Below are 144179 nucleotides of genomic sequence, written 5' to 3'. Positions count from 1 at the left end.
GATGTTGTACACCGTCCTGGCCTTCAAAGCTTCAGAACAGTTATTTAATAATATTTCTGCCTGCTTAATAGTTGATTTGGTGAAAAGACTGGTTCATGTATTTCCATGTTCCTCCATCTTCCCTGGAAGTCCAATACAATATTACTAGTGCTTTAAATTAACTAAACTCTTACCTTTACTGTAGATACTAATATTTCATACTGATTCAATCCACTGACAAGTTTAGATTTTTTTTAATTCTGAAAAATTTCTTAATCTCTTTCATTTTTGAAAGACTGTATGGCCAGATAAAAGATTCTTAGTGGACAATTATTTCCTTTCAGTACTTTAATATTACATTCCACTGCCTTCTTGTTACCAAAGATTCTGTTGGGAAATTTACATTTAATCTATTGTGGCACACTTGTACATAACACCTTTTATTTTTTGTACTATTCAGAGCTCTCTCCCTCTCCTTGGAATTTGACAATTTGACCACAATTTTCTGGGCATGTTCCTCTATGATATCATCCTATGTGGGGATTGTTAGGATTCTTGAATGTGTATATTTATGGATTTTGCTATAGTTAGGAAGTTTCCTGCCATTGCTACTTTGAGTATTCCTTCTGCCCTTTTCTGTTTCTTCTCCTTTAACATCTCCCATAATGCCTATATTGGTATGCTGGATTCTGTGCCATAGAGATCTTAGGCTCAGTTCAGTTTTTCTAATTTTTTTCTACTCCTGTCTCAATCATTTCAATTGTCTTATCTTCTACTTCACTAAATATTTTTTCTGCCTGTTTTATTCTTCTGTTGAAACACTATGGGGATTTTTTATTTCAGTGGCAAACTTAAGTTCATTTTTATAATTTCCATCTGTTTATTGAAATACTCATTTATCATGTCCTGATAATCTTCAGTTCTTGAAGCACAATTTTAAGCCTTTTTTATTCTTTGGAATTTGTGTTCCTGAGTGTGGTGGAGTTGGACTCAGATGTGACCTTTCTACACATGCCTCTTCTGTCCCTTTTATGAACCTGTGATTGGTGCTGGGGCTGGTGTATACCCAGGATACTTAATCTCTGGACTGGATGTGTGCCATCTGGGCCCTGAGCCTCAGCAGCAACAAGCTCTCCAGTTTGTTGAACTTAGCCAGGTCAGGTGACAGGGAGGTGAAGATGATCAATCACCATACCTGGTAACTGAAAGTGTGTACAATGCAAGCAGGAGAATTCCATCCATCATCTACATAAGATCTAAGCCCTTTCTTGATGTAGAAGTGGAATGGACATCACCATCCCAGGGTTCACAGGCTGGAGGAATAAAATCCATATTAGAGTGAACTTTCTGGTATTCTACTATAGAACTATTGTGACTAGTAATGTAAGAAACTATAGCATTGATTTGGAGAAAGTGGCCATGGTAGTTACTGAGGGCAGGGAGAGGGAAGAGAAGATGAGATGTGGGGGCATTTCTGGGACTTGGAGTTGTCCTAAATGATTTTGCAGAAACAAATGCAAGACATTATATATCCTGCCATAACCAACTGAATGTACTGGGGAAGAGTGTATACTTCAGTGTACACTATAATCCATGTGGTGCAGCAGTGCTCCAATATGTATTCACTAAATGCAATGAATGTGCCACAATGATGAAAGAGGCTGTTGATGTGGGAGGAGTAGGGGATAGGGGGTGTGGTATGTGAGAACCTTATATATTTTAGTGTAATATTTTTTGTGATCTATGTATCTTAAAAAGAAGACTAATAATTTAAAAAAAGAAGAAGGCAGGGAGAGGGAAAAAGGTGTAATATGGGGGCATTTTCAGAACTTGGAATTGTCCCATATGATACTGCAACAACAGATACAGGACATTATATATCCTGCCATAACCTACAGACTTGAGTGGGAGAGAGTGTAAACTACAATGTAAACTACAACCATACTTAGTGGCAATGCTCCAAATGTGTTCATCAACTTCAATGAATGTACCACACTAATGAAAGAGGTTGTTAATGTGGGGAAGGGTGGGAGCTATGGGGAGTGTGACACATGGGAATCCTTCATATTTTTTGTTTAACATTGTGTGTAATCTAAGTATCTTTTTTAAAAATAAAACTTTGAAAAAGAATAAAAAATAAAGAAGTGGAAAAAATGTTTAAGCATTTCAAAGATCATATTTTTAAAGTCTTTTTCCAGAGGTCACAGTCTTTTCTTTGTTGATAGTTTCTGATGATTTGTTTTCTTTGGATGGGACATCATACCTTTCTGTATTCTTGCTTGATTTTGTATTTTGTCTTGCACTCTTTTGCTGCACACTATATAATTTTAATAAATGTTATTGATACATCTTAATAAAGCATACAATTCATCTAATGTGTACAATCAGTGGTATTTGGTATTGTAACCATTTGATATTATTTATGTTTTCCAAAAAAAGATATTGGATTATGATTGTGAACTGGACTCTTCCTTTGGGCATATTATATTGTATTGGATTCAGAAGTTTCACTTTTACTTGATTACATTATGAGTAAGGCTTTGAGTGGACCACATCAGGACATTGAGTCCCTGCCCCCTTGGTGAGTAAGGACTATATTAGTCAGCCAAAGGGGTGCTGGTGCAAAATATCAGAAATTGGTTGGTTTTTATAAAGGATATTTATTTGGGTTAGGAGCTTACAGATACCAGGCCATAAAGCATAAGTTACTTCCCTGACCAAAGTCTATTTTCACGTGTTGGAGCTAGATGACTTCTGATGTCTGCAAGGGTTCAGACTTCCTGTGTTCCTCCCTTCCAGGGTCTTGCTTCTCTTTCTTCTGTGAGCTTACTTCCCAGGGCTCCAGATTAAGGCTTCAGCATCAAACTCCAATATCAAAACCCTTCCAACTCTGTCTTTTGCCATGCCTTTTATCTGTGAGTCCCCACTGTCCAAGGGGTGGGAACTTAATGCCCTAATGACATGACCCAATCAAAGGACCAATCATAACTCAATCATACCCAGATACAGACTAGATTACAAACATAATCCAGTATCTGTTTTTGGAATTCACAACCATATCAAACTGCTACAGGGGCTCACAGAGAAAACTACCTGTCAGAGGAGAGGGGTTAGTTGGAATTTCAAGCTAGAGGCTGGGAAGTAAGCACACAGAGGAGCAAAGCAGCTGAACCTGGAAAGAATTGAGCCCCAGAGAGACAGACAGAGGAAGTCAACTGATAGTACAAAGATGGCCTTGCAGAGCAAGCAAGGCATTTGAGCCCACAGAGAAACAAGCCCTCAGAAGAGAGGAACCCAGGAGCCTGAACTCTTGGCAGACATCAGCAGACATCTTACTCCAACACGGGACAACAGACTTTGGGAAGGGATGTAACTTATGCTTTATGGCCTAGTAACTGTAAGCTTCTATACCAAATAAAGATCCTTTATAAAAGTCAACAGATTTCTGGTGTTTTGAATGAGTTCTTCTTTGGCTAACTAATACAGGTATAATCACATTGTTGTGTGTTCATCACTTCAATCATTATTAGAGCATTTTCATTTTTTCAATAATAATAAACAAGAAAATAGACAAGCAAACAAAAAAATTCCTCACCTCTCAGTTATTCTATTTATTCCCTGATATACATAACTGCTATTTCTGGATATTTTGCACAATTATTTGTTTGTTTATAAAGCAGTTTTATTGAGATATATTCAAAAATTATATGTGAATATCAAGTGAATAATCACTGGGTTTTAGTATAATCACTAGGTTTAAGTACAATCACAATGTTGTACATTTGAAGCAGGCTAGTAAGATAGGGAATCAATAGATGGATCTAGAACCTGGCAAGAAATCACGTGAACATCCATAACCCCAAGATGGCTGCTGGAAGACCCTCCCCAAGATTCTGCCACTCAGAAGAAGCCAGGAGAAACCCCAGATACTCCCAAGGACTTTATCATTGGACCTTCCTGGGAGATTGATGGAAGAGATAAACAATCAAAATGGTGAACATCTAGAACTCCTCCCCTGCCATTAGCAAAGGGATGGGATAATTAACAGTTCAAAAACTGGCACCAGGTCTGAGTTCTCTCTCTTGCCTCTGAGCCCCAGCTCTGGCTGCCTTTTCCCCACTTGGATCACTATGCAAGTAAACCTAGGCATTTACAGCCTATAATGGGAAATTGCAGCCTGTAAATTAGCCCTCTTCATCACTTTTCAGCCCCTTCCTCTCTACCTGGGACTCCTGCACTGTTATTTTCCCCTATTTCTCTTTACTCCCTACTTGAATAAATTAATGGCCTAACTCACCCAATGTGCTCTTGAAATTCATTTCTGCAGCATAGTCAAGAACCTAAATAAAATCTGGTAACATATTTGGCAAGCCAGCCAGGAGTTTATTTGTGAGTGAAACTATGGCCTACAGCTTGTTTAATGCCTTCTTTTGGTTCTCTATTTAAAACAAGTTCACCTACAAGCCCCCACAAAATTTAATCCCAGGAGGGAAGAGATCAGAGCTTGGGAATTTTCCATATCCACTCTGTTCACCCAGGCTTGTGAGAACTGACTCCAGCCAGGACGTCTGGGTGATATGGTAGTGGTTTAAATCACAGCCCTGCCAAGACAGAGCTTCCCCAGCAGAGTGCCTAGCCCTGCAAAGCTTCCTTTTCAAGTCCTTTTAGGAGCCAGGGTCTTTGCCCTTGGGGCTGCCTGCTATTGCCTTCTCCAGCCTGCTCCGCTCAGAGACAGGATGGCAATGGCAGAAAGCCCTGGGGGCTTACCCCTCCCTGAGGGTTCACACCTTTGCAGGCCCTCCAGGCAGGCACAGCTAAAATGGATACCATGGGAGTTCCCTTCCCTAGGGGTGTCACAGAAAAGGATACCCTTGCATAATTAACCTTTACCCATGTTTTTACCTTTCCACTTTTGCTATTGAATTTATCTTTACAAGTTTGTATAAGAATGCTTTGGAATGTTTTAATAACTATGAAACTGGGAAATACCTTTCCTAGCAAAGAAGCTATTGCCTCAGGGTCCCAAAGCCTGTTAGCTGGAGCAATTGGTCATTAATCATGTAATGACCTTTTGATGGCTGGTTTAACCGGGAAACTCTCAAACAGTAAAGTCATAAAACTAGAATGGCTTTAAGAAGTTCTGTAAGAATAGGAAGTTTTTGCCCCTTCTCAAAGAGAGGAGCAATATTCAAGAAAAGAAGTACTATTTGGCTTGGCAGCTTCAGATTGAAATCTATTCAGCCTGTATCCCAAGTTCACAACAGCCCTGGGAATGCCCAGTGGCTGGTACTGTGATTCCCTGAGGTGGCAGGAATCAGAAAGCAGTCAAATGTCTCCTGAGATTTAACTCAGAAACTTCTGTTTGGGTAACAAAACAGTCAGTCTTGGACCCTGAAATGGTCAAGGGTGCTGAGAACCAGAGCAGTAAACGGAATGGCCCCCATTCCATGGGCCCATCCATTCAGAGAGCAGCCAAATATCCTGAGACAGACATCTCAGGCACTTTGATTTGAGGTCACTGCTCAGTCTCCCACCAATTCAGGTTGGGTGCATTGATCTGATTGCTGGAGAGAGCATCAGATATCCCCCACAACCTAGGTCACCCACAGGGATGCCTGTAGGCAGGGCAGGCTCTGAAAATAGAAATTATCAGGATGCTGGGACAGATCACCGGCTCCAAATTATGTGATGTGGTGAATGTTTTAGTCAGACTAGGACTCTGAGATGCCAGGGTGGTCAACTAAAAGGTGTTTCATCATTCTTCCTAGAATAGTGGGCACAACCTCTGGCATGTCAGCAAACTCTCCATAGGAGTGTCTTCTCAGGAATCAGGAAATTCTGCCTACTGTTTGTCTACATGACCACCGTATAGTTGAAAGCAGCCTCTGTAGAGGACCCTGAATTCCAGTTAAACCAATATAAGAAAAGAGGACACATAGATCTGAAGCCCAGAAACCTCATCATGTCTCTTTAAAGAAAAGGGAAATAAACTTCAGACTTTGAATAACTCCCTTTTAGAAAGAGCCTTCTCAGTTTAAACTTGGTTGTGCTTATAAAAAGTGTGAATAGAGATCAAGATCCAGACGAGTTACTAAACCTCTCCTGGAAAATATGAAACCTCATGTGCCATTAATATCAAAGAGTTCCTAGAGATGCTAAACGTATAAAATTCTCTCTTCTGTTTTAATCTGTGCTTAACTTTGTGTTCAACTTTAAAATCTATTTAATTTGTCAGTTTGCTTGTGCCTAGGAAATCAGATTTGGGGTTGACCTTCTACAAATTGGATAATGGTGAAAGGTAACCTAAAAACAAGCCTTTAAATGTCAATACTGTCTTGCTAGTGGATTTAGAGCATAAATCATAAGTGGAATTTCTTTAATTGCTAGAAAAGCAAAGAAAATTCACAAAGTTATTAAAACTTGGCAAAAAACAAAAAAACAAAAAAGAAGCCACATTCTCAATTAGAGCCATAATGTAAGGAACTTTACTCTGTAGTTCTGATCATTCCCACAGCTATTAATGTTAAAGGAATTTACATATTGGTGCACTAATCATGAATGAAACCAGCTAGCCAAGAAAGTGCCAGCTCACCAGAAACACCTGATGGGATATATGAATGCCAGTCATTGGATGGCCTGAAATACCTCTTCAAGAGAAAAAGCTAAGTAGTGTCTATGTCAAAGTCAGCTGTTCCCTCTAACTCTAACCCAAGTGCCTATTGCTAGGTGGAGGGCAAATCAGACATCCCTTTAAGAAACTGTGTCTGTTTTCATCTCCTATAGCTTAACTAAAAAGGGCAATGCCTCTTCCCATTCCTCTATCCTACCACAGGAACTGGGATTGGCAATTTATACATAATCCCATTGTCTATTGCAATTTTTCTCTAGAGTTAACCAATGGCATAAAATAACTGAAGGAAAAATATTCTTTCCCACCAAATTGGGAAAATGCAACCTTTGCAAGTACCTAGTCTTTTCTATTTCTGTGGTTCAGTATCCTCTTAGTGGGACCATATATTTTCAAAATTCTAATCAAGCTTATTTCTTCCAGAATCAACATCTTTTTAGCCATATGGGGACTTCATCCAGCTTCACCAGATCCATCTTCCTCCACCTGAGATAGAAAGCAGGAGAGTTTTATACCTTGTCAGTAGGGTCAACTTCCCCTACCCAGCAGGAATTAGCTACAGAAGAAAAATCATCTACCTTCAGCACCCCTTTAAGATTAAAGGTGTAAACTCTCTGAGGGGAAAATGAAGCAGGCTAGTAAGATAGGGAGTCAATAGATGGATCCAGAACCTGACAAGAAATCCACATGAACATCAATAACTCCAAGATGGCTGCTGGAAGACCCTCCCCAAGATTCTGCCACTCAGAAAAGACTTCCTCCAGAAGCCAGGAGAAGCCCCAGATATTCCCCAAGGACTTTATCATTGGGCCTTCCTGAGAGATTGATGGGAAAGGTGAGCAACCAAAATGATGAACAGCTGGAACTCCTCCCCTGCAATTGGCAAAGTGGTGGGATAATTAACAGTTCAAAAAGCAGTGCCAGGACTGAGTTCTCTCTCGTCTCTGGACCCCAACTCTGGCTGCTTTCTCCCACCCTTGGTTCACTATGCAAGTAAAACTGTGCATTTATAAGCCATAATGGGAAATTATAGCCAGTAAATCAGCCCTTTTCATCACTTTTCAGCCCCTTCCTCTCTATCTGGGACCACTGCTCTGTTATTTTCTCCCATTTCTCTTCACTCCCTACTTGAACAAATTACTGACCTAACTCACCCAATATGCTCTTGAAATTCATTTCTGTAGCATAGTCAAGAACCTAAATAAAATCCAGTAACATATTCATCACCTCAAAAATTTTAGAACAATTTCATTAATACAAAAAGAAAGACTCCACACACATTATCATTCCTTCCCCAACTATACATAACCAGTAATCTAATTTCATCTCTATAAATTGATTTATATTTACATTTTATATAAATGAAATCATACAATATATATTACTCTATGTCTGGTCTCCATTTATTATAACATATTGTCTGATATTAATATATTTAGTGTTAACCCTACATATTTTCAACTTCAAAGTAAAATAATCTTATATATACAATTTTACCCATATTCATATTTCACATAATATACTTATTGTTCACATATTTTTAGTTCATAATAGCACAATCATACAGAATTTGTCCTTTTGTGTATGACTTACTTCACTCAATACAATGTCCTCCACGTTCATCCATGTTGTCATATGTTTCACAACTTAATTTCCTCTTACTGCTGCATACTATTCCATCAGGTGCATACACCACAATTTGGGAAATCATTCATCATTTAATGGACATCTGGGTCATTTCCACCTTTTGGCTATCATAAATAATGCTGCTATGAACCTCATTGTGCAGATGTATATTAATGTCACTGCTCTCAGTTATTCTGGGTATACAGAGCAATGGTATTGCTGGGTCCCATGGCAAGTCTATATTCAAATTCATTAGGAACTGACAAACGGTCCTCCACAATGGCTGTACCATTCTACATTCCCAACAATAGTGAATAGACATTCCAATCTCTCCACATCCTCTCAAAAACTTACAGATTTCTAGTTTTTAATAGTAGCCAGTCTAATAGGTGTGAAATGATATCTCATTGTACTTTTGATTTGCATTACCCTAAACACTAGTGATGTTGAACGTTTTTTCGTGTGTTTCTTTGCCACTTCTATTTCTTCTTTAGACAGGTGTCTTTTCCAGGCTTTTGCCCATTATTTCAGTAGACTATCTCTAACCTCATTATCTCTCATTACTCTAAGCCAGCCTGCCTTTGTTTGAATGCTATAAAATACTGAAAATTTCTCCAGTTCAAGGAGACAGAACTGAGGAAAATGTTCTCTTGTCTTCATAGGCCAGCCTTTGCTAAATAAAATGTGTCTCTTCCCAAAATCCTGATGTCTACTAATTGGCCCTGTGTGCCTCAGGAGAAGATTCACTTTTGGTCCACAACAATTTGTTGCCCAACATGGTACCAGGTCTTCAAGACTCTCACCTTAGAACTCCACAGTCCTATGGGATCACTGACCCTAAATGACCATGTATATATTTATCTAGAGGCTCAACAGAAAGGGCTCAATCCTGTTCTCACTAGCACTGATGATCCCAGTGATGCTTATTTTTTGGAAGAGAAACAGTCCTGGGAATAGATGACTTCTGGGAGAGTGACTGTAAAATACTTGCTCTTAGGCAAAACTCATCTGCTCTTTTGGTTTTCAGTTACTGGGTTTTATGACTGTAGGGTAAATCCCTACCTTAGCACAGCTTGATCTCAACCAGGTAATATAGGGTGCAAGTTCTAGGTATATGAGAGGCAATCAATAAAGTGCTTATGCTGCTTGATATTTGTCAGCATTTGCATATAACCCTATGAAGAGGAAAAAATAATATTTCTTTCTACTAATGCCTGAACTCAATTGCTTTAGAATCAGGAGAGAAATGGCCTGTAATATAGAGGAAAATACTATACTACAATTAGACTTACATTATAAAAGAGAAGAAAAATTAGATACAATCCTTTATGTACAATATTTCATGTATTTGTATCAGAATAAGAATTTGCAAAAGAGGTACAAATACACTGCATCCTGAGAATCATATAATAAGAATGAAGCAAAATCTAAAATATATATTTTAATGCTTATTACTTATGTCCTCATAAGTAAAGGTAACTCATACAGGAAAGACTTCAGTCCATGTTTTGTATGAATTAAATTTGTATGTATACTTAACCACAAAGACTTAAAAACCTTTAGAGGTGTAATGCTTTCGTGGCTTTCAAAATTCATATAAAATTATATTATATACACTACATTGTTCCTTGAAGGAATATACTTTTATATACCATTAGTCCTTGATTAAAAGTTTGTGTAATACTATTTCATAAGTACAATAAAATATTTTAAATATTTGGACAAACTACATGTGCAAAATACATTTTCATAATTTCGTTTGTATCATTTCACAATATTATTTAGGAAGAACAAAGAATATTAGAAAAAAAATTAAGAAAGACATACAATATGAATGTTCTCTGTTCTGTTTCCATGTTAACTACAATTAAATCTAGATAGCCACATGTATTAGTCAGTGTTCACCAAGGAAACAAAACTAACAGGAGCTATTTGTAAATAGTATGAGATTTTATAAAATTTTCTCACATGACCATGGGGATACAAAAGTCCAATTCCAAGGGTAAGCTGCAGGCCAGGGACTCCCATGAAAGTCCTTGATGAGTTCCCAAGGAGATGCTAGTGCTTGAAATGGAGATGGGAATTCACCTCCTGAATGCTGAAATCAAATCTCTTTTTAAGGTCTTCAATTCATTGGATGAGGACATCAATCATTTCTGAAGGAAATACTCTCAGTTGATTGTAGATGTAATCAGCCATACATGCAGACAACTTACTGATGATTAAAGTCTGTGAAATGCCCCTGTATTTCAAATAACCTAATGCTCGGCCAAACAACTGGGCACCATTATCTTGCCAAATTGACATATTAACTTCACCATCACTGTCCAACCTTTGTCAACTTGGCAGCCATACATATCACCTGAAACTGTGTGTAATCTTTAAATAAAAACAATGATGCATATTCTCTTACAGTACTCAGCTGTCCTGAATACAATCAGAAAGCCACTACTAAATCCCTCCAGAATACGGTGATAGTCCTTGGGCAATAGTCAATGTAAACTTGACATTCTTTCATATATCAGCATAAAACCAATACAACATATGTCTTTTTTTAAAAAAAATAATTTTATTTTTTGTTATTTTTAAAAACGTACAAGAATTACACAAAATGTTATATTAAAAAATATGATTCCCATATAACCCACTCCCCACACCCCCCCACTCCTCCCATATTGACAACTTATATTCCCTCTCCCAGATTTCAGCAACTCCCATGGACATTGTTTCCACATAAATGATATAATTTCTTCCATTGCTAGAGTCACAATATTATAGTAGAATACCAGTAAGTCCACTCTAATCCATATTTTATTCCTCCATCCTGAAGACACTGGGATGGCAATGTCTACTCCACCTCTAAATCAAGAGGGGGCTTATATCCCATATGGCTGATGGGTGGAATTCTCATGCTAGCAGCTGTAGCCTCTCTCAGTTCCCCAGTGTGATAGTTGTCCACCATCACCTCCCTGCTAGCTAACCTGGGTAAGTCTAACAAACTGGAGTGTAGGTGTTGCAACTCTGCTGAGGCTCAGAGACCAGCTTGCACATTGACAGTCCAGAGATTCAAGTTTCCTGAGCATACATTAACTCCAGTGGCAACCAAAGGTTCAGTAAAAGTAACATAAGAGGAATCCGTAGAGTGGTCACATTGGAATTCCACTCCATCACACTCGGGAGCACAATTTCCAAAATAGGACCCACTAGCAAGGCATTGAACTCCAGAGCCATCCATCATGACTGTAGGACCTCAGTGTCTCCATAGCCCTGAGGAGGACCAGTACCAGGGCTTGTAACACTTTGTCTCTGAGACCCTGCTGAAATGTGTGTAAGGGCAACCCCTCTGAAGACCTCCCAACTTGTTTTGAAGTCTCCTAGCTATGTAAACCCACTTTTCTTTGCCATTTCCCCCTTTTATTCAAGGTCTATTTCTAGTTGCATCACCAACTGGTGCTTGGTAGTATTCCCTTGGTGCCAGGTAGGCTCATCCCCATGAGTCATGCCCCATGCTAGGGGGAAGGTAATGCATTTGCATGCTGAGCTTGGCTTAGAGAGTGGCCACATTTCAGCAACATGGAAGCTCTCAGGAGGTAACTCTTAAGCACACTGCAGCTCTAGGCCTAGTTGAAATTTCAAGCACACAGACTCATAAGCATTATCATCAGTACCAAGGGCTCATTGTTGCACCTTTCTTCTTCACTGATGTTTGCCCTTTTACTGGGGCCATGGAGATCCCTGAAGGCTTTGTTGTGCTGGAGTGTTCTCAGGGCCCATGTTAACTGGATGCGTGGCTCCCAGGTCTGTGTCCCCTAAATTCTGGTGGCCCACACTCCAGAGACACACACCTTGAATCTGCAATGTCACGGACTTCCCATCCCCAAATCCACCATGCCCTGAGGTCTGTCTGAGGTCCTTGATTACCCTAGCACTCCATGTTTTTTGTTCTTTTTTTCCTCCTTGAGCTTGGAGGAGTGTACCAACTGACTTGGGGAGAGTCTGGGAAGAAAAGAGAGGTGAATCTGCTGAGAAAGCCCAATTTACCTAAACGTCCTGGGATGGGAAATTTGGTCTGGGAGAAGGTGGAGTCAGAAAATCAATTAGACCTCCCCTAGCACACCTAATGGGGAGGGACTGTAGGAGGTGTTATCCAAGCTTCCAATAGCATATTTGGGGTTTCTGGTGAGGTGTAGGTGTTCTCACACTGGAAATAAAAATCACAGTCTTCTGTGTTGAGTTGGTTCAACAAGGACCTACTTGAATCTTCTACTGGACCTCTCAGGCAGCTTTTCTGCTGCCCTGGGAGAGAGAGAAGTGAGGAAGGGAAAAAGGGGGAAGGCCAGATCCCTAAGCATATTATTTAACTGCAAAGAGGATAACTAGCAGAAACGTTGGTTCTTTTTTTGTTTGTTTGTTTTGTTTTGTTTTTGTTCTGTCGTGGTTGCTAATATTGCATTGTCTCCTGGTCTTTTCTCCTGTTTTATCACCCAAGGTCCTTTTCCATTTATTTAGTTTTTTTTTTTCTATTTTTTTTCTTGATTGCTTCCCCTTCTTTTCTTTGCCCCTTTTTCCTCTTCTCTTTTTTCTTTTCTCTCTTTATTTTCTTTTTTATTTTATTTTCTTTATATAATAAGTGCTGCAGGAAGTGCATCACATTTGTGTGTTTCTTCATCCTCCATTTCCTCTTTTAAGTGTGTATTGATTTTGGCCACCTACACTAATAACTTTCCCCTACATCTTTCTATCCTCCATCATCACTGCTTCTCTTACATTCCACCTCCCTTTCTATGACCCCCAAATTATCTGACTTTTTATTTCTAATACCTTTATCCTGTTTTCAGTCTTTCATACACTCTTGATATTATTGTCATGCTTTTCTCTTTCCCTCTTTCTTGAAAATTCTGGCCTTTTAATTCATACTACATTCCTCCCCATATTCAGTTGACTGTCTCATTGTAGGTACTCTACTTACTGCTGTAACTCTACACAAATTACATGAGTCTAATATCCATTCTCCTAGATCTCACATTGTTGCTCTGTTAACATTTATTACCAATACTACTTTACACATTTTATTTTCTTACTCATTTTGCTTTCCCTGGTTCTAATATTTTCCTTCAAAGTGAAATTAGCCAGCAACAAGAAAATAGAGTAAGAAGAACAAAGTGAGAAAGAGTACATAACACTTATGCAAGAACAACAACTAATTAATCCCCAAGACTAAACAAAGAAGCTAAGGAACTGATTAAACCCTTCGAGATAAAATGATGACCAGACAGCAAAAAAATCTACAAACCAAACCAATAATCAGGAAAACATGGCAGAATCAAATGAATAAACTAAAACCAGGAAGAGGAACATAACAACGGACAAGTAATTAAAACTCTCAAAACATATTAGAGACCAACTTAAAGAAGTAAAGGAAGAGAATAACAATATGAAGAAAACACTTGGAGAGGAAATTGCAGACATAAACAAAAAGATAACAGATATGATGGTGATGAACACCACAGTTCAAGAAATCAAAAATACATACTCAGAAAATAGCAGCAGATTAGAAGAGGCAGGGAAGTGAATTAGTGATGTGGAAGACAGTACATCTGAAATAAAACAGAAAATAGAACTGATGGATAAGAAAATAGAAAAATTCAACCTGGAACTTAGGGACCTGGATGACAATGCAAAATACTCAAACATACATATTATAAGCATCCCTGAAGGATAAGAGAAGGAAAAGGGGACAGAAGAGATGTTGGAGGAAATAATGGCTAAAAACTTCCCAAATCTACTGAGAGAGATGGATGTACATGTCCAGGAAGCATAACGCACCCCAAACACCATAAATCCCAACAGGCCTACCCCAAGACATATACTTGTCAAATTATCCAATGCTCAAGACAAAGGGAAAGTTCTAATAGCAGCAAGACAAAAGAGAACCATCACACACAAGGGAGGCTCCATAAGATTAAGTGCTGATTTCTCATCTGAAACCATGGAGGCAAGAAGGCAGTGGTATGATATAGTCGAGGTACTAAAAGAAAAAAATTTCCAACCAAGAATACTCTACCCAGATAAACGAGCATTCAAAATTGATGGAGAATTCAAAATATTCACAGATAAACAGAAATTAAAGAGTATGACAACAAGAAGCTTGCCCTTCAAGAAATACTAAAGGGAGTTCCACAGGAAGAAAGAAAAAAGCAGGAGAGGCAGAAGTGGAGGAGAGGGTAAGAGCAACAAAAAAGACAAAAAGAGAAGGAATAAAACAAACAAAATATGACAAACACAAATCCAAACAAAATATGGCTAACATTAATACTTCCTTGAAAGTAATAACACTGAATGTCAATGGATTAAACTTACCTATCAAAAGATTCAGTCTGGGAGATTGTATAAGGAAATATGACCCATCTATATGCTGTCTACAAGAGACACATCTTAGACTCAGGGATTCAAGGAGATTGAAAGTGAATGGCTGGAAAAAAATCTTAGAAGCAAATGAGGACCAAAAAAAGGCAGGAGTACCTATATTAATATCAGACAAAATAGACTTTAATGTGAAAAAAATTGTGAGAGACAAAGATGGACCCTACATATTAGTGAAAGGGATAATCTTTCAAGAAGAATGAACAATCATTAATATTTATGCTCCTAACATGGACGCCTCCAAATACATGAGACAAACACTGGAAAAACTAAGTGAAAGAATACATGCCTCAACAATTATTGTGGGGGACTTTAATACACCACTGTCAACTTTGGACAGAACATCTCAAAAGAGAATCAATAAAGAAACAAAAACTTTGAACAGTATATTAGAGGACCTGGATCTAATAGACATATACAGATCATTACACCCAAATACAGCAGGATATACTTTCTCTAAAGTGCACATGGATTGTTCTCCAAGATAGACCATATGCTAGGCCACAAAGAAAGGCTCAATGAATTCAGAAAGATTGAAATCATACAAAATAATACCTCTGACGACAGTGGAGTGAAGCTGGAAATCTGCAAGGGCCAGAGGCCCAGATTTCACACCAAATATGGAAATGAAACAGCACACTCTTGAAAAACAGTGGGTCAAAAATGAAATCTCAAGAGAAACTACTACCTTGAAACTAATGGAAATGATAACACAACATACCAAAACTTATGGGATGCAGCAAAAGCAGTACTGAGAGGGAAATTTATAGCCATAAATTCATACATCAAAAAAGAAGAAAGAGCAAAAATTGAAGAACTAACTGCACATTTGGAGGAATTAGTAAAAAAACAACAAAGTAAACCCAGAGGACAGAAAAAGAAAGAAATAACAAAGATAAGAGGAGAATTAAATATACAGAAAATAAGAAAGTACTTGAAAAGATAAAGCTAAAAGCTGGTTCTTTGAGAAGATCAATAAAATTGACAAACCATTAGATAGACTAACAAAGATAAAAAGAGAGAAGATGCAAAAACACAAAATAAGAAAGGGGATATTACCATTGACCCCACAGAAATAAATACTATCATAAGAGGATACTTTGAAAAACTATATTCCAACAAAAAGGACAATTTAGAGAAAATGGACAAATTCCTAGAAACAAACAAGCAGCCTATATTGATGAAAGAAGAAATTGATGACCTCAACAAACCAATCACAAGTAAAGAGCTAGAATCAGTCATTAAAAACCTCCCAACTTAGAAGAACCCAGGGCCAGACGGTTTCACAGATGAATTCTTCAAAACATTCTGGAAAGAACACCAATCTTGCTGAAACTCTTCCAAAAAAAAATCTAAACAGAAGAAACATTACCTAACTCATTCTAAGATAGCAACATTATCCTAGTACCAAAGCCAAACAAAGACATCACAAGAAAGGAAAATTACAGATAAATTTCTCTAATGAACCTAGACGCAAAAATCCTCAACAAAATACTTGCTAACCATATTCAACAACACATTAAATAAATTATACACCATGACCAAGTGGGATTCAATTTGGGTATGCAAGGATAGTTCAACATAAGAAAATCAATCAATGTAATATGCTATATAAACAGATTGAAGGAAAAAATCACATGAGTATATCCATAGATGCAGAAAAATCATTTGACCAAATACAGCACCCTTTCTTAAAAAACACTGCAAAAGATTGAAATACAAGGAAATTTTCTGAACATGATAAAGATTACATATGAAAAACCCACAGCCAAGATCGTTTACAATGGTGAAATACTAAAATCCTTCCCTCTAAGATCAGGAACAAGACAAGGATGCCCACTCTCACCTCTTCTATTTAACATTGTCTTACAAGTACTTCCTCGAGCCCTGAGGCAAGAACCAGATATAAAAGGCATTAAAATTGGAAAGGAAGAAGTCAAAATTTCACTATCTGCAAATGACATGATCCTATACATAGAAAACCCTGAGAGGTCTATAAGAAAGCTTCTAGAACTCTTAAATGAGTTTAGTAAAGTTGCAGGTTATAAGATCAATGTGCAAAAATCAGTAGCATTTCTGTACATCAATAATGAGCAAGCCCAGGAGGAAATCAAGAAACAAATACCATTTACAATAGTAAATAAAAAAATTAAATACCTAGGAATAAATTTAACTAAAGATGTAAAAAGCTTATACACAGAGAATTACACAACACTGTTCAAGGAAATCAAAGACAACCTAAATAAATGGAAGAATATTCACTGTTCATGGATAAGAAGACTAAATATTATTAAGATGTCTATCCTACCAAAACTGATCTACACATTCAACTCAATCCCAATAATAATGAACACTGCTAGAAAAACTAGCCATGAAATTTATCTAGAAAGGAAAGAAGCCCCAAATAGCCAAAGACATTGAAAAAGGAAAACAAAATTGGAGGAATCATACTAACTGACTTCAAAACATACTATAAAGCTACAGTACTGAAAACAGCATCGTATTGGCACAAGGAGAGACACACAGACCGATGGAACCAAATTGAGAGTTCTGATATAAATCCTCATATATAGTGATATAATATTCGATAAAGCCACCAAACCATCTCAACTGGGAGAGAATGTCCTATTCAACAAATGGTGCCTGGAGAAATGGATATCCATATGTAAAAGAATGAAAAAGTGTATCCATATGTAAAAGAATGAAAAATCAACTCAAGAAGGATCAAGGACCTAAATATAAGAGCCAAGACCATAAAGACTTTGGAAAGCAATACAGGGATGCATCTGCAGGACCTTGTAATAGGAAATGTCTTCATTAACTTCACACCAAAAGCACGAGCAGCAAAAGAACAAATAGATAAATGGGACTTCCTCAAAATTAACGCCTTCTGCAACTCAAAGGAGTTTCTCAAGAAAGTGAAAAGAGAGCCTACACAGTGGGAGAAAATATTTAGTAACCATATATCTGATAGCAGACTTATAACCTGCATATATAAAGAACTCCTATACCTCAAAAATAAAAACACAAACAACCCATTTAAAAAATGGGAAAAAGATTTAAACAGACACTTCTCCAAAGAAGAAATAAAAATGGTAAAAAACACATGAAAAAATGATCCAAATATCTAGCTATTAGGGAAATACAAATGAAAACTACAATGAGATACCACTTTACTCCCATAAGACTGACAGCTTTGAAAAAAAGAGAACACTACAAATGCTGGAGAGGATGTGGAGGAACAGGAACACTCATCCACTGCTGGTGGGAATGCAGAAGGATCCAGTCATTCTGGAGGACAGTTTTGCAGTTTCTCAAAAAACTAGCTATAGATTTGCCATATGACCCATCAATTCCACTGCTGGGTATATACCCAATAGAACTGAAAACAAGGACACAAACTGATATACACACACCAATGTTCATAGCAGCATTATTCACTATCACCAAAAGTTGGAATCAACCTAAAAGCCCATCAACAGATGAATGGACAAATAAAATGTAGTATATATATTAATGGAACACTACTCAGCTTTTTTTTTTTAAAGATTTATTTTTTATTTATTTCTCTCCCCTTCCCCCCGCCCCACACCCCAGTTGTCTGCTCTCTATGTCCATTCGCTGTATGTTCTTCTGTGACCACGTCTATCTTTATCAGTGGAACTGGGAATCTGTGTTTCTTTTTGTTACATCATCTTGCTGTGTAAGCTCTGTGTGTGTGTGAAGCCATTCCTGGGCAGGTTGCACTTTCACGCTGGGTGGCTCTCCTTACAGGGCACACTCCTTGTGCATGGGGCTCCCCTACATGGGGGACACCCCTGTGTAGCACGGCACTCCTTGAGCACATCAGCACTGCACATGAGCCAGCTCCACACAGGTCAAGGAGGCCCGGGGTTTGAACCATGGACCTCCCATATGGTAGGTGGATGCCATATCCATTTGGCCAAGTCTGCATCCCACTACTCAGCTTTAAGAATGAATACACTACAAACACACGTGATAACATGGATGAATCTTGAGAACCTTATGTTGAGTGTAGCAAACCAGGCATTGAAGGACAAATAGTACATGAACTCATTGATATGAAATAAGTAAACCAAGCTGCCTCAGAGAGCTTGAGATTGGATGACACACTTAGAAGGAAATGGGGGGGGTAGAGGAAGGATGTAAGCTGATGCCTACATGGGTGTAATCTATGATAAGCTGGAGGTAAGTATTTGTACAGGGAAGGGATAAAATGGGGAATAGGGTTACCTTTGGGTGAGGCTTTACAGGCTTGATAGGGGCTAGTGATGGGAGGATGAGTAATATTGCCCAAGAAAATGGGGGGAGGTGGGAAACATACGAACATAGGAGATTTTCAGGTATTTGGTTGAGAGTATAATAATGAGAAAACTTTTTCAAAAATATAATAAGGAAGATGGCCTGTTTAAGATGCTTAAAGAGGATAATCTGATGCAGGACAGGATCCTAGGGAGTGTGTGAGTGCTCATTTTGCCATAGTGGGTTGTATCATTGGATAGAGACCCATATAATGAGAGTGAAGGTATACCCACATCTTGGGGAGGACTTATTTTCTTAAATAGAAAGAATTGTATCTCTTGAGAGAAATGGTGGCTCCCAGTGCATTAGGGCAGTCGAGCTTGTCAAGCCTCCCTCAACTCTGTTGGAAGTATCTCTGAACATGGTCCTTCAAGCAATGAAGATTGACGACAGTCAATCTGTGGGCCTTAAGGGGAGAGGGAAAGAGGTATTGAATAGATGGAACCAATGTAACTGTATGGGCAATAGAAGTGTTTCACAAGAGTAAACAAGAATGGATATAAGACATGTAAAATTACACCAAAAATATGTAGGAGCTGATAGGTTAAAATGTAAATCATAATTTAAAACATAAGATAACTAAAAATTTAGAAAATTGTATAGTCTAAACTAAAAAACTATGATGTAAACACAAATGTTACCTTGTTTGAAAGCTATTGTCTCAATATCTGTACATCAGGTTCTGTAAATATAGTATGGATATGTAAAAAGGTTATTTCTGTCAAAGGGAAAAGGGTTTTATGTTGGATATGTGGGAGTACTGTATATTGTATATATGAATTAATGTGATCTAAAACTTTTGTGAAGATAAGCTTAATATTTAGGGAAAAAAAGAAAGGATGTAGACACTGAGGAAAAGATGGAAGAAGTTGTCTTGCCAATTTGCATACAGGGCAATACTTATTGCAGTGATGGAAGGCAAAACATCAAAAACAAAGCTTTTGCATTTTTAAATTTTTTGATACCCCAATTTATTTTTACCTTAATTTTTCTAAATTAATATGTATTCTATATCTAACCTTTAAACTCATCACTATATTCCATTTTACTATTAATGGAATGTGGCAATATATTGGGCCTCATTTTTTAAGAAGTTTTGGATCACAGAGACTTTCAACAATGGACAGGGGAGGAATACTGATGTGAGATGTTATTGACAGGAGACAAATGGTTGGCAGGGTGTTCTCCAGGGCATATATCCAGGGTACATAAAAATGTTTGGATATTTTTCATAGTGGTTACAATTAAAAACAACAACTGAGGGAGGGCTGAGTTCCTAGCCAAGGGATCTCTATAACAGTCCCTAAAAGAACAGCAACAATCCCCCGAGTGCAACAGCAAAGACCAAAAAAGAAGGAAGGCCCAACAATGAACCTTTGATACTAATGACTATGCTTGTAAGCCTGTACACCTGAAATAAGAACAAGGCCTGGAGCAGCAGGGTGTCTAAGAGTTACCTCCTGAGAGCCTCCGTGTTGCTCAAATGTTGCCAGTCTCAAAGCCAAACTCAGCCTGTAAATTTGTTGCCTTCCACCCAGTGTGGGACATGACTCCTGGAGATAAGCCTCCCTGGTGCTGAGAGATTACTACCAAGTACCAGCTGATGATGTAACTAGAAAACAACCTTGAATAAAAGGGTCAACTCTGATCAGCAGAATATCTCAGTCTACATACAATACCAGGAGTTAAAAATGCTTTTTGACCTGAATTAAAGGGGGAAGTGGAAAGAACAAATGAGTTTATATGGCTATGAGTCTCCAAAAAGAGCTGGTAGGTTATCAGAGGGGTCGGCCTTATGCACATCTCAGCAGAATCCCAGAGACAGATAAAGTAGATACAACCCCAGGTATTGGTTCTTCTGAGGGCTACAGACCCACAGGATCTATGGTCATGGCAGATGGAGTTCGGTGCCATGTCAGTTGGCCCTACTTTGGAATTTGTGTTTCTGTGTGATGGAGCTGGACTCAGATGTGATCTTTGTTCACAAGCCTCTCCTGTTACTTTTACCAGAACTGTGGTTGGTGCTGTGGTTTAATGTATACTCTGGGGACCTGAATCTCTGGACTGACCATGTGATAGCCAGGCCCTGAGCCTCAACAGACTTGCAACTCTTACACTTTGATTTTTTGGACTTACCCCCCTCTGTTAACATGGAGGTGAAGAAGGTCAACCACCCCACTCAGGGAGCCAAGAGTGCCTACAACTGAAAGTAGGAGAATTGCATCCAGCATCCATGTGGAATCTAAGCCCCCTCTTGATATAGATGTTGAGTGGACACAACCACTCTAAGGTTCACAGCATGGAGGAATAGAGTATGGATTAGCATGGACTTACTGATATTCTATTCATGAACTATGGTGACTAGTAATCGAAGAAAATGTGGCATTGGTGTGGAGAAAGTGGCCATGATGGCTGCTGGGGTTAGGGAGTGGGTGGAAGAGATGTGATATGAGGGCATTTTTGGGGGTTGCAATTGTCCTGGGTGGTGCTGCAGGGACAGTTTCTAGACTTTGTATGGCCTCCCATGGCTCGCTGACTGGATTGTGGGAGAGTGTGGGCTATGGTGTGGACCATTGACCATGAGGTGCAGCAGTGCTCAGAGATGTATTCATCAAATGCAATGAATGTCTCATGATGATGGAGAACGTTGTTGTTATTAGAGGAGGAGTGGGTGATGGGTGGTGGGGGGAATATGGAGACTTCATATTCTTTGAATGTAACATTTTAAAAAAATAAACACCAAAAAAATTTTTAATATAAAAAATACCTCTTTCTCCCTTCCCTTAAGGCCCACAGTGACAGTCAATCTCCATTGCTTGAAGGGCCATGTTCAGAGATACTTGCAACAGTGTTGAGGACTTGACATGCTCAACTGCCCTTATGAACTGGTACCACCATTTCTCTTGAGAGATACAATTCCCTCCTTTTGAGAACATCAGTCCTCCCCAGGATGTGGGTATACCTTCATTCTCATTATATGGGTCTCTATCCAATGACATAACTGACTATGGCAAAATGAGCACTCACATACTCCTTAGGAGCCTGTCCTGCATCAGATTATCCCCTTTAAGCATCTTAAACAGGTAACCTTCCTTATTATATTTTTGAAAAAGTTTTCTCAGCATTATACTTTCAACCAAATACCTGACAGTCTCCTATGTTCATATATTGCCCCACCCTTCCCCCAATTTCTTGGGCAATATTACTCATCCTCCCATCCCTAGCCCCCTCAAGCTCCCAAGTCCCCACCCAAAGGTAACCCCATGCCCCCATTTTATCCCTTCCTTGTACAAATACTTACATCCAGCTTATCATAGATTTCACCCATGTAGGTGGCATTGGTGTGGAGAAAGTGGCCATGTTGGCTGCTGGGGGTAGGGAGAGAGAGGAAGAGATGCGATGTGGGGACGTTTTGGGGACATGGAGTTGTCCTGGGTGCTGCTGCAGGGACAGTTACTGGACTTTGTATGTCCTCCCTTGGCCCACTGGGTGGACTGTGGAAGAGTGTGAGCTATGATGTGGACCACTGATCATGAGGTGCAGTGGTGCTCAGAGATGTATTCACCAAATGAAATGAATGTCTCATGATGATGGAGGAGGTTGTTGCTATGGGGGGAGGAGTGAGGTGAGGGGGTTGGGGGGTATATGGGAACCTCATATTTTTTTAATGTAACATTTAAAAAATAAAGACAAAAAATAAAAAATAAAAATAAAAATGTAAAATAAATAAATAAATAAACCTGCAATAAACATTCCTCTAAAAAAAAATACCCAATGAACATCCAAACATGCCTATATACCCCATATGCATGCCCTGGAGAATTCCCTCCTACTCATCCATCCCCCATCAATGACACTCCATATCCGTTCTCCTTTCCTGCTATAGTTGAACCCTTCTGTGATTCAAAACTTCTTCAAAAATGATGTCTAATATATTGCCAAATGCTATTATTAGGAAAATGAAACAGTAATGATAGGTTTAAAGATTAGAAACTGAATACATAATACTTAAGAGGAACTCTAAAAAGTAAATTGGGGTATTAAAAAATGGAAAATATCAAATGAAATTTTTTTTGACATTTTGCCTTTCATCACTGTAATAGGTGTTGCCCTGTATGTACAGTGGCAAGGCAATCTCTTTCATTTCTTCCTCAGTGTCTGCATCCTTTTTTTATTATGTCTTCAAAAAAGCTTTAGGTCACAGTGAAGTCACATATAGAATTCAGGGAACTCCCTTATACTGAACATTAAATCCTTTTCCCCCTTCCCCAGCAATGATCTTTTTACATGTGGATGTTACATTTGCTGCAAATGATGTACAAATATAGAAATATAGCTACTAACTATGGTTTCATTATGGTTTACATTTTAGACTATACACTATTATAAATTTTTGGTTACATTTTGGTTTACATTATGGTTTACATTTTAGACTATACACCTTTATAAATTTTTGTTGATGTTTAACATGGCCTGTATCCATCAGTGCAGGATCATGTCGAACACTTCCATTGTCCCCAGTTACCCCTTCTTCCATCTATTCTATTCCTCTTTCCCCATCCCCTCAGGTACTACAGTGACAACTAAATTTCACTATTTGAAGGACAAGGTTCATAGATACCTGTAATCATGCTGAGGACTTGACACACTAGTCTGTCCTCTCCCTTTGGGAGCAACCCATGCTCTCGAGGAACACACTCCCTTCTGTAAACATCAGGCTTCACCAGGATGAGGGCATAACACTTTCCCACTCATTTTATGGGTCTCCACCCAGTGATTTAACACACTATGACATAATGGGTAGTAACACCCTCCCTAGAAACCTGCCCCAGGTGCACCCTTTGCCAGATGTCCCCCCTCAAACACCTTAAACCAGTAACCCTTCCTTATATTTTCTAAAGAGTTTTCTCAACATTATAGTTTTGACTACAAACCCAACAATCTCCCATGTTCACTTGCTCCCCCCTAATCCTCCCCTCAATTCCTTGGAACATCTGATCCAACCTCCCAACCCTAGACCCACTCAAGTCTGCAAAGCCCAACCCAATAATATTCCTATGCCCCCATCATATCCCTTCACTGCACATTTACTTACCTCCTCTTTATCTTAGATTTCACCTATGTGGACGTTGGCTCACAACCTTCCTCTCCCCCTTTATTTCCTGTAAGCCTATCTTCCAGTCTCTAGCTCTCTGAGACAGCTTGAATTAATTCATGTCAGAGACATCATGTAGTCTTTGTCCTTCAATCCCTGGCTTGCTTCACTCAACCCAAGGTCCTCAAGATTCATCCACGTTATCACATGTGTTAGTAATGTATTCCTGCTAAAAGCTGAGTAGTATTTCTTTATCCATTCATTTGTTGATGGACATTTGGTTGATTCCAATTTTTGAAAATAGTGAATAATGCTGCTCTGAACATTAGAATGCATATATAAGTTTGTAACCTTGTTTTCAGTTCTTCTGGGTATACACACAGCAGTGGAATTGCTGGGTCATATGGCAAATCTATAGCTAGTTTTTTGAGGAACTGCCTAACTGTCCTCCAGAATTGTTGGATCCTTCTACATTTCCACCAGCAGTGGATGAGGGTTCCCATTTCTCCACATTCTCTCCAATACCTGTAGCCTTCTGTCTTTTGAATAACCACCAGTCTAGTGGGTGTAAGAAATATCTCATGGTAGTCTTTGTTTGCATTTCCCTAATAGCTAGTGATTTTGAGCATTTTTTCATGTGCTTTTTAGTCATTTGTATTTCTTCTTTGGAGAAGTGTCTGTTCAAATCTCTTGCCCATTTTATAAATGGATTATCTTTATTTTTGAGATATGAGTTGTTTGTATATGCTGGATATTAGTTTCCTGTCAGATATAAGGTTGCCAAATATATTTTCCTATTGGGTAAGCTGTGTTTTCACTTTGTTGATGAACTCCTTTGAGGTACAAAAGGATTTAATTTTGAGGAGGTCCCATTTATCTATTTTTTCTTTCACTGCTCATGCTTTGGGTGTGAAGTTCATGAAACCATTTCCTCTTACAAGGTCCTGTAGATGCTTCCCTAACTTGTCTTCCAAAGTCTTTAAAGTCTTGGCTCTTAAATTTAGGTCTGTGATCCATCTTGAGTTGATTTTTGTATAAAGTGTGAGATGGTAATCCTCTTTCATTCTCTTCCATATGGATATCCAGTGCTCCAAACACCATTTGTTGAAGAGGCCATTCTCTCACAGCTGAGTGGGTTTGGGGGCCTTGTTGAATATCAGATGACTGTATATGCAATGATCTATATCAGAACTCTCAATTCAGTTTCATTGGTCAGTATGTCTATCCTTGTGCCCATACCATGCTGTTTTAACCACTGTAGCTTTGTAGTATGTTTTAAAGTCAGATAGTGTAATTCCTCTAATTTCATTTTTAATTTTTAATATGTCTTTCATTATTTGAGACCTCTTTTCCTTCCAAATAAATTTCATGTTTTGTTTTCCAGTTCATTAAAAATGCTGTGTTGATTTTTATTGGGATTGCATTAAATCTGAGGATCAGTTTGAGAAGGATAGACATCCTAATGATATTTAGTCTTCCAATCCATGAACAGGGAATATAATTCCATTTATTTAAATCTTCTTTGATTTCCTTTAACAGTTTGTGTTATATTCAGTGTATAAATCTTTTACATATTTAGTTAAATTTATTCCTAGTAGCTTTATTTGTAAATTTATTATTGTAAATGGTATTTGTTTCTTGATTTCCTCCTCAGTTTGCACATTATTGGTGTACAAAAATGCTACTGATTGTTGTGCATTGATCTTATAACTTTTGAGTTTACTGAACTCATTTACAAGTTCTAGAAGCTTTGTTGTATATTCCTCGGGGTTTTCTATGTATAGGATCATGTCATCTGTAAGTAGTGAAATTTTGACTTCTTCATTTCCAATTTGGATGCCTTTTATGTCTGTTCCTTGCCTCAGTGCTCAAGCAAGTATTCCTAACATAATGGTAAATAGGAGAGGTGATAGTGGGCATCCTTATCTTGTTCCTGTTCATAGAGGGAAAGATTTTAGGATTTCACCATTGTAAATGATGTTAGCTGTGGGTTTTTCATATATACCATTTCTCATATTCAGAAGCTTCCTTCCACTCCTATCTTTTGTAGTGTTTTTATCAGGAAAGGGTACTATATTTTGTCAAATGCTTTTTCTGCATCTATGGATATGATTGTGTAATTATTTTCCCCTTCAGTTTGTTTGTATGGTATGTTATATTGATTGATTTTCTTATGTTGAACCATGCTTGCATACCAGGGATGAAACCCACTTTGTCATGGTGTATAATTCATTTGGTGTGTTGTTGAATATGATTAACAAGTATTTTGTTGAGGAATTTTTCATCTAGGTTCATTAGAGAGATTGATCTGTAATTTTCATTCCTTGTGGTATTGGTGTTTGGCTTTGGTATTAGGGTAATGATGGCATCATAGAAAGAGTTAGGCAATATTCCTTCTATTTCAATTTTTTAAAAGAGTTTAAGCAAGATTGGTATTATTTCTTTCTGGAATGTTTGGTAGAATTTACCTTTGAAGCCATCTGGTCTGGCACTCTTCTTAGTTGGGTTTTTCTGTTTTTGTTTTTTGTTTTTAAAGATTTATTTGAGTTATTTCTGTCCCCTTCCCACCTGTTGTCTGCTCTCTGTGTCCATTCACTGTGTGTTCTACAGCCTCTGCTTGCATTGTCAGGCCATACCAGGAAACTGAGTCACTTTCTTGTTGTGTCATCTTGCTGCATCAGCTCTCCATGTGTGCAGTGACACTCCTGGGTGGTCTGCACTTTTTTTCACAGGGCAGCTCTCCTTGCAGGGTGCACTCCTTGTGCCTGGAGCTCCCCTACACAGGAGTGTTCTTGTGTGACACAGCACTCCTTGCATGCAACAGCACTGCATGTGGGCCAGTTTATCACATGGGTCAGGAGGCCCTGGGTATCGAACCCTGAACCCTCCATATGGTAGGCAGATGCTGAGCCACATTTGCTTCCCAATTGGGGGGGTTTAGTGACTTATTCTTTCTCTTCACTTGTGATTGGTTTGTTGAGATTATCAATTTCTTCTTTTGACAATGTAGGCTGCTTATGCGTTTCTAGGAATTTGTCCATTTCCTCTAAATTGTCCTTCTTGTTGACCTATAGCTTTTCAATGTATCCTCTTATGATAGTCTTTATTTCTGTGGAGTCAGTAGTGATATCCCTTTTCTTATTTCTTATTTTGTGTATTTTCATCTTCTCTCATTTTTTCTTTATTAGTTTGGCTAAGGATTTGCCAATTTTATTGATATTCTCAAAGAACTAGCTCTTCATTTCACTTTTTCTAATGCTTTATTATTTTCCATTCCATTTAGTTCTGCTCTGATCTGTGTTATTTCTTTTTTCTTCCTTTGGGGTTAATTTGTTGTTTTCTCACTATTTTAACTCTTCTTTTTTGATGGATGAGTTTATGGCTATGAATTTCCCTCTCAGTACAGCTTTTGCTGTATCCCATAAGTTTTGATATGTTGTATTGTCATTTTTATTACTTTCAAGGTCATTACTGATTCTTTTGAGATTTCCTCCTTGGCATATTGTTTGTGTAATAGCATGTTGCTTAATTTCATACCTTTTTGCCTAAACTGGTTCTCTGGCCCTTGAACATCTCCAGCTTCATTTCACTGTGTTCAGAGAATTTATTTTTTATGATTTCAATCTTTCTGAATTCATTTAGACTTTCTCTGTGGCCTAGGATGTCACTTGTCTTGAAGAAGGACCCATGTGTGCTTGAGAAGAATGTATATCCTGCTGTATTTGTGTGTAGTGTTCTGTATATGTCTGTTAGGTCCAGATCCTCAAATACATAATTCAAAGCCTTTGTTTCTTTATTGATTCTCTGTTGAGATGTTCTGTCTAATGGTGACAATGGTGCATTAAAGTTCTCACTATAATTGTAAAGGCATTTATTCCTTCACTTAATTTTTCCAATGTTTGCCTCACATACTTTGAGGCACCCTGGTTAGATGCATAAATGTTTATGGTTATTCTTTCTTCTTGAAAAATTACCCCTTTTACTAATATGTAGTGTCCATCTTTGCCTCTCACAATAGTTTTTCATTTAAAGTCTCTTTTGTCTGATATCTGTATAGCTACTCTTGCCCTTTTTGGTTATTGGTTGCTTGAAAGATTGTTTTTTAGCCATTCTCTTTCAACTTCCCATGCTTCCTGGACATGTACATTGATCTTCAATAGGTTTGGGCTGTTTTCAGCCATTATTTCCTCCAACATGCCTTCTGTCCCTTTCCCTTCTCTTTCTTCTGGGATGCCTATAATGTGTATTTTTGTGTGTGTTTTGTGTTGTCATTCAAAGCCCTTAGTTCCTGCTTGAATTTTTTTCTTTCTATCTATCAATTCTACTGTTTGATTTCAGATGTACTGTGCTCCACATCACTAATTGTTTCCTTTGCCTCTTCAAATCTGCTGTTATTTGCTGAAAGTGTATTTTGGATTTCTTGGATTGTGCCATTCTTCACTATCATAGTCATTATCTTTTGGTATATATTTACAATTTCTTCAGTATGCTCTCCAAGTGTTTTCTTAATATCCTTAATCTCTTCCTTCACTTCATTAAGTTCATCCATGATATTTGTTTGGAGGACTTTGATTATGTATTTGATGTTCTACTCCTCTTCACAGTTTTTTGTTTGTTCATTGGCCTGGGCCATGTCTTCCTGATTATTGGTATAGTTTTTAAATTTTTGGTGCTGTCTGGTTACCTTTTTATCTTAATGGTTTTGTTCATTTGATTAGCTTCTCCATCTAGTCTCAGGTTTTATTTAGGGGCTGTTTTGGTGTGTGTGTTAAGTTTTCTCCTTGACACTTTGTTCTTCTTATTCTATTTCCTTTTTCTGGGGGGTCTAAATTCACTTGAAGGCAAAATATTAGGGCTAGGGAAAGCAAAAGAGGTAAGAAAAGAAAAAATGTAATAGCAGTACTAATAGTAAATGTTAGCAGAAGAACCATATAAGACCTAGAAGAATGAATATTAAACTCAAGTAAGCAGTGTAGAGTTATAGGAATAAAAAGAGTGGATTACTAGGAAGGAGCTGTGGCTCAATCAATTAGGCTCCCATCTACCATATGGGATACCCTGGGTTTGCATCCCAGGGTCTCCTTGTGAAGTCAAGCTGGCCCACACCCATGGAAAGCTGATGGCCTGCACCTGTGGAGAGCTGCCAGCCCATGCCCATGGAGAGCTATAGCAGCAAGATGACCGATCAAAGGGAGACAAGCAGACAAGCAGAAGAACATGCAGTGAATGGACATAGAGAGCAGACAGCAAGGGGGGTATAAATAAAAATAAATATTAAATAAATATTTTTTAAAAAGTTGAGTACCTACAATGAAATGGGAAACTGAATATGGAGAAGAATATGTATGAATTAAAAGGCCAGCATGATCAGGAGCAAGAGAAAGAGAAAAAAAAGGACAATAACATAAAGAGTTAATAGAAGATATTAACACACTCCCTTATGTGTGTTGCACAAGGCTAGTCAATTGCCTGACTCCACCTTCTCCCAGACTAACCCTCCCTTACCACAAGGAGTTTGGGTAAATAAGGCCACCTCAGCAGATTCACCTTTCATCTCTCACCTCTTCCTGATCTCTCCTCAAGCCAGCCATCATGCTTCTCAAAGTTCAAAAAGGAGGGTCCAGACAATTGAACCCACATTCACCGGATCCCTCTGCACCCCTGCCCAGAACCCTCCCACTCCTGGATACTGTCTGAGACTAGCAAAGTTTGGGAAACACCATGGCTCAGGGTTCAGGGGCCATCAGTCTTGGGGAATGCAGGGTTTGGGGAACAGAGGTTCAGGGATCATGGGTTTGGAGACCATGGGTTTGGGAATGCAAGGCTCAGGGAATGTCCTGGCTTCCTGCTCTAAGGGGAGGGGCTTAGCCTTCTCACAGCTTCAGACACAAGCACCAGAAAACTCTGGTTTTACACTGAGCAATCTCTCTTTTTATTGCACTCTCCAGATCGATGTCCAAAAGCCTCCTGCTTTGTGTGTTCCCAAAAACAGCTCTCTCAGGCAGGAATTTTTTCCCACTCAGCCATTTTTTTTTGTAGGAGAGATGATGTGTTGCACTTACTCTGATGCCATCTTTCCTCTCCTCCACAAGTTATGTCTTCCTTCACTACTGGGCTATGAGGAGGGGTACTGGTTTTAATGGTTGAGATTGGGTGATGTTCACTCATGAGTAGAAGTTTCTTTTTTGGAAAACATTAATCCTGGAAGAGATAAATTGATTAGGATAGTAAATATATAGGGGCTTACTAAAAGTGAAAGAAGATAGTTGAGAGTGGACTTAAGAGGTTTATAAACCAAGGAGAGTGGAGATACATGAGAAGAGTAAGAATGGAGTGCTGCTTGCAGCATTTTTAGTTTGGTTATGCTTTTGAAGGACTACAGCTGCTTAAAGAATTGAGCTGGGTTTGGACAAGTTCTATGCTATCACACCAACAAAGGGTTTCATAAGGTTCAGATGGTGAGGGTGTTGCTATTAAGGACTTAGCTTTTGCTTTTTGAAGAGGTGTTTTAGGCCATCCAATGGCTGACACCCAAACATTTCAGTGGGTGTTTCTTGTGCACTGACACTTCCTTGGAGAGATGTCTTTACTCAGGAAAAATGCATGCAGCTACTAGTTCATTTGGTTGTGTGTAGCTGCCCCAGGAGTGGCTTAGTTAAGGAAGATATTGGATGAGCTTATTTGAAGCAGGGAGATTAGTCTAAATGTGCAAATATAAGTGTTTAGTAGGGACCCAGTAAGGGGGACTGTCTCTGATAAGCAAAATGACAATTGAAGTTTTTCCTATAAGTTTCAAGACATGGGCCACCAATTGGCAAACTCTAGGTTTAAAATACCATACGTGTTGTCCCCTTATAAGAGCCAGCTTTAATGCTAATTGAGTCAGTTCTGTTTACCTTACTCTGGTAATTATTGCTCTACTCAGTATATCTTTCACATAGCCAGTATGCTGAAGCACTGTTGACCCTTAGAGGGAAGCTCCAGTGTTTTACCTGCTTGGTGCACAGTGCTCTTTGGCTCTATGAAACAGAACCAGACTGGACACAATGTTGAGCCATTGCTAAGGTGCTAAGGTCACAGACGTTTGAAGCAGCTCGAAGTTCCATTTACTTCAGGAACATAATGAGAGGTGGCAGAAACATTTATTGCTTTAGGGGTTATAGTAACCCTCAGCCAATAACTCAAATGGAGAGACACTGTGCATGGTACTGGGGGCCTAGTTTAAATGTTCAACAGAGTTTGATAAAGCTGAAGTTTATCTATTGTGTGACCTTGTGGATATGTTTACTGCTATAAGGAACCAGTTTTGGTGAGGCTGAGAACAGGACTTACATTTTGTATGAAATAAACTAAGAGAATACTTTAAAGGAGTATCCAATGACCTAGCTATGCACCACCTCATGGTAGCCCCTTGATAGCTATTCATTATGTGTGGTCACAGGGCTGCTTCTTTTATGGGGCGTGGTAGATTATTTAGATATGGGCTAGAGTATCTGATTCCTGATTGCCAGGTAGAGAGGTTGTTTCATGATATATAACATCTTTAAAATAATTAAAACCATGGTTAACAGGCTATACTGCACCTAACATCATGCAGAAAACACTGTCAAATTTCCAGAACTCTATAAAATCTTTATATGAACAACTTACCCATACAGCTCTGACTAACAGATGGTTAGACAACCCCTTTTACTTTTTGTAACACTTTCTAAACACTTTTCAGTTAATTTATAAAATATTAAGTGAACTTCACTATTTTTACTTCACTTTTTGCAAGATGAAATAACAAATCTTGTACAATAGGTTGAAATAATGATACATTTTAACATTTGACTTTGAGAATGCAAAGTTAAAAAGTTGCTAGTTTTGAAGACTTGTTTTTTTAAAGTGATAAAACGTTTCTTTAAATGCAACTAAGTACACAACAAAAGTATCATAAAGGTCAAGAAGCTATATTGATGAAACAGATTTCTTTTTTATGCTTTGTATATTGATTATTCAGGAGGAAAAAATCATTGTAACCTTCTACTAAAACAGACGAATGATTTAAGAAACTGTCAATTTAACAGAAAGGGGCCAAATTTCAGTTTTGCATTTATATACTGTTTGGTACTAAGGTGTTTAAAAATTTATAGATAGATCTATTAAATTTTACCCACCTTTGACCACAATGATTCCTTTTCTGCAAACTTTCTGCACATTTTTTATTTATCCAGGTTTTGTTCTACGTGTTTCTTTTTCTTTAAAAACCAGTTTTTAAAAAATTTTAGGACAAAATTACATTTGTTTTTTTAATAAAAACAAAAAAACATTTTGTATACATTGCCTCATTAAGTTACCACAATGGTTTTGGAAACTACCTCCAAACAATTCTCTTACAACATACAATTACCATTAAAATTAAACAAACTTGTCAGAGTAAAGACTTAATTTGATTATATGCAAACATAATTTTCTTTATTTGAATACCTAGTAGCATACAATACTAGAATATTAAAAGCTTTTAGAGAATGGTTTTCAGAAATATATGCTTGCCTTAGTTTACTATTTTGTTAGTACTTCAGTGAGATATATTAAAATTCCAAAATTGTGAGTAAACTTAAAAGCATACTTATTGTTTACTTCATTTTAATCATAAATTAGAAAAACATTTCCTAGCTTTTGAGGAATTTTTTCTTTACTGAAATTGACAATTGCATTATCACTTTCATTTGAAGGCTGTTCATAGCTTTGAATTGGGAAATTACAGGATGAACTATGACTCAAATTTCTGGCCTAGTAGATAAAAGTTTTAAACTAAACTTTCATTTCCTTAACCTTGTTACATTCAGCTCAGTTAAACTTGTATTTTCCTCAAACTGCCACAATTAACCATCACAATATCAAATATAAGCTAAATACACTCAGTTATAGCAATTTCAGATTTTTTTTCTGCTTTATAATATAAAGGCATTTATATAATGATCACATCGACTAAGTTACAGCTTTGTTTTGTTTTTCCGTCTTTATTATTTTTCAGTGTTACATTAAAAAAAATGAGGTCCTCATACATGCCCCACCCCCCTCACCCCACTCCTTGCATAACAACCTCCTTCATCATCAGGGGACATTCAATGCACTTGGTGAATACATCTCTGAGCACTGCTGCACCTCATGGTCAATGGTCCACATTATAGTTTACACTCTCCTCTAGTCCACCCAGTGGGCCAAGTGAGGACATACAATGTCCAGTAACTGTCCCTGCAGAACCACCCAGGACAACTCCAAGTCCTGAAAATGCCCCACATCACATTTCTTCTTCCCACTCCCTACTCTCAGCAGCTGCCATGGCCACTTTCTCCATGTCAATGCTACATTTCCTTCCATTACTAATCACCATAGTTCCAGAATAAAATATCAATAAGTCCACTCTAATCCATACACTATTCCTCCATTCTGTGGACCCTGGGATGGTTATGTCCACTCCACCTCTATATCGAGAGGGTGCTTACATACCACATGGATGATGGATGCAATTCTTCTGCTTGCAGTTGTAGGCATTCTTGGCTCCCTGGTGTGGTGGTTGACCTTCTTTACCTACCTGTTAGCTGGCTGGGGTAAGTCCAATAAAACAGAGGGTGAGAGTTGCAAGTCTGTTGAGGTTCAGGGTCTGGCTATCACATAGACAGTCCAGAGATTCAGGTTCCCTGAGTATACACTAAACCCCAGTGCCAACCACAGGTCTGGTAAAAGTAACAGGAGAGGCTTGTGAACAAAGATCACATCTGAGTCCAACTCCATTGCACTCAGTTTTTACTAAGATTTTTGCTTAAAACAGACTGGGAACTTTATTAACAATGCAACTAAAACTTTTATTATTAAAAGGTAATGTTGCTAGGATTTCTCATTTCTCCAACATTTGAACTTATTCCATGTGGTTTCTTTTATACATTAAATCTAATTGCAAGATAGAATTAAATTTAAAGACTCATTTTTAGTTTACCTTTCACTGTTATTCAATTTGTAACAGGGGAACCCCAAATTTGATTTAGGAGTTCCTAGGCATAAACAGATTGACAAAGTTAAAGTAATCAATGACTAGAACAGGAGAAAGAATTTTATACACTTACTTAGCATGGGGAAAGACTCGACTTTAGAATCACTTTCATACAAAGCTCTGAGTGTTCACCCTTTGCAGAGACCTCATCCTGAAACCCTCATCTTCATTCCTCCAGGAAAATCCCTGGGCAGTTGCTAGGCACAGAGTTGGGGGATTGAGGGAAACCCAAACCTGGACAACACAAAAATTGGGGCTGTATTTTCATTAGATACCTCTTGCAAGAGTTAAAATTGGGGGGGGGGGGAGCATTAACAACTTCTTCCCTGAGGCAACATTGCAAATGCCTTGATTTAGATTCCCCTTTAGATTCCCCATTCACTCCACTTATCAGGAATGACCAAGATGAGAGAGTTTTGGAGTGGCAGGTCAGTACTAGGTAAATGGCTTCTATGTTAATTAAGAATTTAATTAATTTAATTTACTTACCTGCCATGTCAAGGGTCACACCAGACTCCTACAGGCTGAAGGTTTGCAGTGTTGTCCAGGGAGCCATGCCTGGCCCAGGCCCCAGCCATTCCACTTGGAAACAAAGCCCTGGCAAGTCCTGGTGCATGGCAGCCCAGGGCCAGGGACCCACTTCTCCACACTTGAATCAGATTCCTGCTTCCATGGAAGCCTGAATTCTGCGTGACCCTGAGGTGACAAAGTGCTTTCAGTGATGGCAGCTAAAAGATAACCTTCTTTATGGGCTTTTTGCTTGCCTCTTCTTACCTGCTTTCTCTTGGCACCATGGTTTAAATTGATGAGAACTGTGAAGGCTTTTTAAAAATTTATTGAAGTATATCACTCAAGCATAAGCATACATAATCAATAAGAGTAATAGTTGTGAACTTACAAAACAAACATACATAACATCATACAGGGTTCTCATACCTCACCCTACCACCAGTACCTTGCATTGTTGTGAAACATTTTTAACTAATGATTAAAGTGCATCTTCAAAATATTACTACTAACCAAATTCTCTTACATTTTATATATTTTCCCCAAACCCAGCCTATTATTATTATTACTGTATCATTTATACATGAACATAAATGAACAGTAAGTGTGTAGGAAAAGTTGTGAATTTACAAAGGAACAAGCATAACATCACACAGGGATCCCATACATCAACCCACCACAAACACCTTGGATTGTCCTGAGACATTTTTTATAAATTATGAAAGCATATTGTCAAAATCTTACTACTAACTATAGTCCTTATCTTATATTTGGTATATTTTCCACCAACCCACCCTGTTATTATTTTTTAAATATATTTTTATGACAGATGTTGTAAACTTACAAAGCAATGATGCACAATTGCAGAATTCCTACAACACCCCTCTATCAACACACCACACCGTGGTAGAATATTTGTTACATATTATAAGATAAAACCATCAGACTATTATCAGGTCCATAGAGTACATTTGGCACACTTTTTCCATGCTTCCCCATTATCAACACAGTACATCTTTGCCATAGATGCATGAATATTACATTATTAGTGCTAACCACAGTCCATAGGTCCCTCCAGTTGTATCTTTCCCATGCTTCTCCATATTCCCACCACCCTGAAATAGTGATGTACATATTCTCTAGCTCACAAAGGACACTCCTGCATCTCTACCATCAACCACAATTCTCATCCACCTCTGGGTTTTTTGTGTTAGTCAGTCCATAGATTATTCTCTAGCTTTCTGTCGATTAATATTTACAACCCTAGGCTACCCTTTTCAGCCACTATCCCATTAATAAACCAGCTGTTACTCACTATAATGAGTTACCATCAACTCTATACATCTCCACACTTTTACAGTAAAGTTAATTAAAACTTCTACATACATCAAACATCAGTAATCCATCTCAGTCCTCTTATTTCCTTTATGAATGCATCACCTACCACCAGACATTTAGGTTATTTTCCTATATTTTCTTTTAGAAGATTTATGGTTCTTACTTCTATATTTAGGTTTTTTACTCATTTTGAGGTAACTTTTGTATGAAGTGTGAGATAGGGGTTCTCTTTCCTTTTTTGGCTATGGATATCCAGCTCTCTCAGGACCATTTGTTGAATGGACTGTTCTGCATAAGGTGGGTGGTTTGACGAGTTAGTAAAAAATCATTTAACCATACACATGAAGGTCTGTTTCTGAACCACCAATTTGATTCCATTGGTCTATGTATCTGTCTTTATGCTACTACCATGCTGTTTTTACCAGTGTAGCTAGGTAATATGATTTAAAGTCTGGAAGTGAGAGTCCTCCAACTTTGCTTTTCCTTTCTAAGATGTTTCTGGCTATTTGGGACCCCTTTCCATTCCAAATAAATTTGAAAATCATGTTTTCCATTTATTTTTAAAAATACTGGTGGAATTTTTATTGGGATTGCATTGAATCTGTATATCAATTTGAGTAGAATTGACTTCTTAATGATATTTCATCTTCCAATTTGTGTGCATGGAATGTTCTTACAATTATTTAGATTTTTAAAATTATTTTTAACAATGAGTTTTAGTTTTCTGAATATAAGTGCTTTATATCATTGGTTAAATTTATTCCAAAATATTTGGGTTTTATCTCTCATATTTTATTTCCACCACTCTTTTGAAGCTTTCAGTCTCTTTACTGATGCACTATTCAATTCTAGACTGTCTTCCAAGACTATCTCTGGTCTTTTCTTTTCAGACTATAGCACACCCTTTAGTATTTCCTACAAAGCTGGTCTCTTGGTTACAAACTCTCATTTTCTGTTTATCTGTGAATATTCTAAACTCAACCTCATTTTTTAAAGACAGTCTTACTGGATATGAGATTCTTGGCTGGAAGTTTTTCTCTTGCAGTATCTTAAATATATCATACCACTGAATTCTTGCCTCCATGGTTTCTGATGAGAAATCAGCACTTAGTCTTATTGGATATCCCTTATATGTTATGCATTTTGCTTTTCTCTTGCTGCTCTCAGAATTCTCTCTTTGTCTTTGGCATTTGACATTCTGATTATTATGTCTCAGAGTTGTCTATTTGGATTTATTTGGATGGGAGTACATTGTGATTCTTGGACATGGATATCTATGTTCTTCAATAGGGTTGGGAAATTTTCTACTATTATTTCTTCAAATATTCCCTCTGCCCCTTTCCCTTCTCTTCTCCTTCTGGGACACCCATGACACATATGTTTGCATGTCTCTTGCTGTTGTTCAGTTCCCTAAGAACTTGTTCAATTTTTTCTATTCTTCATCTGTTCTTTTGTATGTTCACTTTCAGAGGCCATTTCTTCAAGCTCTGAAATCCTTTCTTCTGCCTCCTCAGATCTGCTATTATATGATTCCAGTATATTTCTAATTTCATTCATTGCACCTTTCATTTCCATATGATCAGCTATTTTTCTATGTATACTTTCAAATTCTTCTTTGTGCTCATCCAATATCTTCTTAATATACTTTATCACTTTAGCCATATCATTGAATTTATTTAGGAGATTTGTTTGAATAGCTAAAGAAGTTGTCTCAACTCCTTTATGTCATCTGGAGGCCTTTCTTGTTTCTTTAACTGGGCCATCTCTTCCTGTTTTGTGGTGTGGATTGCAATTTTTTGTTGATGTCTTGGCATCTGGATTATTAGATGTATTTATTCTGGGTGCAGTTTCTTTCTTTTATTTAGGGCTTCCTTGTCCTTTTTTCCCTTTCTGGTTTGTAGTAGGAGCCAAGGATATAGTTGGTGCTATAAGCTGTGGACGCTCAAGTTGCCCTCATTGCCCCAAGGACTGGTGAAGTTTTTCTCAACTTTCTCCTTTGCCAGGGTGAGAGACAGAGCCACTGCCATATGTAATAAACCAAGTTGTGCAGGCCTAGACTGTAGTTACCCAGAGATTGATGTAGCTTCACACCCCTTTTCCCCTCCATGTGGTGGGGATGGTGCTACAGGTGTGGGCAGCAATCTATGCCATGCAAGTCCAAAATGACTACATTTGCCTTGATTGACTTCCTACTATTCAGTCTATGCCAGCCAAATGTACCTGCAGTTACCCATAATGGCTGGTGTAGAGCTCACCAGCTTCCTCCCTGTTAGAGGTGGGGATGAAGCCTAGGCTAGGGCTGCAGGCTGATATGGATGAAATAAATCAGTCCCTACTGTCACTGGTCACTGTGATTTTCAGTTGGCTCAGCTTCCTCTCATGTGGGAAGTGGAGTCAAAATGGTGGCTACCAGCCTCTTTCCTACTTGGACAGGTTCAAACTTTAGCTGTTCTTAGGGTTATACTTTAGCCAGCCAATTTACTAATCAGTAACTGAAATAAGTGGTCATTTCTGTCTTCCTCCTGTTCTTAGGAAATGGAGATTCCAATTCCAGCCACAGAATAGCTCCTGAGGCAGCTTGTGCAGACAAAGTAGGATGAATACTGATCTTCATGTCACTGATCTTCATGGTGTGGCCTGTATTTTCCCAGAGAGGCTGGCACAGGTGTCCCCAGCTTCCTCCCTGCCAGAGGTAGGGCTGGGGCTTAGGCTAGAGCTGCAATCTGATCTAGACTTAAAGAAGCTGGTCCCTACCAGCACTGTGATTTTCAGTTCATTCCACTTCTCCTCATACCAGGGGCAGAGTTAAAATGGTGGCTATCAGCCTCTTTCTGACTTAGAAATGTTCAAACTTTAGGATTATACTTTAACCCACTGAATTTACTAATCAGTAGCTGAAGTTGGTGGCCATCTGTCTCTTCCTCCTCCATTTTTGAGAAATGGAGCTTCCAATTCCAGCTGTGGAATAGCTCCTGATGTTGCTTGTGCCACCAGTGGAGGATGGGCACTGGCCTCTGGAGTGCGGAGAGCTCTACTTAACAAATCTTCACTGCAGATGGGCAGTTTCCTCCTTCCATTCTTTCAAGTCTGTTGCATGATGCTCTTCTGGTCTCCTAGAGACCCCAAGCAGGTGCTGTAGATAGTCCTGGGTGATAACTAACTGCTCTGTAGCACAAGCTGACTTAGGAGCTCCTTACTGTGCCACCATCTTACTGATTGTCCCTGAAGGCTCTTTTTAAAAGGGAGTTAATGGGAGTTTGGGGACTCAGGGAAAGATTTTGCAACTTCTTATGGATATCTGAGGCTGACTGTCTAATAAACTGAGTTTTTAGGAGATCTATCCTTTTTTAGAGTCAGGATCATTTTGTTCTGCCTCTGAGTAATTTTCATGAGCTTATTATAGTTGACTGGCTTGTAGTGTATTTCCTCATCCCTTTTAGGATATGTGGTTACATGACCTCTAGCTTTCACATCTGCCTGTTACCCCCTTCCATCTTACACAGGTTTAACTGGACTTCAGATCTACATACAGAGGTCACTTTTGGCCATTCTCTAATTTGTACTGTGGGCACATGTACAATTTTTTTCTTTTTAGACCATTAGTAGGAATGTTGTCTTAATCCCTGAGAAAACATCCCAAGGGGGCATCTGCTGGAATGTTGGAGGCTGTGTCCATCATTCTAGGGAGAAATATGGGAGAAAGTATGTCAGCTGAACTGACATCCCAGACCTAGACTGACTAAACTTCATCATCCAATCTGAAGTGCCCAGGCTGCTCAATTCCCAGGGGACATTTGGATCAAGTTTCCAAACCTAAGTGCCCAAGCCATCTAAGACTTAGGGGATGTTTGGAACCCTCTAAACTGAAGCACCCAAGCCACTTAAATCTTAGAGGATGTCTAGAGTTGCTGCTCTGTTTCCTGGCATTCCAAGAATCATAGAGCCCTTGCTACTGGGTGTCCCCAGGGTGACCTAGACTTGGGAGACACCCAGACCTAGGTTCTGGACTGAAGCTGCCAAGTTGAATTTTGTCCCTGAAAGGAAGGTGAGCTCCTTCAATTTGATTATTTTCCAATTGGCTAGTGATTAAAGGCCAGAGGCCTTACCTATAAGGATACACATGTTTTCTATAGACACTTTGCACAGTACATTGGATTTTTAAGATAAGTTACACTTATCTTAAAGTTACACTTAGAGAGAAGGGGCCTAAAATGAGAGGGGCAGTTAAGAAAGTGGCCTACAATTGATTTTATGTTCTCTTGGGGAGTAGGTGAGGATTAAGCCTAGAGTTACACTGAACCTATTTATTTTGTAGACCTAATATTGAAGATTTCTGCAGAGAAGACAAAAAGCTTATCACCAGAAGGTTAAATGACTTGGCATTGTTGTGATCACCTTGAGGGTTTTGAAATTATAGAAGGAAGAGATGGTTGATGTTAAAGAAGAGGGAAAGATGACAGAGACAGAAAGTCTGAGAATATTTGAGGAAGCATCAGTGATGGCAACGTTTACACTGGGAGGAGATTAGAGTGGGGGAGATTCCATGGGTTCCTGTGTTCCATTGGACTCCTGCTTGGCTTGGGGATATCTCCAGTCAGGTTCCCAATGTGGTGTCATCTGCCAGCTAGAGTCTCCTTGATCTGCAAGGCATGGGGGGAAGCCCTTACCACCTTTGAAAAGGGAGCCAAAAATTCTAGATGAACTGAGATTATGTCCTCTGGGAACAGGGCTGGATACCCATTCACAATGGAAAAGAGAGAGACAGCCTTATATAGACAGACACATATACCCACATCCTCCACCCAACAGACAAATGTAGATATACCAGTTAGAAGCCAAAATTTACCAGTCTTCTTGAATGGAAGGGGTGTTACCAGAGATGGTTATTTCCTACCTGGCTCACAATAATAGGTTATCAGCACCAGTATCTAAGTTGTTGGCTTCAATGCAAGAAAGAATTCAAGGATGACCAACAAATTAAATAAAGAAACACAGAATTTATTGGGGGGTAAGACAATAATACAGAAGTACAACTTCAGAGAAATGAAGGCAGGCATTACCAAGGGAGAACAATGCAAAGTTTTGCCCTGAAGTACACTGTTTTATGGGAGTACAGGACTCCAGGATCTATGCTGATTGGCATACTTGAGATAAAACTGGGGAACTCTATTGGGTGATTTGATTCTCAGGGGTTTAGGATTGGCTCTCCAGGAGTGATTGGCTGCTGTACATGAAATCTGCAGGGCATGTTGCCCAGTGGTGACTGGCCTCTGGTCACTGTCCATGAGATGTGAGATAACCTGAAAGTGAGTGTGTGTGTGGGTGCTGGTGTCCCTCTCACCCCTCCCCTCTTTCCCACCAGGTAATGATATTGCTGGCTGCTTTCTGATAATGCAGGGTGTGTGCTGTGTGCCATAAACTGTGGGTGTTTGTGCTGCAAGTTGCCCCTTCCTAACTTGCCTGTGTGATTCAGCAGGTTGATTTAAGTTAACAAACTCTTGCCTCAGCCTGTGTAAGTCAATAGGCCATTGCTAGTAAACAGGCCAATGCCTCAGTTTCTCTTACCAGACATTTTAGGTTTTCTGTCCCCTTCTTCCCTGGGTCCCTATTCTTTCTTGCCTCACTATGAAGTTGGCTTTGTTGGCAGTCTGTTTCTTTTGCTGCTTCCATGGGTGGACTCTCAGTTGTGAAAAACTTGAAAGGTAATTTCTACAATTTTTGGCATGGGCTCATCCAATACCCCTTCTAACTTGTGCAGTTTTCATCTTATATAAGGAACACTATGACAAATAAAGGATATATTAATAGTGTGCAAATTAGCAAGGATCAAGTGTTTCCTGGATCAAAATGAATTTATTGATGATAGGTCTCTAGCAGCTGGGCTAGACAGACTGATGGATTCTTTTGAGTGCTTTGGACTATTTCTTCAATTCCATTCACATAGTTTTGTTTTGTCACTCCCTTTCTGAAACCCACAATAATTCAAGCTTTATAATAACCTAATTTAGGCCTATCTGTTTATTTGGATTCCAATTTAGTTCAATTCTGCGGATAGCCTGATCCCCTGGGACATATACTGAGTTGTCTGGATTATTGTTGCCCAGTGAACTGGCATGGTTGTGGGTTTTCTCCCATACCATCTGTATCTCTTCAGAGATTGACATTACATTTAGTAGAGTCTGTATGTCTGCCCAATTAGAATTATGTGTTGCAAAAATGGAGTTAAATTCCTTTACTTTTTTGTGAGGATCTTTCTGATAACTGGACACTTGGTTTTTCCAATTGCACGATCTGAAGTTGAGAATGGGATTAGACATAAAAATAGCCTCTTGGTCTCCTTTGATCATCCATTCCAGCTGCTACTTGTTTCAATGGAAATTATCCAGCTGAGGAGATTGGTCACTGAACAAATTGAGCAGCACTCCAGGTTTGCCCTGGGGAGGCATTTCTGCAGGGTCTAGAGGTAACTCAAACTCATTTTCCCCACTCTATAAATAAAAGAGACAATCTTCCCAGAGGCAATAACAACCCTAAATATCTATGCATGTAACAGGGGGACCCCAAAATAAGAGGCAAACACTTGTAAAACAGAAGAGGGATTCCAACAAAAAAATAGTTGGAGACTTCAATACACCACTCTCATCAATAGAAAGAAAATCTAGATAGAGAATTAATAAGGAAACAGAGAACTTGTACAGCATGATAAACAAACTAGATATAATAGTAGTGTACAGAACATTGCACCCCAAAAGAGCAGGACACTCATTCCTTTCAAGTGCTCATGTATCATTTTCAAGGAGAGGGTACATCTTGGTTCACAGAATAAGTCTCAGTAAACATATAAAGTTTGAAATCATACAAAGAACTTCCTCTGACCATAATGGAATGAAGCTGAAAATGAGTAAAAGGTAGAGAACTAAAAAACTCATTAATATAAGGAAGCATAACAACACACATTTAAACAATTAGTGGGTCAAACATGAAATTGCAAGTGAAAGCAGTACATATCTTGAGATGACTGGAAATGAGAACACAACATAATAATACTACTAGAATGCAGTGAAGGTAGTCCCAAGAAGGAAATTTATTGAACTAAGTGCTTATATTAAACAAGAAGAAAGAAGTAAAATCATAGATCTAACTGCACACCAGAAGGAAATAGAAAAAGAATAGCAAACTAATACTAAAGCAAGCAGAATGAAGGAAATAAAGACCAGACCAGAAGACAATAAAATTAAGGAAAAAAATCTGTAGAGAGAATTAGCAAAACCAAAAGTTGGGTCATTGAGAAGATCAGTAAAACTGACAAATGGTTCAGAAGACTGACAGTAAAAAAGAGAAAAGATGAAAATAAATAAAATGAGAAATGAGAGGGCATATTATTACTGGTTCTACAGAAATAAAAAGTGTTTATAAGAGGGTACTATGGACAACTGTATACCATCAAATTACACAACATAAATGAAATGGACAAATCCCTATAAATATATGGAAAACCTTCACTGACTCTGGAATTAATGGTCAACAGACCATCATAAGATAAGATGTTGAACTGGTCATTAAAACTGCCCAAAAAAGAAAAGCCCAGTATTAGATGGCTTCATGGGTAAATAATACAATCATTCAAAGAAAGACTAATATCAATAGTGCTCAAACTCTTCCAAAATAATGAAGAGAAGGGAATACAGTATAACTCATCTGATGAGGTCAATATCACCTGAATACCAAAGGCAGATAAAGACACCACAGGAAATGAAAATTACAGGTCATATTCTTTTATGAATTTAGTTGTGAAAACACTTGCAAATGGAATGCAACAGCACACCCAAAGATAACATGATCAAGTGTGTTTTATCATAGGTATGCAAGGGTGCTTCTACACAAGAACATAAATTACTGTCACCACATTAATAAAATGAAAGAGAAAATCCACTTGATGCTGTTGATTGATACAGAAAAGTCATTTCTCAAAATCCAGCATCCTTTTTTATTAAGAAACAAAAACAAAAATATAACCTTTGAAAAGTAGAAATAGAAAGTGAGCTTCTCAAAATGATAAAGGGCATAGATGAAAAACCCACAACTAACATAATACTGAATGGTGAAAGAGTAAAAGCTTTCCCTTTAAGATCTGGATAAGATAAGAAATAACTTGACATCCTTTTTACTCAGCATTGTGACAAAATTTTTAACCAGAGGATTTAGGAAAGAAGAAAAATTAAAAGGCATTCTAATTGGAAAGGAAGTAGTAAAACAATCAGTATTTGTATATGACACGATCCAAAAAAATCTACAGCAAAGCTACTAAAGCTAGTGAGTTCAGCAGAATGGCAGATACAAGAGCAACACAAAATAATAAGCAGTGTTTCTATAAACTATTAATGAGCAATCTGAGGAAGTATTCAAGAAGAAAATTCCATTTACAATTGCAACTAAAAGAAACAAATATGAAGGAATCAGTTTTTAAAAGGCTGTAAGGACTTGTATATAGAAAACTATAAAACATTACTAAAAAAAATTAAAGAAGACCTAAGTAAATGGAAGAATCTTCCATATTCATAGATTGGAAGACTAAATATCATTAAGATGTCAATAATACTAAAATTTCTTTATAGACTTACACGATTCAAATCAAAATCCCAACAACCTCAGTTGCAGAAATGTAAAAGCCAGTTACCAAATTCATTTGGAAAGGTAGAAGATTCTGAATAGCCAAAAACATCTGGAAAAAGAATGAAGTTGGAGGACTCACATTTCCTGACTATATAGCATATTTCAAAGCTACAGTCATCTAAAGAGCAAGGTATTGTCATAAGGATAGATATATTGAACAGGAAAATCAAATTGAGAGTTGAGAAGTAAAGCCTTGGACCCTTAGATCTATGGCCAATAGATGTTTGACTAAGATTCTAAGTCCACTAAACTGAGAAAGAATAGTCTCTTCAACCAATGGTGCTGGGAGAATTGGATACTCATATGCAAAAAAATGAAAGAGAACCTCTCTAATGCATCACATATGTAAATGAAAGCTGTAAATGAAAGAATTAGGACTATAAAACTTCTAGAGTAAATGTAAGAAAGCATCTACAAGATCTTGTGGTTGGCAATGGTTTCTTAGACTTTGTCACCAAAGCATAAGCAACAAAATAAAACAGACAAATGGAACCTCTCCAAAACTAAAAGCTTTTATGCATCAAAGAACTTTGTCAAGAAAGTGAAAAGGCAACCTACTTAACAGAAGAAAAAAACATCAATAAAGAAATGGTAGCCTTGAATAATACAAAAATGTAAAATGTCCGTAAAAGGGAACACTTCATGTGAGGGTAAAATTAAACTCTACTTTCTGCATTAGGTTTCTTTAAATGGAAATTGCTCTAATTTAAAAAAAAATACTATAATTAGTTGTTGATAAAATTTGAGATTCTTTTGAAAAATAGATTTTAGAAAATCTTGTGTCCTACACATGAACTTCAGAACTTCTCAATACTTAAACAATTGTCTGAGAGGATTGCTGATAATTTTAATAAATGGTTTATTTTGGTACTGTAAAATGAAATAAGTCATATCTGTAAGATCTGCCTCACTCCGTGAGCTAATATTTTTCAGAGGAACACTACTTGAAGTTACAGAATCATGCAAGTGTAAAACTCACTGAAATGCCTAAAAAGATAATGGATTTAACTCTGGAAGAATATGAAAAGTTTATTAATATGGTTTCAGTTTCCACATTGGAACTCATCCTTGAAATCACCACTTTTTGATATTTGATATAGAGGAATATTATTATTAAAGAAGAATATATATGATTATCTGAAAACTTTACTTAAATATTCCATTTTTCTAACCATATATCTGTGTAAATCCATGTATTCTTCATGTTCTTCAAGAAAACCAACATATCGGATTGAAATAAATGAAAGAGTACATAGGAGAATTCAGCTATTTCCCAGCAAGCCAGGATTAAAGAAGTTTAGATAATGGTTAATCCATTTCTCTCTTCTCATTTAATTTTAATTTTAAGAGATAACATTTTTGAAATATGTTAGGAAAGAACACTTGGCAGTGTATGATTTGTTATGAAAAATTAAGATTTATATAACAAATTTTATTTTAATAATTATATAATTATTTAAACATGTATCACTTTTATTTCTTAATATGTTAATTTTCTTTTTTTTAAAGATTTCTTCATTTATTTCTCTCCCCTCCCCCCCACCCCAGTTGTCTGTTCTCTGTGTCTATTTGCTGCATCTTCTTTGTCTGCTTCTGTTGTTGTCAGTGGCACAGGAATCTGTGTTTCTTTTTGTTGCATCATCTTGTTGTGTCAGCTCTCTGTGTGTGCGGCACCATTCCTGGGCAGGCTGCACTTTCTTTTGCACTGGGCGGCTCTCCTTATGGAGAGCACTCCTTGCTCGTGGGCTCTCCTATGTGGGGGACACCCCTGCATGGCAGGGCACTCCTTGCATGCATCAGCACTGTGTGTGGGCCAGCTCCACAGGGGTCAAGGAGGCCCGGGGTTTGAACTGCGGACCTCCCATGTGGTAGATGGATGCCCTAACCACTGGGCCAAGTCTGCCACCAATATGTTAATTTTCCATGAATACAAGTCACAAAATGATGTTAGTAAGAATTTTCAAAAGTTCTTTGGAATGTTAAGGGGCCCTGGAATCAAAAAACATGAGGAAAGATGATTCATATAAATTCTATCAAACTGTGCTCTGCAATATTTTAAATAACTTTAGATAGTATACATTTGTATGTGTTTTGCCTAACATTATCCTCTTTTGAGTGCTATATTTCCATGAAAATAAAGGTATGGCTTTATTAGATGCCTGGACATCAGAGTCCTTCAAAATCCTCTCTGGATATCAAATCTTGTTTCTCTCTACACACTTTGATCCACTCTGCATTATTCTTTTTATATCAGGGAATTATTATAGCCTCTCAGAGTTTTGCTTTTTTACCTAAAATATACATACAATGACTGGTATCATGGAATGATTATGAAAGTTGATAAAGATCTGCAGAGGCTTGTGAAACCCTTGCTGAACATTCCCAGCACTTGTGAAGCCAATCATTTCCTATCCTGTAATCATCAAATCTTCCCAACCAACTTTCGTTCATAATTAGGATTTCCTGCACTGGTAGAAGGAGACTTCATTTTTCAGGCTTTATTTTCCAGACTCTCTTTAGAGCTCCTTAGCCTTCCCATATTCTTATACTGTCCTGATTGGCATTTATTTATAAGTATTTTCAGAAAAATGACACGTTGGCAACTTTCTTCTGACTTGCCCATTATTGTAAAAGAGACCTCCATAAAGGCACACTCCAACCTTCCTAGAAAGGACCCTACCATATAATTTTAACTGGCCCATATTTAGTTATATATGGGCTCTGATGAAGGTCCTTGATGAGTCCTGAGGAGACATTTGACTCTCTGAAGCAGAGTAGGAAAATGGCTCTGAATGCTGAAATAACTTCCCCTTTTAAGGCATTCGACTGATTGGATAAAATGTCATATGATAAGGAAAAAGATTAGAGAAGAAATCAAAGGTATTTGCTTTATGTACATATACATTCATACTCATAACAAAACAAAGAAGAAATATTCATGTGTTTGCCCACTCAGAGAGGTCTGTTCTCACCTCTTGCCCAGACATCTTTGTCACTAATTTTCCAATCTTCCAATCATGTTCCTTCCAAGTCCCTGACCATCTAGTCAAACCATTGGCAACAGCCCATGAATCAGTGTACAAATACACCTCTGGTCATTTCTTCTTCCACACAAAATGAATGGCTAGGTGCACTGCTTGAAGTTCTGCCCACCAGGAGGATTTACCCTCATCACTGTCCTTCAGGGACATCTCTGAAAGGGGTTGAAATGCTGCAGCTGTCCACTTTCAGGTGGTACCTGTATATCATGCAGAACCATTTGTAAACCAGGCCCAAGTTTTCTCCTCCTCAGTCAACTTATTGCAAGGAACTTGCCAAGAGGCCAAAGCTATGAACTGGGAAAGAGAAGGTAACATGGCAGGGGTGGTGACCATGGGCATTTGGGCTACTTCCTCAAGTTACTTGTGTCTTCAGGACCTGCTTGAGCCCTACCTCATAATACCTTATTCACTTTATTATGGGGTGCTGCTGTGCATGCCCAACTTTATGGTGCAGACAATATCCAGCTCATAAAAGGCAACTCATGTCTCATGGTAACTTGATGGCCTATGGTTAAGCGTTCAGTTTCTACTAAGGCCCAGTAGCAGACTAAAAGCTGTTTCTCAAAAGGGGAGTAACTATCTGCAGAGGTTTTGCTCCAAAATCCTTGGGGTCTGTGCTGTGATTTTACTATAGGGCCTGCCAAAGTCTTCAGATAACATCTCTATTTGCCCCTGGCACTTCCAGCACCACTGGAGCTGCTGGATCATATGGTCGAAGTGGTAGTGCAGCTTGCACAGTAGCCTGGCCCTGTCACAGAGCCTCCTCTTGTTCCAGTCCCTAACTAGCAGCTTTTCTGGTCACTCATTAAATGGGACAGAGTAGCACACCCAAATGAGGAATATATTGTCTCCAAAATCTGCAGAGACTAACTAAGCATTGTGCCTCTTTTTTTGGTCATAGGAAAGGTCAGATACAACAGCTTATCCTTCACTTTAGAGTGGATATTTCAACATGCCCCATTCCACTGGACACCTAGAAATTTCACTGAGATGGAAGGACCCTGAATTTTAGTTGGATTTATCTCCCATCCTCTCTGATGTAAATACCTTACCAATAAGTCTAGCATTATTGCTACTTCTTGCTGACTAGGTTCTATTAACATGATATCATCAATATAATGGACCAGTGTGATGTCTTGTGGGAGGGAGAGATGGCCAAGGTCCCTGTGGACAATATTACAACATAGGGCTGGAGAGTCGATATATCCCTGAGGCAGGACAGTGAAGGTATACTGCTGACCTAATGCAAACTGTTTGTGGTGGTCCTTACTAATGGCAATTAAGAAAAAAATATTTGCCAGATCAAAAGATGCACACCAGGTAACACATCTGGGATAACAGCTGCAATTGGAGTCACCACCTGGTTTAGTTTATGATAATCTACTGTCATCCTCAATTTCCATCTGTTTTCTACACAAGCCAAATAAGAGAGTCAAATGGGGATGCAGTGGGAATCACCACCCCTGCATCCTCAAATTGTTGATGGTGGGACTAATCTCTGAAATTCCTCCAGGAATTTGACATTTCTTTAATTTACTACTTTGTTAGGTAGGGGCAGTTCTACTGGCTTCCACTTGGCCTTTCCAACCACAGTAGCCCACACTCCACAAGTCAGGGACCCAATGTGGTGTTTCTGTCAGTTACTAAGCATGTCTATTCCAATTATCTATTCTGGAACTGGAGAAATAACCACAGAATGGGCCTGGGGATCCACCAGACCCACTGAGAGATGGACACTCCATCAATTACCTGACCTCCACAAGCCCTTACTCTGAGTGGTGGACAACAGTGATGTTTTGCTTCTCCTGGAATTAATGTCACTTCTGAGCCAATGTTTAATATTCTCTGAAATGTCTGTTCATTTACTTTTATCCAATGCAGAGTTACTCTGATAAAAGGCTCTAGGGTCCTTGAAGAAAACTAGGAGGAAGATTAATGGCATACATTTTGGCACTTGGCTTTCTCATTCACATGGTTCTGGGTCTGCAAACTGACTCAAGTCTGGGAATTGATTAAGGGACCATGATTCTCAGTGTCTATAATTCAATTTAAGGTTTTGTTCACTCAACCTAGAACTCTTCTGTTTATACAGATCAAGTAGGAATTTAGTAGACTACCCATGTATTTCATATTTAGGTACCCCATGATCTATTAACCAATGCCATAACTCCATGCAACACAGGCTCTTTTGATTGCTGCTTTGAGTGTGCCTTTCGTTGCCATAGTTATGGCCACCTTGTCTTTGGTAATTAACTGCTGATAGTTGGCTTTCCTATCCTGAGATTCTATTAACCCCATAATGTTTAAGGAGTCTAGTTCCATTTCAGCATTTGCTACAGTACTATCAGGACTACAGAGAAGAGCAACTACAGAGCTCTTCAGGGAAAATGGAGTTAGTGTTACAAATTTATCCTTCACAGACCTCATTAAAGGTGTGTCCTCTGTACATTTCTGAGGTAAGTGGGCATATCTTTCTAACTCCTTGAGCTACTGCAATAAATCAAGAATTTCTGCTTACAGGGTCCATATCAATTCAACCTGATCCAACCTTACATTCCTTCCACCACTATCTTATACCATTAGTATCCATTCTGACACATATTCTCCTGATTTTTCTACATATGCTGAAAAACTTATGTAATTCTTTTAGAGTAGAGAATTCTTCCTTCTATTAGAGTATAGAATAGCCACCTTTGGGGGCTGGTTGTGATTTTATTCTAGTAATAATTTCCAAAGAGAAGAGGGGTGGTGGGGTGGGTAAGGAGAAGGATTAGAAATACCTTACAAGCTACTGACCTCAGGACATTCTTTTGCATTTTCTTCTGGTGAAACAGGATTAAACTCTTCAGGTAGGGGTTGGAAGACAGAATCCTCAAGGCAGAGTGGAGGTTGGGTAGTGCATGCTGTAGTTTGGCTGATATCTGCCTCAGAGCTGGGAAGAGGTCCGGACTCTCTGGGTCAGGCTGGAGGCTGGTCAGTGAAGGCTTTAGTTTGGCTTGTACCCGCCTCAGGGCTGGAAGGAGGTCTGGACTCCTTGGGGCAGGCTGGAGGCTGAGTGTTACCAACTTGACATTATGTGGTCTCCAAAGGGCAGGGTATCACAGGTTTATCTGGCAAAGTCTCAGTAGAATTTAGAGTTCTGATGTCCCTACCAATATCATCATCCATCCCAATCCTCAGGGTTCCACTCAATGCCTTCACTTTAAGAGCAGACACACTAAGAGGTTGAGATTTTAGTTTCCTTTGTAACTCTGCTATTCATACAATGAGAGTTTGAGTCTGGTTTTCAGAGACTCAGAAAACTGTGGCTGCATGGAACAAGATTTTCTTTCAGAGCACACATAGAAACTTTCACATCATTCATGCATTGTTTAAGTTGCAAATTTGAATCCTTTAGGTCATCCCTTTCTTTTGTAACTGTATCCAGAATATCTAGGAAGAGTCAGCCAACATCTTTTCACCTTTTGATTCCAAAAAACTCTGTTAAAATGTTGAAAACATTCTCACCCAGATCCTTGCCTCTTGTAAGCATGGAAGTAGGGGAATCCAGGGATGATATTTTGCATATCTCCATTGCAAACTCATACCATGTACTATCAGTGGCTTCTTGATTAATGAAGGGAAGAATCATTAGTACCCTTTAGTCCAATTAGAGTGGAGAGTCTATTGCAAAACTCCCCAGAACCACTTGAGAAATCCCATATTTAAGATTCTGTTTCTCAAGAACCACTCATGATACCAAACTGTTTTAGTCAGGGTTCTCTAAGGAAACAGAATTGACAGGAGATATCTGTAAATCATATAAGATTTTATAAAATTCTCTCATGTAGCTATGGTGATGCATAAGTTCAAATTTTGCAGGGTAGGCTGCAAAGCAAGGGCTCTGATGAAGACCCTTGATAAATTCCCAAGAGATGATGTCTGTTTGAAGTAGAGATCAGAATTCCCCCTCAGAATGATGAAATCATTTCCCCCTTTAAGGTCTTCAACTGATTGGATAAGACATCACTCATTGCTGAGTGCAGTCTCCTTAGTTGATTACAGATGTAACCAGCCATCTATGCAATGAACTCACTGATGGCTTAAGTCTATAAATGTCCTTATATTACAATCAGCCCAGTGCTTGCCTGACCAAACAACTGGGCACCATCCTGGCCAAGTTGACACATTAGCCTCACCATCACACATAATGAGCAATTTAATGAAGCACTCACATGTATTTCCTTTTAGGGACTCTGGGGCAACCATAGCACTATCTAGCACTTCTGTAGCAGTTTGATATGATTATGAATTCCAAAAATAGATATTGGATTGTGCTTGTAATCTGATCTGTACCTGGGCATGACTGAGTTATGATTAAGGCATTGATCCCCTTAGTGGGTGGGGACTCACAGATAAAAGGCCTGACAAAGAATAGATTTGAGGGTTTCTGATATTGGAGTTTTGATGTTGGAGTTTGATACTGAAGACTTAAGCTGGAGCCCCAGAAAGTCAGCACACAGAGGAAAGAGAAGCCAGCCCCAGGAAGAAAGGAACCTTGAACCCAGAGAAAAGCAAGCCCCAGGAACATAGGAACCCAGGAAGCCTGAACCCTTACAGACGTTGGCAGCCATCTTGCTCCAAATAAACTTTGGTGAGGGAACTAACTTATGCTTTATACCCTGGTATCTGTACACTCTTACCTCCAAATAAATATCCTTTATAAAAACTAACCAATTTCTGGTATTTTGCATCAGCACCCCTTTGGCTGACTAATACAACTTCCTAGATTCCATTCCCAGAATTTAATTTGTAACTCTGCTAACACAATTTCTCTATTGTTTCTATTATTGTCTATAATTACTAACTCATTTGGAGAGGTCTTTTGAGAGACATTATTTATGGGGAAAAGAATCTTTTTGTCTCCACAATTTGTTGAGCTGATAACTTGGCATTTTTCTTATACTCTCACTCAGTTTTGTGAGTGTAAGCCTTCGTTAGTATCACAACAATTTTTCCTTGTTTTGTCCTTTTATTAGGTGATGACATTACATCTATTAGTTCAAATACTTATTTATCATTTTTGTTTGGTTCCTAATGATTTCAGGAAGCCCCATTTGTTTTCATAAAATCCCAAAATTATGAACTACTCCAAACATGTATCTATGGTCAGTATAAATATTAACAAATATTCCTTTAGTTAAATGACTGCCTCTAATTAAAAGTTTTAACTCAGCTTGCTAGGACATGGTGAGTTCAGGGGCTTGTTGACCATTAACTGCTTCTACTGTGGTAGTTCATTTATAACCTGTATCATATTTATATGTTTTAAGGTAAGACATGTCTACCAATAAGATCAAAGCCAGGTTGATTAAAGTTTTTTATTTTGTAAGTCTTGTCCTGAGTATGATAACTATAAAACAAGAACTACAAAATCTAGAGGCCCATATTCTTCAGACAGGGGCAACAGAGTGCTGGATTTAATGTATTACAATGGAGGATTTGGATATTTTAAGGAGAAAGCAATCTGACATCATGAAAGATCAGCCTGTGAGCTGACATATGCTGAGTTTTTCTTGAGATTAGAAACTGGCAAACAGTGCACCCTATTAGCCACAAAGTATCTCCCTGACCAAATCAGCTGACACTTCATCTAATTTGCAGCAGCACCTACTGCCTGTATCCAGCTGAGAGTGCTCTAGCCACAGCATCCAATTGCACACTGGAATATGCTAGTATGCTAGTGGTCTCATTTGACACCCATGTCTCCAGCAAGGACTCTTAAAATTTTAATTTGATTTTCATAAGTATACAATGGTAAGTTTAATTTTAATTGGGTATAAGCTTAAAGTTGGATGTGTTAGAGATAGTATAAAGTCCATTTAAAAAGCATTTAAAGGGCCGTGGACAAAGTATATGACCTAGTCCTGAACATTCAATTTTTCAATGATTGTGAAATTGACAGATGGAGCAAGGTTTAAATACCAAATTTACCTCTCAATTAACATTCTTTTTTTTTTTTTTTTACCTGATTCAAAACTCTCATCTGTACCTAATTCTAAGCTCTTTCAAGGAAGGACCAGAGTCATACAATTTAACTGAGCAAGAAACATGACTGTTTTTGTGCATATAACATATTATAAAGAATAACTGAAATGATAACCAAGAACACTATACTGTTATATATCTTTTAGGTCAGTACAAGAACATTTCATGGATGGAAAAGTGATTAGCAACTCTCTAGGAATGTCCGATAATTTCTGAAACATTTATATTAATGACTATTTTATCCACTCTAATTTCACCAACAGAAGGTTAGAAAATTCCTTTTAATTTGATAGCACATCCCATGCAAGTCCCCCAACATATCAAATAAACCTAAATACTATTAACATTTCTCTTTTTATAAAAGGAAAGAAGAAATCTTTGTGATTTTCTAGGGCACCTGCCAAAATCTGAGATCAAGGAGATATACATTAGCAATGCAAAATGTCAAAATTGTCAAGAGGTTTGTTATACATGTCAAACATGGTCAAGGGTCACTGTGAACAATACTTGGCTCCTTATTTAACCAAAGTGACAATAAAACATTAAAACAGAATTACAGAGATAGTATGATTATTTACATAGTTATTTTAAAGGGAGATGACTTGACTCTATTAGACAACTGTGAACATAATAAAGACCACAAGAGTGATGGTGAATTGTTGTGATAAGACACAGAATAAATGTCTTCTAACCAATTACTCAGTAGGTAAATAAAACTTCTTACAACCTCTTGCTAGGAGCAGACATTAATCCCAGAAAATATTGTGATTTTAATGGAGAGAAAGCCATGCATGAATATACTGTTCTAAACCATCTTATAGAAAATCCCACTATATCTTATCCAGCTTTGACCATGGGAAATAAAATTAGTTTTCTGCAAACCATTTACAACTTTCTTATTCAGTCAGGTTTTAGCCTATATTTTTTATCTTTTTAATTCTGCAAATAACCAATGATTTTGCTTTAGGACAGTAATATTCTCTTTTTTTCACTCAACAAAACCATATTCTGCATACGGTCCAAGCTTGATTTAACATAAGCCTGTTGTAGAGAAATTGGGTGTGCGCAGTATTGAAAGCCAGGACACGAGAGTACCGAGAAGGAAGTTGGTTTATTTTGACCGGCCGGGCTTGGCGGACTCTTGTCCTAATAAAAACTGAGCCCTGAATAGAATTTTGGGTTCCCTTTTATACAGAAAAGATATAAGGGTAGGGAGTTAAATGGTGCTTTTTGTGAAAGAAAATGACTTTCCTTGTGTTTGTCTGAGTACCAGATAAGTTTTGAATTATAGTACCCCCATATTTTAGGTGAGCTTGAATTAGTATATCACCCACATTTCAGGTGAGCTTGAATTAGCATATCCGGATGCAACCTTGAATACACATTTGTCTTACATCCTTTCTGAACATTCAAAGACTATAGGGCCTATATTACTTATTTGGCCATCTTGGGGACTAGGTACTCTTGGAAACAATTTTGAATTTATGGACAGGCTACATCAAGCCTATGAATATAATGTATCAAAAGAACTTGGGCTCTATCTTTAAACTGACAATTTGTACAAAACTCAGTTACTGTTGAAATCAATTTTGTCAGAAATTACTCAATTTCATTAAATTAAAACAATTCTTTTCTACAATAAACATCTAGCATCATGCTATAAGGAATCTTTTAATAAGGCTATTTTAGAATCATTATAGATTTTTGAACTTCTGAATACCAATCAAAGATGTACTCCACTTCTTTGGTGGAGACCAGGAACTTCTTTTTCAAGTGCACACCTCAAATGGTCATTCTTGGTTAATTCAAATATTCCCCAAGTACCAAATGAGAACTCAAATTGTCCTTGGTAAGATTTATCCAGTTATTCAGAAACAAATGTGAACTGGGTCCATAGTGAGAAAACAGGCATTAGAGCATTCTTCAGGAGAGGAGATAAAAGATTTTGACTATGAAGTCCCCATGTCTAACAAAGGCTTCAAAAATGAAAATGATATATAGGCTTCTGAAAAGCAGCTGTCTTAAAGTGTTTTAAAATCTCTGTACAATGTTCTTCCCACCACAACAGACATAACCAAGAACTCAGAATAGACACCGGAACAAACAAAAAATCAATCCAACAATAAACCTTCCAGTGCTTTTCTGGGGGAAGTTGTGGACATTTTCCTTGTCCATCTCCAGCCCTTGCCTATTCCCTTCTTACCACTCTTGATTGCAGTATGCTGATATTTTGCTATGTTTCTGTTTTGTAGCCCAGGAGGGACATTCAGTTTCAACTTAAAAAAAAAAAAAAAAAAAGCTGCCCATAAGATACCCATAAATTTAATGGCCTGGCTGTACTTTGCACCCCCAAAATGTGAGCAAACCTCTCTAGCTGCTTGTCAGGCTGGGAACTTTGTATAAAAATTACCTGATGCATGCTTTTTTGCACAGTGACAGGGCCCCTTCCCATGGGGTGTCTATAATCCCCAATACTTGAGCTACACAGGGTTCCTCATTTCTGATACTCATTTCTGACATGAAGCAGGATGTATGGTGTCATCATCTACCAAACATCAACCATGAAGTTGACCTCCCCAGGCCATAAGTAGAACCCTTCCTTGGCTCTTTTGGACACTTTGGACTGTGTATGTAATAAAATGGCCACTTGCTGAGAATCTCTATTTTAACTGAGCCTGTGTTCCCATGATACACCATGTAGCAACTCCTTTCACAAACTCAAAATGCTAAAAGAGCTGAGCATAGACCTATACATGAGAGAAACTTACCCCAAACTCTCTTGGAGGAGAGAGAGTAGTGAACAAATGGGTCCTGCAGGTACCACACCTGGTCACTTACCAACCAATGAAATCATGCTGGGTCTGCTCAGGATCCTACAATCAAGAGAGAAATAACTGATATTTTCTTTTTTTTTTATTGACTTTGTAATAATATTACATTAAAAATATATATATATGTGAGGTCCCATTCAACCCCACCCCCCCACCCCCCTCTCCCCCCCCAACAACACTCGTTCCCATCATCATGACACATCCATTGGATTTGGTAAGTACATCTTTGGGCACCTCTGCACCTCATAGACAATGGTCCACATCATGGCCCATACTCTCCTCCATTCCATCCAGTGGGCCCTGTAAGGATTTACAATGTCCGGTGATTACCTCTGAGGCACCATCCAGGGCAGCTCCACGTCCCAAAGACGCCTCCACCTCTCATCTCTTCCTGCCTTTCCCCATACCCATCGTCCACCATGTCCACTTTTCCCAATCCAATGCCACCTCTTCTATGTGGACATTGGATTGGTTGTGTTCATTGCACCTCTATGTCAAGAGGAGGCTCAGATTCCACCTGGATGCTGGATGCAATCCTCCCATTTTCAGTTGTAATCACTCTAGGCTCCATGGTGTGGTGATTGTCCTTCTTCAACTCCATCTTAGCTGAGTGTGGTAAGTCCAATAGATCAGATTGTAGGTGCTGGAGTCTGTTGAGGCTCAGGACCTGGCTATCACATTGTCAGTCCAGAGATTCAAATCCCCTAAATATATCTTAAACCCCAACATTAACTGCACCTCCAGCACATTAGGATGAAAGTCTTATGAAGGGAGATCCCTTCTGAGTCCAGATTCATCACACATAAACACCATTTCCAAAGAGGGGCCATCTGACCTGGTAGTTAACCCCATCGGCCATGACCATAACTCTCATGGGTCTCTTTAGCCTTCAAAGGAACCAATATCTGGGGGTTGTATCTGCTTTATCTGTCTCTCTGACTCTGCTCAGTTGTGCATGAGGGCAATCCTTCTGCCAGCCTCCAGACTCTTTTTTAGAAACTCGTAGCCATATAAACTCATTTCTCCTTTCCATTTCCCCCTTACTTTAGGTCAAACAGCATTTTAAAGTCATGTTATTTTATGTAGACATGGATATTCTGCTGATCCGCATTGAACCTTCCGTATAAGGTCCTTTTCCAGTTGCATCATCAGTTGGTAGTTGATAGTGGTCCCTCGTTGCCAGGGAGGCTCATCCCCGGGTGTCATGTCCCACGCTGGAGGGAAGGCATTGCATTTACATGCTGAGTTTGGCTTCGAGACTGGCCACATTTGAGTAACATGAAGGCTGACAGGAGGAAATTCCCAGGCACAATGTTGCTCTAGGCCTTGTTCTTATTTTAGGTTTATCAGCTCACAAGCATAGTCATTAGCATCAGGGGCTCACTGTTGAACCCTCACTCCCTCCCGGTCCCTGCCGCTGTACCTGGGAGACTGTCGCTGCTCCCCTAGGGACCACGACAGAGCACCACTGGCCAGGAACCCAGTACTCCCCCTTCTGTGATTTTTAATTGTTGCCACTATGAGTATATCCAATCATTACCATGCACCCTGGACATATGTTCTGTACAGCTCCCTGTCAGCCATATATCACCTGTCATTGGTATCCCATACCAGTATCCCTCCATTGCCATTGTTGAAACACTCTGTGATCCAGAACTCCCCAAAATTTGAAGCCCAATATAATGTCATGGTCCCTTACTAGGGAATGGCATATAGCGATGGGTTTAAAGGATAGATAAAGAACTTGGATAAAGTTAGATAAAGAACTTAGATAAAGAATGTTGATTTGAAAAAATTCAGCATCCTATCCTTTTTTTTTTTTTTTCCCCCCTAATTATTCAGCATTTCTTCACAGGAGTCCTAGACCACAGCAATGCATATATATAATATACAGCACTCCCACACATCCACCAGAAAACCTTTTCCCTTCCACAGTGATACTCTTACGCCCTATTCATATCATATTTACTTAAGGTGATGTACAGAGTCTGAGATATTAGCTTTCTAACAAGGTAACATCTGTGCTTACATTATGGTGCATACTTTAAGATACACAGTTCTTTACATTTTTAGTTATCCTATGTTTTACATTATGGTTTACATTATCAGTCTGTCATCTCCTTTATGTTATGGTGTAATATTACATGTTTTATATCCATCCTTGTGTACTCTCAAGAAACTCCTCTCTTGCCCCCCATTTACTTTGGTTCCACACATTTAACGTCCATTTTCCCTTCCACCTTGGTGCCCACAGTGACAGCCAACCTCCATTTCCCAAGGAGCCACTTCCAGAGATAGATGGAATAGTGTTCAGGGCCTAACTTGCTCATCTGCCCCAATGCCCTGGGAGCCACCCTTTCTCTCGAGGGATACAGTTCCCTCTATTTGATGGCATTAGTCCTCCCCAGGATGTGAGTCCACCCCCACTCTAACTACTTGGGATTCCACACCATGGTGTCACCCACTCTGGCAGAATGAGCATTTAGACATTCCCCAGGAGCCTGTCCTGCATCAGACCCTCCCCTCCGAGCATTCTAAACAGGTAACCCTCTTTATTATATTTTGATATGATTTTCTCGGCATTTTACTCTCCACCACCTCCTGACCCTCTCCTGTGTTCGTATGCTACCCCTCCCTCCCCCCACTTTTGGGCAATGTTACCCATCCGTCCTTCCCCAGCCACCCTCAAACCTGTAAAGCCCCAACCAAAGGCAACCCCTTGCCCCCCTTTTATCTCTTCTTTGTGTTCATACTTACTACCATCTCGTCTTAAATTCCACCCCTGCAGACATCGGCTCATATCCTTCCTCCACCCTCCGATTTCCTGTAAGCCTATCGTTCAGTCTCTTGCTATCTAGGGCAGCTTGTTTATTTCATATCATTGAGGTCATGTAGTATTTGTCCTTCAATGTCTGGGTTGCTTCACTCAACATAAGGTTCTCAAGATTCATCCATGTTATCACATGTGTTTGTAGTGTGTTTGTTCTTATAGCCGAGTAGTATTCCTTTGTGTGTATATACCACATTTTATTGATCCACTCATCTGTTGATGGGCATTTGGGTTGATTCCAACTTTTGGCAATAGTGAACAATGCTGCTATGAACATTGGTGTACATATATCGGTTTGTGTCCTTGTTTTCAGTTCTGCTGGGTATATACCCAGCAGTGGTATTGCTGGGTCATATGGCAAATCTATGGCTAGTTTTTTGAGAAACCGCCATACTGTCCTCCAGAATGGTTGGATCCTTCAGCATTCCCACCAGCAGTGGATGAGTGTTCCCCTTCCTTCACATCCTCTCCAGCACTTGTATTCTTCTGTTTTTTTCATAGCTGCCAATCTTATGGGTGTAAGATGGTATCTCATTGTAGTTTTGATTTGCATTTCCCTGATAGCTAGAGATTTGGAACATTTTTTCATGTGCTTTCTTGCCATTTGTATTTCTTCTTCGGAGAAGTGTCTGTTTAAGTCTTTTTCCCATTTTTTTAAATGGGTTGTTTATCTTTTTATTTTCAAGATATAGGAGTTCTTTGTATATGCAAGTTATAAGTTTCTTATCAGATATATGATTGCCAAATATTTTCTCCCAGTGTGTGGGCTCCCTTTTTACTTTCTTGACAAACTCCTTTGAGGTGCAGAAGGCTTTAATTTTGAGGAAGTCCCATTTATCTATTAGTTCTTTTGCTGCTCGTGCTTTTGGTGAGATATTCATAAATCCATTTCCTATTACAAGGTCCTGTAGATGTTTCCCTACACTGCTTTCTAAGGTTTTTATGGTCTTGGCTCTTATATTTAGGTCTTTGATCCATCTTGAGTTGATCTTTGTATAAGGTGTGAGATGGTAATCCTCTTTCATTCTTCTACATATGGCTATCCAGTTATCCAGACACCATTTGTTGAATAGGCCACTCTCTCCCAATTGACAGGGTTTGGTGGCTTTATCGAATATTATGTGGCTGTATATGTGAGGTTCTATATCAGAGCTTCAATTCGATTCCATTGGTCTATGTGTCTCTCCTTATGCCAATACCATGCTGTTTTCACCACCGTAGCTTTATAGTATGTTTTGTAGTCAGGTAGTGTGATTCCTCCAATTTCGTTTTTCTTTTTCAGTATGTCTTTGGCTATTCGGGGTCTCTTTCCTTTCCAAATAAATTTCATATTTAGTTTTTCTAGTTCCTTAAAGAAGGCTGCATTGATTTTTATTGGGATTGCATTGAATGTGTATATCAGTTTTGGTAGGATGGACATCTTAATAATGTTCAGTCTTCCTATCCATGAACAAGGAATAGTCTTCCATTTATTTAGGTCTTCTTTGATTTCCTTGAACAATCTTGTATAGTTCTCGTTGTATAAGTTCTTTACCTCTTTAGTTAAATTTATTCCTAAGTATTTGATTTTTTTATTTACTATTGTGAATGGTATTTGTTTCTTGATTTCCTCCTGATCTTGCTCATTATTGGTGTACAGAAATGCTACTGATTTTTGCGCATTGATCTTATACCCTGCCACTTTACTAAACTCATTTATGAGTTCTAGAATCTTCGTTGTAGATCTCTCAGGGTTTTCTATGTATAGGATCATGTCATCTGCAAATAATGAAATTTTGACTTCTTCCTTTCCAATTTGAATGCCTTTTATTTCTGGTTCTTGCCTCAGTGCTCGTGCAAGTACTTCTAAGACAATGTTAAATAGGAGCGGAGACAGTGGGCATCCTTGTCTTGTTCCTGAGTTTAGAGGGAAGGAGTCTAGGATTTCTCCATTGTAAACAATATTGGCTTTAGGTTTTTCATATATACTCTTTATCATGTTCAAAAAATTTCCTTGTATTCCAATCTTTTGGAGTGTTTTTATCAAGAAAGGGTGCTGTATTTTGTCAAATGCTTTTTCTGCATCGATAGATATAATCATGTGATTTTTTTCCTTCAATCTGTTTATATGGTGTATTACGTTGATTGATTTTCTTATGTTGAACCATCCTTGCATACCTGGGATGAATCCCACTTGGTCGTGGTGTATAATACGTTTAATGTGTTGTTGAATACGATTAGCAAGTATTTTGTTAAGTATTTTTGCGTCTAGGTTCATTAGAGAAATTGGTCTGTAATTTTCCTTTCTTGTGATGTCTTTGCTTGGCTTTGGTACTAGGGTAATGTTGGCATCATAGAAGGAGTTGGGTAATGTTCTTTCTGTTTTGTTTTTTTGGAATAGTTTCAGCAGGATTGGTGTCAGTTCTTTCCGGAATGTTTTGTAGAATTCACCTGTGAAGCCATCTGGCCCTGGGCTCTTCTTAGTTGGGAGATTTTTGATAACTGATTCTATCTCTCTGCTTGTGATTGGTTTGTTAAGATCATCAATTTCTTCTTTCGTCAATATGGGCTGCTTATGTGTTTCTAGGAATTTGTCCATTTCCTCTAGATTGTCATTTTTGTTGGAATATAGTTTTTCAAAATATCCTCTTATGATAGTCTTTATTTCTGTGGGGTCGGTGGTGATATCACCTTTCTCATTTCTTAGTTTGTGTATTTGCATCTTCTCTCTTTTTTTCTTTGTTAGTGTTGCTAAAGGTTTGTCAATTTTGTTAATCTTCTCAAAAAACCAGCTCTTGGTCTTGTTTATCTGTTCAAGTGCTTTCTTATTTTCTATTTCATTTAGTTCTGCTCTTATCTTTGTTATTTCCTTCCTTCTTCTTCCTGTTGGGTTACTTTGTTGTTGTTTTTCTAATTCCTTCAAATGTGCAGTTAGTTCTTCAATTTTTGCTCTTTCTTCTTTTTTGATATATGAATTTATGGCTATAAATTTCCCTCTCAGTACTGCTTTTGCTGCATCCCATAAATTTTGGTATGTTGTGTTATCATTATCATTTGCTTCAAGGTAGTCATTGATTTCTTTTGAGATTTCCTCTTTTTCCCACTGTTTTTCTAAGAGTGTCCTGTTTAATTTCCAAATCGTGGTATGAAATCTGGGCTTCTGTCCCTTGCAAATCTCCAGCTTGACTCCACTGTGGTCAGAGATTATGTTTTGTATGATTTCAATCTTTCTGAATTCGTTCAGCCTTTCTTTGTGGCCTAGCATATGATCTATCTTGGAGAATGATCCATGTGCGCTTGAGAAAAATGTATATCCTGCTGTGTTTGGGTGTAGCAATCTATATATGTCTATTAGATCGAGCTCCTCTAATATACTATTCAGATGTTTTGTTTCTTTGGTGATTCTCTTTTGAGATGTTCTGTCCAGAGTTGATAGTGGTGTATTAAAATCCCCCACTATAATTGTAGATGTATCTATTCTTTCACTTAGTTTTTCCAGCGTTTGCCTGACGTATTTAGAGGCACCCTTGTTAGGGGCATAGATATTTATGATTGTTCGATCTTCTTGACAGATTTTCCCTTTCACTAAAATGTAGTATCTTTCTTTGTCTCTCACAATTGTTTCACATTTAAAGTCTATTTTGTCTGATATTAATATAGCTACTCCTGACTTTTTTTGGTTATTGTTAGCTTGTATGATTGTTTTCCAGCCATTCACTTTCAATCTCCATGTGTCTCTGGGTCTAAGATGTGTCTCTTGTAGACAGCATATGGATGGGTCATATTTCCTTATCCAATGTCCCAGTCTGAATCTTTTGATAGGTGAGTTTAATCCATTGACGTTCAGTGTTATTACTATCAAGGAATTATTTGTGTTAGCCATATTTTGATTGGATTTGTGTTTGTCATATTTTGTTTGTTTATTTATTTTTTGTCTTTTTTGTTGTTGTTGTTGGTCTTATACTCTCCTCCAACTTTGCCTTTCCTGTTTTTTCCTTTCTTCCTGCAGAACTCCCTTTAGAATTTCTTGAAGGGGAGGTTTCTTGTTGGTATACTCTTTCAGTTTCTGTTTGTCTGTGAATATTTTGAACTCTCCATCATGTTTGAATGCTAGTTTAGCTGGATAGAGTATTCTTGGTTGGAAGTTTTTTTCCTTTAGTACCTTGACTATATCATACCACTGTCTTCTTGCCTCCATGGTTTCAGAAGAGAAATCAGCACTTAATCTAATTGAGCTTCCCTTGTATGTGATGGTTTTCTTTTCTCTTGCTGCTTTTAGGATTTTCTCTTTGTCTTGAGCCTTGGATAATTTGATAAGTATATGTCTTGGGGTGGGCCTGTTGGGGTTTATGACTTGTGGAGTGCGCTGTGCTTCTTGGATATGTACCTCTGTCTCTTTCAGTAGATTTGGGAAGTTTTCAGCCATTATTTCCTGCAACACTCCTTCTGACCCCTTTCCCTTCTCTTCACCTTCTGGAATGCCTATAATACGTATGTTTGAGCGTTTTGCATTGTCATTCAGGTCCCTAAATCCTAATTGTATTTTTTCTATCTTCTTATTGACCCCTTCTACTATCTGTTTGATTTCTGATGTACTGTCTTCCACATCACTAATTCTCTGCTCTGTCTCTTCTAGTCTGCTGATATTTGCTGCAAGTGTATTTTTGATTTCTTGAACTGTGGTGTTCATTCCCATCATATCTGTTATGTTTTTGCATATGTCTGCAATTTCCCCTCCAAGTGATGTCTTCATGTTGTTAACCTCTTTCATTACTGCATCAAATTTGTCGGTGATAAATGTTCTGAGTTCTTTCATTGCTTGTGCCAAGTTTTGCTCCCCTTCGTGATTATTGGTTTGTTGATTGGATTCAGTCATGTTTTCCTGATTATTGGTTTGGTTTGTAGATTTTTGTTGCTTTCTGGTCATCTCTTTATTTTGACGAATTTAATCAGTTCCTTAGCTTCTTTGTCTGCTTTTGGAGGTTAATTAGTTGTTATTTTTGCATAGGTGTTATATCTTCTCTTTGTCACTTTTTTCTTCTTATTCTAGTTTCTTGGTGTTGGTTAACTTCACTTTAGAGGAAAGTATTAGTGTTGGGGAAAGGCAATTGTGTAAGCAAGGGAAAAGTGTAAAGTAGTATTGGTAATGTATGTTAACAAAGCAAGAATATGAGATCTGGGAGGATGGAGGTTAGATTCATGTAGATTGTATAGAGTTATAGCTGTAGGTAGAGTACCTTTTATGAAGTAGATGACTGAATATGGGCGGAATATGGTATGAACTACAAAGCTATTGTTTTCATGAGAGAGGGAAAAAGAAAAGAAAGGTAATAGTTTCAAGAGTTGATAACAGACAGAAAACAGAACAAAGGTATTAGAAATGAAGAGTTAGACACTTTGTGGATCAAAGAACGGGAGGTGGGGGGTGGAATATAGGAGAGACAGTAGATGATAGTGGATATCAAGATGCAGGGGAAGGGGGATAGTGTAGGTAGCCTAAATCAGTTCACACAGAAATGAGGCAGTGGAGGATGGGAAAACCCAGCAAATGTGAGGTGTTCCCTGTAGCACCTATTGTGTACTTGAATTAAAATAAAATAAATGGAAAATGAGGGACAAGAGGGAAAGAGAAAACCGAGAAAAAAAAGAAACTAATTATAATAAAGAAAAAAAGAAAGACAAGAAGAAAGGAAGAAAGAAAAAGAGGATAGGCAAACGGTGGGGAACAGATAGGGGTCAGAGAGATGCAGGTATACACGTGTCACAATTGCAGCACTATCTAAAACAACAACCCAAAAAACCCCTAAATAACTGTATAAAGAAAAAAAGGACTTTGGGGGACACGCTAGGAGAAAAGACTAGGGGATAATGCAATATTAGCAATCAGGGTGTCAAAAAGAGTAAAAAATATGATAAAGTGAAAATAAAAACAAAACAATATGAACCAATAAAGATAAAATGCAAACGTTAAGGTCCAGGGCACTCATGGACCCCAGGTAGACCCCAGGGCGTGATGGATTCAGGGGTGGAAAGTCTGAGACACTGAAGACTCAAGAGGTGTGAGTCTGGGGTGTGGACCGCCAGAGTCCAGGGGACCCAGACCTGGCAACCTCAAATCTGGTCCACAGAAACCTTAGGAGCCCCGCAGTGCAACACAGCCCTCAGGGATCCCCGTAGCTGGGTGCCAGCCCCGTGGGGGAAGCCAGATCCGCGAATTCTATATTGAATGTCTGATCCCTGAAATTCACCTACTCCTCAGGGTTTCAGCCTTTGGACCGCTCCCTCCCTGTGCTCCCACGCAACGGCCACTTGAGGACGCCTCTACACCATGGCCAGTTCAATGACCCAGATCCCAAGCCCCGCCGGGTGGGGTGGGCTTCAGCTGGAAACTCCGAAAACAGACTCTAAGATCCGAAATCCCAAACTTCGCAAAATATTCCCCAATCAGCTTCCAGACGTGTCCTCCTCCCTCACTGCACCCTACAACAGTCTCCCAATTGTGTCCCCTTATTGCACAAAATCCAATTCCGTTGCAGATCGGCAGCTGGACCTGTGGGGATGGGGCTCCAGGCGGAAGCGCTACCCCCCCCGGCCGGCGACCAAAACGTCCCCCGCTTCACAACAAAGCACCGTCTGTCTCCCCAAATCGATCTGCAAAGGAGTCTTGTCCCAACAATCCTTCACCAGCCAGCCCAGTATCCGTGAATTTCTCAGCACCACAAAGCCTCCAGAAAAAGGAAAAAAACAAAACAAAAACCCTGGCTGCCGCAGCTCCGGAGCTTCAGGAGCGCCCGCTACCGCGGCTCCGCCCACCCAAGGAGGGAACTTCAATAACTGATATTTTCAAAGCTACATTTTTAATTAAAGAGAAACGCCACCAGCAGGGAAATCTCAAATCGGAGAAGTCAGAAGTGAAAGCCTCAAGAATTTTTGACTGTTGGTAACAGTCAAAAAGGCAATTAGGGTATTTCAAAGGGGAAGTTACAAAGAATAGATGATATTTAATTACTTTAATACACAGGAGGGCTATACAAGGCATGGAACAGATACATACATTGGTTACTATAGCACACTTTTCCATGTTTAACAGGCTATCCTTATCAGACAGAGACCTTAATCTAATTCAATGTTGTTCAAATTGCTTATCAGAAATGCTCCACTTTCTGGTCGCTACTCATCCTTGGCTAGTTTTTAGCTTACAAAAAGACCATACAAATTTTTTGTAAAGGATTTCTGCTATTGGCAACTCCCTTAGATGTTTTATTTATGCAAAATAACAAAACAGTAAAAATAATAATAATAAAATCCTAAATCCATAATGTAAATAAACCATTTATAAGTGTTTCTATAATTAGATATAGAGAAATGGATAGATATTATTACAATTAAGAAATGCATGTGATTATGATCAATAAAATATTCATTCAAATATATACCTTATTATTTTGTGTTTATTTACGTGGTACATGGCTTTGTTATATCTATAATTTTATATAGTTTATTAAACAATTAGGGCATATGAAATCTGGAAAAAAGAGTTAGTAGAAATGCACATCAATATATAACAAAGCTAATGTTTTGGAATATTTAAAATTTACATCAAATTTTAAAAATAACATTATTTTCTCATCTTTTCCTATATATTATCTCATATATTCCTTGTCTTAATAAGTTATCTGGTACTATAGAACACTCTCAAATGACAATTTTGGCAGATAATTATATTTCTTTGAAGGAATGTTCTTTAAAATCTTTAAGTGAAATATATGCTATATTCCTTTTGAACTTAAAGTGTTTCTATCATTTATAATACTATATAATATGAAGTTATAAATTTCCCTTTAGATAATAAATTACTTAAATTTGTTACTTTTTTGGGAAAATGTGTCTTAATCTATGTGTTTTGTTATATAGGATTATTATTTCATGAAGAAAAACAGAGTCTTATAGTAAAGATTAGTTCATTGTATAGCAAATATTTATATGCCCATCATTTTAGGTAATATTATAAAATGAACATTTTGCTATATTTTTATCAATTTATCTTTCTACCCATTCAATTCACTTTGTTTCTTTGTGTTTTTAAAAAAATAATTTTCTTTCCAATTAAGTTGCAAACACCATTACTCTTCATTACTACACATGCAGTTAATTATTTGAGTATGGGTCCTTTTTTGGGGAAAATAGTGCAGCTAAACACGTTCATCATAAATTCTTATGTTTCACTGATATTTGTTTAAAAATACTATTTTATCAAAATTCTTCTCAAATAGAGCATATTACCACCATACTGAAGCCAGCAAGTAAGATAGGGAATCAAAAGATGGCTCTGGAACCTGGCAGAGAGTCCATGTGGACATTAGTAACCCCCAAGATGCCTGCTGGAAGACCCTCCCCAAGATTCTGCCACTCACAACAAAGACTTCTAGATCCAGAAGAAGCCCAGGATATTCCCCAAGGACTTCATCATTGGGTCCTCATGAGGGATTGATGGGTAGTGTAATCAATCAAAACAGCAAACAGCTACAGCTCCTCCTATGCCATTAGCAAAGGGGTGGAGTAATTAATGGTTGAAAAAGCAGATGTATGGCCTGAATGCGCTCTCTCACCTGTGGACCCTTGTTCCTGCCCTCTGTGCACCAGTCTCACTGTTTTTCCCCTGCCATGGTCACCTCACAAGTAAAACTTGGACATTTATAACCTATAATGGGGAATTGTATTCTGTAAGCCAGTCATCTTTATCACTTTTCAGCCCCTTCCTCTTCATCTGAGACCCATGGTCTGTTATTTTCTCCCATTTCTCATCCCTCCCTACCTGAATAAATTACTGGCCTAACTCACACAGAGTGCTCTTAAAATTCATTTCTGCATCATAGTGAAGAACCTAGACAAAATCTGGTAACAATACCAGTGATTTCTTTCTTTCCTTCCTAGTTAGTCCTAAAAGCATTCTCCATTCACAAGGAGGCAGCTACTAGGCAGTAATTTATTCATTTTTCTCACTGGCTAATGTTTTATGCTATAAAATTTTACATAAATTGCTTCATGTGATAGCCACTGTTTTGTGTATGATTTCTTTCAAAAAGCTCAAAATAATGTTTTTGAAATGCATTATATTGTTGAGTATATTAGGAGTCTATCAGTTTTAAAATTTTATATTATTTCTTTTATAAATATTTGTCAGTTTTTCTTTGATGGACACCTGCACCATCTCCACTTCTTAATTAATTTGAACACAGCTGCTGTGACCATTCATGTACAAATATCTTTTAGATCTAGTCAGTCAGTTCTTAGGAGCACACAATGAAGGGATGACATGCTGGTTAACATCGGTTTTATAAGAAACTGCTCAAATTTTTCTGAATGATCATAGCACCTTGAATACTATCAATATGTAGAAGAGGTTAGTTTTACCATATCATAACAATCATTTAGTGTTTTTGGAATTGTCTATTGTAGAAATTCTGTAGTTGTTTAGTAGCAGATCATTGTGGCCTTCATTAGTGATGTCTGAGACAAGACACATAAAAGCCATTAAGCAAGTATCTATGATTTTAAAAAGACAATGTTATATAGAAAATTCTCTAAACACAATGGAATTAAGTTAGATGTCAACAAAAACCAAATATTTGAAGATTTAACAACATATATTTACCAAATATTTGAGACAAAAATAAATCAGAAGGAAATTATAAAAATAGATTATACATAAATATATTTATAAATTCATGCTTATATTTCTATATATGTTATATATATTAATAAAAATAAAGCAGTACATAGAGAGATGGTTACATCTCTTAGTGCTTATTCTGGAAAAGGAGAAATGTCTATAGATAATGACTTACATTTCCCTCTCATTAATCCAGGAAAAGAAAATCAAAGTTAACCTTCAATAAGTGCATTAAGAAGAATTTTAAAAAGAAAAGGATATGAATGATATATAAAATAGAGAAACAAAAGGAAAAATTGATATAAGCAAATAGTTTTCCTTGAAATAATCAACCAAATTGATCAGTCTCTGCATTAATTAATATGAGTAAATGAAAATGGAAATAAATTACCAATATCACCAATGAAATATGTGTTCTATCTAAAAGAAAGGCAACAGCAAAACATACTTCATTTTTTGGCAGACATTCTCTAGAAAATGGATGTAAAAGAACTAACTAGTAATGTTGAGGATTATGAGAAGATGGCCAAGCAGGGAGCTACAGGACTCAGTCCTTCCACCAGAACTATTAAACAAGCAGAAAGTGTCTGAAACAAATACTCTGAAGCTCCACAGGCCAGAAGAACACTGTACAGCATCCAGGGAAGAGCAGGTGTGCTGATAAATGATAATAAAGGACAAAAATTTCTTTCTCTATGCAGTGGCTAGGGACACCCAGTCCCTACTCTTACAACAGGCCCTTTTGGTCCATCCACAGCTAGATGGCTGGTGACAGAGAGGGACGTAAGAATCCTCTTCCCCAAAAACAGTGGTGAACATGGATGGCCAAGCACTGTTGAAGGCTTCTGAGTAGCTACTTCAGATCACTGGGGGCCTGACTCTGAGGATCACCAGTGTTTGAACCCAACCCTGACAAAGTACCCTGTGGAGGAGATGTAAAGACAGGATGGTCCTTCAAGGCTGCTGGGGACAATTAAAAGTCTGTATTTGCTTGTCAGGACAAGAACAATCAACTTTGGGGAGCTGTGGGAGTAGCTCTTGGAGTCCTTCCTGATCCCACCCCAAGGCACTTTCGAGTCTTCCAGAGTCCCTGGTCCTGTTTCAGCAGGGAGAGATTGATTTCAGAACTCCTCTCCAGTGTGCCCCTCCTCCCTGAATTTTCCCTCCAGGCAAAAGCAGCTTGAGACAAAGAAAGAAGAGTAGATAAATTTAGAGGCTGATTCTCTGAGGGAAAGGCTTGTGACTTCAAATATACAGGACAGGGGTGGGATCTGTCTCCTGGGAAACAGAGGGAAAACAACTAAAGTCCTGAAAAGGGAGAACTCCACAACAACTAACTGGCAAAAGCACAGGACAAGATGCAGGCATGGAAATGCAAGGAAAACCCTGCACAACTCATTTGCCTTGGGCAGACACTCCTTATGGCAGTGGTGAAGTTCAAGAAAACCTCTGACTTATCACCAATTAGTAAAAAAAAAAAAATAAGAAACAGACATCTCAGGGAATAAATCCCAGAGTTAAAATAAAATATTAAAATGCATAGCATGCAACAAAAAAGTACAAGACAAACAAACAAAGGAACAAACAAAGCAAAACAACTAGGATATGATGGTCTATCCAAATGAAGGGGACAAATATCCAGAAAATAACAACTTTGAAGATCAGCATGTAGACAAAAGGAGAAAACAACATTAAAAAAATATACGATCTTAAAAATACTCAAGGTGAAGGAAAATCCGAAGAACTAAAGGATACCAGGAAAAAAAATGAATGAGAAATATTAGCCTCTTAATAAAGACATAGAAATATTTAAAAGGAACCATACAGTACTATTGGAGTTTAAGGCCAAATTAGCAGAAATGAAAAATTCCCAGGATGATTTCAAGAGCAAATTGGAGCTGGCAGGAGAAAGAGTGAACTAGAAGACAAGACACTTGAGATGAGTCAGGGTAAGGAGCAGAAAGAAAAAAAGAATTATTGAAAGTGAAAATAGCCCTAGACATCTCTGTGACACCATCACGTTTACCTATATACACATTAGGAAGTCCTAGAAAGAGAAGAAAGAGAAAAGGAGTGAAGTTGGGGGAAGTTGGGGAATGAAAGATTCCTCCAGGTTCTTGACTATGTTACATAAAAGAATTTAAGAAGGTGCTGCTTTTGTTAGGCCAGTACTTTATTGAGAAATGGTGGAAGAAAACAGGTTTACACACTTGAACCTCCAGGTGCAGGCTCCTCTAGGCAGAGAGAGCATTTTGGGCTTGTGGGCTATCTTTATTAAGCTATTACTTACTGCTCCCTTTCACAATGTTGGGGAAGAGCCCTGGCTTTTTGCTCCTCTGATTACCCCACCCATCAGTTCACCAGGGGCCAATGGGAGGCCCCTTGAGAGTATCCAGGGTTTTCCATTGACCCCAATGAGATCCTGTTCCAGTCTTGGGATTCTCGTGGGGTCCTTCCAGCAGCCTTCTTGGTGGCGGTTTTTCCTTCAGGGGATTGTTAGGCAGGATTCCTAGGTCACATGTTTTGTGGCCATGTTTTTCTGCCAGGTCTTCGACTCATCTTCCCTTTTCCTAAACTAACCTGCCTCAGGAGAAGAAGGAATATTAAAAAATAATAATAATGACAGAACTTCACAAACTTAGCAAAATATGTGAATATTTACATCCAAGAAACACAGAAGACAACAGACTAAACATAAAGAAAAATATAGGCAGTCATATATTAATCACACTATGCAATGCAAAGGATAAGGAGAGAGTTCTGAAAGTTGAAAGAGAAAAGCAATATGTTATGAAAAAGGGAGGTGCAATTGGATTGAATGTTGATTTCACATAAGAAGCCATGGAGGCAAGAAGGCAGTGCAATGAGGTAACTAAAATGCTGAAAGAAACAACTGCCAACAAGAATTTTATATCCATTAAATATATATCCCAGAGACTTAAATCTTTTGGCTGTTCACATGCTGTTTGAGCCCTGAATCTCAGGAGAGTTACATCACCTACTTTCCAGTCCATTGGACTTGACCAGGACAAATAACAGAAGGATGATGATGGACTACATCCATCCCCCAAAATAGAAAGTGTCTACAATGGCAAGCAAGACAGTTCCATCCATATGTCCCATGAGATCTAAGACACCTTTCATTTCAAAATAGAGTGGACATCACCACTCTAAAATCCTCAAGATTGAGAAATAAACAAACATAAGGGAGGAATGCAACTACGGACTAAAATAGATTTATTATAGCAACAGAAGAACTTGTAACATTGATATAAAGGCTGTGGTCACCAACAGTTCTGAGAGGAGAGAAAGGGAAGAATTGGTGCAACATGGGACATTTTGGGGACTTTGAAATTGTCCTGTATGACATAGCAATGAAGGGTACAGGCTATTATACATTCTGTCAGAATCCATACTGGACATCATATATCCTGCATTAACCCACTGAATGGACTGGGGGAGAGTGTAAACTACAATGTAAACTGTTATTCATGTGGTACAGCAGGGCTCCAAAATGTATTCACCAAGTACAATGAACATTGTGGAAGTACTTCCACAATGATGGAAGAGGTTGTTGATGTGGGAGGACTGGGGCAAGGGGGGTGGGAGGTATATGAGAACCTTTTATATTTTTTGCATGTAACATTTTTTGTGATCTATGTATCTTCAAAAATACAATTAAAAAATTAATGGGGTGGGGTATATGGAAACCTCATATTTTTTAATGTAACATTTTGTGTGATCTGTTAACTTTGAAAAAAAGATAATTGAAAGATAAAATTAAATAAAATTTTTAAAAAATGGTTTAAGGTTTCAGTGCTGGCCTTAAGATTTTGGCACATTTTCTTATTAGAGAGGATATTCTATTAGGGAATATAGGATGACAAATTATTTTTTAATAATTGACAGTTGTTTGGCACTACATGAATTGAACTAGCTTTCCCTATTTTCAAAATCACAAAATTTTAACTTTATTTCCTTGAAAAAATGTGAACAGTTCATGACAAGAATGTGTTATTGTTGCTTTTACCATTAATAAATGGATCTAGTCTAACCAAACTCTCAAAATAATAACTTTTTAAAGGCCCTCTTGTTTCCATTCAGATTAAAACAATGATGGTTAAAGTTACTTTTTGATGAATTTTTCCTGATCAATCAGGAACCTCTATGAGGTTTCATGGGATGTCTGGTTTCTCTCAGTGTGGTATCTGTATACTTCATGTAAACAATCAGTACCACTATTTCATGTGGCTTTTATGTCCTTGTGTTCCACAACTCACTGATAAGGAAAAGCGTTTCTCTTTTCTTTCTTTTTTTTCACCAATTTTTAGCTCTGAGGCAAGTTTCCATTTATTTATCTATCTTGGATGTAAAAATTGACTAAAAAAATGAATATTCTAGCCTGGTGGAATATGCCTGACCTTGAAGTTTGCTTGTCACAGTGTCCAAAGCCCTTTAATTCCTACTTCATGAACTGAGTCTGGTACAGTGCACAAGTTTCCATCCAATCTCTAGCAGAAGATCACAATTTGATAAGGTGATGCACCTCATCAGTAGGCCTTTGCTCAGTGAAAATTCATTCAAATTTGGTTGGTTAGAACACTTTTAGACAGAACTTGGAATTCTAACAAGGGTGTCAGAAGCCTTATCTTTTTACTTTGCATGAAGATGAGGAAACCCTTTTTTCCATGCTAGAGTCCTGTGATATAATCAGATATTTTAATTAAAATTAATTCAAAATCAGTGCAAAATAACTGAGGACATAGTTGACTTTTAGTGACCCCCACTTTCCCAACTCTTGGTTTCCCTTTCCTTCATCTTTGCCCTTATTTAGGGGTAACTTGCCCTTATAGTTGAGTTTCATGTCTCACATTCAGTAGCAGCAGAGATGTCAGTGAACTCAGTATCCATCAGCTGTTCCCTCCTTCTGCCCCATTTATCTCCTCTACCTTATTAGCTATTTCCATTACTTTTAATTTTCTTTTATCTTCTTTTCTGCTCCTCCCTTTTAGCCAGCATATTCTACTCCCAACACCTGCCCCTGACTTCCCCATGTACCCATTTCTCTCAAAGACTGAGAGAAAGGAAAGGAAAAATCACCTTTAAATCCACGAAGCTTTAAATTGTGAGGTCTAACTGATACTTCTCTCTTTCAAAGCATATCTTCCAATCCATCCCTCAAAGATATAAATGTAGAAAGTACAGGGAGTTCAGTGGATAAGCCTGTTAGTGAAAAAGCTTCATGCTTGGATCTCTGTCAGAGTTGAGATTGCAAGAGTCTACAAGAAGGGTCATATTTGCCTTTGTTATGTTTTCCGATTGCTCCATCCCTCAATTTAAATGTTTCTTTTTTGTTTAAGTCAATAATATTCAAATGAGTTGTTTATGGTTGAATAATGATATCACATACACATTTTGTGTGTTTTACATAAGAGTTGTTCAATTTCTTCCTGTTTGCTATGTGCACCCTTTGGATATTTTTGGATGTTTTCAATATTAGATTTGGGGGAATTCATTAAAATGAAATAAAGTTGTTTTAAAATTATTTTTGCATAATGTAAAATTACAACTAATGTTTCATCTTTAGATTTCTAATTTAAATTAATATAGGACCAGAGTAGATCACATATTTTTATTTTACTTTTAAATAAATATTTTCAATATTCTATTATATCTGTTCTACTAGTCCTCTAGAATAATTTTGGCCAAAAAATACCTGTTTATTAAGATAGCATATCAGTCACTTATTAATGTTAAAATACTGTGTATTTTATGACCATGTGGGAAAAGCAGTTTGATACTGATTAGCTGTTTACTGATTGAGGTAGAATAAATGAACTTTATACTTCAAAAGGAGGTTTTACTTTTGTGAGGTGCTGGTTTATGTTTGTTGTTCATTTTTATTTAATTACCACTTGAGAGGTGTATGCGTTACTATGTCCCATTGGTAAAGGCTTACAGGGAAGCTTTTATTTATTTATTTTTCAAGATGTGTGGTGACTTAGTTTGGTGGGATATAAAACTTGTTAGTTTTTCTTTGAGGTAATATGATTCAAATTGTCAGAAGTTCAGGATGATGAATGATTAAACAACCTACTATATATACTGTTTGTAAGGGTTCCCTAAAGTATTATAATTAACATACTTTGTGTAAATTGCAAAAGCAGAAACTGTGATGTTTGAGTAGTAATATGTTCCCTAAAATTTCTCAGTGAGGTGTGTGTTATACCCTTAGAAAATTTTAATTCAGGAAAGACATGCTCATTCTGTATTTTTTAAAGTAGGGAATAAAGCATACCCAAAGTCATTAGATCAATTAACCCACAAAAATTTCTCATCTTCCCAGATTCTCCTAGCCTTCTGTGTCATGTTGAGGTAAGGAGGAAACATTTATGGGCTTTAATTTACATGTAAATACAGACTATACTTTTGTGTACCATTTGTCTCCACTACCAACAGTAGCCAACTTTTTAAAGCCCCTCTAACAGGGACAAACAATGATGCCACTAGTGTGTGTTTTTCCCATTTGGCAGTGTTACTGAAGCAGCTAGACAGGTGACTCAAGGGGGTTGAGTTCACACTAAAACCATGTACATGTCCCTGCCTCTTCAGATTTTAATTTTTGTCATCTCCACTTCCTGTTAATCCATTTCTTATATTGATCCTTCTCAATGATGAGAAAGATTAAAATAAAATAAATACTTTTCCTTTGAACCTCCCTTCCCCTTAAGCACGTTTAAAGATGTAGAACAACTGGAGTATTTTCTGGTCCCAAGACATGCTTAGACAGAAGTTTTGCCTACTAATGCTCCCGACCTGCCTCTCACCTGCACTGCCAGATGTAAGCAGTAGCCAATTTTAAACTCTACCAAGAAGTAAACCCTCCTTCCTGCTTTTGGAGCAGTTTGTACCTTACTTATAGCAGCCATTTTGATACATGCTGTTACTAATGTAAACTTCTTAAGGAGAGGGATTGCATCTTGTTGATTTTGTGTTTCCACTTCAACTCCAGCATCTAGCCCAGTGTCATGCACAAATAAGTTGATTAATGTATGCTGAATTAACTTGACTAAAAGGTTATTACTAACACTAGCATGTTTCAGGCCTTTTGTAAGCTGGTTGTTTCCTTTGTTTCTTCTGCAAATATTTCTATTACAATTATCTCCTGATGCCCTTACTAAATCATTTGAAGAAGTTTTACCATCTTTCATTCAGGTAATACCCTATGACCACTTAGCTCTAGCAAATATGATTGCCTCCATGAAATGATGATCCCAAACTCTCTGCCCCTGGATATGCTTTGCCAAACTGAAACGTAAATTCTCTGAATAAACTGGTCATGTCTGAAACAAACAAGCAGAATATTTCAAGTGCTGTAGAGGATGTGGAGAAAAGGAACACTCCTTCACTGTTGGTGGGAATGTAGAAGGATGAATCCAGTTTGCTGGTTCCTCAGGAAGCTAAATATAGAACTGTTGTGTGATCTGACAAAGAACTGTTGTTTGCTCCAACAATCCCACTACTAGGAATATATTCAGGAATATATTCAGATGAACTGAAAGCAAGGATGTGAATTGACATTTGCATACCAATGTTCATTACTGCTTTATTCACAATTGCTAAAAGGTGTAAAAAACCCAAGTGTCCATCAATCAATGAATGGATAAACAAAATGTGGTCTATACATAAGATAGATAACTATTCACCTGTGAGACGACATGAAGTCATAATGCAAACCAGAACAGGAATGAAACTTGAGGACTTTATCGTGAGTAAAATAAGCCAGAAACAAAGGAAAAATATAGTAAAGTATCAGAAATATGAACTAAATACGATGAGGAGATTTGTGGAGCTAAAATCTAGAATATAGGCTGCTGAGAGATAGAATGAGGATTGAGAAGGGGAACAAATGTTTAATATACATAAAATATTTAATAAGGTAATTTTAAAGGTTTGTAAATGGAAAGAGTGGAAGACAACACATTATAGTGTGTATAACTAATATTACTGATTTATAAATATAATTGTGAGTGAAAGGGTAGGCTAGGGACATAAGTGTCAATTGAAAGAAAGTTATATAATCACCTAGGGCCTTATAATGTACTCAATAGTGGATGATGATTAATAGTACAAATGCTAGAATGTTCTTTTGTGAACTAGAACAAATGAATGTCATTCTTACAAGGTGTTAAAAATATGGTGATACTAGGGAAAATACAACTAATATAACTTATGGACTATAGGTTACAGTAATATTTTAATAATCTTGCATCAGGGGCAAAGAAAGTACTATATCAATATTAAGGCTTAACAGTAAGGACATAAATGGTATATGGCATTTTTCCTTTTGGAGCAATGAAAGCATTTTAGAAATGACAGCACAATTCAGTGATGAAACTAAGAGCCACTGACTGTACACTTTGGATGGATTTTTCATGGTATGGAACAGTATAACATAGAGAACCCTGTGATTTATAGTACGAATGTGAGAATGTTCCCTTATGAATTATAGCAAATGTCCAATACATGGCATTAATAACAGGGTGACTTATGGAAAAAATACACCAAATGTAATCTATATAATATCTATATACTATAGATAATAATATTTGCTATTTATCATTTGGATAATATTCTCTCATGATTTGTAACAAACATTCCACAAAAAGCAAGGTACTGGTTGTGATGATGCATGGGAGTCCTATATATGATGTATGATTGTTTTATAAGACTGCACCATACCTCTTCTTATTAAAAATAATAATAGTAATAATAAAGTTATTATAAACCTCAGTAAGCAAAACAATATGATACTGGCACAGGACAGACATATAGACAAATGGAATGGAATTGGAACATCAGAAATCTAGCCTCAATTTTATGGCCAACAGATTTTTGACAATGGGGGAAAAAGAAACAAAACACTTAATTGGTAAAGAAATGTATGTTCGACAGATGGTGCTAAGAAAACTGCATGTTTATTTACAGAACAAAGAAGAAGGATCCCTATGTCAGACTTTATAAGATCAGAACTCAAAAGGATGAAGAATTAAATATATGAGACAAAACTTTTAAATTCCTCTGAGAATAAAATGCAGGGAAGAATCTCCAGAGCAGTATATTAGATAATTGTTTCTCAGACTTTATACCTAGAGCACAAGCAACAAAAGAAAAACCTAGATAAATAGAATCTCATAAAAATTAAAACTTTTGTGCCTCAAAGGACTTTATCATGAAAATAAAATGACAACCTGCACAGTGGGAGAAAATATTTGAATATTTGCTCATCAATGTTTTCAACAACATATATATATATATATATATATATATAAAAGTGTGTGTGTGTGTATATATATATGATAACATTTGGGATAACATTCAGCTATAAGAAGGAATGAAGTCCTGATACACATTACACCAGGGATGAACCTGGAAGACATGTTGAATGAAATAATAAGCCAGGCACAAAAGGACAAATAATGTATGATCTCATTGTTTAGAAACAATTAGAATAAGCAAACTCATAGAGACAGAATCTAGAATATAAGTTATTAGGTAATCAGATATGGATAGGGAATGTGAAGTTAAGGCTTAAAATACACAAGGGTCCTATTTGGAATGATGAAAATGTTTTGGTATTGGATTGAGGTGACAATATCACAACTTTGTGAAAGTAATTACCAGCATTGAAATATATATTTGATTTTGATTCAAAGAGGAAATGTTAGATATTATATATGGTAATGGAATAAAAATTAAAATATATGTCCAAGGAACTACACTACTAAGTGAACCATACAATAAACCATGACTATAGTTAAGATATAATTATAAAAATGTACTATCATCAATTGCAACAAATGTTCTACACCAATGCAAGGCATTAATATGAGGGTAGTATATGGGAATCCTGTTTTTTATGTATGATTGTTCTATAAACACACAACTTCTCTAAAAAAGAAAAAATAGTAAAAAAATCCAAACAAAATTATTTACTAATGTAAGAAATTAAGATTCACATGAATTAGGATTTGAGAGAACTTGTGACCTCCACATGAGCATGAAAGTTTCCCAAAACTTAAAGACTTTTCTTGGAGATATTAATAAATTTGAATTACTTGGTATTATATAATTATATAATTATGTAATATATATAAATTTGTATATTTGAATTATCTCAAATTTGGATAATGTGCAATGCTCTGTGAACCAATATTTTCCAGGAGAAACTTCATGTATGAAAACAGGCATATGTGAAGGACCCATTCAAATGCCTAAATTATCAATGATTTTAATATACCAGAGTATGAAAAATTCATTAGTATGGCTGCAGATTACAAATTGCAAGTCTTTAAAAAAACTACCTTTGTTGAATTTTGGTGTAGAATCACAAAAAAGTAATGATAGTTATCTGAAAGTGCTATTAAAATTAAAAATATTCCTTTCCCCTCTTTTTTTTAACTTTTTATTTCTCCTTTCCTTTTGTAACTATATATTTTTAAACATTCCTTTTAGGTGAAGCCACATTTTTTTCATATCCTTCAACCAAAAAATTATGTTGTAGTTTGAAAGAAAAAAAAAATAGAATCCAGCTCTGTTCTATTAATGCAGACATTAATATGTTTTTCAAAATGTAAAAAAGGATTTGTGCTTCAAAATATTTGACTTATTATCTCCACTCTCCAAGGTTTCTGGCTGAGTTTTATAATTATGTTGATATTCTGTAGGGGTTAGTAGACTTCTGTGTTTGAGCTTTCATTTCCAAGATTTCCTTGGTGCTACTTAGACCCTCCCAAATTTTGGTTCTTTCCACATTGGCAGTCATTAATGAAAAATTTGAGAATAATTACAAATTGTCTCCTTTTCTAAGAATGTCTTTTGAAACATGAAAGTTGACATGTTGAATGTAACCTAACTTTATTGGTCAGTTCTCATGTTGGAGGATTAATTCAATCCACTCTTGGTGAATAAATATCACTCTCTGACAAATTTCTTTTTTTAAAATTTCTTTACCTTTTATAACCAATTCTTGACTGTTGTCTGCACTTGTTCATTCATTAAATTTTTTTTGTTTTTTATTGAAGCATATCATTCATACATGAACACACATAAACAATAAGTGTATGTTAAAGATTGTGGACTTACAAAATAAACACACATAACATCACACAGGGGTCTCATACATCACCCCTCCACCAACTCTTTGCATTGTTGTGAAACATTTGTTACAAACTATGCAAGAGCCCAAACTACTTGCCCACTGAGCATTCTCAAATGTGTCGGGAATGTAGAGCTGGGTAGAACTGAACTGCCTTCCATGTTCTGTAAGCAATCTGTTATAAAGGCAAATGTGCAAGATCTGAAGTGGAGAAAAGCATTCTCTAATAGTCAATAAATTAGGAAACATAACCTGTTTTGCTTCAGGTATATGGGGAGAGAGCCATCCACAGGATGGGTCTGGATGTTTACCCAGTACCCTGTACTTCAGCTGATGGAAAACTGAAAGGAAGAAAAGATTCAGCCACCAGATGGTAAGGAAGGACTGTGGAATTTACAATCCAAATGAATCTAGAATAAAATAAATCAATTAGTGTCCTGCAAGAAGTAATAGCATTGACCCAGTTACCTCATATAGCAATCAACTTACTGGTAAATTATTGATTGGATTTCCAATCACAAAACTTTGGATAAAATCCAATGGAGAGAATATTCTCCTTAATGAGTCCTTTTATTACCCAATCCTCCTTCGTGGGGCTGATGCAATAAGGTGAATTCCTTGGTGTTTCCTGATGGCCTGTCATTTAAGTCAGTCCTTTGTGGGAGCCACATATATAGCACACAGTGAATTTGAGAATTATGTGCTTTTCATGTGGTTACATTTTGTAGGTGGAAATAAAGCCTAAAATGAGTATTGATGAATGTATTTCAAGCACATTAACGTCATCATTTTCTTTATAAGGCATTATTATTTTTCAGTGCTCACATTTATAATAAAGCCTAAAAGACACTCCTTTAATGCATATTTCATTAGCACCACTTCACCCCATTAGTTATTATGCTGAACAGTCTCCATATTTCCTACTGGCATTTAACTATGCTATTTATACTGTGAAATATTTGTGGAGAGAGTGATGAAAATACAAACAAATTATGTTTTCTTTATTTAAAGCAATTCTTTATATGCTCACAGGTTGATTTATTTGAGGCATTTGTTTGACTTGGTCCTATGCCACTAAGTATATCTGGATCTCAATACGTCTGTTACAGTTTGAACATGTTTCTAATATATAACTCCTAATTTTAAAATGTAGATTTTTGTATCTCTTCATAAGTGATATAAAAAATTTTAAGATTGGTGAATAAAGATGATAAGAAAGTGATTTAATGTATAGGGTAATTTTCTGTATCAAAATAGTTGAATATTCTTAAGAATATATATAGGTTCCCATTTGTTCATGTGAGAACAAGATCCAGGTCCATTTCCTTTTAGTATCCTTATCTCTATAATAGGCAAAGTTATGTAACACATAATTAATCCTTGAAAAATATTTTTGAACAATGAATGAACCTAATATAATGTAATTGAACATAGGGCCAAGGAGGTGACTCAAACTAATGCTTAACACAATGCCGAGCCCTATGGTAGGTCCTGCGTAGAACTCAAAAGATATATAAAATATGGTCACTCTTCACATAGACTCCTAAAGTCTATGATTTAATATCCAAATATATTAATTCATTTAGCAATCGTGGAACAGTTAACATGGACAACAGACTACCAATCTACCAGTGTTATTGAAAATTTATATATGCCAGTCATTCTAAATAATTAATTTTCCTTGAGTTATTTACAGTAATTCTGAGGCAGGTATTATACTCCCTCCATTTTTATGGTTGAGTAAAATAAAGATGCATAGAATAGAATACAAGTTAGTTTCATGAATCCAAAATAATATTTTATCAAAATCTGTCAGTTTTGCATTAGATTATGTCTTACTTTACAGCATTGTTATGACAAGTACCACACCATGGGTTGACACAAACAACAAGAATTTACTGTCTTTGAAGTTTTGAAGGCTTAAAGTCCAACATCAAGATGTCTACAAGGCCATGATTTCTCCCAGAGTTGGTAGCATTCTGGTGATGGCAGTCCTCCATCAATGGTGATCTCTTTCTTTTCTGGCTTCTTCTGGTTTCTGGATTCTACTTCTTCTGAGTGACTAGGTCTGAATTTCCTCTCATTATAAGGCCTCAAGTCACATGGATTAAGGTCTTTCTAATTCAAATTGGCCACAACTTAACTAATAAAACATCTTCAAAAGCTCCTATTTCCAGATGGGTTCACACCCACAGGAACGAAGACTGATCTGAGCATGTCTTTATGGGAGACAAGATTCAATCCCCAAAAGTTAGTAGTAAATATAGCTTTGTAGATTCCAAAAGCATTTAAATAAAGGTTTCTATTTTTTTTTAAAGATTTATTTATTTATTTATTTATTTCCCCCCCCTCCCCCGGTTGTCTGTTCTCTGTGTCTATTTGCTGCCGTCTTGTTTCTTTGTCCGCTTCTGTTGTCGTCAGCGGCACGGGAAGACTGGGCAGTGCCATTCCTGAGCAGGCTGCACTTTCTCTCGCACTGGGCAGCTCTCCTTGTGGGTGCACTCCTTGCACGTGGGCCAAGTCCGTTTCCCAAGGTTTCTAATATTTTTAAAAATCTAAAATTTAAAACAATCTGACTGATTTTATTTTATTTTTATTTTTATTTTTTGGTTTAAATGTTAAATTTTTATTTTTACAAGACTGAAACTCCTTCTCTTTGGCCTCAAGATTGTATTAAACAATGCTTCAAATTATTTGATATTTTAGTACCACTGGAGAAATTTAAAACTACAATTAAACTGTGAGCATTAAAGAATTACAAGATTAAATAAGAGAATGTATCAGAGAACATTTGAAAATGTTTTTATTGCATCGTGTTCTTTAAATTTGTTTAATGGACAGCATGTTCTTTATAGGAGTATAATACTGTGATTTGGCAGGAGAGAAAAAGTAATTCCTGTGACTGAAAAACAACCACCAAAATTTTTTTAGTCCCTTAGTTTGTGCCCAGAAAGTGAGCATATATTCAAATACACTCTTACAAACATTTGGTCTTATTTCCGTAAGAAGGGAAAGAATTGTGAAAACTAGTGTTAAATACCGATTGAGATTCTTAGGTCTTTTGGATGGTGAGCCCATCTGCAGTGACGGGATCATGGCTCCCTCCATAGATGTTAACTTACAGTTCTTTTTTTTTTTTAGTTTTTTTTTTGTGTCTTTATTCATTTTTTAAATATTACGTTAAAAAAATATGAGGTCCCATGTACCCCCCAGCTCCCTCACCTCTCTACTCCCCCCATAGCAACATTCTCCATCATCATGAGACATTCATTGCATTTGGTGAATACATCTCTGAGCATCACTGCACCTCATGGTCAATGGTCCACATCATAGCCCACACTCTCCCACGTTCCATCCAGTGGGCCATGGGAGGACCTACAATGTCTGGTAATTGTCCCTGAAGCACCACCCAGGACAACTCCAAGTCCTGAAAACACCTCCACATTTCATCTCTTCCTCCCATTCCTCACACCCAGCAGCCACCATGGCCACTTTTTCCACACCAATGCCACATTTTCTGTGAATACTAACCACAATAGTTCATGAATAGAATATCAGTAAGTCCACGCTAATCCATATTCTATTCCTCCATCTTGTGGACCTTGGAATGGTTGTGTCCATTCCACATCTATGTCAAGAGGGCACTTAGATTCCACATGGATGCTGGATGCAATTCTCCTGCTTTCAGTTGTAGGCACTCTTGGTTCCATGGTGTGGTGGTTGACCTTCTTCAACTCCATGTTAGGTGAGTGGGGTAAGTCCAATAAGCCAGAGTGTAGGAGCTGAAGTCTGTTGAGGCTCAGGACCTGGCTATCATATGGTCAGTCCAGAGATTCAGAGCCCCTGGGTATATATTAAACCCCAGCACCAACTATAATTCTGGTAAAGTAACAGGTGATTTTTTAAAAAAGATTTATTTACTTATTTACTTATTTACTGATTTATATATTTAATAATTAATTAATTTATTTATTTATTTATTATATATTTTCCTTCCACTACCCCAGCCCCCATTGTCTCCTCTTTGTGTCCATTAGCTGTGAGTTCTTCTGTGTTTGCTTGCATTCTTGTCAGGGACACTGGAAATCTGTGTCTCTTTTTTTGTGTCATCTTTGTTCTGTCTGATTTTAATTGTACAAAATTTTACAAAAAAAATCAACATTCAAGGGAGAAAATAAAACTAAACACAGAAAAGCTGAAACTGCTGAAACTGTGACTATGTGTAGAACTAATTAGAATAAAATTATTTTATGCCTGTGAGAGCAGAAGCAAAATAAAACATATTATAAATAATATCACTTGTCCTAAAATAGTATGAACTATTATCAAAAACAATATTTTGATAAAGAGTTTTTTTATCCTTCTACCAATAGAAACCCCAAATAAAATTAGTATGAAGGATATTATTTGTATTTAGCATTTACATACTCCTCAATCACAACTGAATATAAAATTTAATTTGAAAACTCAAAGGTGGAGCAAAAATATCCATTTTTAGTAAAATTAAAAACATGGAAATATTTTTCCACTACTACATAATGATATAAAATAGCACTAAAATGGGAAAATATTGTGTTCATAAAATTTGCACAAATATTAGATTCTATTCACAATAAAATCAGTGCTAGTAATGATTTATGCATTCATATACCCATTCAAAAAGTGATTATTAAATGCCTATCATATCTTAAACATAATGCTGGCTCTAAAAAATGTGAAAATTGACATGAATTACATTTCTAATTATGTCAACAACTGACTGAGTGCAAACAGAAAGTTCAATATTGAGGGAAGGACTATAGATTTAGACTTTTGTTAATTAATTTTTGGCAGCTGTTAAAACAATTACTGGGGGGGGCGGGGCAAGATGGTGGCTGAGTGAGAGCACCTGAGATTCTCTCCTGCAAAGAAGCGGCTGGGCAGCATTGGAAATTCTTTGGGACCAGGCTGTTTCGGGATTTTGCAGGACAGGAGGTGTCTGGACATTGATTTGGTGGGACGGTAACAAAGAAAATCTGTGTATAAGATAAACTTGAGGCTCTATTACACGGAGGTGGAAGCTGTGTGCAGGATGCTCCCTCCTGGGATGGGTGGAGCCGCAGCACCGGTGCTGCTGCAGGGATTTCTGAAGGCTCTGTGGTACTGGGCAATTCATAAGCCCTGAGCAGGCTACTGGGGGACTAACAGGACAGGAGGCCTTTGCAGACCGATTTGGGGAGAAAAACGGAGTTTTATTGTGAAGCGGGGAAAATTTTTGATTGCAGACACAAATAATAGCCCTTCCGCCTAGAAACCCCCGCCCCCCCCGTCAAGGCCAGCTGCCAATCTGAAGCAGCCTTAAATTGTGCACAATAAAGAGACATCACTAGGAGACTGTTTCGGGGCCTGCAGGGTGGGAGACATCTAGAAGTCGATTAGGGGTATATTTTGTGAAAGTGGAAATTTCGGTTTTGGACTCTGTTATCAGCATTTCAGGCTGGAGCCCCACCCCCGGGCCTGGCTACGGATCTGCATCATTAAATTGGCTGCAGAGTAGAGGAGCCCCCAGGTGGCCATTCCAGGTGCTTACAGGGTGGGAGGTGTCCTGAAGTCAAATTGGTGATACAGCCACAGAATAGACCCAAGTGAGTGAGTGAATTGCGGGGTTCAGACACATACCTTAGAGTTTGCGGATGTGACCTCTCCCATAGGGCTGGCACCCAGCTGTGGGGGTCCCTGAAGGCTGTGTTGCACTGCAGTGCTTGCAGGCTCCCTGATAACCAGATTTGAGGTTGCCAGGTCTGAGTCCACTAAACCCTGGTGGCCCACACCCCAGAGACTCACACCTCTTAAGTCTTCAATATCACAGACCTTCCATCCCTAAATCCATCATGCCCTGAGGTCCATCTGAGGTCCTTGAATGTCCTAGCCCTCAACGTTTGTGTTTTTTCTTTTTTGTTTTATTTGTTTTGTATTTATTTTATTTTATTTTTTATTTTTTAACGCCCTGATAGCTAACATTGCATTACCTCATAGTCTTTTCTCCCAGTGTATCTCCCAAAGCCTTTTTTTTTTCAGTTACTTAGGGGTTTTTTTTTGTTGTTGCTGTTGTGGTTGTTCTATATCTTTTCTTTCCTTTTTCCCTACTTGTTCCCCTCCCTTTACCCACCACCTTTTTCTTTCTATCTTTCTTCTCTTTTTATTTTCTCTCTCTTGTCCCTCATTTTCTTATTTTATTTTATCTTAATTATACAATAGGTGCTGCAGGGAACACCTCACATTTGCTGGGTTTCCTCATCCTCCATTGCCTCATTTCTGTGTGAATTGATTTTGGCTACCTACACTATCCCCTTTCCCCTACATCTTGATATCCTCCATCATCCACTGTCTCTCCTATATTCCACATCCCTTCCCTTGATCCCCAAAGTGTCTAACTCTTAATTTCTAATACCTTTGTTTTGTTTTCTGTCTTTTATCCACTCTTGAAACTACTGTCTTTCTTTTCTCTTTCCCTCTCTCAGGAAAACATGAGCTTTTTAATTCACACCATATTCCTCCCATTTTCAGTCAACTACCTCATTATACGTACTCTAACTACTGCTATAACTCTACACAACTTACATGAATCTAATATCCATCCTCCCAGATCTCATATTGTTGCTCTGTTAACATTTATCACCAATACTATTTACACTTTTTCTTTGCTTACACAATTGCCTTAACCTGTCCCTAATACTTTCCTTTAAAGTGAACTCAACCAGCAATAAGAAATTAGAATAAGAACAAAGTGACAAAGAGAAGATATAACACTTATGCAAAAACAATAGCTAATTAATCCCCAAGTCTAGACAAAGAAGCTAAGGAACTGATTAAACCCATCAAGATAAAATGACCAGAGAGCAACAAAAATCTACAAACCAAACCAACAATCACGAAAACATGGCTGAATCCAATGAACAAACTAAAAACCAGGAAGGGGAGCACTACTTCACACAAGTAATTAAAGATCTCAGAACATATATCACCAACAAATTTAATGAAGTAAAGGAAGAGGTTAACAACATGAAGACAACACTTGGAGGGGAAATTGGAGACATACGCAAAAAGATAACAGATATGATGGAAATGAACACCACAGTTCAAGAAATCAAAAATACACTTGCAGCAAATATCAGCAGACTAGAAGAGGCACAGCAGAGAATAAGGGATGTGGAAGACAGTACATCAGAAATCAAACAGATAGTAGAATTGATTGATAAAAAGACAGAAAAAATCCAGCTAGGACTTAGGGACCTGAATGACAATGCAAAATGCTCAAACATACGTATTATAGGCATTCCAGAAGGAGAAGAGAAGGGAAAGGGGTCAGGAGTGTTGCAGGAAATAATGGCTGAAAACTTCCCAAATCTACTGAAAGAGACAGATGTACATATCCAAGAAGCACAGTGCACCCCAATCATCATAAACGCCAACAGGCCCACCCCCAAGACATATACTTGTCAAATTATCCAACACTCAAGACAAAGAGAAAATTCTAAAAGCAGCAAGAGAAGAGAAAACCATCACATACAAGGGAAGCTCCATAAGATTAAGTGCTGATTTCTCATCTGAAACCATGGAGGCAAGAAGGCAGTGGTATGATATAGTCAAGGTACTTAGAGAAAAAAATTTCCAACCAAGAATACTCTATCCAGCTAAACTAGCATTCAAAAATGACGGAGAGTTCAAAATATTCACAGATAAACAGAAACTGAAAGAGTATACCAACAAGAAACCTCCCCTTCAAGAAATTCTAAATGGAGTTCTGCAGGAAGAAAGGAAAAAACAGGACAGACAGAGTTGGAGGAGAGTGTAAGAGAACAAAAAAGACAAAAAGAGAAGGGAAAAACAGACAAACAAAAAAATAAGACAAACACAAGTCCAATCAAAATATGGCTAACATAAATAATTCCTTGAAAGTAATAACATTGAATGTCAACGGATTAAACTCACCTATCAAAAGATTCAGACTGGGACATTGGATAAGGAAATATGACCCAACTTTATGCTGTCTACAAGAGACACATTTTAGACCCAGAGATTTGTGGAAGCTGAAAGTGAATGGCTGGAAAAAAATCTTACAAGCAAACAATAACCAAAAAAAGGCAGGAGTAGCTATATTAATATCATACAAAATAGACTTTAAATGCGAAAAAACTGTGAGAGACAAAGAAGGATACTACATTTTAGTGAAAAGGACAATCTGTCAAGAAGAACAAACAATCATAAATATTTAGGCTCCTAACAAGGGTGCCTCTAAATACATGAGGCAAACCCTGGAAAAACTAAGTGAAAGAATAGATGCATCTATAATCATAGTGGGGGATTTTAGTACACTACTATCAACTCTGGACAGAACATCTCAAAAGAGAATCACTAAAGAAATGACATATTTGAACAGCATATTAGAGGAGCTGAATCTAATAGACATATACAGATCATTACACCCAAACAGAGCAGGATATACATTTTTCTCAAGTGCACATGGATCATTCCCCAAGATAGAGCATATGCTAGGCCACAAAGAAAGGCTTAATGAATTCAGAAAGATCGAAATCATACAAAATAATATCTCTGACCACAGTGGAGTGAAGCTGGAAATCTGCAAGGGCCAGAGGCCCAGATTTCACACTAAGATATGGAAATTAAACAGCACACTCTTAAAAAAAACAGTGGGTCAAAGAGGAAACCTCAAAAGAAATCAATGACTACCTTGAAACAAATGATAATGATAACACAACATACCAAAATTGATGGGATGCAGCAAAAGCAGTACTGAGAGGGAAATTTATAGCCATAAATTCATATATCAAAAAAGAAGAAAAGGCAAAAATTGAAGAACTAAATGCACATTTGGAGGAATTAGAAAAAAAACAACAAAGTAATCCAACAGGAAGAAGAAGGAAGGAAATAACAAGGATAAGAGGAGAACTAAATGAAATAGAAAATAAGAAAGCACTTGAAAAGATAAACAAGACCAAGAGCTGGTTTTTTGAGAAGATCAATAAAATTGGCAAACCTTTAGTGAGACTAACAAAGAAAAAAAGAAAGAAGATGCAAATACACAAAATAAGAAATGAGAAAGGAGATATCACCACTGACCCCACAGAAATAAAGACTATCATAAGAGGATACTTTGAAAAACTATATTCCAACAAAAATAACAATTCAGAGGAAATGGACAAATTCCTCAAAACACCTAAGCAGCCTATATTGACAAAAGAAGAAATTGATGATCTCAACAAACCAATCACAAGTAAAGAGATAGAATCAGTCATTAAAAACCTCCCAACTAAGAAGAGCCCAGGACCAGACGGTGTCACAGTTGAATTCTACAAAACATTCCAGAAAGAACTAACACCAATCCTGCTGAAACTCTTCCAAAAAATCGAAACAGAAGGAACATTGCCTAACTCCTTCTATGATGCCAACATTACCCTATTACCAAAGCCAAACAAAGACACCACAAGAAAGGAAAATTACAGACCAATTTCTCTAATGAACCTAGACGCAAAACTACTTAACAAAATACTTGCTAATCGTATCCAACAACACATTAAAGGAATTATACACCATGACCAAGTGAGATTGATTCCAGGTATGCAAGGATGGTTCAACATAAGAAAATCAATCAACGCAATACACCAAATAAACAGGTGGAAGGGAAAAAAAATCACATGATTATATCTATAGATGCAGAAAAAGCATTTGACAAAATACAGCACACTTTCTTGATAAAAACACTCCAAAAGAATGGAAAAAAAGGAAATTTTTTGAACATGATAAAGAGTATATATGAAAAACATTGTTTACATATTACATATTACATACATACATGTAGACAACATTGTTTACAATGGAGAAATCCTAAAATCCTCCCCTCTAAAGTCAGGAACAACACAAGGATACCCACTCTCTCCCCTTCTATTTAACATTGTCTTAGAAGTACTTGCTCAAGCACTGAGGCAAGAACCAGATATAAAAGGCATTCACATTGGAAAGGAAGAACTCAAAATTTCATTATTTGCAGATGACATGATCCTATACATAGAAAACCCTGAAAGGTCTACAACAAATCTTCTAGAACTCATAAATGAGTTTAGTGAAGTCACAGGTTATAAGATCAATGCGCAAAAATCAGTAGCAATTCTGTACACCAATAATGAGCAAGATCAGGAGTAAATCAAGAAACAAATACCATTCACAACAGTAAATAAAAAAATCAGATATTTAGGAATAAATTTAACTAAAGATGTAAAAAATTAAACACTGAGAACTATACAAGACTGTTCAAGGAAATCAAAGAAGACCTAAATAATTGGAAGAATATTCCCTGTTCATGGATATAAAACCTAAATATTATTAACATGTCTATCCTACCAAAACTGATCTACACATTCAATGCAATCCCAATAAAAATCAACACAGCCCTCTTTAAGGAACTAGAAAAACTAACTATGAAATTTATTTGGAAAGGAAAGAGACCCCGAATAGCCAAAGACATATTGAAAAAGAAAAACGAAATTGGAGGAATCACACTACCTGACTTCAAAACATACTAGAAAGCTACAGTAGTGAAAAGAGCATGGTATTGGCATAAGAAGAGACACACAGACCAATGGAATAGAATTGAAAGTTCTGATATAGAACCTCATATATATAGATATATAATATTCAATAAAGCCACCAAACCCTCTCAACTGGGAGAGAATGGCCTATTCAAGAAGTGGTGCCTGGAGAACTGGAAATCCACATGTAGAAGAATGAAAGAGGATTACCATCTCATATCTTATAGAAAGATCAACTCAAGATGGATCAAAGACCTAAATATAAGAGCCAAGACCATAAAGACCTTGGAAAGCAGTGGAAGGAAACATCTACAAGACCTTGTAATAGGAAATGGCTTCATAAACATCACACCAAAAGCATGAGCAGCAAAAGAACAAATAGATAAATGGGACCTCCTCAAAATTCAAGCCTTCTGCACCTCAAATGAGTTTGTCAAAAAAGTAAATAGGGAACCTACACAATGGGAGAAAATATTTGGCAACCATATATCTGATAAGAGACTTATAACTTGCATATAAAAAGAACTCCTATATCTTGAAAATAAAAAGATAAACAACCCATTTAAAAAATGGGAAAAAGATTTAAACAGACACTTCTCCAAAGAAGAAATACAAATAGCTAAAAAGTACATGAAAAATTCTCCAAATCTTTAGCTATCAGGGAAATGCAAATCAAAACTACAATGAGATACCATCTTACTCCCATAAGATTGGCAGCTTTGAAAAAAACAGAATACAAATGCTGGAGAGGATGTGAAGAAATGGGAACACTCATCCACTGCTAGTGGGAATGCAGAAGGATCCAACCATTCTGGAGGACAGTTTTGCAGTTTCTCAAAAATCTAACCATAGATTTGCCATATGACCCAGCAATACCACTGTTGGGTATATACCCAGCAGGACTGAAAACAAGGACACAAACCGATATATGCACACCAATGTTCATAGCAGCATTGTTCACTATTGCCAAAAGTTGGAATCAACCCAAATGCTGAGCAAGAGATGAGTGGATCAATAAAATGTGGTATACACATACAATGGAATACTACTCGGCTGTAAGAACAAATACACTACAAACACATGTGATAACATGAATGAATCTTGAGAACCTTATGTTGAGTGAAGCAACCCAGGCATTGAAGGACAAATACTACATGACCTCAATGATATGAAATAAGCAGGGTGCCTCAGAGTGCTAGAGACTGGAAGATAGGCTTACAGGAAATTGGGGGGTAGAGGAAGGAGGTAAGCTGATATCTACATAGGTGAAATCTATGATAAGTTGGTGGTAAGAATATGCACAAGGAAGAGATAAAATGGGGGAATAGGGTTACCTTTGGGTGGGGCTTTGTGAGATTGAGCGGGACAAGAGATGGGTGGATGGGTAATATTACCCAAGAAATTGGGGGGAGGGAGGGGCAACCTATGAACATAGGAGATTGTCAGGTGTTGGTTGAAAGTAAAATGCTGATAAAACCTTTTCAAAATATAATTAGGAAAGTTACCTGTTTAAGATACTTAAAGGGGATAATCTGATGCAGGACAGACTTCTAGGGAATATGTGAATGCTCATTTTGCCAGAGTGGGTTATACCATTGGGTAGAGACCCATATAATGAGAGTGAACGTAGACCCACATCCTGGGGAGGACTAATGCCATCAAAGAGAGGGAATAGTCTCTCTCAAGAGAAAGGGTGGCTTCCAGGGCATTAGGGCAGTTGAGCAAGTCAAGCCCTCAACACTGTTGCAAGTATCTCTGAACATGGCTCCTCAAGAAATGAAAATTGACTGTCACTGTGGGCCCCAAGTGGAGGGGGATATAGATATTGAATAGATGGAACCAAAGTAACTGTGAGGGCAAAAGAAGTGTTTCACAAGAGTACACACGGATGGATATAAAACATGTAATATTACACCAAAAACATATAGGGAATGACAGACTAATAATGCAAACCATAATGTAAAACATAGGATAACTAAAAAATTTTAAAAACTGTATAGCCTAAAGTATAAACCACAATGTAAACACAAATGTCACCTTGTTTGAAAGCTATTGTTTCAATATCTGTACATCAGTTTCAGTAAATATGATATGAATAAGTTAAAAGATTATCACTGTGGGAGGGAAAATGTTTTATAATGGATATGTGGGAGTACTGTATATTGTATATATGAATTACTGTGATCTAAGGCTCTTGTGAAGAGAAGCTCAATAACTAGGAAAAAAGAAAAGAAAAAGATAGGATGTAGAATTTTTCCAAATCAATATGTATTCTATATCTAACCTTTAAACTCATCGCTATATTCTATTTTACTATTAAGAGAACCTGACATTATATTGGGCTTCACTTTTCAGGAAGTTTTGGATCACAGAGCAGTTCAACAATGGCAGTGGAGGAATACTGGTATGGGATGTTATTGACAGGCGATATATGGTTGACAGGGAGTTATACAGGGCATGTGTCCAGGGTGCATGGAAATGTTTGGATATACTCATAGTGGAAACAACTAAAAACAACAGCTGGGGGGTACTGGGTTCCTGGCCAGAGGGGACTCTGTCATGGTCCCTAGGGGAGCAGCAGCAGTCCCCCAGGTGCAACGGTAAGGACCAGGAAGGAATGAGGGTCCAACAGTGAGCTCCTGATACTAATGACTATGCTTGTGAGTCTATACGCCTGAAATAAAAACAAGGCCTAGAGCAGCACTGTGCCTAAGAGTTCCCTCCTGACAGTCTCCATGTTACTCAAATGTGGCCATTCTCAAAGCCAAACTCAGCATGTAAATGCAATGCATTCCCCCCAGCGTGGGACATGGCACCCGGGGATGAGCCTCCCTGGCACCGAGGGATCACTACCAAGTACCAGCTGATGACATAACTAGAAAATGACCTTGAATTAAAGGTTCAACATGAACTAGGAGAATATTCTTGTCTACATATAATAACAGGAGTTAAAAATGCTGTTTGACCTAAATTAAGGGGGAAATGGAAAAGACAAATGAGTTTATATGGCTATGAGTCTCTAAAAAAGAGTCTGGAGGTTGTCAGAAGGATTGCCCTTATGCACACCTGAGCAGAGTCTCAGAGACAGATAAAGTAGATACAAGCCCAGGTATCAGTCCTTTCGATAGCTAAAGAGACCCACAGGTTCTATGGTCATGGCAGATGGGGTTCACTGCCATGCCAGTTGGCCATTCTTTGGAGCTGGTGTGTCTGCGTGATGGAGCTGGACTCAGATGGGATCTCTTTTCATAAGCCTTTCATGCTACTTTACTGGAATTGTAGTTGGTGCTGGGGCTTAAGATATATCTAGGGGATTTGAATCTCTGGACTGACAATATGATAGCCAGGCCCTGAGCCTCAACAGACTTCAGCTCCTACACTCTGATTTATTGTACTTACCCCACTCAGCTAACATGGAGTTAAAGAATGTCAACCACCACACCATGGAGCCTAGAGGGTGCAGCAATGCCCAGAGATGTACTCACCAGATGCAATGGATGTGTCATGATGATGGGGGAGATTGTTACTGTGGGGGGAGTGGTGGGGTGGGGGCGGTGGGGGTGAATGGGACCTCATGTTTTTTGAATGTAATATTTTTTAAAAAATGAATTTTGAGTAGAATTTGAAAAAAAAATAAAGAAGAGAAGACTAAAGACTGAGTTATGAAACATCATCTTAGTCAGTATTGAAGAGAAGAGAACTGCGAAAAAGACTGAGAAGTCCTGTCTTAAAGGTGAGGAGGAAATCCAAGAAAGTATATTCCTGGAAACCAGGGTTTCTAGAAATGAATGATCATCTTTGCCAAATGTTGATCAAATAAGTTGCAAGCTGAGAATTAATCACAGCATTTAGCAACTTGAAGGTCATTGGTGATCTTGACATAGTTTTAAAGAGTGATGAGAACACAGCTGTACTGGAGTGAGTTAAAGAGGAGAGGAGAAGGGACTTGGAGAAAATAAGGCTAGTTATCTTTGTAATGAGTTTTGGTGAAAATTGAACAGAGGAAAGTGTCAATAGCTAGATGGAGAAGTGGGGAACAGAGGTTTTTTTATTTTTGTTTATTTATTAAAGCTGAGAAAAATAATACCACAGTTATAACAATAAAAATGATACATTAGGACGATTATGTTGACAGTAGAAAGAGAGAGAGAGGGAAGAATTGCTGCAGTGATGCAGTGATGACCCCAAGTGGTGCGATGAAAGAGAATAAGGGTCTAGTCAGAGCACAACATGGGGGATTGACCAGATGACATCAGATCGACGTCAGATGTTTCCTCTCTATGGCAGTGGGAATGCAGTCGTTTAAGCTCAATAAGGCAGAATAAATGGGTACAAGTGTGGGAATAGGTGGTGGATATAGTAAATAGATGTTACAGAAATTCTCTTCTGATTAGTTTTAAATTCTGTTTTATGGATTAAAAAGTCATAGAACTGTAAAATATGTCATGGGGGAGTATAGGAAGTTTTTATGGCATTCATATCCTCTCATCAATGATTAATGTGAATTGTAGATCACTTTGAAGAGTCCACCTCAGTCTTTCTCCAAGGATATTTAAATATTCACATGAGCTAAGTGATACATCCATGACTTATTTGTAGAGGTCTCTTTTCTTTTCTATGTAATAGGAATCAGCCATCATGCAATAGGTATTATTTCTTACCATTTCCAATTACTACCATCATACTACTTGCATTTTTATTGTTAGTCTTCATGCCACAGTGACAAAAAAGAGTATTCTCACCTTATCTCTATATGAGATACATTTCAACATTTCGGTTTTTAACCTATCAATATCTAGCCTAGAGCATCATATCATTTTAATTCATCTGAAAAATATTATTGTTGTGTCTTTAAAGATAATAAATTTTCTCCACATCAAGGCTACAATTTCTTCCATTACTAATCACAAGTGGCCACAGTATCTGCTGAGGGTAGGGAGAGGAAGAAGATATATGATGTGGGGGCATTTTCAGGACTTGGAGTTGTCCTGGGTGATAATGCAGGGACAGGTGCAGGGCATTGTATGTCCTGCCATGGCCCACTGGGTGGACTGGGAGAGAGTGTAAACTGCAGTGTAAACCATTATCCATGTGGAGTAGCAGTGCTTCAAAAAGTATTCATCAAATGCAATGAATGTCCCACAATGATGAAAGAGGTTGTTGATGTGGAAGGAGTAGGGTGAGGGGAGTGGGAGTGTTTGGGGACCTCATATATATATTTTTATAATTTAAAAAAATATTTTAAATTCATTTTTTAATTTATTTTTTAAAATATTACATTAAAAAAATATGAGATCCCCATGTACCACCCACCCTCCTCACCCCACTACTCTCCTCATAGCGACATTCTCCTCCAATCATCATGTCACATTCATTGCATTTGGTGAGTACATCTCTGGGCATTGCTGTGTATCAGTGGTCCACATCATAGCCCACACTCTCCCACGTTCCATCCAGTGGGCCATGGGAGGACCTACAGTGTCTGGTAATTGTCCCTGCAGCACCACCCAGGACACTCCAAGTCCCGAAAATGCCTCCACATCTCATCTCTTCCTCCAATTGCTCACACCCAGCAGCCACCATGGCCACTTACTCCACACCAATGCCACATTTTCTTTGAATACTAACCACAATAGTTCATGAATAGAATATCAGTAAGTCCACTCTAATCCATATTCTATTCCTCCATCCTGTGGATCTTGGAATGGTTGTGTCCATTCCACATCTATGTCAAGAGGGGGCTTAGATTCCATATGGATGCTGGATGCAATCCTCCTGCTTTCAGTTGTAGGCACTCTTGGCTCCATGGTGTGGTGGTTGACATTCTTCAACTCTACATTACCTGAGTGGTGTAAGTCCAATAAACCAGAGTGTAGGAGCTGAAGTCTGTTGAGGACCTGGCTATCATATGGTCAGTCCAGAGATTCAGATCCCCTGGGAATATTGTAAACCCCCACACCAACTACAATTCTGGTAAAGTAACAGGAAAGGCTTGTGAAAAGAGATCACTCCTGAGTCCAGCTCCATCACACAGAAACACCAACTCCAAAGAAGGGCCAACTGACATGGCACTGACCTCCATCTGCCATGATCATAGAACCTGTGGGTCTCTGTAGCCCTCAGAAGAACCAATACCTGGGGTTGTATCTACTTTATCTGTCTCTGGGACTCTGCTCAGGTGTGCATAAGGGCAACCTCTCTGATAACCTCCCACCTCTTTTTTAGAGACTCATAGCCATATAAACTCATTTGTCCTTTCCATTTCCCCCTTTATTTAGGTCAAAAAGCATTTTTAACTGCTGTTATTAAATGTAGACAGAGATATTCTGTTGGTACAAGTTGAACCTTTTATTCATGGTCATTTTCTAGTTATATCATCAGCTGGTACTTGGTATTGATCCCTCGGCATCACGGAGATTCATCCCCGAGAGTCATGTCCCATGCTGGGGGGAAGGCAATGAATTTACATGCTGAGTTTGGCTTTGAGATTGGCCACATTTGAGCAACACGGAGGCTCTCAGGAGGTAACCTTTAGGCACACTGCTGCTCTAGGCCTTGTTCTTATTTCAGGTGCACAGGCTCACAAGCATAGCCATTAGTATCAGGGGCTCATTGTTGGGCCTTCATTCTTTTTTGGTCTTTGCCATTGCACTTGGGGGATTTTTGCTGTTCCTTTAGGAAATGTGACAGAGCTCCCCTGGCTAGCATCTTAGCACTCCCTCAGTTGTTGTTTTTAATTGTTTCCACTATGAAAATATCCAAACATTTTTATGTACCCTGGATATATGCACTGTAGAACTCCCTGCCAACCAGTATTCCTCCGCTGCCCTTGTTGAACCTCTCTGTGATCCAAAACATCCTGAAAAGTGAAGTCCAATATATTGCCAGTTACCCTTAACAGTAAAATGTAATATAGCAATGAGCTTAAAGGTTAGATATAGAATACATATTAATTTGGAAAAGTTCTACATCCTATCTTTTTTTTCTTTTTTCTAATTATTAAGCTTATCTTCACAAGAGTCTTAGATCATAGTAATTCATATATACAATATACAGTACTCCCATATATTCAACATAAAACCTTTTCCCTTCCACAGCAATAATCTTTTAATATATTCATACCATATTTGCTGAAACTGATGAGACAATAGCTTTTAAACAAGGTAACATTTGGGTTTACATTGTGGTTTATATTTTAGACTATACAATTTTCTAAATTTTTAGTTATGTTTTACATTATGATTTACATTTTAGCCTGTCAGCCCCTATATATTTTTTGTGTAATTTTACATGTCTTATATCCATCCTTGTGTACTCTTGTGAAACACTTCTATTGCCCACACAGTTACATTGGTTCCATCTATTCAATACTTATTTCCCCCTCCCTTTAGGGCCCACAGTGACAGTCAATCTTCATTTCTTGAAGAGCCATGTTCAGAGATACTTGCAACAGTGTTGAGGGCTTGACATGCTGAACTGCCCTAATGCACTGGGAGCCACCATTACTCTTGAGAGATACAGTTCCCTCTGTTTGATGGCCTCGGTCCTCCCCAGGATGTGGGTCTACCTTCACTCTCATTATATGGGTCTCTACCCAATGATATAATCCACTCTGGCAAAATGAGCCATATTCCCTAGGAGTCTGTCCTGTGTCAGATTATCCCCTTTAAGTATCTTAAAAATGTAACTTTCCTTACTATATTTTTGAAAAGGTTTTCTCAGCATTATTCTCTCAACGAACATCTGACAATCTCCTATGTTCGTATGTTGCCCCACCCTCCCCCCAATTTCTTGGGCAATATTACCCATCCTCTCATCCCTAGCCCACTTCAAGCCCACAATGCCCCACCCAAAGGTAACTGTATGCCCCCATTTTATCCCTTCCATATACACATACTTACCTCCAGTTTATCATAGATTTCACCCATGTAGATGTCAGCTTACATCCTTCTTCTACCCCCCAATTTCCTGTAAGCCTATCTTCCAGTCTCTAGCTCTCTGAGGCAGCTTGGTTTACTTATTTCATATCATTGAGGTCATGTAGTATTTGTCCTTCAATGCCTGGGTTGCTCCACTCAACAGAAGGTTCTCAAGATTCATCCATGTTATCACGTGTGTTTGTAGTGTATTTGTTCTTAAAGCTGACTAATATTCCATTGTTTGTATATACCACATTTTATTTATCCATTCATCTGTTGATGGGCATTTGGGTTGATTCCAACTATTGACGATAGTGAACAATGCTGCTAAACATTGGTGGGCATATATCAGTTTGTGTCCTTGTTTTCAGTCCTGGTGGGTATATACCCAGTAGTGGAATTACTGGGTCATATGGCATGTCTATGGTTAGTTTTTTGAGAAACCGCCAAACTGTCCTCCAGAATGGTTGTATCCTTCTGCATCCCCACCAGCAGTGGATGAGTGTTCCTATTCCTACACATCCTCCCCAGCATTTGTATTCTTCTGTTTTTTTTCATAGCTGCCATCTTATGGGAGTAAGATGGTATCTCATTGTAGTTTTGATGTGCATTTCCCTGATAGCTAGAGATTTGGAAAATTTTTTCATGTGCTTTTTAGCCATTTGTATTTCTTCTTTGGAGAAGTGTCTGTTTAAATCTTTTTCCCATTTTTTAAATGGTTTGCTTATCTTTTTATTTTCAAGGTATAGGAGTTCTTTATATATGCAAGTCATAAGTCTCTTATTGGATATATGGTTACCAAATATTTTCTTCCATTGTGTAGGCTCCCTTTTCACTTTCTTGACAAACTTGTTTGAGGTGCAGAAGGCTTGAATTTTGAGGAGGTCCCATTTATCTATTTGTTCTTTTGCTGCTCATGCTTTTGGTGTGAAGTTCATGAAGCCATTTCCTATTACAAGGTCTTGAATATGCTTCCCTACACTGCTTTCCAAAGTCTTTATGGTCTTGGCTCTTATATTTAGGTCTTTGATCCTTCTTGAGTTGATTTTTGTATAAGGTGTGAGATGTAATCCTTTTTCATTCTTTTACATATGGATATCCAGTATTCCAGGCACCATTTGTTGAATAGGCCATTCTCTCCCAGTTGAGAGTGCTTGGTGGCTTTATCAAGTATTATATGGCTATATATATGAGGATCTATATCAGAAATCTCAATTCGGTTCCATTGGTCAGTGTGTCTCTCCTTGTGCCAATACCATGCTGTTTACACTACTGTAGCTTTGTAGAATGTTTTGAAATCAGGTAGTGTGATTTCTCCATTTTCATTTTTCTTTTTCAATATGTCTTTGGCTATTTGGGGCCTCTTTCCTTTCCTAATAAATTTCATACTTAGTTTTTCTAGTTCCTTAAAGAATGCTGTGTTGATTTTTATTGGGATTGCATTGAATGTGTAGATCAGTTTTGGTAGGATAGACATCTTAATAATATTTAGTCTTCCTATCCACGAACAGGGAATATTCTTTCATTTATTTAGGTCTTCTTTGATTTCCTTGAACAGTCTTGTGTAGTTCTCTGTGCATAAGTTTTTTACATCTTTAGTTAAACTTATTCCTAGGTATTTGATTTTTTTATTTACTATTGTAAATGGTATTTGTTTCTTAATTTCCTCCTGATCTAGCTCATTATTGGCATACAGAAATGCTACTGATTTTTTTGCATTGATCTTATAACCTGCCACTTTAATAAACTCATTTATGAGTTCTAGAAGCTTTGTTGTAGACCTCTCAGTGCTTTCTATGTATAGGATCATGTCATCTGCAAATAAGGAAATTTTGACTCCTTCCTTTCCAATGTGAATGCCTTTTATATCTGGTTCTTGCCTCAGTGCTCGAGCAAGTACTTCTAAGACAATGTTAAATAGAAGGGGTGATAGTGGGCATCCTTGTCTTGTTCCTGATCTTAGAGGGAAGGATTTTAGGATTTCACCATTGTAAACAATGTTGGCTGTGGGTTTTTCTTATATACTCTTTATCATGTTCCAAAAATTTCCTTGTATCCCAATCTTTTGGAGTGTTTCTATCAAGAAAAGGTGCTGTATTTTGTCAAATGCTTTTTCTACATCTATAGATAGAATCATGTGATTTTTTTTCCTTCAGTCTATTTATATGGTGTATTACATGGATTGATTGTCTTACATTGAAACATCCTTGCATACCCGGAGTGAATCCCACTTGGTCATGGTGTATAATTCATTTAATGTGTTGTTGAAAATGGTTAGCAAGTATTTTGTTGAGGATTTTTGCATCTAGGTTCATTAGAGAAATTGGTCTCTAATTTTCCTTTCTTGTTGTGTCTTTGTTTGGCTTTGGTACTAGGTTAATTTTGCCATCATAGGAGTTAGGTAATGTACTTTCTGTTTTGATTTTTGAAAAAGTTTCAGCAGGATTCGTGTTATTTCTTTCAGATATGTTTTGTAGAATTCACCTGTGAAGGTATCTGGCCCTGGACTATCCTTAGTTGGGAGGATTTTAATGACTGATTCTATCTCTTTACTTGTGATTGGTTTATTCAGATCATCAATTTCTTCTTTCATCAATATAGGCTGCTTAGGAATTTGTCCATTTCCTCTGAATTGTCATATTTGTTGGAATATAGTTTTCAAAGTATCCTCTTATGATAGTCCTTATTTCTGTGGGGTCAGTGGTGATATCTCCTTTCTTATTTTATTTCTTATCTTATTTGCATCTTCTCTCTTTTTTTCTTTGTTAGCCTCACTAAGGGTTTGTCAATTTTATTGATCTTCTCAAAGAACCAGCTCTTGGGCTTGTTTATCTTTTCAAGTGCTTTCTTATTTTCTATTACATTTAGTTCTGCTCTTATCATTGTTTTTTATTTCTTTCTTCTTCCATTGGGGTTACTTTGTTGTTGTTTTTCTAATTCCTCCAAATGTGCAGTTAGTTCTTCAATTTTTGCTCTTTCTTCTTTTTTGATGTATGAATTTATGGCTATAAATTTCCCTCTCAGTCCTGCTTTTGCTGCATCCCATAAGGCTTGGTACATTGTGTTATCATTATCATTAGTTTCAAGGTAGTTATGAATTTCTTTTGAGATTTCCTCTTTGACCCACTGTTTTTCTAAGATACGTTTAATTTCCATACCTTGGTGTGAAATCTGGGCCTCTGGTGCTTGCAGATTTCGAGCTTCACTCCACTATGGTCAGAGATATTATTTTGTATGATTTCAATATTTCTGAATTCATTGAGCCTTTCTTTATGGCCTAGCATATGGTCTATCTTGTAGTATGATCCATGTGCACTTGAGAAAAATGTATATCTTGCTGTATTCGAGTATAATGATCTGTATATGTCTATTAGATCCAGCTCCTATAATATACTGTTCAAATATTTTGTTTCTTTATTGATTTTCTTTTGAGATGTTCTGTCCAAAGTTGATTGAGTTGTATTAAAATCTCCTACTCTAATTGTAGAGGCATCTATTCTTTCACTTAATTTTTCCAGTGTTTGCCTCACGTATTTGGAGATGCACTTGTTAGGAGCATAAATATTTATGATTGTTCGTTCTTCTTGAGAGATTGTCCCTTTCACTAATATGTAGTATCCTTCTTTGTCTCCCACAACTGTTTTGCATTTAAAGTCCATTTTGTCTAATATTAATATAGCTACTCCTGCCTTTTTTGATTATTGTTTGCTTGTAAGATTGTTTTCCAACCACTCACTTTCAGCCTCCCTGAATCCCTGGGTCTATGATGTGTTTCTTGTAGACAGCATATAGATGGGTCATATTTCCTTATCCAATGTCCCAGTCTGTATCTTTTGATAGGTGAGTTTAATCCATTGACATTCAGTGTTATTACTTTCAAGGAATTATTTATGTTAGCTATATTTTTACTGGACTTGTGTTTGTCATATTTTGTTTATTTTTTCCTTCTCTTTTTGTCTCTTGTTGCAATTACACTCTCCTCCAACTCTTCCTCTCCTGTTTTTTCTTTTCTTCCTGCAGAACTCCCTTTAGTATTTCTTGTAGAGGAGGTTTCTTGTTGACCTACTCTTTAAATTTCTGTTTATCTGTGAATATTTTGAACTCTCCATTATTTTTGAATGCTAATTTAGCTGGATAGAGTATTCTTGGTTAGAAATTTTTTTCTTTTAGTCATACCACTGCCTTCATGCCTCCATGGTTTCAGATGAGAAGTCAGCACTTAATCTTATGGAATCTCCCTTGTATGTGATGGTTTTCTTTTCTCTTGCTGCCTTTAGAATTTTCTTTTTGTCTTGAGCATTGGATAATTTGACAGTTATATGTGTTGGGGTGAGCCTGTTCGGGTTTCTGATGTTTGGGGTGCATTGTGCTTCCTGGATATGTACATCCATCTCTCTCAGTAGATTTGGGAAGTTTTCAGCCATTATTTCCTGCAACACACCTTCTGTCCCCTTTCCCTTCTCTTCTCCTTCTGGGATGCCTATAATACGTATGTTTGTGCATTTTGCATTGTCATTCAGGTCCCTAAGTCCTAGCTGGATTTTTTCTATCTTTTTACCAATCAATTCTACTATCTGTTTGATTTCCGATGTACTGTCTTCCACGTCACTAATTCTCTCCTCTGCCTCTTCTAATCTGCTGCTGTTTGCTGTGAATGTTTTTTATTTCTTGAACTGTGGTGTTCATTCCCATCATGTCTGTTATCTTTTTGCATATGTCTGCAATTTCCTTTCTAAGTGTTTTCTTCATATTTTTAACTATTCCTTTACTTCATTAAGTTGTTCTCTAATATATATTCTGAGATCTTTAATTACTTGTCTGCTGTTCTGCTCCCCTTCCTGGTTTTTAGTTTGTTCATTGGATTCAGCAATGTTTTCCTGATTATTGGTTTGGCTTGTAGTTTTTTGTTGTTGTCTGGTCATCATTTTATCTTGACAGGTTTAATCAGTTCCTTAGCTTCTTTGTCTAGTCTTGGGGATTAATGAGTTTTTGTTCTTGCATAAGTGTAATGTCTTCTCTTTGTCACTTTGTTCTTCTTATTCTGATTTCTTGTTGCTGGCTGAGTTCACTTTGAAGGAAAATATTAGGATCAGGGAAAGGAAATTTTGTAAGGAAAGAAAATGTGTAAAGTAATATTGGTAATAAATGTTAACAGAGAAAAAATGTGAGATCTTGGAGAATGGATATTAGATTCATGTAAGTTGTGTAGAGTTATGGCAGTAAGTAGAGTATCTATAATGAGATAGTTAACTGAATATGGGGAGGAATATAGTATGACTTAAAAAGCCAGTGTTTTCATGAGAGAGGGAAAGAGAAAAGAAAGACAATAATATCAAGAGGGGATAAAAGAGAGAAAATAGAACAAAGGTATTAGAAATTAAAAGTTAGACAATTTGGGGACCAAAGAAAGGGAGATGGAGTGTAAGAGATACAGTAGATAATGGATGATAGCAAGATGTAGGGGAAAGGTGATAGTGTAGGTTGTCAAAATCAATTCACACAGAAACGAGGAAATGGAGGATGAGGAAACACAGCAATGTGAGGTGCTCCCTGCAGCACCTATTGTATAAATAAAATAAATTGAAAAGAAAAAGAGAGAAAAGAAAAAAGAGAAGAAAAAAAGGGGGTGTGCAAAGAAAAGGGAGGGAAACAAGCAAGAAAAAGAAAAGAAGAAACAAAAAAGAAACCTAAATAAATGAAAAAGGACCTTGGGGGATACAATGGGAGAAAAGACCAGGAGATAATGCAATATTGGCAACCAAGGCAATAAAAAAAAAAAGAAAGAAGAGAAAAAGGAAAAAACAAAAACAAAAAATGCCAAGGGCTAGGACAATCAAGAACCTCAGATGTACCTCAGAGCTTGGAGGATTCAGGGATGGGAAGTCTGTGATTTTGCAGACTCAAGAGGTGTGAGTCTCTGGGGTGTAGGCCACCAGGGTTTATGGGACACAGACCTGGAAACCACGCATCTGGTTAACAAGGATCCTGGGAGCACCACAGCCCAACACAGCCTTCAGGGTTCCCCACAGCTGGGTGCCAGCCCTAGGGGATGGGGTCATGCCCGCAAACTCTGACCTCTGTGCCAGAAACCCAAAATTCCACCTCTCATAAGAGTCTCTTCTGTCACTGTCTCACCAAATCGACTTCAGGACACCTCCCACCCTACAAGCCCCCAAAACAGCCTTCTGGGGGTGCCACTGTACTACAGACGATTCAGGGACTGCCACAGATAGACCGCCAGCCCTAGGGGGAGGGGCTCTAGCCAGAAGCTCTGATCTCCATGTCAGAAACCCAAAATTCCACATCTTGCAAAAATCTCCTCCGTCTCTGTCTCACTAAATCAGCTTCCAGACACCTCCCATCCTGCAAGCCCCCAAAACAGCCTGCTGGGTGTACCTCTGTAGTACAAACAGTACGGGGATGCCACAGATGGGCCGTCTGCCCTAGGGGGAGGGGCTATAGTTGCAAGCTCTGATCTCCATGTCAGAAACTCAAAATTCCCTGTCTCACAAAAATCCCCTCCGTCTCTGTCTCACCAAATCAGCTTCCAGACACCTCCCACCCTGCAAGCCCCTGAAACAGCTGCTGGGGGCGCCACTGTACTACAAACAGTATGGGGACACTGCAGATGGGCCGTCTGCCCTAGGGGGAGGGGCTCTAGCCAGAAGCTCTGATCTCCATGTCAGAAACTCAAAATTCCACGTCTCACAAAAATCTCCTCTGTCTCTGTCTCACCAAATAGACTTTCAGACACCTCCCTCCCTGCAAGCCCCCGAATAGCCTGCTCAGGGCTTGGGAACACCCCAGTGCAGCAAAGTCTCCAGGAATCACTGCCGCCCAGCCATCAGCCCCAGGGGGAAGTGTCCCGCATGCAGCCCCGATCTCCGTAAGAGACCCAAAATTCTTCCTTTTACAAGAATCTTCTCTGTCAGCATCCCACTAAATCAATGTCCAGACACCTCCTGTCCTGCAAACACCCAAAACAGCCCGGTCCAGCAAAATTCCAACCCTACTCAGCTGCTTCTTTGCAGGAGAGATTATAAGGTGCACTCACTCAAATGCCATCTTGCCCCACCTCTGCCTCATATTTTTTGAATGTAACATTTAAAAAAAATAAAGATAATAAATTTAAGGTATAATAATAAAAACAGCAACAATGCAATAAATAACAATAGCAATAATAGCAACATGAACAACTCTCGAGCACTTAATGCTAAATGCTTTAATTTTCCATGAATTGCATCATTTATTCTTCAAAATAACTCTGTGAGTTATGCTGTATTGCAATACTCATTATTTAGATATAGAATAATGGTTTTATTAACTTTCCTAAAGTAACCCTTATTATCAGAGAAATGGAATTTGAGCCTAGGTAATCTGACTAGTCTGTGTGACCACTTTAGCCCAGGGAGTATCTAAAGAGAAGGACTCTGCCCTTTCAAATGGTAAAATATAGAGAGATTCTTTGTGGCAGTTGCATTGGCAAGGGTTTGTGTGCGCGTGTGTGTGTGTGTGTGCATGCACATGTGTGCACTCCTGCTAGTGCACACTAACACATGCAAATGAATGTTAAATAAGGGATAAATATGCTCTCATATGCATGTTTCTATTTATATAGAAGTGCATATCCAATGGTCTGGAAAACAATCTCTCCTTTGAACTTGAAATTTACTGTTATTGGTTTTTTTTTACAGTATTAGAGAAGTTGTAGTTTTACAGAAAAATCATGCAGAAAATGCAGAAAATAACAACGTGCCTTAATGTGGTATATTTGCTATAATTTATGAAAGAATAATTATAATTGTTCTATTAAAGCTACTCCATGGTTTACATTAGTGTACTGGGGTTCAATGTTTGTGTTGTACATCCAAAGATTTTTAAAATTTTTATTCTGACAACATATATACAACCAAAAACATCCCCCTTTTAATGACATTCAAATATATAATTCAACGCTGCCTATTAAATTCACAGTCTTGTGCTAGCATCATCACCATCCATAACCAAAACATTCCATTAACCCAGATAGTAACTTGGTACAATTTAAGCATTGATTCCACATTTCCTAATCCCATGCTGGCCTCCAGTAAGCTGTATTCCAGTTTCTGTCTCTATGAAATTGCTTTTATTGCTTATTCTGATTATTTCTTATCAGTGAGATCATACAATATTTGGCCTGTTTGTCTGGCTTGTTTCACTCAACACAATGTCTTCAATGTTCATCCATTTTGTGAAATATATCAGAATTTCATTCTTTTTTAGAGTAATAGTCCATTGTATGTATATACCACATTTTATTTACCATTCATCAGTTAATGGGCATTTGGGTTGCCTCCATCTTTTGGCAAATGTGACTAATGCTGCTATAAGCATTGGTGTGAAAATATCTGTTCAAGTCCCTGCTTTCAGTTTTTTTGGGTATATATCTAGAAGTAGGTTCTCTGGGCCATGTGATAATTCTATACATATTTTCATGTTTGTTTTTTTCTTTCATGAGTACATGTTTTAATGACCACATTGTTTTAGAGATTTTGGGAAAGACCAGTTAAACAATGTTTAGAGGATTTTGGGGTAAGACAGATATAGTATTTGTTCCAACTGTTGGTTTCTTATCATTAAAGAAAAATTTCACCAAATGAACATAAAGGGTATTGTTATAATTCTTGCATCATTTATAAAACTTTAAATATTAAAGAGAATTTATTAAATGTTTTAAACTGAAGTTTAAAATATTTTTAGATTGAGCAGAACATTCCTACCTCCCATGAATATGAGTTAGTAATTAGCTCTATGAAGGTTTTATAACTGGAAGAAATTACTTCTGGTTGTCAAAGATATGAAGAAATTAATCTCACATAGCAGTTTCTTTTTCTTCTTTATTTTCTTTTAAATGTTACATTAAAAAAATGAGGTCCCCATATACCTCCCACCCCCTCACCCCATTTGTCCAATATCAATGACCTCTTCCTTTATCATGGCACATTCACTGCACCTGGTGAATACATTTGGAGCACTGCTGCACCACATGGACAGTGGCCTACATTGTAGTCTAAACGCTCACCCAGTCCTCCCAGTGGGCCATGGCTTGACACACAATGTCCAGCATCTGTCCCTGCAGCACCACCCAGGACAACTTCAAATCCTGAAAATGCCCCCACATCATATCTCCTCTTCCCTCTCCCTAACATCAGCAGCTACTATGGCCACTTTCTCCACATTAATGCTACAATTACTTCCATTACTAATCACAATAGTTCCATAGCAGAACACCAGTAAATCCACTCTAATCCATAATCTATTCCTCTGTTCTGTGGACTCTGGGATGATTATGTCTTGTACCCCTCTACATCAAGAGGAAGCTGAGATTCCACATGAATGATGGATGCAATTCTCCTGCTTGCAGAGCCTCTTGGCTCCCTGGTGTGATGGTTGACCTTCTTCACCTCCCTGTTAGCTGACCAGGATGAGTCCAATAAACCAGTGGGCAGAAAATGCAGGTCTGTTGAGGCTCAGGGCCTGGCTGTCACATGGGCAGTCCAGAGTTTAGGTCTGAGTATACACCAACGCCAACCACAGGTCCGGTAAAAATAATGGAAGAGGGATGTTTACAAAGGTCATATCTGAGTCCAACTTCATCACACTCAGGAATACAAACACCAAACTAAGGCCAACTGACATGGCACTAAACTCCAGAACCATCTGCCATGACTGTAGAACCTGTGGGTCTCTGTAGCCCTCAGGAGAACCAGTACTTGGGCTTCTATCCACTTTGGCTGTCTCTGGGACCCTGCTGAGGAATGCATAAGCATTACCCCTCCAATGACCTCCTGACCCTTTTTTAGAGACTCATAGCCATATAGACTCATATGTCCTTTCCATTTCCCCCATTTATCCAAAGTCAAAAACCAGGTTTTAACACCTGATACTACATGTAGGCTGAGATATTCAGCTGGTCTGAATTGACCTTTTTATTCAAGGCCTTTTTCTAGTTACATTATCAGCTAGTGCTTGGTAGTAATCCCTCAGTTCCAGGGAAGCTCATCCTCAGGAATCATGTCCCACAGTGAGGGGAAGGTAATGCATTTACATGCTCAGTTTGGCTTAGAGAGTGACCACATTTGAGCAACATGGAGGCTCTCAGGAGGTAACACTTAGGCACCCTGCAGCTCGAGGCCTAGTTAAAGTTTCAGGCACACAGGCTCATAATCGTAGCCATTAGTATCAAGGGCTCATTGTTGGGCCATCCATCTTTATTGGTCTTTGCCATTGCTCTTGGGGGACTGGTGCTATTCCATTGGGGAATGTGATAGAGTTCCCCTGGCTAGGAACTCAGCACTCCCTCAGTTGTCATTTTTAACTGAAACCACTATGAAAATATCCAAATATTTTTATGTACCCTGTATACATGCCCTGGAGAACTATCTTCCAACTGTGTGCCCCCTATCAATAATGTCCCACACCAGTGTTCTTCCCTTGCCATAGTTGAACCTCTCTGTGGTCCAAAACTTCTTCAAAAATGAAGCCTAATACATTGCCAGGTTCCATTAATAGTAAATAGGAATATAGTGATGTGTTTAAAAGTTAAATATAAAATACATACTAATTTAGAAAAACTAAATAAAGTAAAAATAAATTGGGGTGTCAAAAAATGAAACAAGTAAAAACCTTTGTTTTTGACGTTTTGCCTTTCATCACTGCAATAGTTGTTGCCCTGTATGTACAGTGGCAAGGCAACCTCTTCCATTTCTTCCTCATTATCTACAGACTTTCTTTCTTTTTTTCTAATTATTAAGTTTGTCTTCACATAAGTTTTAGATCACAATAATTCACATATACAATAAATAGTACTCCCACATATCCAACATCAAACACTTTATCCCTTCCCAAACAAAGATCTTTTTACATGTTCATATTATATTTGCTACAGCTGTGTACAGATATTGAAAAAACAGCTTTCAAACATGGTTCCATTTGGGTTTACATTACAGGTTATATTTTAGACTATACAATTTTCTAAATTTTTAGTTCTTATGTTTTACATTATGGTTCACATTTTAGCCTACAGACTGTTATCCATTTTTGGTGTAATTTAACATGTCCTATATCCATCATTGTATGATCTTGTGGAACACTTCCACTTCCCCACAGCTAAGCTGATTCCATCTATTCAACACCTCTTTCCCCCTTCCCTCAGGGCCCACAGTGACAATCAATCTTCATTACTTGAAGGACCATATTCAGAGATACTTGCAACAATGCTGAGGTCTTGACATACTCGACTGTTGTAACCCATTGAGAGCCACCAATTCTCTCGAGAGATACAATTCCCTCTGTTTGAGAACATCAGTCCTCCCCAGGATATGGGTATGCTTTCACTCTCCTTGTATGGGTCTCCACCCAATGATATAACACACTATGACAAAATGAACACTCACACACTCCCTAGAAGCTTGCCCTGTGTCAGATGCCCCCGTTAAGCATCTTAAACAGGAAATCATCCATATTATATTTTCTAAAGAATTTTCTCTACATTATAATTTCAGCCACATACCTGACAATCTCCTATGCTCAAATGTTTCCACTACCCTCCCCCCAATTTCTTGGGCCATCTGAGCCACTCTCCCATCCCTAGCCCCCCTCAAGCACACAAAGCCCCACCCAAAGCTATCCCTGTGTCTTCATTTTATCCCTGCCCTGTAGAAATACTTACCTCGAGCATATCATAGATTTTACCCATGTAGGTGCCACCTTGCACCTTCCTCTACTGCCCAACTTCCTTTAAGCCTATCATCCAGTCTCTAGCTCTCTGAGACAGCTTGGTTTACTTATTTCTTATCAGAGAGGTCATGTAGTATTTGTCCTTCAATGCCTGGGTTGCTTCACTCAACCTAAGGTCCTCAAGATTCATCCATGTTATCACATGTGCTTGTACTATATTAGTTCTTATGGCTGAGTAGTATTCCATTGTATGTATATAGCACATTTTATTGATCCATTCATGTATTGATGGGCATTTGGGTTCATTCCAATTTTTTGCAATACTGAATAGTGCTGCTATGAACATTGGTGTGTGTTTATCAGTTTGTGTCCTTGTTTTCAGTTCTACTGGGTATATATACCACTGCTGGGACATATAGCAATTCTATAGCTAGTTTTTTGAGAAACTGCCAAACTGTCCTTCAGAATGGCTGGATCCTTCTTCATTCCCACCAGCAGTGTGGATGAGTGTTCGATTCCTCAACATCCTCTCCAACACTTGTAATTTTCTGATTTTTTGATAGTTGACAGCCTTGTGAGAATAAGATGGTAACTCATTGTAGTTTTGATTTGCACTTCCCTAATAGCTAGTAATTTTGAGCATTTTTTCATGTGTTTTTTTAGCCATTTGTACATCTTCTTTGGAGAAGTGTCTGTTCAAATCTTTTTCCCATTTTTCAAATGGGCTGTTTGTCCTTTTATCTTTTTATTCTCAAGATACAGGAGTTCCTTACATATGCAGGACATAAGTCTCCTATCATATATATGGTTACCAAATATTTCTCCCATTGTGTAGGCTCTCTCTTCACTTTCTTGACAAACTCCTTTGAGGTGCAAAGGCTTTTGAGGAAGTCCCATTTTTCTTTTGCTTCTTGTGTTTTTGGTGTGAAGTTCATGAAACATTTTACTATTAAAAGGTACTATAGATGCTTCCCTACATTGCTTTCCAAGGTCTTTATGGTATTATATTTAGGTCTTTGATCCATCTTAAGTTAGTTTTTGTATAAGGTGTGAGTTGGTAATCCTCTTTCATTCTTTTACATATGGATATCCAATTCTCCAGGCACCATTTGTTGAAGAACCCATTCTCTCCCAGTTGACAGGGTTTGGTGGCCTTGTCAAATACCATATGGCTGTATATATGAGGATCTATATCAGAACTCTCAGTTCAGTTCCATTGGTCAGTGTGTCTAACCTTGTGCCAATACCATGCCGTTTTCACTACAGTAGCTTTGTAGTATGTTTGTAAGTAAGGTAGTGGGATTCTTCCAATTACATTTTTCTTTTTCAATATATCTTTGGCTAATCAGGGCCTCTTTCCTTACCAAATAAAGTTTATAGTTAGTTTCTCTAGTGCATTAAAGAATGCCATTTTGATTTTTATTGGGATTGCATTGAATGTGTAGATCAGGTTTGGTAGGATAGATATCTTAATAATATTTGGTCTTCCTATCAATGAACAGGGAATATTCTTCCATTTATTTAGATCTTCTTTGATTTCCTTGAACAGTGTTGTGTAGTTTTCTGTGTATAATAAGTTTTTTACGTATTTAGTTAAATTTATTCCAAGATATTTGATTTTTAATTTATTTTTGAGTGTGGTATTTGTTTCTTGAATTCCTCCTCCAATTCCTAATTTTTGGTGTACAGAAATGCTACTGATTTTTGTGCATTGATCTTGTAACCTGTGACATTACTGAACTCATTTATAAGTTCTAGAAGCTTTGTTGGAGACTTCTCAGGGTTTTCTATGTATAGGATCATATCATCTGCAAATAGTGAAATTTTGACTTCTTCCTTTCCAATTTGGATGCCTTTTATGTCTGGTTCTTGCCTCAGTGCTCGAGCAAGTACTTCTAAGACAATGTTAAATAGAAGGGGAGAGAGGGGGCATCCTTGTCTAGTTCCTGACTTTAGAGAGAAGGATTTGAGGGATTCTCCATTGTAAATGATCTTGGCTATGGGTTTTTCATATATACTCTTTATCATGTTCAAAAAATTTCCTTGTATTCCAATCTTTTGGAGTGTTTATATCAAGAAAGTGTGCTGTATTTTGTCAAGTGCTTTTTCTGAATCTATAGATATAATCATGTAATTTTTTTCCTTCAAACTGTTTATATGGTGTATTACATTGATTGATTTTCTTATGTTGAACCGTCCTTGCATACCTGGAATGAATCCCACTTGGTCGTGGTGTATAATTCATTTAATGTGTTGTTGAATACGATTAGCAAGTATTTTGTTAAGTATTCTTATGTCTAGGTTCATGAGAGAAATTGGTCTGTAATTTTCCTTTCTTGTGGTGTCTTTGTCTTTGGTACTAGGGTAATGTTAGCATCATAGAAGGAGTTAGGCAATGTTCCTTCTGTTTCGATTTTTTGGAAGAGTTTCAGCAGGATTGGTGTTAGTTCTTTCCGGAATGTTTTGTAGAATTCACCTGTGAAGACTTCTGGCCCTGGGCTCTTAGTTGGGAGACTTTTAATGACTTATTCTATCTCTTTCCTTGTGATTGGTTTGTTGAGATCTTCAATTTCTTCTTTCATCAATATAGGCTGCTTATGTGTTTCTACGAATTTGTCCATTTTCTCTGAATTTTTTTTTGGAATATAGTTTTTCAAAGTATCCTCTTATGATAGTCTTTATTTCTGTGGGTTCAGTGGTGATATCTCCTTTCTCATTTCTTATTCTGTGTATTTGCATCTTCTCTCTTTTTTTCTTTGTTAGTCTCACTAAAGGTTTGCCAATTTTATTGATCTTCTCAAAAAACCAGCTCTTGGTCTTGTTTATCTTTTCAAGTGCTTTCTTATTTTCTATTTCATTTAGTTCTCCTCTTATCCTTGTTATTTCCTTCCTTCTTCTTCCTGTTGGATTACTTTGTTGTTTTATTTTTTCCTCCAAATGTGCAGTTAGTTCTTCAATTTTCGGTCTTTCTTCTTTTTTGATGTATGAATTTATGGCTATAAATTTCCCTCTCAGTACTGCTTTTGCTGCATCCCATCAATTTTGGTATGTTGTGTTATCATTATCATTGTTTCAAGGTAGTCATTGATTTCTTTTGAGATTTCCTCTTTGACCCACTGTTTTTTTAAGAGTGTGCTGTTTAATTTCCATATCTTGGTGTGAAATCTGGGCCTCTGGCCCTTGCAGATTTCCAGCTTCACTCCACTGTGGTCAGAGATATTATTTTGTATGATTTTGATCTTTCTGAATTCATTAAGCCTTTCTTTGTGGCCTAGCATATGGTCTATCTTGGAGCATGATCCATGTGCACTTGAGAAAAATGTATATCCTGCTGTGTTTGGATGTAATGATCTGTATACGTCTATTAGATCCAACTCCTCTAATATACTGTTCAAATATTTCGTTTCTTTAGTGATTCTCTTTTGAGATGTTCTGTCCAGAGTTGATAGTGGTGTATTAAAATCCCCCACTATAATTGTATATACATCTATTCTTTCACTTAGTTTTTCCAGCATTTGTCTCACATATTTAGAGGCGCCCTTGTTAGGAGCATAAATATTTATGATTGTTCATTCTTCTTGAGAGATTGTCCCTTTCACTAATGTGTAGTATCCTTCTTTGTCTCTCACAATTGTTTCGCATTTAAGTCTATTTTGTATGATATTAATATAGCTACTCATGCTTTTTTTGGTTATTGTTTGGTTGTATGATTGTTTTCCAACCATTCACTGTCAGCATCCATGAGTCTCCGGGTCTAAAATGTGTCTCTTGTAGACAGCATATAGATGGGTCATATTTCCTTATCCAATGTCCCAGTCTGAATCTTTTGATAGGTGAGTTTAATACGTTGACATTCAGTGTTATTACTTTCAAGGAATTATTTGTGTTAGCCATATTTTGATTGGACTTGTGTTTGTCATATTTTGTTTTTTGTTTTTCTTCTCTTTTTGTCTTTTTTGTTGCTCTTATACTCTCCTCCAACTCTGCCTGTCCTGTTTTATTCCTTTCTTCCTGCAGAACTCCCTTTAGAATTTCTTGAAGGGGAGGTTTCTTGTTGGCATACTCTTTCAATTTCTGTTTATCTGCGAATATTTTGAACTCTCCATCATTTTTGAATGCTAGTTTAGCTGGATAGAGTATTCTTGGTTGGAATTTTTTTCTTTTAGTACCTTGACTATATCATACCACTGTCTTCTTGCCTCCATGGTTTCAGATGACAAATTAGCACTTAATCTAATGGAGCCTCACTTGTATGTGATAGTTTTCTTTTCTCTTACTGCTTTTAGAATTTTCTCTTTGTCTTGAGCATTAAATAATTTGACAAGTATATGTCTTGGGGTGGGCCTGTTGGTGTTTATGATGTCTGGGATGCGTTGTGCTTCTTGAATATGTACATCTATCTCTTTCAGTAGATTTGGGAAGTTTTCAGCCATTAATTCCTGCAACACTCCTTCTGATCCCTTTCCCTTCTCTTCTCCTTCTGGGATGCCTATAATATATATGTTTGTGTGTTTTGCATTGTCATTCAGTTCCCTAAGTCCTAGCTGGATTTTTTCTATCTTTTTATCGATCAATTCTACTATCTGTTTGATTTCCAATGTACTGACTTCCACATCGCTAACTCTCTCCTCTACCTCTTCTAATCTGCTGCTCTTTGCTGTGAGTGTATTTTTGATTTCTTGAACTGTGGTGTTCATTCCCATCATATCTGTTATTCTTTTTGCATATGTCTGCAATTTCCCTTCCAAGTGTTCTCTTCATATTGTTAACCTCTTCTTTTACTTCATTAAATTTGTCTGTGATATATGTTCTGAGATCTTTAATTATTTGTGCAAAGTTCTGCTCCCCTTCCTGGTTTTTACTTTGCCCATTGGATTCAGCCATGTTTTCCTGGTTACTGGCTTGGTTTGTAGATTTTTGTTGCTGTCTGTTCATCATTTTATCTTGACAGGTTTAATCAGTTCCTTAGCTTCTTTGTCTAGTCTTGAGGATTAATTAGCTGTTGTTTTTGCATAAGTGTTATATCTTCTCTTTGTCACTTTGTTCTTCTTATTCTAATTTCTTATTGCTGGTTGAGTTCACTTTGAAGGAAAGTATTAGGGCCAGGGAAAGGCAATTTTGTAAGAAAGGAAAATGTGTAAAGTAGTATTGGTAATAAACGTTAACAGAGCAACAATATGAGATCTGGGAGGATGGATATTAGATTCATGTAAGTTGTGTACAGTAATAGCAGTAAGTAGAGTACCTATAATGAGGTAGTTGCATGAATATGGGAGGAATATGGTATGAATTAAAAAGGTACTGTTTTCATGAGAGAGGGAAAGAGAAAAGAAAGGCAATAGTTTCAAGAGTGGATAAAAGACAGAAAACAAAACAAAGGTATTAGAAATTAAGAGTTAGACAATTTGGGGATCAAAGAAAGGGAGGTGGAATATAGGAGAGACAGTAGATAATGGAGGATATCAAGATGTGGGGGAAAGGGGATTGTGTAGGTAGCCAAATTAATTCACACAGAAATGAGGCAACGGAGGATGAGGAAACCCAGCAAATGCGAGGTGTTTCCTGCAGCACCTATTGTGTAATAAAGATAAAATAAAATAAGAAGAAAATGAGGGACAAGAGAAAAAAGAGAAAAAGAAAAAAAAAGAGAGAAGAAAGAAAGAAAAAGGGGGTGTGGGTAAATAAAAGGGAGGGGAACAAGTAAGGAAAAGAAAAGAAGATATAGAACACCACCACCAACAACAACAAAAAAAACCTAAATAAATGGGAAAAAAAAGACCTTGGGGGATACAATAGGAGAAAAGACTAGGAAATAATGCAATATTAGCAACCAGGACAATAAAAAATTAAAAATTAAAAATTAAAATTAAAATAAAAAAACGCAAATGTTGAGGGCTAGGACAATCAAGGACCTCAGATGGGCCTCGGGGTGTGGTGGATTCAGGGATGGAAAGTCTGTGATATTGCAGACTCAAGAGGTGTGAGTCTCTGGGGTGTGGGCCACCACGGTTTAGGAGACACAGACCTGGCAACCTCAAATCCGGTTAACAGGGAACCTGGGAGCACCGCAGTGCAACACAGCCTTCAGGGATCCCCGCAGCTGGGTGCCAGCACTATGGGAGAGGTCACATCCACAAACTCTGACCTATGTGTCTGAAACCCGCAATTCACCCTCTCACTAGGGTCTCTTCTGTGGTTGTATCACCAATTCGACTTCAGGACACCTCCCACCCTGCAAGCCCCCAAAACAGCCAGTTGGGGGTGCCTCTATATTGCAGCCAATTTAAAGATGCTGCAGATCCACAGTCATGCCTAGGGGGTGGGGCTCTAGCCAGAAGCATTGTATCAGTGTCCGAAACCAAAAATCCCAAGCGTCACAAAAGATTCCCCTAATCAGCTTCCAGACGCCTCCCACCCTGCATCCCCTGAAATAGCCTTCTGATGACATCTCTTTACTGCAAGTGATTTAAGGCTGCTGCCGATCAGCAGCCAGCCTTGGGGGTGGGGCTCTAGCCAGAAGCACTATTATTCGCATCAGAAATCAAAAATTCCCCGCTTCACAAAAAACTCCCGTCTGTCTAACCAAATCAGTTTGTGAAGGCCTCCTGCCCTGTTAGCCCCTTAATAGCCCACTCAGGGCTTATGAATTCCCCAGTACCACAGAGCCTCCAGGATTTGCCATCGCAGTGCTGGTGCCACTGTTCCGCCCACCCCAGGGGGGAGCGTCCCACGGGCAGCCCCTAACTCCATGTAAGAGAGCCTCAATTTTATCTCTTACATGAATTTTTTCTGTTACCTTCCCATGAAATTGATGTCCAGACACCTCCTGCCCTGCAAAATTCTGAAACAGCCTGGTCCTGAAGAATTTCTAACGCTGCCCAGCTGCTTCTTTGCAGGAGAGACTATCAGGTGCACTCACTCAACCACCATCTTGCCAGATGCGTTTCTTATAGACAGCTTATAGATGGGTTGTATTTCCTTATCCAATCTTCCAATCTGAGTCTCTTGACAGGTGGGTTTAATCCATTGACATTCAGTGTTATTACTTTAAAGGAATTACTTATATTAGCCATATTTTCTTTGGATTTGTGTTTGTCATATTTTCTTTGAAATTTTTTTCCTCTTTTTGTCTTTTAAGTTGCTCTTACTCTCTCCTCCAACTCTGTCTCTCTTGCTTTTTCTCTTTCTTTCTGCAGAACTCCCTTTAGTATTTCTTCCTAGAGAACTCCCTTTAATATTAGGTTTCTTGATGGCATACTGTCATAGTTTGTATTTATCTGTGAATATTTTGAACTCTCCATCATTTTTGACTGCCAACTTTGCAGGATAGATTATTCCTGGCTGGAAAATTTTTCTTTTACTACCTTGATTATGTCATACCACTGCCGTCTTGCCTCCATGGTTTCAGATGAAAAAATCAGCACTTAATTTTATGGAGCCTCCTTTGTATGTGATGGTTCCCTTTTCTCTTGCTGCTACCCCAAGACATATATTTGGGGTTTGTCTTGGCCTTTTTGTAAGCCTGTTAGGATTTATGCTGTTTGCAATGCACTGTGCTGCCTGAACATGCACATCCATCTCCCTCAATAAGTTTGAGAAATTTTCAGACATTATTTCCTCCCAAATCCCTTCTGTCCCCTTTTTTTCTCTTCTCCTTCTGGGATGCCTATAATGCATATGTTTGTGCATTTTGCATTGTCATCCAGGTCCTTAAGTCCCTGCTGGATTTTTTTCTATATTTTATTGATCAGTTCTACCAACTGTTTGATTTCAGATGTACTATCTACCCCATCTCTAATTCTTTCCTCTGCCTCTTTGAATCTATTGTTATTTGTTGAGAGTGTATTTTTGATTTCTTGAATGGTGCTGTTCATCACTATCATATCCATTATTTTTTTGGGTATGATTGCAATTTCTTCTGTATTCTCTCCAAGTGTTTTCTTCATATTCTTAATCTCTTCCTTCACTTCATCAAAATGGTCCCTAATATATATTTTGAGAGCTTTAATTACTTGTTTAGTGTTCTGCTCTTTCTTCCTGGTTTTTGTTTGTTCATTGTATTGGGGCATGTTTTCCAGATTATTACTTTGTTTTGTAGTTTTTTGTTGCTGTCTGGTTATCATTTTATCGTGATGGGTTTAATCAGTTGCTTAACTTCTTTGTCTAGTTTGGGGCTTAATTAGTTGTTTTTCCATGTGTGTTAAGTCTTCTCTTTGTCACTTTTTTCTTCTTATTCTATTTCCTTGTTATTTGCTAAGTTCACTTTAAGGAAAATGTTAGGTCCAGAGAAAGCAAAAGGAGTAAGAAAAGAAAATGAAGAGTGGAGTATTGATAGTAAATATTAACAGAGTAACCATGTGGAGATCTAGAAGAATGGACATTAGACTCATGTAAGGTGTGTAGAGTTATAACAGTAAGAAAAGTAGAGTATGTATAATGAGACAGTAAACTGAATATGGGGAGGAATATAGTGTGAATTAAAAAGCCAGTGTGCTCAGGAGAAAGGGAAAGAGAAAAGAAAGGACAATAACATAAAAGTGAATGTAAGACAGAAAACAGAACAAAGATATCAGAAATAAAAAGTCAGAAAAATATGGGGGCAAACAAAGAGAGCTGTAATGTAAGAGAAACAATAAATGATGGAGGATAGAAAGATGTAGAGGATAGGGGATAGTGTTTGTGGTCAAAATCAATACATACAGAAAAGTGGAAATGGGGGATGAGGAAACACAGCAAATGTGAAGCACTCCCTGCAGCACCTAATAAAAACAAATTAAAAAGAAGAGAATGAAAAGAAAAGAAAAGAAAAGAAAAGAAAAGAAAAGGGACAAGAGGGAGGGGGAAAGTAAGCAAGAAAAAGAAGAAAAAAGGGCCTTGGTGGATAAGGAGGAAGCAAAAACAAGAAGACAAACCAACAAAATACCAGACAAAGTTTCAAGCAAGGAATCCTTTTTGCAGTGAAATAAAATGCTTAGGGGTCTGATGTTCCCCCTTTTCTCCCTTCCTCACTTCCCTCTCTCCCAGGGCAGCAGGAAAGTGCCTGAGAGGTCCAGTAAGAGATTCAAATGGGTCCTGTTGAACCAGCTCTGCACAGAAAACAATGGCTCTTAATTTCCAGAGAGAGTACACCCACACCTCACTAGGAATCCCAAGTATGCTATTGGAGGCTTGGAAAGCACCTCCTACAGTCCCTCTCCTTTGGGTGTGTTATGAGAGGGCTAGTTGATTTTCTGACTCCATCTTCTCCCACATCAAATTTCCTATCCCAGTGTATTTAGGTGAATTGGGCTTTCTCAGATTCACCACTCCTTTCTTCCCAGGCTCTCCCCAAGCCAGCTGGTAGATTCCTCCAAGCACAAAAAAAGGGGTTGGGGTGCAGATAATTGAACTCACATTCGTCTGACCCCTCTGCTGCACCTCTCATAGAATCCCTCTCACTCACAGAGTCAGTCCAAAACAGGAGGGCCAGGGCAATCCCAGATCTCCAGGAGCACTGGACTTGGGAAAGGCAAGTCCAGGACATTGAAGACTCAGGGTATGTAGGTCTGTGGAACGCTGGCTTTTGAGGCTTAGGGGATCTGGGCCTGAGGACCACATGTCTGGGGATCACAGGGCCCAGGAATGCCACCGCACAACCAATATTTTTCAGGCACTGTGGCTACCATCCCTAAGGGGAAGGGTCCCACCTCCCCACAGATTCTGATCTCTGTGCTTGTAACCTGCAATTCTACCTTTAGCAAGCACTACTTCTGTCAGAGTCTCCAATTGATGTCCATACACCTTCTGCCTTGCAAGCCCCTGAAACAACCCACTCTGGCCAAATGCCAACTTCACTCAGCCACTTCTTTGTGGGAGAGACTGTGAGGTGCACTCACTCAGACACCATCTTGCCCCACCTCTCTCTATACTTTCTTTCTGAGGAACTACCAAACTGTTTTCCACAGTGGCTGTGCCATTTCATTTCCTACCAACAATGAATGAATATTCTTATTTCTCTACATCCTCTCCAATGCTTCTAATTTTCCATTTTTTAAATAGTAGCCTTTCTAGTGCATGTGAAATAGTTTCTCATTGCGATGAGTTTTATGTTTTATTTTTTAATTTTTTGATTTTTAAAAATTTTTCCTTATTTTCTTTTAAATGTTACATTTAAAAAATATGAGGTCCCCATATACCCCCCAAACCTCCTACCCCACTCCTCCCACATCAACAACCTCTACCATCATTGTGGCACATTCACTGCACCTGGTGAATACATTTTGGAGCACTGCTACACCATATGGAGAGTGGTCTTCATTGTAGTCTACACTCTCCCCCAGTCCACCCAGTGGGCCATGGCAGGACACACAATGTCTAGCATCTGTCCCTTCAGCACCACCCAGGACAACTCCAAATCCTGAAAATGCCCCCACACCATATCTCTTCTTCCCTCTCCTGACCATCAGCAGCCACCATGGCCACCCTCTCCACATCACTACTACAATTTCTTCCCTTACTAATCACAATAGTTCCCCAGCAGAACACCTGTAAGTCCACACTAATCCACACTCTATTCCTCCATCCTGTGGACCCTGGGGTGGTTATGTCCAGTCCCCCTCTACATCAAGAGGGCCTTAGATTCCACATGGATGACGGATGCAATTCTTCTGCTTGCAGTTGTAGGCAATCTTGGCTCCTGGTGTGGTGGTTGAACTTCTTCACCTCCCTGTTACCTGGCCAGGGTGAATCCAATAAATCAGAGGGTAGGAGTTGCAAGTCTTCTGAGGCTCAGGGCCTGGTTGTCACATGGACAGTCCAGAGATTCAGGTCTCCTGAGTATACAACCCCAGCACCAACCACGGATACAGTAAAAGTAACAGAGGAGGCATGTGTAGAAAGGTCATATCTGAGTCCAAACTCCAAAGTGGGCCAACTGACATGACCCTGAACTCCAGAGCCATCTGCCATTACCATAGAACCTGTGTGTTACCTTCTGAGAGCCTTCATGTTGCTCAAATGTGGCCACTTTCTAAGTAAAACTCAGCAGTAAATGCGTTACCTTCTCTCCAGTGTGAGACATGACTCCTGGTGATGAGCCTCCCTGGTGCTGAAGGATTACTACCAAGCTCCAGCTGATGATGTAACTAGAAAAACACCTTGAATAAAAGGGTCAACTCAGACCAGCAGAATATCTCAGCCTATATGTAATAACAGGTGTTAAAAACTGCTTTTTGACTTTGGATAAAAGGGGGAAATGGAAAGGACAAATGAGTTTATATGGCTATGAGTCTCCAAAAAAGAGTCTGGAGGTCATCAGAGGGGTAATGCTTACACAAGTCTCAGCAGGGTACCAGAGACAGCCAAAGTAGACAGAAATCCAGATACTGGTTCTCCTGAGGGCTACAGAGACCTACAGGCTCTATGGTCATTGTGATTTTGATTTGCATTTTCCTAGTCTCCAGTGATGTTGAACAACTTTTCAAGTGCTTATTGGTCATTTGTCCATGTTCTTTGGAGAAAGGTCTATTCAAGTCTTTAGCCCAATTTTAAAATGGGTTTTCTTTTTGTTATTGAGTTATAGGAGTTCATTATATATTCTAGATATTGATCCCTTACTGGAGATGTAGTTTCCAAATATTTTTTCCCATTATGGGCTTCCACATAAACGTATGCTTCTAATAAACTTGGTGATTGGTTTTTCCATTTCTGCAAGGAAGACTGTTGGGGTTTTGATTGGGATTGCATTGAATCTGTAAATTGCTTTGGGTAGAATTGAAATCTTAACCATACTTTGTCTTCCATCCAGGTACACAGAATATCTACCAATTTATATCAGTCTTCTTTGATTTCTTTAGCAATGCTTTTTAGTTTTCTAAACTAAAATCTTTATATCCTAGTTAGATTTATCCTTAGATATTTGATTCTTTCAGTTGTTACTCTAAATGGAGTTTTTCTTGATTTCCTTTTCAGATTTTTCATGACGAGTGTATAGAAACATTACTAATTTTTGCATGTTTATCTTGTACCCTGCCACATGGTTGAATTTATTATTTCTAGTAGCTTTGTCATAGATTTTTCAGGATTTTCTATATATAGGTTCATGCCATCTGCAAGTAGGGGAAGTTTCACTTCTTCCTTTCCTATTTGGATGACTTTTATTCTTTCTCTTGTCAGTTTACTGTAGCTAGAACAGGATAAGTTTTAATAATAGTGGTGACAATGAACATCCTTGTCTTGTGTATTAGTCAGCCAAAGGGGTGCTGATGCAAAATACCAGAAATCAGTTGCTTTTTAAAAAGGGTATTTATTTGGAGTAGAAGCTTACAGTCACAAGGCCCTAACGAGTACAATTCAAGGTACCATAAGAGGTACATTCTCATCCAGAGTCTGTGGCCATGTGCTGATGCAAGATGGTGGGCAATGTCTACTAGGGTTCAGTCTTCCTCCTCCTTTCAAGGCTCTGTGGTTCCAGCTACTTCCAATTTCAGCCAAAGAGTGGAACAAATCTTACCTCTCTCCTGGGGCTCCTTTTTCCAGGCTCAGCTGTAAACTGTCAGATAGACAGCTCCTCTCTCTTCCTGGGGCCTAGTGCCATGTCTAATAGCCTTCTCTCTTTCCTTACATATATACTTCTCTGTGTGTCTACTTCCTGGGGATCCAGCATTAAAACTCCAACTTCCCTTTTCTGCTGTGCAGTTTTTCTGTGAGTCCCCACCCACCAAGGGGGCAGGGACTCAATGTCCTACTGAGGTGGCCCAATCAAAGCCTTAATCACAATTTAATCAAGTAAGAGTGAAACCTCTGAATCCAAGACAATCTAATACACCCAGAGGAACAGAACAAATTACAAACATAATCCAATATCTATTTTTGGAATTCACAAATAATACAAAACTGGTACATCTTGCTACTGGTCTTGGAAAGTTTTCAGTTTTTCAAAACTCAGTACATGTAAGTGGTGGGATTTTTATATAGACTCTTTATTGTATTAAGGACATTTCCTTCTATTTCTATTTTTCTAGGGGCTTCTTTTAACAATAAGGGGTGCTAGATTCTGTTAAATGCTTTTCCTGCATTAGTTGAGTTGGCCATGTTGTTTCTGCTTTTCTTCTCTTAAAGGGGAAAATTACATTAATTGATTTTCTTATGTTGAACCACCCTGGTATACTCAGGGTAAGACCCACTTGATCTTAGTGTATAATTCTTTTAATATGCTGTTGAATTAAATTTGCTAGTATCATGTTGAGAATTTTTGCATGCATAGGCATAAGGGATATTGGTCTGTAATTTTCTTTTCTTTTGTTGTCTTTAACTGGATTTGATATGAGTTAGTGAGTGTTCCCTCCTCTTTCATTTTTTGGAAGTTTGAGCAGTATTGGTATTATTTCTTCTTAGAATGTTTGGTAAAATTCACCGTGAAGATGTCTGGTTTGCAGTTTTTCTTTGCTAGGAGGTTTTTTATTACTGATTCAATCTGTTTAATAGTTATTGTTCTGTGGAGATCTAGTTCTTCTTGAGTCAGTGTAAGTAGTTTGTGTGTTCTTAGGAATTTGTCCATGTCACCTAGTTAATCTAATTTGTTGACATAAAGTCATCCATAATAAGTTCATAATCATTTTACTTCTGTGGGATTCATAGGAATGCCCCCTTTCATTTCTGATTTAAGCTATTTTATCCTATTTTTTTATTTGTCAATTCGGCTAAATGTTTGTTGATTTCTTGATCTTTCCAAGGAAAATCTTTTATTTTTGGTGATTCTCTCTATTTTGTTTTTAATTCTCCATTTCATTTATCTCTAATCTTTGTTTTCCCCATTGTTCTTCTCTATCTGGATTAAGTTCACTCTTCTTTTACTACATCTTCCAATTATGAGGCTAGGTCTCTGATTTGACCCTCACATCTACAGTCCAGTGATTTTTAACAAGGCTGTCAAGTCCTCACACCTGGGTCAGAAAAGTCATTCAACAAACATTGCTGGGAGAACTGGACATCCATATCCAAAAGAAAGGCCTGTATCTCTAACTTTGTACAAAAATTAACTCAAAGTGGATCAAGAACCTAACTATAAAAACAACAACCATAGAACCCTATAAGGAGATATAGGAAAACATCTTTAAGATATTTTGGTAAGTGATATTTTCTTGAACCTTACACCCAAGCAAGTGCAACTAAAGAAAAAAATAGATAAATGAGACCTTCTCAAAATTAAACATATAGCACCCCAAAAGACTTTGTCAAAAGGGTGAAATGGCAGTCAACTTAGTGGAAGAAAATATCTGTCAATCACATATCTGATAAGGATTAATTATGCATGACATACAAAGAGATCATACACCTTGATAATAAAAAGATAAACTACCCAGTTAAAAAATTGACAAAAACTTGAAAAGACAATTATCAAAAGAAGAATTTACAAATGTTGAAGAAACACATGAAAAAATATTTATTTATTTATTTTTATTGATTTTGTAAAAATATTACATTAAAAAAATACGAGGTCCCATTCAACCCTACCACCCCCACCCCACCACTCCTCCCCCAGCAACCCTCATTCCCATCATCATGACTCATCCATTGCACCTGGTAAGTACATCTCTGGGCATCTCTGCACCCCAAGGTCAATGGGCCCATACTCTACCACATTCCATCCAGTGGGCCCTGGGAGGATTTACAATGTCTTGTGATTGCCCCTGAAGCACCATCCAGGGCAACTCTAAGTCCCAAAGGTGCCTCCACCTCTCATCTCTTCCTGCCATTCCCCATACCCATCAGCCACCATGTCCACTTGAAAAAATATTTAGCATCACTAGCTGTTACTACAGCTGTTACTACAGCTAGTGATTTTATTTATGTTTTTATTTACAAATTGTTTTTATTTATGAATTCTCAAAAGAAATATAATTTTTGTAAACTGGTCAGTTCCTCTGGCTTTACAATCCTTTGATTGTATTAGATTCAGCTTAGATGTCTGATTAAATTATATTAAGATTAGGGCTCTGATACATCCATGACATTAGAGTGTGACTCACTGTCAAATCCCATCAACTTGGGGGTAAAAAAGATGCTCACATAGAAGTAAACTCACAGAGAAGAGCACAGAGGAAGAGAGACAGCTCATCAAACAAAGCAGAGACCCCAGGAAGAGAAAGAGCTTGAAAGTCTATAACTGACCTTGTGAAGAGAACAGAGCAGCTGAGCCCAGAAAGACATGAGCCATGGCGAGAGGAGAATTACATCAGCCTACTGTTGAGACTGGAAGATGTTGGGATCATGGAGACTTAAGAGAAAGCATGAAGACTGAACCTTGCAGACATTGCCTCACATCTTGCACACATGGCAACAGAGTTTGGTAGGGAAGTAACTTTCTACCCCTAATAAAGACCCTTTGTAAAAACCTACAGATTTCTGGTACTTTGCATCAGTTCCACTTTGGGTGACTAATAAAGGTATCAAGGAAAAAGTATATGCCAGATCAATACCTACACATGAGTTACCAGGGGAATTACTGCTTTTGCTCAAGCAATGATACCACATCTGAAAGAGCAGATGTAGTTGGAGGAACCAGCTAGTAGATTTACTGCAAACCACTATCATCTTCCAAGATCCACCTGTTTTCCATAAAGGCCAAATAGGAGTCTTGAATGGGGTGATGATGGTAATCATTTCTGTATCCTTCATGTCTTGATGGTAGGATTAATCTCTGCAGTTCTTCCCAGAATACAGTATTGACTTTGGTTTACTGTTTGATTAAGTACAGGCAGTTCTCATGGCTTCCACTTGGCCTTTCTTACTATCATATCCCTCACTCCTCAGGTGAGGGAACCAATTTTGTGAATCTGCCAGTTGCTGAGTATGTGTATTCCAATTATGCTTTATGGAAAAGGGGAAATAACCACACAACATGTTTAGGGACTCACTTAATCCCCTGTGAGACAAATCTGAGAGAAAAGTCCATCAATCACTTCATATCTGTAAAGCCTCATCCTGACTGTTGGGCCACAGTCAGCATGTTGGTTCTCCTGGAACCAATATCACTCTGAGCCAAAATATTTGATCATTTCATTTTCCCCATATACAATATGCCCAGTAAAAGGCTATAGGTGGGTCAGAAAGGAAATGTATAAATTTTAGGCAATGTAGCTTGGTCCTTCTCCACATTTAAGAGGTGCTGAGTCTGTAAACTGTCTCAAGTTTGTTTTGTGCTTCAAGTTATACTTTTGTTCCCTTGATCTAGAACTCTTCTGCTTATACAGACCAAGTGAGAGTTGAGTAAACCAACTATTTCACTTCTGGGCACCTCAATATCAACTAGGCAGTGTCATAGGTCTCTGTGAGCCAGACTATTCTGACTACTATTTTTAAAATTTATTTACTTATTTCTGCCCCCTCCTCTGCTGGCTACTTTCTGTGTCCTTTTGCTGTGTGGTCCTCTGTGTCAGCTTGTCTTCTCTTTAGGTGGCACCAGGAACTGATCCCAGGACCTTCAGAGTGGAAGAGAAAGACTTAATCCCCTGCACCACTTCAGTTCAGCTCCCTTATCAGCTGCAGCTCTTATTGTCTCTCCTCTGTTATTCTTTTTGTTGCATCATCTTGCTACACCTTTCCCTGCATGGGCCAGTTCACCACATGGGCAAGCACTCCTGTGTGAGCCAGCACTCTGCATGGGCCAGCTTTCTGCTCAGGTCAGCTTGCCACATGGACCAGCTTACCTTCACCAAGAGGACTTGGGAATCAAACCCTGGACCTCCCATATGGTAGATGGGAGCCCAATCACTTGAGCCACATCTGCTTCTCTCTGATTACTATTTTCATGCTCTTGTCTATTAATGTACCCATGCCTATCTTATGTTTTGTATTTAAGTTTCACCACTTGTTACCTGTCAATCTGGAATGTAATCACCCCTATTGTATTTAAGTATTCAAGTTTGGTAGCAGCAGTTCCCACAGTAATATCTGACTTACAGAGAAGAGCAACCACAAAGCTCTTCAAGGAAGATGGATTTGTATTCACACAATTATTACTCACACACCTGGTGAAAGGTGTGTCTTCTGGACAAGCCAGAGTTGGGTAAGAAGGTCGCACTTGAAAAATTCACACTAGCATTGCATTCTCTCCAAGCATTGGATCCCCTCATCTACGGTATACAAGGGCCTCAGAACTGTAAGCTTTTAACCTAATAAATTCACATTACAAAAGCCAACCCATCTGGAATATTGCTCCCAGCAGATTTTGGCAAACTAAAACAATGTTTGAGAACCAATGAAAACAATTCTGCTTCAAATCAGAAATTTTATCTTAAAGATTCTGCTTCTCAGGAACCTTTCTCTATACCAAAATCTGCTTTAGCCAAGGTTCTCCAGAGAACAAAACAGACAGGATAAATATATATAAATATTCAGAGATTTTTAAAAATAGAGCTTGTTTCTTTTAACTGTGAGTATTGGCAAGTCCACATTCCAAATGACAGGCAGCACGTTGAAAACCCAAAGAAGTTGATAATGAATCTCCAGGAGAAGCTGTCCATTTCTAGCAGGGATAGAAATTCTTCTTTCTGACTGCTGAATTGATGGGAAAAGATTTCCCTCCAAGCTGAAAGCAAGCTCCTATGTTGATTGAAGATATAATCAGCCATAGATGAAATCAACTGACTGACTTCAAGCTATCAAATATCTTCATAAAACAATCAGACCAGTGTTTGTTTGCTCTAACAACTGGATGCCATTACTTTTCTGGCCGGCAAGGTGGCTAAAAGCAATATATCAGCATGGGTTGACTTTCACAGTGGAGATTTATTAGCTTCAAAGCTTGTAGTTCTGAGGCCATGAAAATGTTACATTAAGGCACTATAAGGTGACACATTCTCCCCAAAGACTGGCTGCACACTCTCCTGGATTCTCTGTGCATGCCAAGGCACTCTTCCATATTTCATTGCTCACAGCTTCTAGTTTCCTTAACTTTCTCTCTATGTGTCTGTCAGTATTCATCTTATCTATTAAAGGCTCCAGTAAGAAGATGAACATCTGGGTCAGGCCTTAACTGAATTAACCTAACCAAAAAGTCTTATTTATGATAGGTTTACACACACAGGAATATGTCAGCTTTAAGAACAAGATTTTTCTGGAGTCAATACAGCTTCAAACCATCACAATTACCCACTGAAGTTGATAGGAAATTAACCTTCATATTGATTCCTCTGCTTCAATAGGATCAACTGCTTCCCTATTCTGGAAGCTAAGGATAATAGCTCACAGCTTAGTGTTACCTCCACCCTTCCTTCTTCCAGCTTTTCAACTGATAGATAGTAAAATCCAGGCTTGTAGCCTTTGCCATTCTGTTCTGTAATTTTGTTTATTTTCAGTGCTTTGTGTGTAACTTGGTTTTAAAGGTGAAAAACCAATAAAAGACATTTGTAATATTAAGAGTATGTGAATAGAATTAATGTGTGTTTTCTAGTATGACTGGGCCCTTTAATATGGAAATGTGATTTTATGTTACCAAAAATATCCTTTCAAAAAATGATGGAAAAACAGATTCCTTTTCCTTACAGCACCATGGACAATGGTGACAAGTAGTAGAACTTACAGGGAGGTAGGGGTTAGGGTCAGTGTATCCTTGGTCTCTAGATGTGTCCTTTCTAGATACCACTTTCTCCTGATTGACAACTCTGACCAGGAGTCTGCTGTGGGTCTCCAGCCAGCATGCCCACCCCTGGGTGGAGGCAGACAGCCACCATAGCCTCCATGTGCCCAGAAGGGCCCTGAGGCAGGCCCTCATCCCTCGCTTATGCTAGGGTGCCACCTCAGCTCCCTCCTGCTCTGCAATGCTGAGGCTCTGGCAGGCCAGCCTGCTGCACTAGGTCCCCATTCATCCACACCCTGAAGTTCCCCTGACTCCTTACATGAGCATCAGAGCCCTGTGTGATGGGGTCAGATGCCCCCAAGCCTGCTCTCCATCCAGCACACACCCTCACTAGCAGCCTTGTCCCCTGGGACCTGCCCAGCCCTTGACAACTTCAGATCTACCTCCCATAAGGTGGTGATTTTTCAGAGTATCAGTGTCCTTGATAGCAAAGTGGGTGAGTGATTTGACTCTATGAGGGTGTGTAGGGACTAGAGCCAGGCAGATGCAAAAACCTGAAGGGTCTGGATTCAGGAGCCCACTTGGATGAGGATCCTCCAGCCCTGGAAAAGTCCCTGAGTGTCAGCACAGGGACCTGTGATGGTGCAGAGCAGTGATTCCCAAATGTACTTTTGTGATGGTCTCAGTTCCCAAGAGCTCAGGGGCTTTGAGGGCTGAAGCCTGTGGCTCATCTACAAAAAGGGGAACAGACCTGGGCCAGCAGGGACTCCCTGACAATTGGATCTGGCCAGATCCCACTCTGTGCAGCATGAGTGTCTGCTTGCTCCAGGGCTACTGCCCACCCCCCATTGCACCAGCTGGAATGGAGAAAGGTGATGGAGGGAGAGGGGTCTGACCTGCCCCCTCCTGGCATCACTGGCCTCCTGCAGGTTCACAGATCCATGCCCACTGGTGGATCTGATAATTGGTGCATGCTGAGGCTCCTGCAACTCCAAGCTCTCCACTCAGAGCAGGCCAGGTTCAAGCAGATGAGCCTAGCTGGATTTGGGGTGCTCTAAGGCCCCCCGTGGGAGATGATACAGAGCAGGATGGGCTCCTCACACATGCCTGAGGAGTCATGACCATTGCAAGTACCTTCCTCTGTCCTGCATATGCCTCATGTGTGCGCCAAGCTGTGGGCCAGAGTCCAACCGTCCTACATGCTCTCAGTTACATCCTGGATTTAAGGGAACTCAATAACCTGCTTTTCCATGAAAGTGGCTCATACACCTTGAATTTCTTTTTTTTTTTTATGCTTGACATTTAATAACCTGGAATGGAAATGTCATGAGAGCAGGAATATTCATTATGTGGTACAATGCCATATCCCCAGAAATTACAACAGCTCCCAGCACATAGTAGATATTAAATATTTGTTGAATGAATTAACAAGATCCATTTTCAACCCCTCACTTTTCAAGTAAGAAGTGAGGCCCAGAGAAAGACTGGGCTCAAGGCACAGGGGGTGGGCACAATCCAGAGGACATGGAAATTTCTGATATGCGAGGCATAGGCTCAACCCTCTTCATAGAAACTTTGAATATGACAGCCCCCGAATCTTGGAAGACCCCTGCCTGCTTCTGTCCATATGAGGCTGTTTTCTTCTCAGCATCCCAAAATGAATTCACAAAAACTGCCTGCACACACACACTGACTAAATGGGTAGGCACAAAGGAGGGGAAGGTAGAGTGGGATCTGGCACCATGGAGGTGGCAAGGAGACAGAAGAAAGGGGGTGGAGTTAGCTCTGCCATGTGGCAGGGGCATCTTTCTCCTGTCAGCATATCCATAGCCCAAGGCATGGGTAGGGGGAGATGCCAGACTGATGAGCACTGGTATATCACAGGTTCCCAGGGTTCTGCCTGGGGAGGACCATTACCAGGAGAAGCAAGAGAGGACAGAGCTGAGGTCTTGCCTCCACTGATCTGAGCACCTGGAATTAGGATGAACTCCCAGTGTGGAGGGAGGCTAATGGAGAGAAGGCCTCAGTTTCCCCCTCTATAAATTGGGGTGCTTGGGGTGACCCTAAGTTTTGACAGACTAGAATTCTTTAACCTTGGTTCTCCATTGATGACTGTGGTACTCTGGCATGCTGAAAATATATTCTACACACTAGAGATCCTTCTGAACAGAGACTTGGAAGATTGGGGAACTGAGGATTTGAGGTGGGGTAGAGCATGGCAGAGCACAGGGCCATCTGTGGGGTATAAGGACAGGTCCAACCTTGTAGGGGTCTTGGATCTGATACTAAATGAAATGAGAAGTCTTTGGAGGGTTTTAAACCTGAAGGTGACAAAGTCTGCCTTTCACAGAATTTCAAGCCCCTCCTGGTGTGGACTGGAAAATGAAGCCAAGGTGGTCGTGATTTTTTTGAGATCACGATGCCAGAACTCAGCCTTGTTTCAACTTGTGCTTCCTACTGCTTCCCATCCCATATTGTAATTCTTCCTTCTCTTCATTTCTACATTGGCTAGACGTGAGACCAGGTCTCATGTTTACTAGGAATTTTCTCCCATCAACCTGATGCCATTCCTGGGAAGTATAAGCTAGATTTGGTCCCTTGTGTAGCAAGGAAACTTGGGAGGCCCTGAGAGACACATAGACATGTCCAGAGTCACAGAACTGATAGGAGGAGAAAGGTTGTGAACCCATTTCAGTCTCCTCAGATGGTTCATGATGCCTCAGGCCTTAGTGGGGAAGCCTGGAGGGTTGTGCTTGGGAAATTCTGTACAGATGGGAAGTGCCATGGGATAGGAGGGTAGGCTGTCAGCAGCCCAGAGGGAACATTGAGGAGTTGTTATTAGAGCAGGGGTCACAGGAAGTGGATGCAGGATGCTACCTCACTTCCTTGGAGATAGAGCACAACAGAAGTTTGAACTCTGGTAACCAGGCACCCACATTCTAGAGACTGTCCTTAACAGCTCACTCAGGCTTAGGTGCTCAAGGGAAGATGTTCTCATGTTGCTATCTACCTACTGCCCATGGCATTGGCCACAGGAAACCCAACAGTGATAGCTTTGGCATTGGCTCAACCCTCACCCTTGAAGACTCTGGCCATTTACCAGGAGGAAAACAAAGGTGACACAGGGGACCCAGGGAAGAAGGACACAGGCCAGGCTAACACTGTGATCCTTCCTGGTCAGCCTCAACACCTCCCACTCCCATTAAGGGTGTATGGTGTGGAGGGCATGAGTGTGGAATAGGGCTGGGCAGAGAGGTGATTGGGGGTGAATGTCTGGTGGGCTTGTCATGTTCACATCCAGTTATTGGTTGGCAGGGCCAGAAGGGGAGGCCTGGGTTTGGTGCCATCTACCCAGACATTGATCCTGAGCCATGGAGCTGTCATTTCCCTCCTTGGAGGAGATGTCTACAAACAGGGTTTTTGCCTCATCAGGGAGTTGAACTTCAAGCAGGGTTGTTCCTCTGGATGACTACCAGGCTGGGCCCTGATACCTCACAGCCCTGTTGATGTCCCTGTCTTTGCAGCACTCCAGCCATGAGACCAGCTCAGAGCAGGATGACGGTGTCATCAACACCAGCATCCTGACTAGGGCACCGGCATGCATGGCCACCAACAGAGGCCAGAACAGCCCTGAGGTGGGATGGGAGGTGAAGGTTCTCCACACACAGGTCTGAGGCAGCCAGGGGACTCCTGGACTGTCCCTATACCGGCAGAATCTCTAGGCTCCCTGTCAGGGATTCCCCTTTTCAGAACTCAGTCCCACTCCTTGAGGAATCTGGAATTCTACTCCAATCCCAAAACCCAGCCCCAGTTGTGACCACGTGCAATGTGTGTTGGATTATCAGAAATGAGGTTTTTATAGGATTCATCTGCTTGTTAAACCATGACAGTCTTTGTTTTTGATCCTGCCTTGGTGGATTGATCTACCTGCCCCTAGGTGCTCCCATCCCTAGGTGTCCCATCTGCATTCAGCTGGACTGTCTCTAAACGCCTTCTCCATCCTTATGCATCCTCATGTTTCACAGGTTGTTTCTATTAAAAAAGGATGAGAAGATTATACTGTCCTTCATATTTCTCTGCAATTTGCAAACTCACGGAGTTCAATACATGACCTTTGCAGGTCAGGTGGCAGGGCTACAACATGTTTTAAAGGGGAGGCCAGGAACCTCAAATGTCCAGCCTCACTGCCCTTGGAACTAGATGGGAAACCTTCCTCTTGCCCTTTCAACAGCACTGCAGAGAAAGTTATATGACTGTGAATAGTCTAATGTTTCCAGATTTCCCAGCATGGGCTCCCAGGAATGGGATGGCTTGTTTGAACATTAGACATATTTAACGTTTGAATGGCTGGGGCCAGATTCCATGAAACAATTCAGGCATCTAAAATCAGGTAATGAAAGCTGGTGCTTCTCTTCAATCCAGCGACCTTGGTTGTAAACACTGTGAAAATTTGTCCATCTGGTGTCAGCAAGGCACAATCACATTTGCAATTGCCCCATTAGAAGTGAATCTACACTTGAATATTTTCAAGACCATTTGGAATTTCTCTTCCCTATGGCATGAGCTCATTTCCTTGGGCAATCCAGGGTCTTTCTCCCTCTTGGAATTTCCAGAAGTTTATCCCATAAAGAATCTGGTATTACCTCAGGCTCAGGTCCTCAAAACTCCCTTTAATTTGAAAGTGAGGAGTGACGATTTCTGAGGTCTTTGAAACCAAATGCATGAACACAAGATGTGTCTCCCTATGTCCTGTCACCAATTTAGAGGAATCCATGGTCCACTTCCTGCCACAGTCACTGAGTACAGGGACTTCCAGGTTTGAGATCCAGTTGTAACCATCCTTTTGGACATGTTGCAGCTGTGGGCTGCATGTTCTTTTTTGTCCCGACACTCCACAGCCAGTGTGAAAATGACCATATTGAGGATGTGAAAGAAAGCAGCCTGGTGCAGACAAATTTCAGGTCCAGCAGGAAGGAGAAGCCAGTGCAGCACCTGGGCAAGGAATACCTGGACACAGGCAACATCCTGGGAAACATTCAAGCTTCCTCCCCACCCAACGGACAGGGATACAAAGGGTCACCAGGTGAGCACAACACCACTTCCATAGCCCTGACCTACCAGTCTTCCCCATGGGACTTTGGAGGTCAGTTCACTTCTCTGAGCCTCAGGTGGCTCCTTGGAAGAGTAAAGGGCTAGAAGACACACAGCAAAAGGTTATTGAGTGGACTGAATAGGATGAGACATGGGCGGGGCTGGTGCAGGCCGCGGTGGCGAGAGGCGGACGCCGGAGCTGGGCCAGGCCGCTGTAGCGAGCAGAGCCAGGCGGAGCCGGGTTAGGCCGCGGCGGCGTACGGAGCCGGGCGGGGCCGGTCCAGGCCGCGGCGGCGAGAGGTGGACGCGGGAGCCGGCTGGGCCGCTGTAGCGAGCGGAGCCGGGCGAAGCCAGGCCAGGCCGCGGCGGCGTAAGGAGCCGGGCAGAGCCGGTCCAGGCCTCCGCGGCGGGCGGAGCCGGGCCTGCGGAGGGGTTTCTGTTCTTTGTGGGGTTTTTTTGTTTTTTTTTTTTAATTTATTTTACTTAATTTTTTTTTTTTTTTTTGAGCATCTGAAGTACTGGGGAATTCGTGGGCCCTGGGCAGCCTATTGGGGGTTTGTGGGAAGGGAGGTGCTTGCAGACCCATTTGGGCAGACAGACGGGGGTTTTAGGGCAAAGCGGGGGGAAGTTGTTGTTTTAGATAGTGTTGCAATTGTGACACGTGTATACCTGTATCTCTCTTCCCCCTATCCGTTCCCCACCGTTTGCCCATCCGCTTTTTCTTTCTTCCTTTCTTCTTGTCTTTCTTTTTTTTCTTTATTATAATTAGTTTTTTTTTCGGTTTTCTCTTTCCCTCTTGTCCCTCATCTTCCACTTATTTTATTTTAATTCAAGTATACAATAGGTGATACAGGGAACACCTCACATTTGCTGGGTTTTCCCATCCTCCACTGCCTCATTTCTGTGTGAACTGATTTAGGCTACCTACACTATCCCCCTTTCCCTGCATCTTGTTATCCACTATCATCTACTGTCTCTTCTATATTCCACCCCCCACCTCCCGTTCTTTGATCCACAAAGTGTCTAACTCTTAATTTCTAATACCTTTGTTCTGTTTTCTGTCTGTTATCCACTCTTGAAACTATTACCTTTCTTTTCTTTTTCCCTCTCTCATGAAAACAATAGCTTTGTAGTTCAAACCATATTCCTCCCATATTCAGTCATCTACTTCATAAAAGGTACTCTACCTACAGCTATAACTCTATACAATCTACGTGAATCTAACCTCCATCCTCCCAGATCTCATATTCTTGCTTTGTTAACATACATCACCAATACTACTTTACACTTTTCCCTTGCTTACACAATTGCCTTTCCCCAACACTAATACTTTCCTCTAAAGTGAACTTAACCAACAACAAGTAACTAGAATAAGAAGAAAAAAGTGACAAAGAGAAGATATAACACCTATGCAAAAATAACAACTAATTAACCTCCAAGAGCAGACAATGAAGCTAAGGAACTGATTAAATTCGTCAAAATAAAGAGATGACCAGAAAGCAACAAAAATCTACAAACCAAACCAATAATCAGGAAAACATGGCTGAATCCAATCAACAAACCAATAATCACGAAGGGGAGCAAAATTTGGCACAAGCAATGAAAGAACTCAGAACATTTATCACCGACAAATTTGATGCAGTAATGAAAGAGGTTAACAACATGAAGACATCACTTGGAGGGGAAATTGCAGACATATGCAAAAACATAACAGATATGATGGGAATGAACACCACAGTTCAAGAAATCAAAAATACACTTGCAGCAAATATCAGCAGACTAGAAGAGACAGAGCAGAGAATTAGTGATGTGGAAGACAGTACATCAGAAATCAAACAGATAGTAGAAGGGGTCAATAAGAAGATAGAAAAAATACAATTAGGATTTAGGGACCTGAATGACAATGCAAAACGCTCAAACATACGTATTATAGGCATTCCAGAAGGTGAAGAGAAGGGAAAGGGGTCAGAAGGAGTGTTGCAGGAAATAATGGCTGAAAACTTCCCAAATCTAATGGAAGAGACAGAGGTACATATCCAAGAAGCACAGCGCACTCCACAAGTCATAAACCCCAACAGGCCCACCCCAAGACATATACTTGTCAAATTATCCAATGCTCAAGACAAAGAGAAAATCCTAAAAGCAGCAAGAGAAAAGAAAACCATCACATACAAGGGAAGCTCAATTAGATTAAGTGCTGATTTCTCTTCTGAAACCATGGAGGCAAGAAGACAGTGGTATGATATAGTCAAGGTTCTAAAGGAAAAAAATTTCCAACCAAGAATACTCTATCCAGCTAAACTAGCATTCAAACATGATGGAGAGTTCAAAATATTTGCAGACAAACAGAAACTGAAAGAGTATACCAACAAGAAACCTCCCCTTCAAGAAATTCTAAAGGGAGTTCTGCAGGAAGAAAGGAAAAAACAGGAAAGGCAAAGTTGGAGGAGAGTATAAGACCAACAACAACAACAAAAAAGACAAAAAAAATATACAAACAAAATATGACAAACACAAATCCAATCAAAATATGGCTAACACAAATAATTCCTTGATAGTAATAACACTGAATGTCAACGGATTAAACTCACCTATCAAAAGATTCAGACTGGGACATTGGATAAGGAAATATGATGCATCCATATGCTGTCTACAAGAGACACATCTTAGACCCAGAGACGCATGGAGATTGAAAGTGAATGGCTGGAAAACAATCATACAAGCTAACAATAACCAAAAAAAGGCAGGAGTAGCTATATTAATATCAGACAAAATAGACTTTAAATGTGAAACAATTGTGAGAGACAAAGAAGGATACTACATTTTAGTGAAAGGGAAAATCTGTCAAGAAGATCGAACAATCATAAAATATTGTTTACAATGGAGAAATCCTAGACTCCTTCCCTCTAAACTCAGGAACAAGACAAGGATGCCCACTGTCTCCGCTCCTATTTAACATTGTCTTAGAAGTACTTGCTCGAGCACTGAGGCAAGAACCAGAAATAAAAGGCATTCAAATTGGAAAGGAAGAAGTCAAAATTTCATTATTTGCAGATGAAATGATCCTATACATAGAAAACCCTGAGAGATCTACAACGAAGATTCTAGAACTCATAAATGAGTTTAGTAAAGTCGCAGGTTATAAGATCAATGTGCAAAAATCAGTAGCATTTCTGTACACCAATAATGAGCAAGATCAGGAGGAAATCAAGAAACAAATACCATTCACAATAGTAAATAAAAAAATCAAATACTTAGGAATAAATTTAACTAAAGAGGTAAAGAACTTATACACTGAGAACTATACAAGATTGTTCAAGGAAATCAAAGAAGACCTAAATAAATGGAAGACTATTCCTTGTTCATGGATAGGAAGACTGAACATTATTAAGATGTCTATCCTACCAAAACTGATCTACACATTCAATGCAATTCCAATAAAAATCAACACAGCCTTCTTTAAGGAACTAGAAAAACTAACTATGAAATTTATTTGGAAAGGAAAGAGACCCCGAATAGCCAAAGACATAATAAAAAGAAAAACAAAATTGGAGGAATCACACTACCTGACTTCAAAACATACTATAAAGCTATGGTGGTGAAAACAGTATCGTATTGGCATAAGGAGAGACACATAGACCAATGGAATCGAATTGAAAGCTCTGATATAGAGCCTCACATATATAGCCACATAATATTTGATAAAGCCACCAAACCCTCTCAACTGGGAGAGAGTGGCCTATCCAACAAATGGTGTCTGGAGAACTGGATAGCCATATGTAGAAGAATGAAAGAGGATTACCATCTCACACCTTATACAAAGATCAACTCAAGATGGATCAAAGACCTAAATATAAGAGCCAAGACCATAAAAACCTTGGAAAGCAGTGTAGGGAAACATCTACAGGACCTTGTAATAGGAAATGGATTTATGAATATCTCACCAAAAGCACGAGCAGCAAAAGAACTAATAGATAAATGGGACTTCCTCAAAATTAAAGCCTTCTGCACCTCAAAGGAGTTTGTCAAGAAAGTAAAAAGGGAGCCCACACAGTGGGAGAAAATATTTGGCAATCATATATCTGATAAGAAACTTATAACTTGCATATACAAAGAACTCCTATATCTTGAAAATAAAAAGATAAACAACCCATTTAAAAAATGGGAAAAAGACTTAAACAGACACTTCTCCGAAGAAGAAATACAAATGGCAAGAAAGCACATGAAAAAATGTTCCAAATCTCTAGCTATCAGGGAAATGCAAATCAAAACTACAATGAGATACCATCTTACACCCATAAGATTGGCAGCTATGAAAAAAACAGAAGAATACAAGTGCTGGAGAGGATGTGAAGGAAGGGGAACACTCATCCACTGCTGGTGGGAATGCAGAAGGATCCAACCATTCTGGAGAACAGTATGGCGGTTTCTCAAAAAACTAGCCATAGATTTGCCATATGACCCAGCAATACCACTGCTGGGTATATACCCAGCAGAACTGAAAACAAGGACACAAACCGATATATGTACACCAATGTTCATAGCAGCATTGTTCACTATTGCCAAAAGTTGGAATCAACCCAAATGCCCATCAACAGACGAGTGGATCAATAAAATGTGGTATATACACACAATGGAATACTACTCGGCTGTAAGAACAAACACACTACAAACACATGTGATAACATGGATGAATCTTGAGAACCTTATGTTGAGTGAAGCAACCCAGACATTGAAGGACAAATACTACATGACCTCAATGATATGAAATAAACAAGCTGCCCTAGATAGCAAGAGACTGAACGATAGGCTTACAGGAAATCAGAGGGTGGAGGAAGGATATGAGCCGATGTCTGCAGGGGTGGAATTTAAGACGAGATGGTGGTAAGTATGAACACAAAGAAGACATAAAAAGGGGGCAAGGGGTTGCCTTTAGTTGGGGCTTTGCGGGTTTGAGGGTGGCTGGGGAGGGACGGAAGGGTAACATTGCCCAAAAGTGGGGGGAGGGAGGGGTAGCATACGAACACAGGAGAGGGTCAGGTGTTGGTGGAGAGTAAAATGCCGAGAAAATCATATCAAAATATAATAAAGAGGGTTACCTGTTTAGAATGCTCGGAGGGGAGGGTCTGATGCAGGACGGGCTCCTGGGGAATGTCTAAATGCTCGTTCTGCCAGAGTGGGTGACACCATGGGGTAGAAACCCAAGTAGTGAGAGTGCGGGTGGACCCACATCCTGGGGAGGACTAATGCCATCAAATAGAGGGAACTGTATCCCTCGAGAGAAAGGGTGGCTCCCAGGGCATTGGGGCAGTTGAGCAAGTTAGGCCCTGAACACTATTCCATCTATCTCTGGAAGTGGCTCCTCAAGAAACGGAGGTTGGCTGTCACTGTGGGCACCAAGGTGGAAGGGAAAATGGACGTTAAATGTGTGGAACCAAAGTAAATAGGTGGTAAGAGAGGAGTTTCTTGAGAGTACACAAGGATGGATATAAAACATGTAATATTACACCATAACATATAGGAGATGACAGACTGATAATGTAAACCATAATGTAAAACATAGGATAACTAAAAGTGTAAAAGACTGTGTATCCTAAAGTATGCACCACAATGTAAGCACAGATGTCACCTTGTTAGAAAGCTAATGTCTCAGACTCTGTACATCACTTTAAATATGATATGAATAGGGCGTAAGAGTATCACTGTGGAAGGGAAAAGGTTTTCTGGTGGATGTGTGGGAGTGCTGTATATTATATATATATACATTGCTGTGGTCTAGGACTCCTGTGAAGAAAAGCTGAATAATTAGGGGGGGGGGGGAAAAAAAAAAAAGAAAAAGATAGGATGTGGAATTTTTTCAAGTCAACATTCTTTATCTAAGTTCTTTATCTAACTTTATCCAAGTTCTTTATCTATCCTTTAAACCCATCGCTATATGCCATTCCCTAGTAAGGGACCATGACATTATATTGGGCTTCAAATTTCGGGGAGTTCTGGATCACAGAGTGTTTCAACAATGGCAATGGAGGGATACTGGTATGGGATACCAATGACAGGTGATATATGGCTGACAGGGAGCTGTACAGAACATATGTCCAGGGTGCATGGTAATGTATGGATATACTCATAGTGGCAACAATTAAAAACCACAGTAGGGGGGGTACTGGGTTCCTGGCCAGTGGTGCTCTGTTGTGGTCCCTAGGGGGGCAGCGACAGTCTCCCAGGTACAGTGGCGGGGACCGGGAGGGAGTGAGGGTTCAACAGTGAGCCCCTGAAGCTAATGACTATACTTGTGAGCTGATAAACCTAAAATAAGAACAAGGCCTAGAGCAACATTGTACCTGGGAATTCCCTCCTGTCAGCCTTCATGTTACTCAAATGTGGCCAGTCTCAAAGCCAAACTCAGCATGTAAATGCAATGCCTTCCCCCCAGCGTGGGACATGACACCCGGGGATGAGCCTCCCTGGCAACGAGGGACCACTATCTACTACCAACTGATGATGCAACTGGAAAATGACCTTATACGGAAGGTTCAATGCGGATCGGCAGAATATCCATGTCTACATAAAATACCATGACTTTAAAATGCTGTTTGACCTAAAGTAAGGGGGAAATGGAAAGGAGAAATGAGTTTATATGGCTACGAGTTTCTAAAAAAGAGTCTGGAGGCTGGCAGAAGGATTGCCCTCATGCACAACTGAGCATAGTCAGAGAGACAGATAAAGCAGATACAACCCCCAGATATTGGTTCCTGTGAGGGCTAAAGAGACCCATGGGAGTTATGGTCATGGCCAATGGGGTCAACTACCAGGGCAGATGGCCCCTCTTTGGAAATGGTGTTTATGTGTGATGAATCTGGACTCAGATGGGATCTCCCTTCATAAGACTTTCATGCTAATGTGCTGGAGGTGCAGTTAATGTTGGGGTTTAAGATATATTTAGGGGATTTGAATCTCTGGACTGACAATGTGATAGCCAGGTCCTGAGCCTCAACAGACTCCAGCACCTACAATCTGATCTATTGGACTTACCACACTCAGCTAAGATGGAGTTGAAGAAGGACAACCACCACACCACGGAGCCTAGAGTGATTACAACTGAAAATGGGAGGATTGCATCCAGCATCCATGTGGAATCTGAGCCTCCTCTTGACATAGAGGTGCAATGGACACAACCAATCCAATGTCCACATAGAAGAGGTGGCATTGGATTGGGAAAAGTGGACATGGTGGACGATGGGTATGGGGAAAGGCAGGAAGAGATGAGAGGTGGAGGCGTCTTTGGGACATGGAGCTGCCCTGGATGGTGCTTCAGAGGTAATCACCGGACATTGTAAATCCTCATAGGGCCCACTGGATGGAATGGAGGAGAGTATGGGCCATGATGTTGACCATTGACTATGAGGTGCAGAGGTACCCAAAGATGTACTTACCAAATCCAATGGATGTGTCATGATGATGGGAACGAGTGTTGTTGGGGGGGGGGAGAGGGGGGGGTGGGGGGTGGGGCTGAATGGGACCTCACATATATATTTTTAATGTAATATTATTACAAAGTCAATAATAAAAAAAAAAAAGAAAGGGTTATCACATCCTTAGCCAACCTAGATACTCAATAATTGTTTATAAATTGGTCAGAAGATTGAACAAAGTCCATGGGTAGGTTACTGCTAGAGAAAGACCTAATTCTACTCCAGCAATTCAATAAATATATCCAGGCAGCTTATTTTGGTAAGACACTATGGTAGGTGCTAGAAGAAGAGAGGTGGTCTCTATGTCTTTAGCCTTTACAGAGGAGCTAGTCCAGAAATTGTCTTTCCAGAGCTGAGACTCTAAGTTTTTAATCTCAAAATCTACTTAGTTCTGGTGTGTTGTTACCTTCTGGTGCTTTGCTAATCAAATATATAAATTGTATGGAGCAGTGTTATGGCTTATCAGTCATGGACATCCAGGTGCATCCAATTGGCATTAGACTCTTGACTAACAGCACATAATGGAACGCTGTGCAAACTGCAACCCAATTCAAGGTGCAAAAGATAAATTTAAGCTTTTAAAACGAAAACTAACTATGCAGGCTTTCTAGAGAGAAAAGTATTTGGGACCTAGCTCACTGTCATCCCAAAAATGAATCCAGCCATTTGCTTAGTGCTCTGGTCTCCATTGTCTCTCCTTGGCATTTGCCTCGCAAGTTTCTTCTCTGATGTGCAAACCAAGCAGTAATAACATAGTATTGATCTTAATCTTTTCTATACCCTTAGGAGAGGACCCTTTCACATGCACTTACTGTTTGTGCAAACCTCCAATTTCAATGCTTTGACATTTCTGTAAAAGTAAATGCTACAGTTGGAATTATGTTAATGGATTTCAAGATCTAAATGTTTAATATTCTGGCTATATGAGAATATTATATTACTTTAAAAAAAAAAAAAAAAAAAAGGATGAGACATGGGAAGTGCTGACCAAGTCCGGACCTTGCAAGACCAGCTATCATAGGGGCTGGGGATAGACAGAATTATTTTCCACTCACTTATAGAAAAGCCTCTGACTCAGCCCTCAACTACCCCAGGGCAAGGCACAGACTAATTTTCCTATTGTAAAGGATATTGAAGATTCCATTCTGGAGGTGTTCAGCCAAGGTCTAGTCAAAAGGCATTGAGGGGACTGGAGAAGTGGAAGAAGTAAAATCTGACATCTGTGAGTGTGATGGTTGAGCTCAATCAACAAAGAGTGGGTGACTATGTGTCATTGAAAAATTTAGTATTTGAAGCAATGAAGGAGGAAAAATACCTGCCTCTTGGACATCCATTCCACAGGTAAGTAAGGTAAAAACAATAGAATTCACAAGCATAGAGAAAGCACAGCCTGTTAAATGCAATGCGCTATGGCACTCTCTAGTTATGGGGAAATCTGCCAAGACTATGAAGAGCAAGGAAGTCTCCTGGGCATAAGAAAAATGTGAGTGGTCACTATGTCAAGAACAAAGGCAAAAAATGACACAGTTCAGTAAGAAATCTGCGGCAGGGGAGTGGTTAGAAAGTTCTTGTAAGATCCCTGTGTCCCGCAAATTTTGTGCTTCCCATCTCAGATTAATTCCTCACTAACTGCTCTATCCTGCTACTGGAATCCATGGTCACAGAAGAATAGATGTGTTGAGCAAAGGCTACCCAGTCCCCATGGATGCCCAAAGAAGGTTGATGAGCAGTAGGCATGATGGGGTAAGGCAGTGACCATATCACCACCACCACCAACAACAAACAGTATGAAGGGGATGAGACAATCACAGGACCTCAAAGAATATGGCAGCTCTTGGTATCTTGGCCTCAGGCTGAAGAACAGTTAGGACCTGGAAGATGAGGAAGAAGGTCCCCATTGTGCAGGTATTTAAGAGCACCTAATTTTCAAAAAGAATGCAAGGAGCAGGGCAGTCACTGCCTTTTATTGCCTTTCTGCAGCCCAGATTCCTTATGGAGGGGGCAGGGAAGACAGACTGATGTGTATCAAGGACCCTGATATAGGTAAGATTTGTTCAAATATTGGACAGGAACCTTCTATGATTGATAGTAGTCCTCAGTCCTCAGGTAGGGGAAAGTCAGCCACTGCCAGGTCTGAGAGTGTTTGGGGAGTGGGTTCAGAGCCTGAGGATGGGCAGGGGCATATGCAGGAACCCTCTGCACACACACACCATTACCTTCAGAGGAAAAGTGGATTGAAAGGGAAAGTCTCTCTGATCTGCTTTTGACACTCCTCTCACAGTGCCATCTGCTCTCTTAGAAATTGGCTGGACCACCCCAGTGGGGACTTGATCCAGCCCCAGGACTGTCTTATACTCAAGGACCTCGTGGCCTCCATGCTTATGAAAAGTATGGATTTGTTATTTAAATGGAGGCCCATTCCTGCAATTGCCCAGCATGAGTTTTCTCAAAGGAGTCCAAGCCAGAAAGTGAGGATATCTGGGAGTGGGTGCCTGTGAGCTTGGGTATACTGCATAGGTTGGAGAATCCAGGCAGGATCTCTAGGCCTGGGGTAGTCCAGGAGTAGGAGGAAATGCAGAAGGGGCATCACTTGTTCCACTACTCAGGAAAGTTTCCTATTTGGGTGTGATGGGTTTGGGTTTTTTCATCTAAAAGGTCTGGGGATAT

Source organism: Dasypus novemcinctus, chromosome 9 (genome assembly GCF_030445035.2).
Source record: "Dasypus novemcinctus isolate mDasNov1 chromosome 9, mDasNov1.1.hap2, whole genome shotgun sequence".
NCBI classification, from domain to species: domain Eukaryota; kingdom Metazoa; phylum Chordata; class Mammalia; order Cingulata; family Dasypodidae; genus Dasypus; species Dasypus novemcinctus.
The sequence above is the reverse complement of the archived record's forward strand: the minus strand, read 5'-3'. Positions refer to the sequence as shown.